This window comes from Motacilla alba, chromosome 1A (assembly GCF_015832195.1).
Source record: "Motacilla alba alba isolate MOTALB_02 chromosome 1A, Motacilla_alba_V1.0_pri, whole genome shotgun sequence".
Lineage (NCBI taxonomy): Eukaryota > Metazoa > Chordata > Aves > Passeriformes > Motacillidae > Motacilla > Motacilla alba.
This window is the reverse complement of record NC_052031.1, coordinates 41693992-41838170: the sequence shown is the minus strand read 5'-3', so window position 1 is coordinate 41838170 and position 144179 is coordinate 41693992. Positions and strand designations below refer to the sequence as shown.

The following is a 144179-nucleotide window of genomic DNA, read 5'->3' as shown; positions in this document are numbered from 1 at the left end:
AGGATTAGCTGAATAAAAGGTGAAGTGTCAACACATTTAATTTCTAAAGCATCACGAAAGAAGTATAAGACTATTAATACAATGTAGTATCAGTGGACTCTTGACATAATCCTTGAGGACATGTAATAATTGCCTTTCAAGTTTTAATATTCATTTGCCCATTCATTTTCACAAGTATATAACTGGGCTTTTGTGGCCAGGCTCTGATGGTGGTAACAAGGCTGGGTTTAAATATCTAGGATTAAACTAAATTTAACAGAACCAGTAGCTAAAGCCTTATCCAGAAATTTGGGGAAAGTACACACTTCTTTTTGGTATGGCTAAGAAGACCGGAATCCTCACTTGAAAGCATTGTATCTGGGGATAAAGAAAAACAACTCTAAAGAAACAGAAGAATATGAGAACATTAATGTTGGAAGACACAAGAACAGATTTACATGTCTGTAACAAAATAACCACTTTGGTGATACCTTCATCTGCTGTATGTGGTATCCAACCTTCTATACTCCGTGTCCCGTCGTTTCTTTGAAGATTCCTCACTTTTCTAACATAAAACATTCAGAGTAAATTAATCACACAATATCTCAGAGATGTAGTTTATGAGTGGCTGTGCTCATTCTCCTAGGATAATGCTGACTACCAGACACACCATCCTAGCAGTACTCTCTCATCTCATGCAAGTGCTGCACCTAGTCATGATGGTGCAATGACAGACAGACCAGAGCTTTGCACTAAATTGTTGTCTTCATCTGAGCAACCCACACATGTCCCACCTAGTGGAGCCATGAGTGTTGGAAAAATAGCCTTGGTCATAAGTCATTATGGTTTAGAACTGTGCTCAGTAGAGAAAGGGAAAGATCAATGGAGTTTGAAGCAGAAAGAAGCCTGGGAAAATAAAGGGACTGAGCAGGCAGTGCATAAAAAGTAGGTGATCAGTGGACTTGCCTGTTCATGTTCTGCACAAAGGGCTCATGTGCCTGGGTATAACATCTGTAAAAACCTGAGTGAAAGCAAGCACCAACCCCTGGGAAGGGGTCAGGGCTCAGAAGCTCATGTGCCCATGGTGTGAGTGAGGGTGTGCAAGTGGCTGTGTGAGGACTAGCAGGGCCTTGGACAAGCTGAACTTGCTGCAAGTATGTGATGTGGACAACGTGCAAGACAGGTGTGTGTGTTTCCAAGGGTGAGACCAACAGGGGGACCTGGCTATGGAAGGGACTAGAGAAGCCCCTGTTGTCAGGGGGACTATGGGGTCTGGGACCATAGTGTCTGGGGGGCTCTGAGGGGGAGATCAGCTGCACAGTAGACGTGCATCTGGAGCAGCAGCTGGAGTGTGCCTGCAGACTCAGGGGTTCGTGTGTCCCACTGGCAGCAGCTGAGGCTACTGGGAGCCAGGGGCCACTGCTGGCTTGATTGAATATCTGAGTTCAGCTGCTAGGTGCATCCACCCTGTATATAGTCCCACTAGAAGACCTCCACCCTGCTCAGCCAGAGACGGGAGCTGGAAGAGGCTGTTGGTCCTGTTTGTGTGAGTGCTGAGCATGCCTGTCTGTTATGTGCATGGCTGGCTGTATGCACATGAGTATTTTTGATGGGTGGGTGTGCATGTGTGCCTACTGGGAATGCATGCTCAGGTAATATTGTATCATAAGCCAAATTTATGGAATAATTCATGTAAGTTCTAGATATTTTATTTCCCAAATAATTACAATGCATATTATGGAATAAATGAAAAACAATACCAGGTACAACCTTTAAGCTAACATTTTGCTAAATATTTAGTTACTGATTTTTCTTCAAACTTTCGGTCTTTTGAGCAATAAAAAGTAAGGAAAATTCCACCTTCAAAAGGTTTGCTTAGACAACATTAGAAGAACTCTTTTCACACTGTCCTGGAGAGGACTACCAGAAGTTAAATGAAACAAAGCTCTACTAAAAGCTCCATCTGCTGAGATATAGATAGTTAAGCCATTAGTTTCTAGTGGTGATGCTAAATAACTAATATAGGGACATCATTATTTTCTAAACACATGTTCATAATTGGCATACAATAGATAAATAACATACTAAAACCTGTAGAAAAAGATATTAGAATTATTCCTGTGACTGTTTTTTAAAGACTTAACCCCCCTCAAAAATATCACAATAAAAATGCTGATGCTGTCATTTACCCTTCAGTAAGAGTGATGATAGTAATCCTGTAACTGTAAAAGATTTCTAGACAAAAATAAAATCATTAAAGGACTCTTAATTTTTTTCATCTCTCACCATCTCCACACCAACGTCTAATGGATTGCAGAAAGTGCTGCATGACTATTTTTTCAAATAGAATTGTGATAAATTTCTTATTTTCTGTTTAAAAGAATCAATTTTATTTCCAGGTTGCTTTTCACAAGATAAATGAAGGCATTATGAATCCAGGAACATTCAGAAGATGAGCAAGAGACTATATTTAAGAAATTAAAGCATCTGCTGACTGAAATTAATTAGCAGAAGGCAGAAGAGATTTTTATTCAGTTCAGTGAAACTGTTTGATTCAGAAAATTGGCTGTGCCATGCCTGGCCTCAGTTTAACTAAGAAAATGTAGAGAAATGTCAGTTAATAAGACAATATTTCTGTTCCACTGAAACATTGCTGCCCAAAGGTACAACAGCTCAGTTCCTACAGTAAAGCAACCTAGGAATTGCAGTTAATTGAATTGATTAATTCCATCCACATTACTTTGGCCATTGCAGACAGCTTTTAGACTGATCTTCAGGAATGGGTTTCTTCAACTTTCGACATGACTCTCATCAAAATAATCTTCTCACCCTTTTAGGCATTTTTCTATGTGTTCTGTAAAGCTTCATATGTTCAAAGCAAAGTGAGATGAGTCTATAAACAAAGCCTTTCATTTTTGTTTTGCTTATAGCCTATTTAAACAACAGTCACAGAGACAAAGGTACCTATATGAAAGTTTTCTGTGCTTCTGCTCCTTTAGTTAAAGCTCATAAAACTCCCAGTTGCCTTCTCTGAGACAGACAAATAGGTAATAAAAACAGGGGATTTGACTTGAAAATAGATAGACGTACAGGAAGAAGACTGACTCTGTTCAAATAGAATGTTTCAGACATGTATGCCTAAACATAAAAATAACAATAACATCACCCCTTCATTTAAATATAATAAAGACCACAAAATAAATATACCTAAAATTAATAATTGTTTATAAAACAGTGGGTGACTCTGAAGTTGGCTTGATTCATCACCATTTTGCTTCTTAAAAATCTGTTGTTTATTTTTTAAACTCATGGGTTTTCTCCTGGGCTTTTGAAATCTGGAACCATGTCACATTAAGAATATCATATACATACATGCAGTTAAATTAGAAAAGAATCCTGAGAGGTCAAAATCCATTTTTCATCACCTCTACTTACATAGCTTTAAGAGTCCAGATTTTATGCTGCTCCAATGTTTCACTCTCCTCAAAGATAAAAAATGTTCCCCAAACTCAAACCAGACTATTTCTTGCTGTTTATGCCCATCATTTTTGATTCCATACACCATGGATACAGAGAACAGACTGTGCTCTTTTTCTGCAGGTACTTTGTTTTTAAGAGAAACTCAGCAACTTACAAAAGCCCTGCTCTTGGCAAAACTGCACATTGCACATGAGTCACCTTTTTTTGAGCACAAAGGTTCAAGTTACTATTGCTATATACCTACTACTATCATACTACTACTACTATACTGTGGCAACTTCTAAGACCTACAGTGAATAGGAATACTTTTCATTTCAGTCCACTAGGGACTGGGTAGAATATAGAAGTGGGCAGTCACTGGGATGGACTGTGCAACCTGCTCCAGACAAACCTGCTTTGGCATCTGGGATTGGATTAAAGGATGTCCAGAGAACCTTTCCAACCCCAATGATTCTGTGATTCTATGATTCTATTACCAGCATCTCAAGTGGAATTCCTTAAGGCTAGTTGCAAGATCTTGTGGATCAAATCCACAATTTTTGGATTTGGCACAGCAAGTTAATTTCTTTCAAATCGCCAGCAAATGTACCAAAAGAATCCAATTGTTTTTCCTTTTTGTGTTGCTGTGTTTTTTCTTCCTATTTTACAACACCCAGGACCCCAGAAAATTTTCCTGTACAACTATGTAAAAAAAGAAGATAAAGAGTTAAAATGTCCTTCTGTCCCTTTCATTTATTTGTGAGTCACACGTGAGTAATAAGTTTTGCTAAACAGAAGAATAAGTGGTAATATTTTCCCATGTAGCAGTTACCTGAGCATTAGCAGAATCCCTTCTTACCAACAGATGCATATCTCCCAAACTGGAAGGATATGCTCATCCGGCTCTTTGATTCAAAGTAGTTAGCAGCAGACTTCCTGAATGAGAACATGTCCTGTGGAAACAGAAGGTGGTTCACAGCATTACTTAAGATGTTTGACCTTTTTCCATTCTGGAAGGTCATCTTGCAAAGAGAAGCTTTCTGAGAGGATTTCTATGCTTTTCCTTCTAAAATTCTTTAAAATATACCTTTAGAGTGGTTCCTGAAATGAGAATCTTATGCTCAGCTCCAAAAGATGAGGACAACGTTTTCCAGTAAAATGATGCTATCTTATGCTCTTATTTCCCCCAAATCAATAAGAAGATTTTTTGCTCCTAGACACCATATTAATATTTGGGTTTCATAACGCAATTGCCCAGTGTTTTCCATAGAGTATGAAGGCATGATAAACTAAAATATTTTCATTAAAAATATGCAAAACTTGTTAGACCTATTTTCATTAAAAGTGAAATCATCAAGTGTTTCTTCCACTGGTCAAAAATTATTATTTTGTTTTGTTTTTACAGTTCATGGATGAGTTTCAGAAAGTTATTGGGTAGAGATATCAGAAAAATATCAGAAATAGCCAAAAAGGCCAAGCAACATTGTTTATTTGTGTTTTGTTAGGAGGGGGTTTTAGAAGGATACATGTTTCTCTGTAAACTCCTTACTGTGTGTGATATTTTGTTTGCAGCTTCTGTGAGACAATTAAATTTGTTTTAGTATCCTCAAAAAACGCGTAGGGATAATTAGATGTTTTAGACAGCTGTGTGTAAAAGCAGTGCATTCAGCAAGGACAAGAAACCCTGAAACTAAAGTACTACAAATTTTTCCCTATCTCCAGAATTAGTATTTATAGAAGGCAAAGGATGATAGCATAATTCATGATGGAAGGGATCCCATCTGCCTCTTCAATCAGAGGGGGGAAAAGAGTTATATTTTGAAAGAAGAAGGAACTGAGCAGTTGGACACCAAACCAAGCCAGTTTGAATTGCTGAACTCCATAGCAGAGTCAGCTCTCAGAGTTAATACTTGCCCAGTATAATGCTGGCATGTAAAAGCTATCTTGTTACTCAGCAAATGCAAACACAAGATGAACTGCCTTGAGCCATCCAAGAGTCATGTGACCTTGGGAAAAAGGCGTTGAGCTTGGAAGGATCACAAAATCACAGAACAGCCCAGGTAGGAGGGGACCTTAAAAAGATCACCCTGTCCAACTCTTCATGGGAAAGAGAGCTTGGATGAGATTATCTAGCATGGTGTCCAATCACATCTTGACAACTTCAGTGAAGGTTTCAGTGAAAATCTTCAGTCTTTCCTCATAAGTGAGGTTGTCTGCCTTGCAGCAGGGCTGATCAGGTTTGGTGGCACAGTTTGTTGTGCAGTCTCTTGGCCTTGCTTTCTTTGGAACAAAAGCACGGTGAACTTGTGCCTGTTGAAGTGGCTGTAGGCAATATGCCCTACAGAATAAAAGCAAAGGATTAGTTTCTCCAGGAACCTTGAAAACCACAGTACTGTGCAGAGCTCCCTGAGGTAGGTTTCTGGTGCTTCAGAATTTTTTTTAGCACCTGAGGGAGATTTCTAGAATGTCAGGCTTAGGCACATACATAAATCAAGTCAGGGAACCTTGAGTTCTCTTCTAGAAATGAGCCTTAATGTAGTCCCATTTACTGTAATGGAGTAAAATACTGCCTGGCCACTTTTAAAGATATTAGCCATCCTACACACAGAAGGAAGATGGGAAAATATGGAAAAAAGCTATTTAAACATCTAATTAAAGACTACATCACCTAATATATATTCATGGATGAGGAGGGAGGATAAATTATATTTGTCCTAGGTATCTTGATATGATGCTGCCTGATTTCTTAGTATAATGAAGAACAAGTAAGATTTAAAAAGATATTGCAGGAATAGCAAAAGAATTAGCAGCTGAGAGCTGCACTGTGCAAGGGAAGACACTAGAAAAAATACAAGGAAAGTTCAACATAGAAGGTATAAGGAAAAGAAGTTTAAGGCAGAAGATGTTAAAAGAGTTTAAAGAGTTAAATGTAAAAGTGTCAATTAGAAAGGCTTGTTCTCCATTTCAGTTGATATTTAATTACTGAAACCACATCTTATATAAGTAAAATTTTGCTATATTTTGGGTTTACATATTTTATTATTTCAATATCTATCTGAAGAAAATAATAGTCTCAATAATATTCTCAATAATAATAGTCTATTTCCACTCTTTGGAAAATGTTTTCACAGCAAGAGGATATCAAAGGGTAAGTCAATTGTTTTAAGCACATACATAGCATATAAATCTGATATTGTCACGTAAAAATACTAATAAAAATTAGAATTAAAAAGGAATTTAATTATGAACTTTACATGTAGCTTCTCAGCATTTTTACTGACTCAGATTTAGATGTCTATATAACTATGCAGTTCCACATGATCTATTGCTGCAGACATCAAACTGAACACTCAATAATCAACAGTTTTCCTCCATATATTTCATGCTATCTATTAAAGAAAGATTTACAGATTAATGCACTAACAATATCTTTTTCGTAATACATTAATGGCATCTCATTCTGAGCAGCTACCCATTCACACATCAAAAAGATTTTGCAAGACCACCTTGTCAAATAAAAGGATTTAATCATTAAAGAGTTGATTTTTACTGCTTACTCTTTTTTGTAGAATGAGGCAAAGGTATTTAAGGGAGGCCCAAGTCTGCAGGGTGCTTCTGTACTAATACATTTTCTTGAACAAGGATTGGTAATCATGGTTAAACTTCTGGGCAGTTTAGACAATCAATAATTCAGATATTGTCATGTTCAACAACTATTTGACTTCCCTGCAATATATCAAGACTTTCAAATTCATGTACATCCAGTAACACTTTAAATGTGAGAACAACATACTTGTAGAGAATTCTTCACAGAAGGCTATGAGATCTAAATCTATTGCTACAATAATTATCTTAACAGAATTAAAATACGGAAACCTCTGATCTTCTTTATTTGACTTCTGATCTTGTTCCAGAAAACTTATAAAGGGGTGTAAATGGGTAAAGGGGTTCATTTCTCCTGGAATATCTTTGAAACATCATACCATTGTCTATTCAATATAATTTTGAAAAGTGATGTACTCAGCACTCAATATATTTAATGATGATCATTTAATAATTTGATAATTATAGCAAACACTTTCATATATGCTTCCAAATATTTTTGCATTCCTTCAGACATGTAGCTGTAGTTTCTGAATACTGGGAATATTTCTGGCTGTAGTAAAAGAACTGTTTTGGAAACAGTTCCACTACTGGGGATTTTTAGTGTTGATATAATAAACTTCAATATTAAGAATGAAAATTTCTGTTAGTTTGGATTTTTAATAACTTTGCTTCACAGAATTGCTGTGTAATGTGGGGTATAAAGAAACAGAAAGCAGTCATTATAGAAAGGAATTATATATAACTCCTGTAACAAATTTTCATATTATTACAAGCTTATCAAGGAACCAAAAAGAAGATAAAAGTTTTATAAAAATGTGCAAGCTTATCTGCATGGTGAGAAGTTTAGTAGTAAACAAAACATTTTCAAAGCATTAGGATGTATCTTTCTTAAATGATGATTTTCCCACCTTTTCTCAGATGCTGCTAAAAGAGTTCCCTTAAAAATGCACTCTGCAACACTGTGGAGTGTCAGTGGTTCAATATAAAATAACAAACTGTAACATACACGTTTCTTAACTAATTGGACTTATGTAAGTGGATTATTAGATGTATGAGGGTTTTTTTCTGTTCCAATAAATACCTCTGACTTACAAAAGGCTATCTTAATTATTAGTAAACAATGCAGAATACTGCTGCATTTTTTAGATAATTTTTTCAAGGCAGAAATGTGTTGTCAATTAGATCAATAGTGAAGGAAATTAATTTCTTTCCCACAAAGTCATGCTGCTATTTCACTGAAATGGGGACTTCTTTTCCTGTTACATGTTCCAAAATTTACAAAATATTTGTGAAAATTTTCTTTAAGCTGATCCTGCTAGCTGACATGTACCATAAGGCACAGAGTTTATACACATGCCCCTCTGCAGCTTCAGGATACAGTTTGCAAACACACATAACACTGTGTCTTACAATATTCCATAGATATATGTGACTTGATTTCTGAAAAAAGTGCATAAAATCTTTTAAATAGGGCTTAATACCAAGCCAGTTTTACTGGGTAGAACTAAGGAGAACCTGGGTCAGGTTTTTGGGTCAGGACTCAAACTACTACAAACTATAACCTCTCTCTAAATCACAGAGAGATTACTATCAAGCAAAAAGTGACTCCACAGGCTAAATTTGTTTTAGAGAATTTCATCCTCATGTCACCTGTTCTGACAAGTTTCTTTCTCTTTCATACATACCAGATGCTAATATGAATGCTGGAATCGCTGGGGACAGATTCCTGGGGGCTCCTCCTGCAAAGAAATAGAATGGCTACAAACTATATATATTTTTTTGTGTCTTTTATATTTTTAATATGTGCTTTCAAATAAAATGGGGGACATGCTGAATGAACAATTTCATTCAATTCTATTTGAAAAGACAAAATAAAAACAGTGCATTACCCCTGGAACTTTGTGGGATATTGTTTCAGTAACATGTCAGTGAAATAAGGCTGTCCATCAAAAATGCCTAGGTTTTGTGGTTTGGGATTTTTTTACCTTTTCAATTTTTTCCTCTCCCACGAGAAGTGTAGCAGCAATACTTAGGGTAGCATCCACCTGGATGGGAACCTGTGCATAAAGGACTATCCCAACCATACCAAGTCAAATCAGCTTTGATACTGCTTTCTCAAAAAGATGTTCATGGGTTCTGCCACAGTAAAAACCCTTGCACAGTGCAGATGAATCCTTGTTTCCATCTGCCACCACTGAATTTTATGAAATACAGTCTTCATCATTACTCTTCACAGAGCAAAGACCACACAGTCCTAGAGCACAGCAACTGTTAGACTAGGATTGACTATACGCAGAAAGAAGAAAAAAAAAAAGAAAAAGAAAAAGAAAAAGAAAAGAGAAGCCAAGAGGAATAATTTGTTTCTCCAGGGCAAATGATAGCTACAGCAAACAGCTTTACAGGCTCTCTAAGGATACCAAATCTCTACACCTCCAACATTAGGGTAAGTATACAAATCTAGATAAAACACCTACATGCTTTCCCTTGTCTCAGTTTCCTCAGCAGTTTGAAGCACTTCTTTGATCTCAGATTAGAATCCCCTAGGGTTTTTTGATCTTTGCCCCTGTAGCTCATGATTCCTGATCTGATCCCGTCTCACTTGTGTATCCGGTTTTCTGCTCCTGGTACTTTCCCCTTCTTTTCTCTTGAGCATGCCTTGGTCACTTGACTTCTTCACACTGTCCTAATAAACTTCCAAAACTGGCAGCTGTTTCTTAGTAATCTTCCTCTGCAACTTGTTTGTTAAAAATTGGCATCCAACTCCTAAATGTCAAAAGGATTATGCAATCAGAGACCTTCTTCTGAAGACAGTGGCCCACCATGCAACACCAAAGAAGGAAAGAGAGCACAAGCAGGCCCCAGAGAAAGCAACTTCATTTCGTGTCCAAACTGCAAGCCTTCTGTATTTTACTCAATATATATAACTTATTACTGCACCAGTCATGGGCAGACATTTGAATGATGAAATGCCTTAAATTTGGGTATTTTCAAGAGTTCTCTTTCTTGATGAAAAGTTGGAAATTTCTAGGAATACCAAAGTATGCTTTGCCTTTTTTAGACAAAATTGACATTTAGACATTTCTACCAAAACCAAGTTCCAATGAAATGTCCTAAAATTGGGAGGATTAGTTAAATACACTTTGTTTGACAAAGTTGTAAACTTATTTTTAAAGATATACACAAGCATATAATGCTAACAAACTGGATAATCTTTCATGTGAAGCACAGCAAACTTTTTGAGAAACTTTGGGGAGCAATTATAAGGAAAAGGTGGGATAAATGATTTAAAATGAGCTACAGTTATAACACTTCAAGAATAGTGGGTCTGGGAAACCTGATGAGATGTAAGATTCATTATTGAATAATTGAGAGCAAAATTTTGAAAAGCATTCAAAACAGGTATGGTAAACTCATTCCTGATGTTGTAAAATATGATAATGCTACTCATTCATTGGAGAATTGCAATGGCAAAAATAGTAAGCTTTGAGAATAACACAAATAATATTTCAAAGAGATTTATGTAAGGCCAAGAGGCAAATGCAGTGATAACAGCAGGGTAAGAGTCAGGCAGTGAGGTACATTTAGATACTGGAAATAAATAATTTTTAAAAATCACTAAATTTTCTATAAAGTTTATGTATCTAGTTATGTAGGAGAGAAAAGTACCTTAACTACAAATATTTTTGCATCTAAAAGCATTAGTATTCCCAACAGATACGGGGAAAAATTAATGAAAAGGGGCTTAGAAAGAACATAAACATTTATCTTTGGTTATCTTACTTTAAATTTAAGCAAGCACACTAAAAAAGAGAAGCAATCAGCATTACTGATGATAGAACAGAAGTCAAAGAACAATAGAGAGAAATTTGGGGATGTTATGGTATTGAACTAGAAAGGAAAAATGGGAAGAGGAAATTTGGCAAATTAATAATACTTGAAAGTATTTAATTTCTGGTTGATATGAGTTTTTTCTTTCCCCTCTCCCCAAATCCTTAAAATATTTTAATGATACTTTAAATGACTCTTCCTTAGATGAAGTCAATTCTGAAATGAAAATCACTATTTAGCATAGATAAAAAGGTTTTTCATCTGAAGATTTCATATCAGACTTGCATTTTCTCTTCCTATGCATTAGATTTAGATGCCATTAGGTTTTCCCTATGAGGTCAAAATAGGTGTAATACACAATTTCTTTGCTGAGCGAGATTGAGCTAACATGAAAACTGATATAATTGCCACAATAATTGAGAATTTTTTAAATGAAGTTCCTAATACTGAAGAAGCAGGAAGAATTTTCTCACATTTGTCCTTGCTGATAGCTGCAGTTGTCAGCAGCAGATGCTCCCATACTAAGGCTAATAATGGGATACCTATTGGAGCAGATGGATTAAGCATTACTGCTGGCACAGCATAAAATAATTTAAATTCACAGGTTTGAAAAATGCTTTCTGAAGGAGTTTGCAAAATGCATCAGCAGACTTGCAGCTAATGGTATGTGAGGTAAATAAGGGCATTGCTTGATGGGAATGTAATGACACTAGTTCTGTGCATCTGTGGGAATACAGACACAGGACTATTGGCAAAGAGAAATATTTTAATGTCCTTTGATCAAAATGAAAAAGAAAAACAGTTAAATAAATTTTGAATTTAAAATACTAATAAAGCTAAAGTGTAACAAAGATGTGGGGTGAGAATTCACTGTACTATAAAACAGATTACCTTGTTATCCATAATCATAAGCAATTGTTCATTATTTTGCCAGTCTGAACTCTTAATTTGGTTGAAAGAGTCTGAGATTTTGCATTTATACCCTGGAGAGCTAATTTTCTCTCCAGGATGCCCCAAAAGTTTTGGCAGTTGCTAGTGCTTTTCCTGCCCCTCCAGAAAATGAATGAGTTGATAAGGACTGATAAGAGGAACTATTTGCTGTTCCCTTGAATACTGACTGGGCTGAAAGCAAGTTTTCCTGGATGGGACAGGAAGATGAACCATGGTATGGTATCAGTCTTTCCCACAACTATTTCATTGGACCTCAGCAGCAAAGTCCTTTTGGAAAATCTTTGAACTTCCTCTCTGGCTTCACACACAGGCCAGAACGAGCGTGCCTCCTTTAAAGTGACAACCTGTCCCCAAATACAGCAGTCATTTTTTTTTCAAGCCTTTCTTCAATTCTGTGCAATCCAGGCATTTCTTCTCTACTGAAAAAAAAAAAAAAAGAAAAGAAAAAAAAAGTTTTTATTTATGAATTGTAGTTTCTTTACTGACTCATTCACAGGACTGAGATTTGGCAGTTCAGATTCATAAGTGAGGCTCTTAAAGAGCACCCCTTATCTGTTCAGCCTTTCAGATTAAGACCCTTGCTAAAGTTATCTAAAGGTCAGTTGGTTTCCCATTGCTGTATTAGAAAAGATGCTGCTTACACAGAGGTGCCAACAGTATTAGACTATTTGCATTTGAAATGCTCAAAACCTGAGATCATCAAAGAAGCTTAGATCCTTGTAAACATTCAAACAATTAACATTAAAGAGCTAACATCTGAAAACAAAATTACTACCTAAATGCAAAAAAACCCTAAATTAAAAAGTAAAGAGAAATTAGACAATATGTATTTTGGCAAGTGAAGATTTACTCTACATTACTAGAAATCATTTTCAACAATAATATTTTTAAAAGGGTCCATAGGAGCATAGCAAATACTTTTTCTGCTTCTTAATGAAAGAAGCTAGGCTTGGAGTGCCTTGACTAACTTTCTGATAACAGAAAAAATATTCTACTTGGCTTTCAAAAGTACTTTTGCTGATTTGAAACAATTGCTAAAATCATGATTTACTTTCCTTCCTTGCCTATAAATAGAAATTCAAATGCTAACAAAACAGTCATGCTCCAAATTATAAAAAAGGGACAATTAAACAGATATTTCTTACATGTATAGTGGTACAGAGATTATTAAGAAAAAGCATATTTATAAAATGCATTTCCAAATCTGTGCAGTGGAGCTTTCACAAAACCTGTGGACTGTGATGTATATGCACCTCTCGAACCATCAAGATAATAAACTTTCCCCCCTATCTTTTTACAAACTAGCAGGATTTTTTTTTTGTACAAAGAAACCTATGAGCTCTTAACTCCTGCAAAATCTGTAAAATTTTTCTAGGAACTCTTTTTGCATTTGAGAGGCCCTCATAACACCAAAAATTAATCTGAAGCAAGGTCACAGAAATATGCTTTTCTGACTTAGACCTTCTTTCTCAACACTGTTGAATATCCCTATGCACTAGGGATAACAATGTATTATTGTATGATTCTGAAAACTGTGAGATCAGCGTGTAATTTTAAAATCAGTTCTAAAAAATTATGTTTTCTGAATTATTAATGTCTAATGCCCTTATGCTATAAGGCTTTTCTCAAGTGAATCTACATCAAGGCTCATAATTTTAGAGATAAAAAATGTACAGGAGACAAGACTGGAAAGAATAAGTCCTGGACACTGATTAATGAAAATATTGAAATGAATTATATAAAAGACTTCAGAGAAGGCCTTAATTTTACCAAAAAGCACAATTATGAGCAAATACCAACTAACCTTTCAAAATAAAGATATACTTAACATCCTGAATCTGTGGTACCTACGTCAATTAAAAGGGAAAAATAACCCGAGGGAAATTGCTTAGCCATAGAAGAAGGATGTAAGGTACTCTAGCTCAAAAAGTCACAAATCAAAAGGAGTTAAGTAGTCAGAGAGATGAAATATCTCAGTCAACATCAATATATGAATATTAAATAGTCTAGGTGCCCAAACAGGATGTATTTCTCAAAAACAAAAGGAATTTTATTTTCTTTAAAAATATCAAGGAATTTTGCACTATTCTGATTTCAAGGTGAAATAGTTATTAGTAGTAGTAGTAGTTTCACCTCATCTTCACATATCTTGAAACACTTCAAGATATCAGCACAAATTTTGAATTAATAAATAAAAATTAAGACCAGAAGCACCATAGGACCAACAGGAGGTTGAAGAGCAAATCTTGTTCTCACACCTTTTACATTGATTTTGTGAGGTTTAAATGGGAATATGAGGATTAAATGGGGATAAGGAGAAAGTTGCTTTTTCTTTTCTGTTTTACAAAAAAAAAAATTGCCACATTAGATTAGTTGATACAGACTCATGAAAGCATATTGTTCTCTCATTTTATCAAAAATATTTTTTCATATTATATTCCCTCTCCAAACTCATAGGATTGTGGTAGCCATCCTACTGCTTGAGAAATAATGCATTTGAAAACATTCCTGAAATTAGAAAATTAAAGACATGAGCAGACAAACAAGTTATTCCAAGGTGCATCAATCTTTGAAACTTTGCCACATCAGTTTCTCTTCAGGAACTACCATATGCAATGCTCTTACCCTGAGGCACATGTAGGTTAATTATAGAGAGGTTATTCCTCTCTCCAGAGGATAAGCTCTCTCATGTTTCCACACAGTGAGAATATGTAGACTGCTCCTTTAGAAAAGCCCTGTTGTAAATTAGTACATAGCTTCACTTTGGGGGAAAAAAAAAAAAAAAAAAGCCCACCCATACTCTTAGAATTAAGGCATCAAATGGCTTCTCATAGTAGAGAAGAAAGCTAATGTTGAAAAACATAATGGCTGATGAATTAATGACTGATACCATGTCTATTTTTGCCATATTGGAAATGATTGGGACACAAAGAATGCAGTGATCAGAAATAAATACTTGACATCATTCCATATTTCCTACAGAAGTGTTGACTTTGGTTACAAAAATTAACTAAATGATACAAATTTATTAGATCAATGAGTCTTACAGACTACACAAATAATATCTCCATTACAGGTATAATAACTGGCATTTATCCAGAGTATAATTAATAAAGGCACTCCATTTGGGCAATAAAAACTCCAAGAGATGGAGGCATTTCAAGATTACACTACCTTCTAAAATCTTGAGCCTTATTCTTCCTTGGAAAATACACAGTCTCTTTCATATGAAGAAAGTCTTATTAAGTTATTGCTTCATCTAATTTTTAATGATGTGAACAGACCGATCTTCTCGTATAGAGCAATTTTCTGATATCAGAATATTTTCTTGTTTTGCTCCTATACCCTTATCCAATTTTTAGAGTATTTTAAATTATCAAGTACAGTACTCCAAAATTAGGCACAACTATAAACAGTATTTTCTTTAACTCATTACTGCTTTTTTAATATAGTCTCTACATCAATATATTTTTCTCCTCTGACATTCGTGCCAGCAAGACTTTCCAGAATGCCTGTCCAACCTTTTTTTTTTTTTTTTTTTTTTTGTAATATGGCAAAAGAAAATTTGGAGGACAATTGAGAAGTGGAAGAGCTAGTTGGCTATTCAGAATTTCTGGGAAGCAATACATGTGTGTGTAATTGGTCAAGAAAAATAGAACTACTTCTTAAAATGTTGAGAAACAGTGCAATGGAGGCTGGCACCAAAAAATTAGCAGAGTGAATTACCAGCATCTCAGGACTAAATGAAAAATGACTGCAAAGTAAGAATATCCCATGCAAAACTTTGGCCAGCAACTGGATCTCCTTCTACATCATATTGATAACCATCAATCACTATGATGTAGGAGAAGAAAACTCTAATTTGTACAGAGAGAAAATATAAATACAATCAAAGCGGCTAGGAACATTTGCTTAGAGCAAAAAAGGGTTCCACAAAAACTAAGCTGGGAGAAGATGTGAGACTAGAAAGACATTTGGAGGGGAATACACAAGTTAACATCAAAGGGCTGTGCAAAAGTGAGTTGTTGGCCTTTGACCAGCTCACCATACCACAGCTGAAAAGATCAGAACCTCAGACTTCTTTCAGCAGCACTTAAATGGTTTCACTGAAAAAGGTCAGCTGGAGAGATGCAAAGCAAACACTATTACTCTCCGACAAGGATGAAGGAAAAGTTGTGGAAAATTAATAACAAGTTCGCGCTGCATGCAATATGCTATCTCCTCTCCAAAGTTATTAAGCCTTTAATCTACAAGGTTATTAAGCTTTCCAACACACTTAATATCCAGTCAATGGTGAAGAGAAGTTTTATTCTGAATAATAAACATAAAATAAGACATACTGAAAAATAATTAATACCTTCCCATTTGGCCTCCCACCTTACAGAAAGCATGTTATTGCCCAGAAGGTGGATTTGTGTGTTTAACTCATTATTTTAATGAGGAAAACTGATAGCACACCCTTCATTGCTTCGATTGCTATGTACTGAAAGACAAGTTCAAAAGGTTCAAGACAACTATGCAAATTATACTCTTCAAATACCAGAGATACTTTCACTTTAGTTTTTCTGTAAAAACACTTTTGATCTGCTGCATTAAAATCACACTAAACACAACAAGTTGAGACGTACTGTAAACTTTAATTAACTAAATCTACAATGAAGTCCCTAGGTTTACTTTAACAAATTTCCACCAAAGAAGAATTTTCAGTGTTAAATTTGCTAGAAAACAAATTATTTACATTTTAATAATGTATTACTTATTAGCACAGGTAGATTTTTTTAAAGCATCATGTTGACAGTCATCTGAAAGTCATTGCACATTGCTTAAAACTGTTCTATATCTACTTGAGTAGTGATTTCTCTACATTTAATGACACTCCATGAATTCAGGAGAGTCTCTAGCCTCAGTAGGTATGGGATGATCTCAGACAAGAACTCGACAATGTACTTTTGATTTCCATAATATCTGCACAGAAATATAATTTTCTACAGTTATGAGAGTCTGGCAATCACTAATGTATTTCAAAATTGACCAGGTCATTTGTTCTCTCCATCTAAAAGCATTGGGTACAGGGATAGGCATTCAGCAAGAGGAAATCCATTAAAATGAATGGGAAATCTTATTTTATAAAACAATTAGGAGATGCTTTCCGGATTCCTACTGCAATTAATTTAATTTCATTCTAAATCAAAAGTTTTAATAAATTATTTAATTATCAATGTCGGTATTTTTTTTTTCTAGACAGCATTGGTTTGGGTTTGGTTTTTTCGTTTTTGGGGGTTTTTTGTTGGTTTTTTTTGGGGTTTTTTTTGTTTTTGTTTTGTTTTGTTTTTTGGGCAGTTTTTTTTTTGGGGGGGGGGGGGGTTTGTTTTTGTTTTGTTTTGTTTTGGGTTTTTTTTTGTTTGGTTGGGTTTTTTTTGTTTAGGTCTTTAGGTACCTGCACACAAATATCCTAATGTAAAGGGAGATACCAAAAAAAAAATCTGTGAAAACACATATCAGATTTTAAATTTTTTTTTCAGAGGGAGAAGTTTTCCAATCTGTGGAATTTGTATATAAAGATGAAGAGGGGGCTGAACCAGTGTTTTGCTTTTAAACAAAAGTGTGTGTTTCCTATTTCCTATTTCCTTTTTTAAATCAAATTACCAATAGACAGAAAATGCAATTCACTGAACATCTGTTGTTCTTCTCTTAGATCAAATTGTTTAAATAGAGAAAGTTACTCTGTATGTGGCAAAGCGGGGGAGCAGATGTTGATCAGCAGGAGTGGCTTTTAAACAAGAATATATTTTAAGATGGGCGGTTCTTATTGCCCCATTCTCCCTTGTTTGTCATGTTTGATATAAGAGGGGATTATTTGCTGGACTCATCCTTGTGCCAAATTTTGGTTGGATTTAACCTTAAAACACCAGCTAGGGCTTTGCACTTCAGAAATTCTTTGCTTCAGGACAGTGCTGATGCCCTGTTCTCAGTAGTTATTGTAATTAGAAATTCGTACAATACATTTTAAACCAAATATATTGAACTTATACTTTATGTATACTATTCTCAAGTATGAAAAACCTGATGTTGTAGGCCAGTTCTTTCTGCTTAAAAGAGCTTAAACTGGAAGTATTTACATTGCTGACCTTTAAATGCCTAACCCTAAATACCTTATTTCGGAGGCTAATTTTCCTGAACTATTTGTCAAGCCAGCCAAAAGACTTGTACGTGAAAGCTTTACATTAAAGGTCCCTAACTTAATCCAGTCAAAGTGCCAACTTTGGGGAGATTATTGGAGTCCAGACAAACCATGGAAGATGTAGAGAATGGAACTCCAAGCTAACGTCTTTGCTCTACAGTGTCCCCTGTTACATGAGAAAGCAGCTGCATGTACCAGGGCTTCAAGGCCATTCTGTCTTCAAGTCTCTCTCATTGTTCGTATCTGGAGTGTTCTGATTTAGTTTCTTCCCAGCAGAAGGAGAACCATCTCCTTTCCATCGTGGTAATATTCCTTGGCAGAGTAGTAGACAACACATTATTTTAGTGCATTAATATTTATGTTTGAGGGTCTTATTTAAAGTACATCTTTGTGAACGCTGTTCAGACTTGCATCCAGAAAATATTTTTAATTTAAATCCAGTTCTTTCTTAGAATATAAACACTCTCCTTTCTACAATGTACATAAACTGCATGAATAAAAGGCCTTTTTCACCTCTGATATTTCTTGTTTTAATACATTTTTCATCATTATGAAGAAAATGAATATGGCTTACCATATGTTAGCTGCTAGCTGTAGGCTAAGAAATACCCTCGTGTCCCATGGAGACATATTTTCAAAAAATGTAATGGAGAACCTCCCAGGTTTTAGACCTGAGATTCACAGTGTTCATGACTGACCTGTCCAGCTGAAAACCAGATCTGTCTTTGCTTAATATCACAAAATGATCTTTTTTTACATCATCTTCATTCAATTCACAAAACTATATTTCCCATTTTAATGATGGGCTTGTTCTTATCAAATAATCAAACAAATCAAATAATCAAAAAGTGACTCAAAAATTAAAACAAGGCTTCTGCAGGTCAGGATAGAGAGTGTCATATTAAACAAGGGAGATGAAGCTCTAGCTTCATATACTTCCATGAAACTTAAACTACAAGTCTTCAGTTTTCTTCAGTTATTAAAGCCAAAGAAGTTGAAAAAATGTTGTTTTCAAATAAAAATGCCTTTTAGTTTATGTACTCCTTACTCCAGATTTTATTTACAGAGGCTAATAAATGCTGTTCTGTTTAAATATTTTCTTCTTGGGTAAGTGTTAGATATATGATAACAGTAATAGTCTAGCATCAAAAGTATACATTAAATAAACACAGATTTAATTTTCAAACACATAAAAATACTTTCAATGTTTTGTCCCTCATTAGGTGTTTAATCTTCTTTGGTTTAGCTAATTGTAGATGTCCAGAGGCTTATACAAGCTTATTGACTTCTTTCTTTATCAAAGGTTCTGTAAGAACTTGTTTAAAAAGGGTGTTGATATTATACACTTAAAAGCTTTTTCTCATTTAATAATCCTTAACATGACAGCCAGCTTTGGTTATGCAAACAAAACTCAGAGCTTTGTTTCATAATATTTTCTTCTGAATATTTTTGATGGCAAATAATAACTGCTTCCCAATTTCTCTACTCTTTATTTTGCTGTGTGTTTCAATACTAAATGATACTATTACCTTTTTGCTTCTTTTCATTGTGCTGTCACATAAAGATTTGGTCTTTCTGGAAGGAGTCAGTATTCTTAGCTGTTCTCTGGTAATACTTTTTTGCATTGTGCAAATAAAATAATGCTAAAATAAGGAAAAAAGTTTTGTTTTTCTTTGAATTTTTTTTAGAATAGGATAACAGATATCAAAGAAAAAAGGGCAAGGAAACCCAAAGTATCTTCTAATTGAGTCCATTCTTCCAAGGCCAAACCAACCCTCCCTAAAATCATTCTTGAATTATGTTCTTCTAAATTGCTTCGGGGAATTTTCAACAACATGAATTTCCCCTTTGCTAGTAAACACTCCAATTGTCTAGGCATTTATAAAAATTGATAATATTTTCCTGCTCCTGGATTTCCTACTCTTTAATTCTTGTACACTGGTCTCTGGAATAAAGATTGTAATCTTTTTGTAGTGGAAGTGTAGATGCAGTAAGGATATTACTTCTTTTTTAGAAAACCAAAGACATGAATCCCAAACTGATTTTGTGCTTTTACTTGCAACAGAACAGCCCACAACAACATACTTCCCACTTACAGTAACAACTTGTTAAAAATCCTAATTTTTCCTCTCCCTATCCATCCACTTCACAGTAAGACCAGTGGACATGACATGACATGAGAAAGACTGAGAGCACCAGGGATGAGCCTTCTTCCCCACCTGCAGACTGAGATGACTGGAAGCCCAGCATGGGGCCCTTCTCTTACCGCATTCTCCACAGAACGGGTTCCAGATAAGTAGGACAGAAGAACTCTTGCAAAATGAGTTTTGGTGAGCACATAGAGGGAAACACTCTTATGCTGGGACAAAAAGGTATTGGAAGGTCCAACAGATGACACATGCAAGCTTTTCCTCAGGGACACCTCCTAAATGAGTCATTGAACAGGACACAAAAAGCAGTAATATCTTCAGCTTCTTCAGACTTGCGATTCTTCCCCTCTGCCTCTCCCCACCACTCCCTTCTCTCTGTTGGTTACAAAGGGGAAATCCAGGCCTGACTTGAGAGGGCCTGGGATACAGGGGCTGCATGGCCCTTCCTCCTGATAACAAAGTATGCTACATCCCATAACTGTGAACCACACTGTCCACAAACAAGGGATACCATCAAAGTATTCTTGGGCAGCTGACAGCAATTAATCTTGTCAATGGCCACCCTCATCTAATGGTGCTGTCTGTTGGCACTGGATGGAACCACACTGAGCTGTGTGTGTTGACAGACAGAATTGTTGCTCACTCGGTGATATTACACCCCTATGATTGTAGTCACAGTCCTCCCTCAGCATTGTCTTTGTGCATGTCTCTCTCTCCCTCTTTTCATAAAAGCAAGTGGGTGACTAAAGTGTGCAATCTCCTCCTTTTCATCACTTCCCTCACCAAGAGATGTTTGCCTGTTGTCCTGGCCATGCTCTGGGGGTTTTCCCATTCCACAGCAGTCTGTTACAGGATTCAGAACCAGGATGGCTTGCATATGGACACCAATCTGAAGTTATTGAAAGTACTTGCAGACATGCTCAAAGCCAAAACCATGCCAAAGACCTTGCTAATTTCAAAGAGGAGGTGACTGCATCCCTGTGTCTCAGAGTGCTTCTGGGACTGTTTCCAAATACTATCATAGGCTTTAGATTTTACAGGAAGTACTTTTTTCCAAATCAAATGTCTTTAAGTGCAAATGATGAAAATAATAATGAAAATAAATAGTGTATTGAGAACTTAAAGTCTTCTCATTTACTGACTGTGCTGCTTGAACACTGAGGATATTTCAGATTATCATACTATTTTCCTATTTGTGTCTTCTGTGACCATATTATAAGTATTCAAATGTCCCCTACTTCTTGGTTCTGTTTACCAATTTGCCTTGTTAACATTGATGATGTGATGCTATTTGAAACCAGTAGTCTTATTTTAATGTTGTCCTCAAAAATTTAGCTAATCTGTGTACAAAGGCATTCTCTGCCTCTGCTCCTTCTTTAGAATTTCACTCTTATTTGAAGAAAACAAAGCCTTTCTCAGTACCATGATCTAAGAAGTCAGACATTCATGTTCTAGGTTGTCCTTGTCTTCTCCTAGACCTTTTTAATCTGCCACCATTGATGGCAACTAATAAATGGTGAATAGTGCCCAGTCAGTCCCTGTAGAGAAGCTGGTTCACCTTCTGAGGTTGATCAGCAATGCCCCTTCTAGCCAATTTATCCTTGTTACTCCTTTGCCACTGTTTACACTTGGCTGATTATGCCAAATACCTTTGAATGCTTTCCAGTCTAACTTATGTTATTGGTATTTTTACCTCTGCTTTCTGAGAGACTGAGTAGCAGGCATGCCAGACAGCTTTCTCTTCCCTGCTTTCATTGATAGAAACCTTTGGCTGTAGTGTCCAAAAGCAGATAAAAGATAAAGATTGAAATGGGTGAGAAGAAAGGGGTAGGAAGCACTTAGAATCTTTCTATGGATGAGGTATTCATGCTAATAAAATCTTTGTCATCATTGGTTGTGATGATAATCATAATCTTTGACTGTTTTTTAATCTCTGAAGGCTTTTATTTACATTCTTTCCCAAAGCTTCCTTACTGCTCATGGTTTCTCTTCCACTGTCTGTTAAATGTAATAGTCTGTTAATCTGTTAAATGTTAAGCTCTTTTGTGCTTAGAGCAAGTCCTGTCCTTTTGCTAGGTATCACCAGAAACCAAAACCAGCGATGACAGGACAGCCAGTTACACCGTTTCATTCTCAGCCTCATGCGGGAGGCCTGTCAATCAAGGACACACGCCCTTCAATATCTTTTTGTCCTCAACCCCTCAAAGAAGGTAAAGAGGGTAGATTTAGATTATGTATTAGGAAGAAATTATTTACTGTGAGGTTCTTTAAGCCTCTTCCAACTCAGATCTATGATTCTATCATTCTACCTTTCCAACATGAAAATTTCTTACACTATTCCAGGAAATTTAAGGATGCTAATATTACTTTAGTTTTTCATTCCTCAATAAAGGATTGTTTCCTTCATTGCCAGAATTCCAGAAGTCCCTGCCTCTAGCTGACGAGAAACAAATGAATAAAAGACATGCTGTCCTATATGCAATCATAAAGGGAAAAGATGGTGAATTAAATTCCACAGAAACTCTTTTATCTGTAACATCACACCTTTTGTATAGTATCTTTGTCAGCTTAGGTATTAAAATTATTTTATTTAGTCCAACTGAAACCACTGCTCTATTAAAAATCTTGGTTTTTTACTGGCTTCAATTACCTTTGAGAAGACAGTTTTTATTTCTTCTTGAATGCACAGAGATTTGTTCAAATCTTCATTCTGAAATTCTTTACTCGAACAAGTCAATGTCAAAGTACCTTGACACCTACTTTGCTCAAGACACTCTAAACACAATTTATTTTTCCCTGCCAGTGTGACCTTTCTATGCCTATTCTAAATTCTCCACTGAATAAAATTCAAGCTGCTGCTTCTCAGCATCAAAGGTTTTGTTCTCTCTGCTAATCTAGTATCCTTAAAATTATTCAGCCATATCTCAAGACACCTTCTGCTCTTCCAGAAATGCAACATTTGATTAGGCGTATTTCCATTTTCTATTGTTCCACTTAAAAAAATGGATTATTTTAAATTTATTTAATTCATTAAAACACTCCAATATTCTTTAAAGAATTCATCAGTATTTTCCTTAACAGTCCTTATGATATCTTTGAGGTAAAGAACTCTAAAATAGTGAAAGGGTAGTCATAGGATATTTTTCCATGAATCTTATAAAGAAAATACATAAAAATATATAATCATACATCTATTATCTGAATTGTCTTAATTTTTTGTATTACATCCTTCTCAGTCTTTTAAGATTTCTGCAAATATCATTTACTGCAATATCAGTGATATATAGAATAAATTACAAAAATCATAGGTTATAGTAATTTAGAGGTTTCAACAAAATTGAAAATAACAGATTAGTATAAAGACATGAGTAAGGGTATAAACATGAGCAGAATATCTCAAGAAACAGACCATTAGACATTCTGACAATCAAGATCATCTTATATTACTGTCAAATCTTCTGAAATAAAATGCCAATTGTACTAGCTTTATTAGAACTATCAGAATCTTATCCAAAAGCAAATGACTACAGTAAGTTTTGGAGAAGAACATACAGAGACAACATACTTGTTGAGATGTGTTGTATGACTGAAAGATGCCATGTTCAATAAATTAAATGTGAGAGATTTGGCAGCAAAATACTGGCACAATCTAAGCTTCACACAGAGAAGAATTGTCACACTGCAAGGAATTATCCTCTATTAGTGTGGAGACACATGGTGACACTACATGTGTAATAAAATGTGTGTCAAAAAAATAAAAAACATGGACAGACTAGCAGGTGTTCAGAGATTTTTTAAGTGCTTATAGAAGGAAGACTTACAAGAAGAAATTAATGGAGCTTTTATTTTTTCTTTATTAAGATATGGTTAGAGAAAAAAAATTATTATTCACAGTTGTTATTTATGTCTAAATGCTTAGAAACAAAATCTCAGCTCATGTAAATCTGTGCAGTTTATTTGAGAACACAGTAGTTATGCTGATTTTTTTGTGGAGGGTAAGGCACTAAGAAAAGAAGTGAAATATAAGTTGATATGAGGAAGAAGGAAGAGCATTTTAGTAGGATATAATGTAAAAACCCAAACTGTAAAGAACCATTGCATTTTAGTGCAGATTCACAAAAGCATTTGACCAATCAAGACTGCTATAACAACTAAGAAAGTGAAAGGTATCATAATTTGCAATTCTTAATGGCACACATGAAGGCAAACACAATGTGACTGTGATTATTTCTTTCCCTATTTCAAATTTCTGGGGACAAACAAAAAGACTGAATTACAAGATCTTGAGGCTGTGATGTGTTCTTCTTACTTTAACCCGCATTTATACATGCCAATAAGCACCACGGATTCATAGTGTCTGAAATTATTATTCTGACATTTGTACAAACAAAACCAAATCATCATGGTTTAGAAAACTCCAACTAAAATATTTCAAAGCCCTGCTAGACAGCCTTGTCTGATACCTGTAAGAAGCATTTATTATTGTTTGTTAGGAACTAACTGCAGCACTGTTGTTTGCAAAAATCTTAATTCTGGCATGTGCTGAAAGGAGGGCACTCTCTCTGTGTCACAGCCATGTCATTTAGGAATTTTTATGTTCTCTTTTGTATGGTGCCATTCCATTTGGCAGACTCACAAGTTTTTCAACTCACTCACTTTCTTCCCTCTCTGCCCTTGTAAATATGACTGTTCCCTACAAAATGGAAGATGCAACAGGAGAGACTGAGTAGGTGCCTCTATGCTGCTGTTTTAGCACAAGCTCCCTGCTCACACTTGAGTTCAAATTCTACCATTGTGCATCTGGTTATGCATTGAATCAAACCATGTTAGCTAACCGGCTCAAGTGCTTGGTGAAGTACTCACATTTTTTGCAAACTTCTAGGTAAACAATGGAAAACTGAAAGCAGGCCCTATGGACTGTTGGGGCATTCCAGTGTGTCCAGAGAAAGACAACAAAGATAGTGAATGGGCTGGAACATAAATTCTATGAGGAGAAGTTGAGAGAGATGGACTTTTTGAGCCTGGAGAAAACAAGGCTAAGGGAAACTTTATCACTCTCTACAACTGCCCAAAAGGAAGTCTCACAACTACCTAAAAGAAAGTTGTAGCAAGGTAGGGATTGTTGGCCTCTTCTCTCAGGCAACTAGTGATAGGACAAAGGGAAACAGCCTCAGCTTATGCCAAGGGAGATTCAGGCTGGACATTAGGAAAAAATTCTTTGGTGAAGCACTGGTTAAGCATTGGAACAGGCTCCCTAGGGAAGTGGTGGAGTCACCATCCCTGGAAGTATTAAAAAATGAGTAGACATGGAATTTGTGATGTGGTTTAGTGGGCGTGGTGGTACTCGGTCAAAGGTGGGACTTGATGATCTTCAGAGTCTTTTCCAACCTTAATGATTCCATGATAAATCTGGCACTAGGACAGGTTGAAATATACAGCTGCAACTGGGGAGTGTAGCACAGAGATGGGAATGATTGAGAACCTAGAAGTAGGAGAGTGACAACTCTCAAAGCAGTGGGGACAAGACAAGATGTGGTGGGGATTAGGAAGGTAATCTGAGGAGTTGAAGAAAGATTGATGAGGTACAATGTGGAGTTGAGAGAAAGACTGTAAGCAGTAGACAGTTGAAAGGAAGAGATATGTAGATTGGAAGAAACCCAGAAAGGAGTAGAATTTTCTGTGCCAGAAAAATGGGACTGGGAAGAGAATCAAGTGTGGGAAAGAGATAGGAATGGTTCTGGCTTCAAGTTAGAGAACACACAAAAAAAGAAAAGAGAACAGGCTTTGAATGAATGGGCAGAAACATATGTATTCACAAGAGATATATCTTCTGAAAGCCTTCAGTGGAGCTGGCATGGCCTGAGTCTCATTCAGCTTAATTCTGGTAGTGTTTAGAATAATAATATTCAGGTTTAATCTTGCAAGTTTCCTATAATCAGAATTTCTAAAAGTCAATAACAAATCAAATGTGTAACTCTCTATTTGTTATTAATAAATGACTGTATCATGAAGTAATTTTTAAAAATCTATTTAATATGTTTAAACAGAAACCGAAAAAACAGAATGTTGCACAATCTGCTTTGCTATACTCCTGGCCAGAGTTAAATAAAATCTCATAATGAAGTGGTTCAGTTCAAGCAACAGAACTCTGGTGGCTACACAGTAAATGCTAGTATGCATCTTAAAGGTTTCCTTTAGTTTTGCTGCGAAATCCATGGCTCCTTGTGAACAGCATGGTAACAGAGGTAGAACTAAATATTGATTTAATCTCTCAGACGGCCAAAGGAGAGTCATAACTGCTTTTACAGTTTTCTTCCCCTGAAGTCATATCCCAGGTGGAACAGCCAAGGATGATTATATTATTCATTACACTTCTAATAGGTGTAACTTCCTTCTCCTCTCCTATATAGAAAGGTTATATGTAATATTTTTGTCATTATTGTCTTAGGAGGAAGGAAATGAAGTAATTCCCTACACTGGCAACATCAGGAATCTTAATCTAGCCCTTCCAAAAGAAAGTTAAGAACAGAAGCTGTTAAAAATCACCTCTTATATCTCCACATGAAAGGAAAGACTGTTTTTGTTCCTATCTAATCATAAAGGTAGATATGGGGTTTTAAAATTATGATTATGATCTAAGAAAATAAATTGATGAACTGGCATTGTACTTTTTTTTTTTGGGTGTTGTATCTGTTCAGTTTACAAATAATAAATGTTATTGTAATTCTGCCAAACTTGCATACTCATTCTGAAATGTCACTCTGTGGGTTTTCTCATGTGTGTATCAAAGACCTGGCACAAAAGTGACTTGAAGTTAGTAGGAACATCTCCATTGAAATATATTCAACAGGCTTAAGACTAGACTTAGAGGTTCCAGAGACAAAATTTTAATCTAAATACCAGTAATTTCAGTGATTTATATAGGTTTAAATAATCCCAGAATTTCACAAGTGTAACATGAATTAACTTTTTTTGTCACAATAGACAAGATAAATATCAAGTATGAGTGTGCCCATTTCCCTGATCCAATGCCATTATCCTCAGAGCTGCTTTGGCTGTCCTCACACAGCACTACAGCCTGGGGTGCCATTCAATCCAAAGCCCCTGTGTAGAAATGCTTATGATAGTAGAAAAAATACATGTGGAGAGCAGAGGAAATGACAAAATGTTAATATATGTGATTTTATCTTCAAATTTCCATCACTGAATTTATAAACCAGATACTTAACTTGTGCAGCAACACTTATTAAAAGCACATAAAAACCAGCTTTGACATTGAAATAAGCATTAGTTTCTAATATGTGGAAATCAGATGCAGAGAGTAAGTGTGCTGTTTTTACAGCCTAATTTTAATTATAATTCTCTCTAACACCAGTTTCCAGGGCTCTGTATTGCCAATACAATTACCAACATCCAAAAAATGGTTAGGCTAAACAGCATAACTATTGTCAGTGTAATCCTATGGTAACATTAGGGAATCCAGAACTGAAATTTTAGAACAAGATTTTATCCTTAATCAGAAAAAAAAACCCTCAATGAAGACTTTGAAGTGTTACATTTTATTAAATTAAGCACCATTCAGTGTTAAATTCACATCATCATTTTTTGTTAATTAATTTTTCAATATTCTCCATCTCTCTCAGTCTGTGATGAAATCACAAGTAGAGATGGGTCTCTAACTATATCATCAACCTAAAAACCAAACCCCGATCACTAGCAAGATTGCTCATCCAATTCACAGACTGTAGAATTGCTTTTCACAAGGACTAAGCCCTCCTCTTTCAGCCCTTTTTCTCTTCCAACAATATCAGGAGTCCCATTTCCAATATACCAAGCTCCTACCTCCCAGGTCTACCCCAAGCTCTAAGCACTAGCACCCCAGTCCCCTTCCTCTCAAGCTGCTCCCTTAAAATCCCCATGCTACTTTGTTTTTTTCTTTTCAGGGGAATGAGGCAAATAAATTCTTTCTGAGGTTAGCAGGACTACTGCAACAACATTAGAAAAAAAATTCCTTTAATGACTGATTAAAATTTAAGAAAACTTGTTGTTTCTTACAAATTAGAATTCATGGGTGTTTTAAAGAAAATATTGTGTGTCCTATTGTCCTTTTTGTCCTGCTTCTAAAATAAAATTAATTGAATCCTGTTAAGATTTTGGAAGTATTTTAATGCATCTCCTCATTAGTTTCCTTCTTTTAGCACACTCTGACTCCTTGCATTGCAATCATAAAAGTACCAGGAAGACAGCTTAGCTGAAAACGAAAAGGTTTTTCATTTCTGGCATTACATTGCAAACTAACATTGTAGAAGATTACACTACCTTTGGGGTAAACAATCAAGTTAATTAAACAAAAATATTTGAAATATTTCCCATCGACCTCTTAATGGTAAACTGGTCCCTAATGTGAATCCCCAATTCTAAAAGCAAGAGGCTAAAGCAAGCTGTTTTATTAAACATAAAAAAAAATTAAAAAAATTTAAAAAAAGAAGGAAGATATCAGTAAATTAAAGATTTATATTCTCTCTTCACCACACAAGAAGATCCAATCCAAAACATTTGGGAGAGGAAGCAGCCAAAACTAAGCAGTCATCCAGATACACACACTATGAACGAGCAGGTAATGATTGTACACGGGTTTATTATTCAATGGTTCCATACTTCCACCAGAGACACTGTACAGCCAGTACTGTTTTTAATGCAACCAGTTCATGTCTTCTTCTTCAACCACCAGAGTGTCATTCAGCTGAAGCTCCATTCATCAAGACAGAGGAATCATCCACTAAGAGCAGGGCAACATACACTATTACTCCTTCATGTGAGGGGAAAGCAGAAAGAAGGAATTTTTTTGCAAACTCTGATCAAGCATGATCTGTTGTTGATATGTAGCTGCAGCAGCAATAGGCTCTGATCAAATGTGATCCAGCCACTGAAACTGGGAACATAAAAGAATTAACAATTTTTATTTTTAACATAAAAAGGGAAGGGACATATTCAATAGGCAACAAATTGAAATAATACTCAGGGGATTGTCATATGCAATTACAAAGGTAGTGCATGACGAGAAATAAGAGAGGTCTGATGTTTAGTCTCTGAGCTTTCAGTTTTAGTAAACAGTCTCCCTTTTCTGAAGTACATTGTGGGATAGTTTCTGTGGCAAAAAGGGAATTAGCCTCCTCTGTGACAAAAAGACATAAGTTCCAGACTTGGCAGCTAAATACTTCACATCCCGGACAAAAATGTGAAGATTTCATAATCATCTGAATTGCACAACTTCTGGTGTGCAATTTTCTCATAGCTTGGCCTTTCATTGAAAGAAAATATTCTTATTTTTTCTTTCCTAAAAATACAACATGTATTGTAAACGACGGTAGTGCCAATCCCTTCACCCAGATTTATTCTAAAATGCCTTCTGCCAACTGCAGATACAGGGAAAATAACTGTGGTGTTTCACTGAATATAGCAGTCCTCAGGGTTGTGAGAGAATGTAGAAATAGGCAAAATTTACAGTTTTACAAAGCAGGTAGGAAAAACTGTAACTGAGAGCAAGGTACTTTTGAAAACTCTTGTTTAGTCCTCTCATCTTCTTCTAGAAAAATCTCTCTCCACACTTCAAAATACAATTTTCTACCACAATCACTGCAACAAATCAGTTATTTTTTGTTGTTTCAGGTTCTTTTCCTTTGTAGTGGCTGCTGTTAAGTACAGATAGATGATGCCTTGGAAGACAGCAGTTAACAATCTCAAATGTTCTACTAATACCCATTGTCAAAAAGATCTAGCTAACAGTGATGACAAAATCTGTATATGTTGGATACATAACTGCAGAAACTTCTGCTTTTACTGCTTCCTCCTCTGAGTTCTCCACCAGTTCCCACTATTTTCTAACTCTATGGTGATCTGAAAGTCAGCCCAGCATAAAATTAATTCCTTTAAATAAAAAAACCGCAAATGTTGAACTATGCATTTCTTTGTTGTTGTTTTGCTGAGTCAGATGACTGCCAATGCGGACAAGAAATGCAGTATGGAGCTGGAGTGGACAAATAGAATCCTTGCAATGCCAGTGGAGATTAGCTTAAAAATTATGTTATAGCCTTATGCTCCTGCTTGAAGTCCTCAGAATTAGATGTCTGATACAGTTTAACTTAAATACTTTATCATTTGTTCATTCCCAGGGCTATAAAGGGTTATATAAGCAAGGACTCCAACTGGGCTGAAGAATACCTGTTAAAAATATACATAGTTTATAGTATAGTTTGATCAGCTGAAGAAGAAACTTCTTAGACCAATAGTACTAGGAAAGCTTTAACATACCTTTGTGGATTTTATTTGGAACAGAAAAGACAAAGCCGTGCAGTTTACTTTTTAAAGAAAAATAATGGGAGTTATTAATTCTGTAAGAAACAGCAAGGAAACAAGCTGGTGTACTCTGTACCATATGTTCAATGACCAGTGAATCTCATCCCATACTGATAAAATTAGTCAAGGGTGGCCAGCACTACTTACACAACTGTTTTTTGGTTCATTGGAAACAAAGGTGAAAATGCTGTTCTGAGAGATACCACAGTGCTTGCTAGAGTAAATTCAGTAGGTTATTTTAAGTCAGTTATGGAAGACAAGAGAAGGTATATAAAGTGAGGGTAAAGGTAGATATGATCAATCCATTTGAAATACGTACACTCTTTTTATGTACTTTGAACATATGCTGTTAATTATATTTAAATTATATTAGCGAGATTGAATGCAGTGAAACAAAAGGGCTATAACTGTGTTTTAAAGAGTCTCATGAAGGTTAAGTGAATCCCTAGGGCCCAAGCAGCCTGTTTTATTCTGCTATTCTGACATTTATTAGCATATGACTGTGCCAAGACATAGGCAGGATGCTTCTGCAACAGAGTCTAACCAGATATATAAAAACATTTTAAAAATAATTGCCTGTATGCTCCACTAATGCTCTTAAACAGATGCTGATACAGTAGATTGCGCTACACAGAATTGTTTACCCTGTCTCTAGACTGGATCTTAAAGGGAAGTTTGATTCCAGAATGAAGAATTCTAGGAAAACTTTTATGAGAAATAATTGTACTTAGGAAACTGGACAAAAATTTTGTTTTTACCCTCTGGAAGTATGTTCTATTTCAATTCCTCTGAGCTATATTCATTGTGATTTACTGACAAAGAACTCTATGAAAGTGACCACTGAATATGCTCTAAAGTATTGGCAGCAACAACAAAACAAAACAAAGTAGAAAAATAATGATTGCAGTCAACTTCAAAAAGAGTTACCTCAGAGTAAGTAAGCCTGTTAAAAATATGGTAAAGAGGGTAGCTAAAAGATGATAAAAAGCTGACGAGAGGAGTTAAATCCCTGCCAGCAGAATGAGCACAATTTAGAGACTACACCAAAGGTAAAAAGGATATGCATACTTCCTGTCATGAAAGATTTGAGAAAGGCTAAAGGAAGCCAGCATGGCTTAACAACAGTACAAGAACGATTAGCAAATGCAAGAAGGCAAGTTTGAAAACATTGAAGTGGTGTCCAAATATGGAAACTAGAGAGGATGAAACTTTGGCAGGTTAAATATAAAAACAGAGTAAGGCAAACCAGAAGACCACTGGGAAAAAATTGAAAAAAAACAATAAATTTTTTTTCAAATATATCAGGCACAGGAAATCTGTCAGAGAGTCCAAAGAACCAGCAGATATTCAAAGGATGAGAAAAGAACTGAAGGAAGACAGGGTCATAAAAAAAAAGAAGCAAAATTGAACCTTAATTCTTTTGATTACTGTGGATGCACATGAAGAAACTTTCAGACTAAAAAACTTAACTGAGAACTTATTGAAGAGTTGACTGAAATTTAAGTGCTAGCTATGGAAGGAATATATAAAAAGAATTATAACAGTCAGGACCAAGTCTCATTCACCAAGGAAATAAATAAAATAGTTCAGCCAGTAAATGTGATGTACAACCTTTGAATTAGAAATGTCTGAAATGTTCCAGCCTGTAGACTGGAAGGGAGCAGATGTGATACCATTTTTTAAAATGGGTTCCATGACAGAACCAATGGACTAATGACTAGTAAGCTTATCATTTTCATTGGGCAAATTGGACTAGTGCCTTTGACACACCTGAAGAATGGGATGCCATCCAGAGGGACTTCGAAAAGCTTGAGAAGTGGATCCATGGAAATCTCATGAGGTCTAACAAGACCAAGTGCAATGAGCTACACCTGGGCTGGGGCAACCCCTGGTACCAATCCAGGCTGAGGGATGAACAGATGGAGAGCAGCCCTGTTGAGAAGGACTTGGGGGTGCTGGTGGGTGAGAGGCTGGACATGACCCAGCCATGAGCACTCACAGCCCAGAAAGCCAAACATGTCCTGGGCTGCATCCAAAGCAGTGTGGCCAGCAGAGGAGGGAGGGGATTCTGCCCCTCTTCTTCTACCTGGTGAGACCCCTCCTGCAAGGCCGCATCCAGTTCTCAGGTCCCAGCACAAGAAGTCCCATTGACTTGTTAGAGCAAATTCAGAGAAGGCCACCAAGATCATGAGAGGGATGGAGCACCTCTCCTATGAGGAAAGGTTCAGGCAATTGTGATTGTTCAGCCTGGAAAAGAGAAAGCTTCCAAGGTGACCTAATTGTAGCCTAACAATACCTGAAGGGAGCCTGCAAGAAGGGTAGAGAGAAACTTTTTGCACGGGGATGTAGTGAGGGCAAGAGGGGAATAGCTTCAACCTGAGCGTAGGTTTAGATTAGATGATAGGAAGAAATTCTTTATTGAGTGTGGTGAGGCACTGGAACAGACTGCCCAGAGAAATTGTGGATTCGCCATGCCTGGAAGTGCTCCACTCCAGGTTGGATGGTGCTCTGAGTAACCTGGTCTAGTGGAAATTGCCTGTGCCCATGTCAGAGGGGTTGGAATTAGGTGATCTTACCAGCTCCTTCCAACCCAAGTCATTCTCTGAAGTTGCTGCTTACTACAGCAATGAACTGAATCAGCAGACACATGAACAAATACAACATAGCGTAGAAGAGCTCAAGCCACTATTGGAAAGGGAGGCTTTACCTTACAAGCTCCTGGCTGTTATCTCCTATGAAAGAGATAACAAGCTTGTGCTGTTTTCTAGTAGGATAGAGTTAATTTTCTCCATAGTAGCTAATATGGGCCTATATTTGTATTTGTACTGGAAAAGGTGTCAATAACTCAGGGATCTTTTAGCTATTGCTGAGCAACATCAGGGCATTTTCTTCTCATACTGCCTCAGCAGCTAGGAGGCCTGAGGTACCCAAGAAACTGGGAGGGGTACAGCTGAGACAATGGACCACACTGACCAGATGTATATTCCACACCATGTGGCATCAAGCTTAGCATAAAAAACTGTGGGAAGGCTGACCAGGGAGCTGCTGCTCAGGGACTGAATGGGCGTTGGTTGTTTGGTGGTGAGCAATTGTTTTAATTTGCATCTCTTCTCTGTCTTGGGGTTTGTTTCCTCTTTGTCATTTTCTATTATTATTATTATTATTATTATGCTGTTCTTATCTCAGCCCATGTGTTTTCTCACTTTTACCCTTCCAGTTCTCTTCCCCCCTGTTCTACAGGGGTGAGGAGTGAGCAAGTGGCTGCATGGGACTTAGTTACCATGGGGTTAAACCATAATACAGCTGCTGCAGTCTACCTGAGTTTCCAAGAAGCATTGAATGAGGTGCTCCATCAAAAGCCTTTGTGGGGGGACAGAATAAGAGTGAATATTTATGCATTAATTAAAGACAAGATAAAGCTAAAAACAGTGTAGGATCAATTTGATACTTGGAAGAATGTCTACATGTATGCATGCTGAGATTGTGCTGCTTAAGCTTTCAGAAAATAGCAGTACTGAATTTCATGTGACTACTAATTATTCGAAAGAGAATGAAAATAAGCATTAGCGATGAAGTGTAGAAGGAAAGCAGGAGACATAATGATTGGATGTTAAAATGGCAGACAAAACTCAGTGAAGTGCTGCACAAGAGAAGAAAAAAATGCTGATGGACTCCACGGGAATGAGTTCAAGGAATCTGATGTTTCTGTGCTCAGTACTCAGTAACTGTCAGGAAAAAACAAACAGTGTTTAAAAGCATTAAGAAGAAAACAGAAAGCATCAGTATGCTACTGAATAGACTGTACCATCTTTCTTTGACAAAAGGAATCATCAAATAAAACTTGTAATTGGCTGGATCAAAACAGACAAGATAATGCAGCTGAGCTAAGAAGTTTTATGACAGAAATTTTCAAAGAGCTAATAAAAGACAAAATAGTCAAGAGCAACTAAAAGAAATATCATCCCTGACACAGCAATGTAGGCACTGAGCCACAAATTCTTGGAAGTCCAGAGAGTATTCCAGGGAAGTAATACTGTAAGCTCTCTTTACTGTATTTGTTGCCCCTGGAGAAAAGAAGACTTAGGACAGACTTAATAGCAGTCTGTCTTCCTTCCTTAAAGTGCCTAAGAAGAGGCTACTGAGAAGACAGATTGAACTAGAGATCTTCTGATGTGCCTTTCGACCTGAATGATGCTGTATTTCCATGATGCATTAAGTTTCAGTACTGCTAGAAACATGCTTCTGGGCTTTAGTCCAATCCAGTGTACTAGTTCTCATCTTGTACATATGTATGCATTAGAAACACTGTTATAAACTCATGGTCAAACTCAAACTCAGTAGGAACTCACCATCTCTGTGAGCTGAATGTGTCACTTGTATTTCCAGCTTCAAGAAACAAGACTCACATTCTGAGTTTTACCTTCATGTTTTCAAGAAGAAATAATATTGAAGTCCTCACAAATAATATAGATTCAAATATCCTATTTGAGTCCTTTAAGAGAAAATTTGAAAGAAGCGTTGTTCCCCAGACATTGAAATACGCTCAGGCTCACTATTTTATCTGGAAGGTAGAGAGAATTATTAGGGGGCTACTGCCTTAGAGAAGAATAATAGGTAAAGGAAGTGGTTGAGAATATGAAAATGGAAAATAATTTGCATGCAACTGAACAGAAAATAGTGCAGTACCACTCTAAAAGGGGTGAGGAAAGGATGGAGTAAAAGTAACAAAACAATGACAATATATCAGTAGTTTTAAAATCTAACTCAGGTATGTGTGGGTTTGATCTGGTGCAAAGGCAGATAAAAGGAAAAGTAAAGCATAGAAGCAAGTACTCACTGAAAGAAACCTTATGAAACACACAATTAACCTGATACACAAAGAAGAGAGAAGGAATGGCTTTTGCTTCATTAGGTGCAACTGAAGCAGAAAGAGATCACACAAGAGGTGGAACATATCAAAATATACATCAGAAAGAATCAGTATAAAGAACAGAAGAAGTGTGTGAGGGAAGTGTTATTGTCAAGCCATTGAGAAGTAGCAGCTGAAGAGAGCTGGATAAGAACGAATTAGAAAGAATTTAGTAGGGTGCTAGAAGACAAAGCAACATGGTTTTAAATCGAAGCCAAAAGAGGAGTGTCCTTGTTCATATCCCATAACTCCCAATCCTACAGAAAACTGGCTGTGCAGGAGCTGGGATGGGAAAGAATCAGGACCTGTATAGAAACTGCAAACCTGAGCCATATGCCATTTTTATACTATTTCAGCATTTGTGTCACTTTGTGCAGAAACTGAATCCAGTCAGACTTGAAAAAAAGCACAGTAAATTAAATAATCTGGCTCAGGTTCTCCTGAATAATTATCTGTTCAAAGTAGCTTAGGCTGGTGAGTAGCTAGAATATGTTCATTACAGAAATTACTACACTCACTAATGAGCCTTTTGGGCCTTTACTGGCTGAAAGCTGGTGTCCCCAGGAAACACAAAAGCATAGGTTGGGTATACTGTGCAAGGGGTGATGATGTTATTTGCATTCATATCTTAAACATTCATACTGTCACATCACAGCAGAAACAGACACTTCTGCACCCATAAATGGCTTCTACAGGAAGGCCACACGAGTTATGCAGCAGTACTTCATCCTAGTAACTTCAGCCCAATACAGAATGACTCAATCAAAATACAACAGTCTTTATTTGTACTCTTCTTGTAGACTGATGAATCCATCCATGAATATGTTTCAGTAACATGTGGCTTACTTCATGGGTGTATAGAAGTCTTTCATTCACATTTGTTTTATGGAAGTTGAGGATTTTCTGAATATGTCCTTGATACACATGAAACTTGCTATTAAGATGTGTCACAATGAAAAATGAAAACATTTCAGAATGACCTTTAAGGTCTCACTCAAATATAAAATATGCAGTACTGTAAACTGCAGAATTGTGTAAGTTTGTTTAGGAAAAAAAGGCTTCTGGTCTTGTTTGCACCAGGCAAACACAGGATTTGTTTAATACATTTGTATAACAATAAATATAATTATTACATACATAGGTATAGAATAATGGCATTATTCACATAGGTATTGAGGAGGGAAGCATCAGAGACATTCAGGAACCAAGCAGAAGTCAAGAAAAATAATGTCTTAGAATTTATTTTCTTTTATATTCTGTGACATGGATTTCTTCACTTTCATCACTTTGAGCTCAGCCAATAAACAAGATTCAAAAGGTACATGGAGTCTTATGCCTCTGAGCTTTTTATATCCACTGGCAAGTTCAAGAACTGATCAAAGATTAAGCTCCCAATGTGGAATGAAAGAAGAGCATCTAAAAACAGAGCCTCTGTTTTGTGAAGTGCTTTTTGCTTCCCAGGAAATGAAGGCACAAAGTATGCATTCCCACCAAACAACCTTATAAAACATAAGCCTCTAGGTATTCCCATAGACATCATCTACCACAGACTATTTAGTTTGCCTCTTTCTAGCTCTGGGCTAGTTCCATAGAAAGTCTGAAGAGCCCATAAATCTCTCTTCAGGCATCTAAGCCTACATGTACATTAACACGTAATTTATCAAACAGTACATTGGCAGACTGAAGCTACTGGTGTCCCCACATCCACATTATGTGTGCTTCAGGGCTCATCCTGCAGACTAGACCTGGTCTGATGCCTTGAACTGAACATCATCATGTCCGTGATTCATAGCTGCTCCAAGGACTGGTCAGTTGTTTGGACCCTCACTAGGGGTTAGAGCACATCTGAAAGCTCCTGCATAAAAGCTTCTGGATGGATTTCACACAGATAAAAAGTAGTACATTTGCACAAAAGCAGCTCCATAGCCAAGTCAATGTGCATCAAGGGAGGATGACCAAGAGTTAGTTTCAAAACTACACTACCACACTGAATCAAGTTCAAGCACATGAAGCCTATCTCCAATATAGGACTGTCAACAGTCTTCTGATTTGAACATGAAACACATAAAATTGCACAAAAAAACCCAAACAAACTTATGCTTTTTGCTTATGCAAAAAAAAAAAAAAAAAAGGAAAAAATTGGCTCAGAATTTACTCTGTGCAAGTGAAACCAAATTCTACCTTCATCTTCAGAGCAGCAAAATTTACCTTTGTATTATTACATGAATGGACATGCTCCATTGACAACACCTTTCTGGAGGGTGGAAGCAAAACCCTGCTGAAAGGGCTGGGGTGGTTGCAATGCAGACATCTGCAGGGGAAGAGAAGGAGGGAAGGCTTATGGCCAGGAAACACATGGTCTTCCATGCTTCATGTTCTTCCTTCCATTGCTGGAGGTCCTCACTTTTTGCACAACCTCCCTACTCCAGTACAAGGAGGACAGGGTGAAAGTGGGTGGTCAGTGAAGTGCAGGATCATCCTTGCAAGCAGCAGGTTATAGCTGACTTGCCAGAAAATTTATGTTACTGGAACAAGAAAAAACACTTGGTCCTGTATAAGGATGAAAATATCTGGAAAATCACCAACTGTAGCAAGCCATTATACTCCTGCTTCTCTGAGCCCCAGGCACCTAGCCCTAAATCTACTGTAAGGGTGTTGCCTGTTCTCCTTAAATTACTGTGTGATAAAATTCTGGGCTTTTTGGACTTCAAAAGTTGCACTGCATAAAGATGACTGCTGTGAAAACAAGGCATAGGCAAAATTAACCCGGGGCACAGCTGATCCTGGCCAAGCAGTGTTGACCTGGAAACCAGGAGGAGAACTTAAATGCTGTACAAGGTAATGAAATGAAAGCCCATAATCTCCAACTCAGGCAACTCAATTTGTATTAACAGGCAACAAAAAATGTCTGACACACATCACTGCCACTGTCAAGGAAGAATGGTGGGTGCTAAAGGCCAGAGGTATAATAAAACAATTGTAACTGGAAGTCTTGACGGAATGAAAGCTAAGGAAGAGGAAAACAGCATGGTTGTTGAGAAATTTTGTTTCTCAGGTTGAGAAGCAGCATTAGAAAAACTTACAATTTAGCTGTGATTTTTTTTCTGGGTCAAGTGCTACAATGTTTTATTGACTTACAGCCTTACTTAGACAGTAACAAGGAAAACACCAAAATGTCATTCTTGGTATATGACTTTCTCTATTACCCAGTGCAGTTAGCTCAGCACTTACAGTTCTAACCTTGGAAAAAATGAAATTGGAGAAGATCTCAGAAAAAAAAAAAAAAAAGAGTAAAAAGTGAGAAGTTGTTAGCCTGACCAAAGTGCTTAACACTGGCCTTAACTATTTTTAAAGCCCTTGTTTAAATTTTAAAACAGTAAGGGATTAAGAACAAACACATGCATTTCTCCTCTTGTTTCTCTTGTGTATAAGTAATTTTAAAGGTCAAGCATGGCTTTTTTAGTTCCTGAAAAAGCCCTCTGCATTTTGAAAGTCAAAAAACATAGGCCAGATCATCAGCGAATGTAAACTAGCAAAGTTTATCATAGTCAACACAGCAGGACAATTTACACTGGTTGAGATTCTGGCTGCTGTTTTGTAGCATTCCAGGAGGAAAACATTACAATGTCTTTTAAAGAAATATAACCTGAAAGAGGAGAGACAGATTTCCCTGTTTGAGTCTCTGCCAGAGGGAATGAACTCATAAGGAATATAAATCAAGAGAATGAAAACAGGCAGTTGAAGTCCAGTTCTGGTGATGACAGGTATATTATTTTTTTAGGTTTCCAGTAGAAAGCCAGGCTGTGCTCTCTACCGAGGCACAAAGAGCACCATAGCTTGAGGATTCCACTAGTTCCAGTAAGTATATTGATTCTATCATTAGAAAAGAATCACATATGCCTCTGACACAAAAGTTTTCTTAAAATATTTTACAAGACCTCTTGATGTTGCCTGGACAGAAGAAACAAGCCAGCAGTCCGAAGATTCCAAGAATTAAATCAGGAGTTTCCCGAAGCTGACTTTAGAATATGGCACTAATTATACTGTTTTCTTAATAATGTTTACCAAGTGTTTCTTCTGAGATATCAGAGAGGAGCTTTGTAATTTTTTTTAAAATTATAATTCGCTTCTCAGGTGTCTTTTTGCTGATTCTTGCCATGATGATGAAAAAAAAGCCGAGTGATACCCCAGATCTCTCTTTCCAAATATGCCACTAGTGCAGATCCAAATGATGCTTAGGACCTGATTCAAAAGGTAATCAAGTCAATGATATACCTAATTAATAGAAAAAACAAAGACAGTATTATTGGCCTCATCCTGGTTCCACAGAAGTCAAGGAAGTAAATTTTCAATGGCAACAACATCAAACAGTACTATCAAGTTTAAAATTCCTCATGAATAAAACACAGAATCTCAGAATCACACAATCATAGAATGTTAGAATGGTTTGAATTGGAGGGGACCTTGAAGATCATCAAGTTCTAACCCCATGCTGTGGGCAGGGACACCTTCCACTAGACTAGGTTTCTCAAAGCTCCTAGCATCTTGAAAGACTGTATGAACAAAATTAGTAGCTCCCTATTAAAAATTTTTGCTATTAAAATTAGGCTTTATTTTCTTTCCCAGTGTCTCACAAGGAGACATTTGATGCTCTAGGAGAAGGATTTTTGAATCTGCCTTTTTTTCTCTGCTCCCATGCTGTAATCACTGCAGAAGTTAAAGAGCATATCATGTGAGAACACTTTATTTCCTAATTAGGGACAATTGGTATGTTCAGGTGATTATTTTTCTGAGTGTCTGAGAAGATACAATCCTTCTCAGATGGTCTGGTACCATGGGCTTAGGTCAAAACAAATGTTTTCTTTCACCTTTTCTTTCCCATTTCAGTGCATGTAAATAATAGCTAGGCTACAGCCAGTTTTTAATTTATTTTTATAACAGACCTGTAATCACAATTCAAGAATCTAATACAATAAACACTTCTGTGACTACTGTTAACAGAAGGTGAATAGCAATAGAGTAGTTACATACGGATTACTCCCAATTAATAAGTGTTGAAATGTATAGGGACAAGTACCTATCCTTCCTTTCTGGCTGTTTAAGAGATTTCTAATCCTAAATATAAGAGCAAGCATGGCCAAACATTAAACTGCTGTATACTGCACATATAAGGACTCTTTCCTAGAACAAGCATGGGCAGGGTACTGGGATTTAGGCCACATGAATATAAGCCCTCAATAGAATTCTTTAAAGCATCAGTTTTTAGTATTTTGCATTTTAAAAGTTCAAAGAATTTCTGCACCAAGATCAAAGTATGGGATTCAACCCCAAATATATGAATATCAACACACAAGAAAGGTTTAGAACACATCAATTGAATGAGCTTTTGCAATAGAGCGCTCTTTCTGTGCTCAGGAGGCATTTCAGATTTTATTAGACATGCAAGGTAATTAATTTCTTTTGGTGCATTTATGTAACTGTATTCTGCTCTTTGACACCTGGTGTGGTAAAAATTCTTCCTGTGTAAAAATTTGTAAAATTATGGGGTTTCGCTTTGATTCCTGGGGATACTTGTTCTAAGGTGACAATTTTCCTATTCTTCTCTGTTTTAACTCTGTTCAAAATCACTAATATATCTATGTAATAATTAATATACTTCAAGTTTTTTGTTTGTAGTGAGTGATACATACTCTGACTGTATTAAAATGTTATATATACATACACAGGAAGGGAAACTTTGTTCTGAGTGAAACATCTTTGTTGTGTCTGCTCCCTCAAGAAATATTATAACAAAGTGTCAGTACACAAGGAACCTCCAGAATCACAAAGTTTGAGTTATCTCTTTAAACAATATGCAGAGATTACAGCTGTTCTGGCATGCATTTTCCAGCCTATGAAATACTAAACCCAAAGCTATCCTGCTTTTATTAAAATATTTTAGGATGAAAAATGACTAGGAATCTGAGGAAATGCCAAATCAATATTTAGTTTTGCATTTGTTAGTGAGGACATTTTATCTCTTTATGCATCTGTTACATGGTAAATGAAAAGGAGAAGCAGTAGATGGACATATAATTAGACATTCAGTACAATTAATTCATCAAAGACACAGAAGTGTGGTTTCAACAGACAGAGTGTATGCACCATTTATTAAATTTTGGAACTTTGATACAATACAGGCTAATGGTCACACTTGCTGTAGGGAATTTTCTATCTTTAATTTAAAAGGAGGCGGTGAAGAATTTTCTGATTTGCAAATTAAGCAACATGACCAGGGAAAACCCCTAAACACAATTCTTCATCATACGAGCAGACCTGAGTTTAAGATGCCAATCTAATTTGAATAGCTAGCAGCCAAGGCCTGTTTCTACTGCACATCAGAAAATGTGCTAGTGACTGCCACTGCCACCACCATTCCTGAAAGCCAAGTCCATCCTGTTTCCTTTTCTCTCCCATAATTAGAATCTTGTACTTTGTTGAGGCTGAAAAGCAGAGACAATAAACCCATCTTTCTCCTTCACCTTCCACTTCCATTATCAAGGCTCTGAAAGCTTCAGCTCTGCATGTACCCCTACATGCAGGTATGTGGGAGCACATTCCTACACCTACAGAGCAGAACCGGTTCATTTCCAGGTTGCTCATGTTCAGCTAGCATTTTACCAGATTGCTAAGGTTCTCCTGGGGAATACCAGTCCCAGAAAAGAAACTGCATTTTTTGCAGCTTCTAATTTAGACAAACTTAGAGAGTTTCATGAGACAAAGGAAAACACATTTTTCTAGGCTTAATTGTTGATTTGCAGCGTACCTAGAGAAGATATTAGAACATTTAACACAAATACAAGGAAAATGTACAACGAAAATGGGACATAGTAGGCAACAAGGCTGCTTTCAGATCCCTGTATAATTGTTATAAACGTGCTTCCACACATCCAGTAGAAGTTCTGTATGTCTGGAGACAGAGTGGAGCCTCCTTCCAGTATGCTAGTTCCCCTTGTATATAATTCCTTTTCTGCCAAGTAAGAAACCAAAAGACCTAAAGTGGTTACTGCATGCTCATGTGGGCACAGAATTCCAGAACTGAATACTGCCATTTGTCTCTTCCTAAATCATGAATTCTTCCTTTATACATTCAATGGAGATTGGATTAACACAGCTATTCTGTTTAAAAATCAAACCTCAGCATCGTCACTAGCAGTGCTCTAGTAGCTAAATTTATCGTATCTTATCTTGCTGAGGAATCTTTGCTGTGTTCAAGGATCATTTGTTACTGTCACAGCAGCCATTGAAATGGCAGAAGTTCATTATATTGTTATTGTTCATACAGCATAACACAACTCTAAACAGAAGGTCAAATTCTGATCATGTGACTATGTATATAAATAAAGAATATTTCCACTGAGTAAGATGAAATTGCTGGAATAGCTGGCCAAAGATCTAATTTATTATTGTGGTATTCACAGAAATAGCAATTAGAAATAAACACATGGACACACATACAGTGACTAGAATATATAACACTGTCTTGCTATAAAATTAGATCTATCTTAAAAAGCAAATGGGAAAAGATAAAGACTGTGAGAGCATTATGCAATAGTTTACAAGAAAATCCAATATCAAGCCTAAATTGCTTGAAATAAAAACTTCATATGGTTAAAGGAACTTTCCAATAGGATGAATGCATTTTACTGTAAACAATTTAGTTTGGTTTTGCAGTTTTTTCACTACTCCCTTAATCCAAGAGAACTGATAATTATGATTTAGAATTGAGCCCAGTCCTTTTTAATCCTGTACTTTGGCCAGTGATTATTGAAGGCTTTTAAATAAATAAACAGAGGTGAGACCCATTACTAAATCTGCCCATAACATTTTACTCTGTATTAGAGATAGGACTAGCTTCCAGCATCTTTCTTAGTTCTTCAGTTTCTAGTACCCTTCCACTCCCTCAGAGCATTGAAATAGGCAGGAATGCTTGAGGATACCTGAACATGTCTGAAACATCCAAAGCCTGGCAGATGTCTTGTCTTCCCAGACAAAGGGAAAGCACAGAGAGAAGGGGTTTTGAAGGCTGAGGATCTAGTTTATGTCACAGCACCTGCAAAGGATCAGCCTCTCTTAATAGGAAATATGGACACATTCACACCTGTTTTGAAAGATTACTTCTTGTTGGCATTACTGTCTTGTAAAAGACAAGTTTAAGATAGTCCCAGCTCCTTCCAACACAATTTATTTCATCTCTAGCTTGCCTTTACTGTATGATTAGGTATTTATCCTGATTCACTGCATAGCAACATATAACATGAAGAAGTTAGAACATATACTAGTCCTTATAGCAGCCAAGAGATGTGCCACTGCCTTGTGCAGGCTAGGGAGAAAACTCTTTATTTCCTTTGCATCACTCACTACATCCCACATAAAATCACATCAGGTGGTTCTATTGTAGAAAGAACAACCAGAAGATTAAAAAGGACATCAGTGACAATGCTTGAGAAGGAAATGCTTCTCATTGTAGAGATGTATTACACAGCACTCTATACAGGCATACTGACTATTAGTAAAAACCAGATAGTAAAGGATTTCATGCATTAATATTCACCAGAAAGTTATGATTATTATCCTTCTGGCAGGAGAGCAAGAGATGGCATTGTTCTCCAGCACTTGTCACCTATTATTCTTTCCTACCAGCACAGTATATCATGCTCTCCATAGAATCATAGAAGCATTTAGGTTGGAAAAGAACTCTAAGATCATCAGGCCCTATCATTACTCCAGCACCACCATTTTCACCACTTAACCATCACCCTGCGTCATACCCACATGTCTTTTAAGTACCTTCAGAGATGCTGACTCAATCACTTCCCCAAACAGCCTTCTCCAGTGCTTGCTTTCTGTGTTGGTGCAGAAATAGTTCTCATATCCAATCTAAACCTCCCCTGGCACAGCTTAAGGATTTTTACTCTTGCTCTATCACTTGCTACCTGGGAGAAAAGATCAGCATCCCCCTGGCTGCACCCTCCTTTCAGGGAACATTAAGGTCTCCTCTGAGCCTCCTTTTCTTCAGGCTAAACACCCCCAGATCACGCAAATGCTCCAGACCTTCATCAACATCTCTGCTCTTCTCTGGACTCGCTCCAGCACCTCAATGTCTGTTTCTCCAAAACAAACCTTCTCTACAGATGTTCAAAATTAATAAACTTTTCTTAAGACAGTATTAATAGAATTTTTCACCCATTACTAAAGGTGAGAACTCAGGAGAACCTCATACCTCAACAGTTCTGTATTGCTGCAGGGCGTATGGGGGGTACCAAGTATCTACCTTTTCCACAGCTACAAGTGACTCTGAAATATTTAAAAGCTTGGATGATCCTACTTTACTTCCTTTACAAAGTTTTTTGTCCACTGAAAATTATATTCCAAATGCTGAAGAAAACCTCTGCTTTCCATATTTGTGATTTTTGTCTTTTAGGATTGGACTTAATATTTCATTTTACGAAGAAAAGAAATGTGTTGGGAAAGTAAATGTCTTAGAGAAGTTGAAGCTGGCAGCTCAAAGCTCTCTATTTGTCACTAGCTGCAGTATACAGCTGTAGAGCTCCAGGATCACACACTGCCAAGGGAACAGCAACTAATTTCAGTGCCAGGGTTGGGAGGCAAGAAGTTGGCAAGGATACCCTCCTCCTTCTATACAAATGGATATACAGGGAAGCAGGGACAGCTAGGGCTAAGTCTGAGAAGGAGGAGGAGGAAAGGCCATTCAAGCACAGAGGGCCAAAGCTCCTGAGGAAAGGCTGACATTAGGAGCAGCAGAATTTGTTGATATAAATTTTTAGCTGCTGGCTCCCATCAGATTTAACCACATCATTTCCAGTACCAGCCTGAAGTATGCTGTCTGCATCACTATATATGAACTCTGTTCCTGTCTGACAGAAAAAGCATGCCTTCATTCAGCCTCTTTTTAAGAGGATAAGCTATGATAAAAGGTAGAAAATGGAATTTATCTAAGTCGTGGTGTGATTTTCCTGTAAAAATGCACTAAAAAGCTTACATTATTAGTCTAGAGAAAATATAAACAGATGTGTAGATGTGTTAGATGTGTAACAAACAATTAAGCACCAAAAGTATAGTAAGTGCACCTCTGTAAATTCTACAATAGTTAAAGAACACAAGGTAACTAAATTATATTGAAAGGCAGTTGGATTAAAATAGAAAGGTGTTTATATTTTACAAGATGCATAGTCAGTTTGTGGAATTGATAGCAATGCAATAATTGAAGAATAACTTCAGAAAATTTTAAAATTAAAATGAAGTGGAAAACAAAAATATTTTCATTGCATTTCCTCTCTTTTTCACTCATGCTTTCTGAAATAACCCTTTACTAAATCTATGACAATAGAAGAAAATATGGAAAACTACCTTTCTGACAACAGCTGTCAGAGAGCATTGCACAATGAGAGAAAAAAGAAAGTGAAAGTCATTTAACACAGTCATGCAGAGCTGTAAACTCTGGGAAAAGTGTTGCAACATGAGTTTTTCCTTATAACAATAATACATTGAATTAATATTATTTCATAAATGAAAACAGACTGAACAACATTTCCTTTTTTTAACCACTTGTTAAAATGAATGCATTACTTATTAAATGTATTAAATGAATACATTTCACAGATTGAATGTATTAAATAAGAACTACCACTCTTACAGAAAATCTTAAGAAAGATGAAAAGGAAAATACATCATCCTTTCAACTATGGTGGTAAACCCCACATGAAATCCATCTGAGGAATGACTTAGGCTAATTCATGTATCACAGCTCTACATTTTGCATTATTTTCAAACTGAAAGGTGGGAGAAAAATGTCATCTTCACATTTCTTGATGACGTATCCTGTCAGATCTCAGGGCTTTGCATTGATTCGTACTGCCATCTTAATGAAAATGAAACTCAAACTAAAAGAGTTTAGTTCTGTATTTCCTTATGCTGTAAGCTGAACCATCAGTTTGGGTGGTTAAAACTATCGGACAAAAAATTAATTTCAAACATTTCTCATCATTCTTCCTAGGACCCCTATTTTGAACAGGGTGACTCTCTAGAGCAGCACTGAAAACCCCCTAGAGACAGTGACTACTTGTAAATGGAAAAAATCCTTAACTTTCTATCTTTCCTCTCTATTTATCCTGCAAAGGATGTAGATTCACTGACTGGTCTCCCCACCCTCCCTTCTTCAGCACTTTAGAAGCTTTAGCCAAGTGTTTCCTTGCAGTAATATAGGATGATGACCATTCCTCAGTGCACCATAACACCCTGTCGCTACAGCAAGATCTCATTCCTTTAGTGAGCTCCAAGAGCAGAGGACCTTAGTATGGGAGACAATACTTCAGCATAAGGTCATTTCTGCATTATTCCCTTTCTTCTTGTTAATAGAATGCTTTGATTGAATTTCCAAACCTCAAAACAGAGGAAATTCCAGAATTAAGGTTGGCTTTTACAGCACAGGTGCTGTGGTTGGGTATTTCCTGAACATCTGTTTTACCAACCTTTTTTTTTTTTTTTCTCAGTATAATTTGCAAATACTATTTATAGTGTTTGCACTAGAAGAGAAAGTCCAAACCACAGCTTTAGGCCTGGATACATTCTCTGGCCCCAGGGTAAGTGGCAGAGGATGGTTTGCATCCACACAGCAAAACTTTCTTCCTTCCCCAGAAACTGCCTGCTCGGAACAGGCCCTGGCTTGTACTCTTCCTCTGAGCTCAGGCCTGGAGATCGCAATGCCGGCTGGACTGAACACATGCCAAAATGAGTGCTAAAAGTTAAGCTGCAGAGACCGTTGCATGCCAGTACTTGAGTTCAGGCTTGGTCTCTGTTTCATTTATTAGTGTACATATTGTCAGTAGGCTGAGGAGGAGGATCAAAAAGCAGTAGAGAAAGGAAAAAGCTATTTACAGTAAAGCATAACTTCAGCCCAAGAACAAACAGGTATAAATTAACAATGAATATATTAGGCTTCAAATTAAAAGATGGTTTCCAACCACGAGATGAGTCAAATTCTAAAGCAATGTTCCCATAGAAGAGCAAGAGCAAGAAGGTTAACTCATTTTATGCTGGAAATCAATAAACCTTCAAATCAAGGACTGAATGATGCAGTTCTTCTTGATGGTATGAATATCAGCCTAGGAAGTCCTTCTACTCCTACCTATCTTTTAATCCTTGCTACAGTCCTAGCACAACCAGACTTTACAAAATAAAGAGAAAAGAGCATACATTATATGGCTGTGAAGTCACTCCACCTGATACCTCTCCCTTCCTTCAAACTAAATGCATTTTATGAAAAAAAGATGTCAATTTTTCATTGAAGACAGAAGTCTCAGTTTTCCCTGTAAACAGTGAATATTTACATCCAATACCACTTACAAAGCATTTTGTTTCCAAATGAACCCATTTTATTGTGAAACTCCCTAGGGCTGTAATTACTGTGACTAGGATGACACAGACTAATGCAAATCAAGAGATATAGGCAATAAATCTAGGAACAGAGATATTTATTTCTCATACATTTATCACTTCCAAATTACTGGAATCAAAATGTGACTATAACAAGGAGCTACTTAATTGTGGTATAAATTATAAACTGTTGTTTTGGAAAAAGAATCGTACAAGAAAAGTAACACATTTTTGAGCTTGTACAGCCATAATTTATGCATTAGGCATGATCTCATGAGAGGCAGAAAACATGAATTTTAGATATAATAAGCAGTGGTTGTCCTGTCCTGTAATAAACATCTAGTTGCACTGTAGTTGTTCAAGAGGAGGTATCAGCTTGAACCTGCCTACCTGCAATGTTGCCTGGCTTGGTGATCGTAGTGTATAATTATCTTATTTTTCTCATTAATTGAAAAACAAGGAAAATGCCAAGAAAGTGAAAAGTCATGTGAATGTTGGGGAAATAACAATTATTTAATACAGTAAGTATAAGTCCTTGCGATTGCTGTAGGCAGTGTGTTTTACACTCTCCTTGGATATGCTCCTTGGAAGCTGTGGGCACATTAACTACAGCACTCTGAAGAAATTGCTATCTGTAGAATACAATAACTGTTCTATTTTCATTCAACGTCTCTGGGGACACCCCTCAGCAGATGGCTGGTAAACTTCAGCAAGAGAATATTTTTCAGAGTTAGGGCTAATAACCGCATCTGCTGATTAGAGATTTGAGCAGTGTTCTCCAAAACTCCAACCCAACCCAACACAAAAAACTCTGCGATGAAGAGCAAATCATCCTTGTGGGCTTGGTGTACCATCATTTTAGAAAAAGAAAAAAAGTGTTGATTGTACTCTGGTAAACTGAGCCACGCTGAACACTGTTAAACATACGCACTAGCAACTACCACAGCACGGTGTACACAGTCTCCAGGCTTGGAAAACAGCTGATCTGTCCATCCTCAGATATACTCCAGTCTCTTTTTGAATGCCAAGAATCAGAGTTGGATGGACACCATTTATCCCTGCTACCTCCCCCCAAAAGAAGGAAACAGAGGTATGCCCTGATCTTTCAGGAGCACACACATAAGTAATTCTTCAAAAGAATAGAGGTTTTTTGTGCAATCCCAAAAAATTCAGATCCCTCTTGGCACACATATGAAGAAAACCCTGAGAGTTAAGACCAAAAAAAATCTTTGAAATGTTGCTGTCCTCTGATCTTCTTGGAACTTTAGTGGCTGCAAAATTTTACACGAGTTTCAAGTAGCTTCACATTTCTGCTAACATCTGTGAACATCGTGAGGGTCACCAGAAGCCAAAAGGGGATTGCCAAGGATCACAAAACTTCAGCAGCATCAGCTTTTCCCAGGTTTTGTTCTCCAAGTTTTTTTTCTTAGCTGAGAATCCACCCATACCAGTGAGATCTTCAGAGGCTAGAACTGTAGCATACTGAAAGAATAGTAGAAATAAGATTTCATGAAAGTCAGATAATAGTTACTTTTTACTATCTACAACTATATTTTTACAGGCTCTGATTGAGTTTTAACAGCATCAGTGCAACTTCCTATTTTGGGCTTGTCTTCCTTGCCAAAAAGTTATCTTAGCAAAAGAGAGTATCCTTTGCATGCTAATTAAACTGTCATTTTACTGGAAAGTAAACCAGCAAAGACATCATTAGACAGAAGCACTTTTAAACTTCCAATAAAAGTCCATCATTCCTTCACTCCATCAGTATTTCACACCAGGATCACACTCAAATAAACAAAGCCCACCTTCCTTCTACTGACAACAGACTACACTTTAGCTTTTTCTACCTTCTTGTCTCCATATTTGCTTCTGAGCAAATAAATCTCACACACAATCATGTAACTCCAGCCTCCTTCACTGGCACTTCTTGAACAGATTTCTAATAGTTTGAAGCTCCCTGGCTCCGCTCCTATGATGTACTGCTTGCTTCTTCTTTTTCCATTTAGATGGGTTTTGGAGAAGCATCATCATGAGATACTGAGCTACAAATTCTGCCATTTTAATAAATAATTAAATTTCAATCCAATTTTTTTTTCCTTTGGAGACATCTCTGTTCATCCAGAATATTACATTTTCTCTCAGCTGGTGTCAAGATCTGATTAGTAAGAGATGGCCCTGCCTGAATTAAGGTACAAACGAGAACACATGCCAAAGTCATTACCACAGATTTGATTTATCAAAGAATGTAAATTAGAGAGATAGAAAGGAACAGAAAAGAGGCATGGGGTGGGAGGAGAGAGAGACACAGTTCAAGCAGAAGATAGTCACCACCCATAGATCCAACGAGTGTTTCTGTTTGTCCTTCTTTACCCTGGGCTTCTCTGTGGATGGGTTTATGAGGTCATTCAAAACTTCACTATTTATATGTTTTAACAAGCAAAGGAATTAATCCTCATTGGCGACAAAATTCTCTCATTTTATTGGTTAAATTATTCCCTCACTTCTAAAGTTACTTAGTCCCATGCTCAGTTTTTCTTCTGAGTAAGTGGGTTTCTTGGGTTGGTGGACTGTGAGTCAGTGATTGTTACCCCCCCCCCCCCCCCCCCCCCCCGCCAAAATTAACTTTTACCCAGTCTGAGCTGATTTCAGCACAGCTGCTGAGTTGGCTATCCTTATGGTCTGTAAGTTCTGCATTCTTTACGTCCATTATCAGTGATAGATTCTTCTCCCCCAGCCTGTTAACCTCCCCCTAGGTCTGAGATAAACCCATCTTTTTCTTATCTCTAGTTCCCTGTGGTGGCTTAATTTACAGTCTAAATTCCAAGCATCCATGAAGGCATATTCAGGGGGGTTTCAGTGGCTGTTGGTGGTCACAGATGCCATCTGTCCCATAACTTGGGGTGATCCTTGTTTGGCTGGTGATATGTGTACGAGAAGTTGCCTCTTTACACAGTTTGCCACAGAAGGAATTTTTGTCCAGATGCATTAACCAGGATCTCATCTCTACCAGGCCTGGAGTTAGAGCCATCCTGTTGCTTCGATCTGTGCTTATCTCATGACAAAGTTTTCCTGTGGCCCTAACAGTGTTTGAGACAGGCAACTGTACTCTTTGAGGGCTTACAGCTGGTCTGCTAACTACTCTGACAAATGAACTATGAGTTTACCATATAATAACTTAATTATCCTTAAAATCTGAGTCTGTACTAATATATTATGAAGAATCAGTTCCATGGAAACTGCTTCTTTCAAATCAATCTTTAGAGGCAGGTCATGTGAATGAAAAAAATACACCTGAATCCTGTGCTCTTATGGTGCTCAATGAGATAAAAAGTGGCTCTGTAGTGGTGTGCATGTCCCTGTGGACTAAGTATTGACTGAATAATTTGTTTACTTACTGACCAGTGATATTGAATATCAGCAGAAGTTCCCTGTCACTTGTATACAGCACAAAAGACGTATGCTGATGTATGATGCTTAGAATAAACTAACAGTCCCTTTGGTAACTGTTGAACATAAGGCTCAATTAAAAATTCAAAATATGTGCTTTGACAGAATATTAAGTATTGGTTTTGGTTGTGCTCTGAAATTAGAGTGTGCAAGTTCACAATAACAGAGTAACACCTAGAACATTTTGTAGTATCAAAGACAAAAGACCTCTTAAGGAGATAGTTATCCCAATGTACTTCCTCAATGTCAAAGTAATTAATGTAACTTTCTGTAAATCTTGCAAGGTTTGTCTTTTCTGTAGAAAGTCATTCCTCTACAATCATGTACTTCTGCAAATAAAACCTAAAGAAGTTTGAGGCCATCTTTTGAGTTTCTTGGCTCTACACACCTCAATTTTAAATATATTTTTTTCAATTCTGTGTGCCTGAAGTAGGTTAGGAATGTGTGTACTTAGTACTCTATGTCCTTTAAAAACACTGGTGAGAGGGGATTTAACTGAGCTGATGGTACAGGCCAGGTCTCTGTGCCAGCAAAGCGCCCACATGCTCAGTCTGTAACCGATTAGACGGGATTAGTGTGCTATCTTTCTAATACGCACACACTGGTGTTTGCCTTCACAGCTTAAATGGTTTCATAGGAGACATTTTTTCAATTTTCCAAGCTGACACAGAGCACTTTTTAATCCAGCAATCTCAGCGGCTGAGGCTGGATGTCATCCTGCATATTCCCAAATTCCAGCTGTTCCAGCCAGCAGCCAAGCTAGCAACAGACTGAGTGCAGAGCTGAAGCTATGGAAAGCACAGCAGATATTCCATAAAATTACAGAATAAAAAAATATTTAAGAGCCATTTCACAGCTATTTCTCAGCAGATGGTGAGGCTTTACCATTCATGTTAGACTGGAAAGGTTAAATTTTCAGTTGCTGGTGTTTCCATACAGGTCAAACAATATTCCTGGTGTGGACAATCCTGCTGAATGGGTGGAACTAAATCCTGCAAAGAGCTGAGATAACTAACAGTGTTTTCCATATCTTCCCTGTGAAGGAACAGGTTTGCACAAAACTATGACAGGGCCTGTGTTCACCCCCAAGCATTTAGAAATGCAAATAAGGTAGGCCGTAGAAGACTGAATGTGGTTCGCAGTTGGGCTTTGGAAAGCTACCAGTCAATGCACTAACAGTCCATGGCTAATAACCTCTCACCTGTGGAAAATCAAAAGTTGGTACTATGTTGGAAATGGGCAAGACTAATAAAAACCTGCTTTCCTATGGGATACAGATGCAAGATATTAATGAGTTTAAACTATTAAATTCTGAACTTCATAGAAAAGTCTTCCCAAAGCAAAATGAGGACAGTGTCAGCAGTAATACACTTGAAAATTGCCAACACAAAAGGAAGAGAAGAAAAGGACACTAGTTCACTATAGCTGGGCATTAAACACAAGGGCAAGTTCAAGTAGTAGGATTGGGAATGGAGAGAAAAGGTGCATGATGCCAGGGTGGTAAAGAAAACTTCATTATGCACAAGAGTGTTATTCACTCTGCACAATTATCAATAATGTAACTGGACACAGGGCATCCACAAAATTTTTCCTGTCACGACTAATGGTGAACTGTGATAGAGTTCAACACAGAGAAAGACCAGGAGTGTTTTCCATAAGGTAGGCAACTTCTGCGACAGACTGCTCTTTCACACTTTCCAGGCCTTCTTCCCAGGAGACTAAACTGGTCATCTGTTCTAAGGAGGAAATATGCCATAACATTTTAATTTCCTGGCCCTATTTGGTTAAACGTGTAGACAGTGAAAGTGATTTGGTTGATCACTGCTAGATGATACACAAACTGCCCTTTTAGGGAATGAGGTCCTTGATTTCTTTTGTTGTTACAGGCTTCCTCCCTTTCTATTGCTTTAGAAGAAGAGACTATTACTATATGCATATCAAAGTCTGACAAATTCAGATCAGTAATAATCATGAAATGCAAAAAAAAAAAAAAACCTGACAAAAAGGGAATTAATCCATCAGTACTGTCATGCTGTAAAAGAAAATTATTGACCCATTTTTCTGGATTTGATGCAGAAGCAAAATGATGTTAGATTTTTATCTGCAAAATTATATTAGATGTTTATCTGATGAACTCCAAACACATAGCAAAGTTGGAGATGAGTTCAAAACCTTTCCGTACCTGAACAGCTTACCTTTACTTTGTCAGAAATCAAGCCTTTACAAAACTTATCATTAATTCTGGGTGAAAATTAGACTGACTTTTTAATGAAATCTCTTATTGTACACTCTGAGCATGCCTAATCTTCTTTAGGAAATGATCATTGACTGGGTCAGACTATTCTTTTTTTCATTTTAATGTTCTTTAAATTTTCACCTAGTATGGCCGTTTCAGGAGATACTAGTTCCATAAACTGCTCTACATTCCATTTAATTTGCAGCAAAAATTCATATTAACCTCGGGAGCTGCCTTCTCTAAAGAGGACTCAAATTCTGCGTCTACTGCTGTGATGGATTGGCCAGAAGACTCCAAGCAGTAAGTCAAGTCGCTTTTCCACACCCAACACCAATGCATTATTTACACGGGATGTAAATTGTAACAGAATGTGAAAAGACCCGCAGGATCACCTTTGAAGAAGCGTTAGGAGGCACTGCTCAACAATTTTTTATGTGTCTGGAGCAGGTAAAGGAGTTTCTAAGCTCCAGATGAAATGCTTATCCCAGTGCTTAACTTGGCGTTCACCGAGTATGGGAAAGCAGCACTGAAATGGCAATGGCAAACCCAGGGCTGCCACCTCGGCTGTGCGCGCCGCTGCAGCGGCTGCTCCGCTGGGAACACGGGGCACCGGCTGGGAGCCCCGCCAGCCTCCGAGCCCGCTGCCCTCCCCGCCGCGGGCAGAGTCGGCGCCCGGCGGCGGGTTCAGCTGGGGGGCACCCCCGTTTTCGCCAGCACGGATGGGGAGACCCAACCCAAGGACTTGGCTCGGCGCCCGCAGCCCGGCTGACCTCAAATGCCGCGGCGGCGTGCCGCTTCGCACGCTGCCAGAGCCCACCGCGGGCAGGGCCGGAGCCCCCCGCCCCGCTCCCCACGGTCCGCTGGGCATCGCCTGTCCCGGGCACAGCGGGAGCCCCGGCCCCGGGCGGGAGGAGCCCTCTGCACGCACCCCCGGGGCCGGTACCCAGCGCCCCCCGCCCCGCATGCCCACACCCCCTCCGCATCCCCGCCCGCAGCTCCCCGCGGCGGCCCGCCCGCGGCCCCGCTCCCCTCCGGCGCTAGCGAGGGGCAGGCTCGGCTTGTTCCTGCCTCCAACTTGCCCCAAGTTAACTCGGGTTTCCCCCGCCCCGCAGGGTCTGCCTGGGCTCCCGGTCCTCCGGGAGGGCGGGAGGGAGGGGAAAGGCGTGTCCTGCCTGGGCTGCCGCCGCCGCCGCTGTTGGAGGCAGATCGGAGATATAAAAGACCTGGCCGGGGGCCGGCGGTGGTTTCAGTGAGCGCGGACGCTCAGGCCGTGGGGAGGGGGCGCAGCGGGACGCGCGGAGCGGCGGCGGGACGGGCGGAGGCAGCGCGGGGCTCGCCGTGGGCAACCCCAATGCGTGGACTATCGGCTGCTGCATTATGCTGGAGCTACAGTTCCGCTGAAGGGAGTTTGCACACGGCCGGCTGGGCTGGACTGCAGCGCTGCCGTTCCTTATGAAGAAGGCACAAGTGAGTGCGGCCGGGCGGCGGCGGCGGGAGGCGCCCACCTGCCCGCGGGCGGGGCTGCCCCGCGGCTCCCGGCGGAGCGGGGCCGGGGCCGCCGGCGCGGAGGGGGCGCGGGCCGGGGCAGCCGCCGGGCGGGGAGGGCGCGTCCGCGGGGGCGGCGGCTCCCGGGCTGCCCGAGAGGTGGGGGGTACCCGCCGGGGGTGGGAGCCGCTGCCGCCGGGGAACGGGTTGGGGGAGCGAGGTGAGGGGGTGAAAAAAAAATACCGCCCGGTCTCGCCCTCGGCGTTCCGCAGCCCGTGGAAAAGTTGCAGCAAACGGCCGGACCAGCGGCCGAGCCTTGGGAGATCTCGGAAGGCACTAGGAAAAATTGCCGTAGTAAATCAGTTGTCTGTGTTCCCCTGACGAGTGAGAGAACATGAAATAATCGGGGGCAGCAGTGCAGTGGCTGCGGTTCCCGGTGTCTCCCTGCACGCCGCTCCAGCGTGCGGCGCCGGGCGGGTGCTGTGGGAACCCCGGCATTTCGCCCTTCGTCCTCCCGCATCCCGCCGGGAAGTGCCGCTCAGTGCCGCTGCGGGGGCCCTTGCCATTATTTCTGCAGGTTCTGTAGAGATTTCAGTCACTCTGCTGTGCGTTTTTTAGAAGGAAGCAAGGGACAGACATGAGTGGAAAATTGTACCAAGGAGTGGCTCAAGGAAACTCTAACGGCAGAAAGTTAAAGGCTGGACTTCGCAAGGTGCCGGTACCCTCTATCCGGGCAGACCCCAGCGAGAGCCAGGACTGCTCCGGGAGAGAACAATGCATGGACGCGCACACTGCTGCCTCTGCGCTGGGGGCTTTTCCCTCCTCCCCCTCCTGCGTTAGAAGCGAGATACTTTTTGCCTTCGTCTGTTTCTTGGCAATTGCTGGGTCACCTACCCACCAGTGAAGACACTTCAGAAGTCACTGGAAAAGACATAAAACATATTTTAAAAAAAAGATCTTACTGAAGTATTTTGGGTAGTTAAATGATTTTTCAAGAGATGAGAGGAATTAGAAATACTCACTTTCTGAAATATTTAAATTTCACCTGGCCAAAGCACTGGAGAATGTACCCATGTTTAAGAACTTAAAATTTGGAGACTTAATTTTTGTGATGCTGAAGTACACTGCGGTTTTTTCTTAAATTATTGGCTCTGAATTTTAGCAATGTATATCCATTGCTGTTATTCACATTCGATTACTGTAGATGCCTCGAACAAAGATGTTTCAGAAACTGTATACACAATTATTTAAATGTGCTGAATAGATTATTAATTGTGAAGGGTCTCTTAAAGTCTGAGAGCCATGTTTATGTGTTTACGAATGAGGATTTATGAGTGGAAGCAGTCAAACATTTTATTACATTTGAACTGTACACTTATAAAAGTCAACAGACTACTTTTGCAAATTCTGAGCAATGCAGGAACAATCCTTCTCTCCCAGTAAACTGGGAAAGACAGGCAGTCTTGGCATTCAGGACCATATGGCTTGACTCAGGGGCTCACAAGCTGTAGCCTGTGGAACAGCTTCTTGTCATGGTGTTGGAGCATCTGTCAGCCTTCAAGCAGTTATGCTTCCTGCTTTTTGGAGGCACTGACAGACTCCTAGTTCTCCAGAGGGTTGTTTCCTATATTTTAAGGAGTAGCAAACAAATGTGATACCAAATCATTAATCATTCCAAGGGAATCAGAGCAGGACATACTTCAAGAAGACTTGCCATTAAAACCGTGAAGACCCTGTGCAAAGAGAGAGAGCAAATGAAGTGGGTACAAGAAAGAGGACTTAAGCACATGAGGGAACTTGACACATTAAAGTAAATCTTAATCTATATGCTCTCCTGTGGCTACTTCAGTTATTGTCTAGACTAGTAACTGTCATAGTGGAAAGAACAAGATCGGAAAACTGGGAAAATGGTTAATATTTCTTACAATAAAATATTCTGCAACAGACATAGTACAGAAAGCAAGAACCACACACTCGCTGAGCCTTGCGAACACAGTCAAAACAGTCATATCCATGCCTGGATATTGTTTAAAATAAATCAGGGACTTTGATCTTTGAGGTAATGTTGCACAGTGATAATATATAACTAGTGCAGCTGAAGGAGTAGCTGAGTCATACGTCAGTACAACGAAAGTGCTGAAAGAAGAGTCGTGTTGAGCGCTAGACTCAATGTGAGCAAGTTGGTCCGTTTATTTAAATCAGTCTTACCCTGAGAAACCACAGGAACTGCAGAAGCACATTCCCCAACAGTGTCAGTCCTAGAAGTGATGTTTATGAAACTCCGTGGTTTGATGGATGCATAACCCCCCTGTTTTAAACATACCAACACCTGGATTTTTCTTTGTAAGTCATGATTTCCTTAAAGAAGTGATTAAGCATTTAGGGTTCAGTCATACAAATCCTTTTTGAATGAGGCTATTTCCATGAATTAATCTTATTGGAGGATTACCTGGATGAGAGGATTTGTAGGCTTATATACTTAGTAATTAAAACTATTATCAGAAGTGAGTTTATGTCCTTTTGCATGCTAATATGCCAACAAATAAAATGTCACTGGTGTCTGGACAGCCTTTTACAATTTGAATAAAACAGGGTTAGTGGTGCCAGTGTGATATGATCTTGCAAAAACATGTAGCAGTTTTCTGATTTGCTTGTTCTTTGTGTGATTTGAAGACAACCTAAATGGGATTAAGTTACTAAGAAATATGTTGCAAAGAGGGGTCACCTATGGGGTAGCTCTGAAGGCTGATAAGGTATCACAGATACATGCTTCAGGCACTTGATCTCCTGCAGTAAGTTAGATGCACATCCTCTTAGAAACGTCAGTATTGAAAGTGTCTTAGATTTCAGTGCAGCTTTCTCCCTCTGAATGTGTGCATTATTGTTGGTAGTTAAATTGCCATCTTATGTTGTCCTGTCTGTATGTTTGTGTCATTAAAGTGGAAGCCTCTGTAGAAATTATCGCGGACCGGTACCTGGAAAAAGTACTTAAATTGGCACTTCTAGTCTCTTATCATCAGGCTAAATCAGAAATGCAAATCAGATACCTGATACCTTGGTGTGAGCTTGATTTTAGGGGAAATGGTGACTTCTGATCATCAGTCTTTCTTGCTCATTCTGCAAAAAAATGAACACTAGGAAGTGGAAGATATTTGGAGCTCATGGCAGGTATAGATCTGCTACTCATTAAGTAGAAAAAGAGAATTTTTTTCTGGCTGTAGCCAGAAAGATGCTGTGCTATTCATGTTAAGCAATGGACTAAGGTCTCTGTTCCCTTGGTTTTGACTCTGCTCAAGGGAAGCCAGTTTGCAAGTACTGCAGCTGGAAAGAACATCCTGGAATAAAGAGTCGTATGGAGTATAAACAGCAGACGACCTGAAAGATTCAGGGGTGGGGGAGTGTTTTGTAAGAAATGTTTAGTGATCTTTTTATTTATTTCTTTTCTTCACCTGCTTTTATTATGCGCCTGCAAATTTTTATCTCTGTGAACTATTTGGCACTTGGCTTTGTTGTTTAAAGTGAGGCCAGTAACCCAGTCTTCTCCTGACCCAGTTTTGCCATTGCACTGAAATCTGTTTTTTTTCCTTTATGCACTGCATGTCAGTCCTTCAGGTACAGCTCTGCAAGCTGACAGTGCCATTCTCCAAGTTTTGTAATGTGATTTAATGGTATGCTGGCTCATGTAATCACCATATTGTATGAAAGTTAAGAGTTGGCAAGATGAAGCCCTTGGCTTCAGATGGGCAATGCTCAGTATGCAGTATGTAAACACAACACCCATTTATTAGAAGCAAAGGAAGGAAAAATCTCCCTACGCAATTCCATTTGAGTGTTGTGGGAGCTGACATGAAAACGAAAGTGCTTGTTCTCGCCCTGGTCTTTGGTGTGCCAAACCTGAGATTAGTCAGCCTTTTAAACACACTGTAAAACCGCTTGTTTTTTGTTGGTTGTGTTTTTGTCCATGTGTTTGTGGGAAAAGGAGATGGATGAATGTAAGGTGAGTGACAAGGGGTAGCACTTCTCTTTTAATTTTGTTGTTTGGCCCATGTTTGTATTGCCTACCCGGTCATATGTAAACCTGCAAAACTGACTTTTCGTAAATATTATCGATGCTAAAATAACTGGCTGCAGGGAGCACATGAAATACAGATTTCTTTGCTGGATGGTTTTACTTATTGACAAATGTAATTAGTATCAGACATCTAGTAGTATCTGAATGAAAATATGACAAAACAAAAATGGTGTTAAATATTGTATTCTATTAAAGCTGGTAGCATGCACAATATCAGAGGTCATTGATAGTATGATAATGAAGACATTAATTCTACTGTATGTCTGAATAAAAGCCAGTTTAGGAGGTCAGATTTATCAACACTTTGGATCATATTAGTATAGAAAATAATTGTCATCTGATTTCCTACACTCATCTAATAACCACTGGGTGAATGATTGGTTGCTGTTTCTGTTTAAACCAGGTTTAAATTATACAAGGTAGATGAATGCAGTAATGATTTTAAATATAATTAGGAATTTTCTGCTCTATATGTGTTTTTCCATTATTGTTGCTGTGTGGAGCAGACCTACTTTTGGGTGCAAGGTGAAAATAGCATCAGGTCTAGCATCAGCAAGATACCACTGCAGGTATTGCCTGAAGAAGTCCCTTATGGTTCTCACTGCTTTGCAGCCATACTGTGGAGCACACTGTTTTACAAAGTAGGGAGGTAAATGCTTAGCTTAGAGCTGTTTTCATCACCACTTGAAGCAGCAGTAAAAGTGAGACCATGTGGTGCAGGCTTGGGGGACTGAGTGCAGGCTCTTCTGTTGCAGGGCCAATAGCTAACTCCTGCTTCACAGTGGTCAGTGCTCCTGGAAGGATCTCTCAAGCAGGTCTTCTGAAAGGTCACCTTTCATTTACCTCCAGCCCTAAATTTTACTGCTGCTTAAGAATGCTTGGTTATTTTTCTTTTTCTTCACTTTTGCTGCAAAACCTACTTAGTGGAGAAAATCGAGTTTAGGACCCTCACGATCATATTTAGCCCAAGCCACAAGAGCCACCTTTCTCCCACCTGTGATCTGGTACCTGCATAACAGTCATTCACATATATTTATTAATGTTCAAGTGAAAAATTTCTAGGAGTCCAGATGGGTATTTCAGTCCTCTTCTAACTTCACTGGCTTCACTGGTTTTAGGCAGCAGAGCTGGGAAGTCAGAGAGAGGTGGTGTGTCCTGGCAGCCTTGGAGCTGGGCCAGGCGGTGGGCTACACTCTTCAGCTTAGACTGATGCTCTGCAAAATATGCAGGTTTAGTCTGGGCTGTCACAAAAGGATGCATGCATGGTCTATAGCAATTAACTGAGTTTGTGAACAACTTTGATTCAATCCAGACTGAAAAGCTAATCTAGAAAATTTACGTGAGCATACGCACTAGAGGGAGAGAGACACACGTTCACATATTTTCTTGGTTAGCATCCTAAGTCTCTGGGAAGCTTCTGACTATCTAGTTTATCTTGTTGAAGCTGTTCTGTTGAAGGTTTATTTGTTCAATATTGAGGGTGGCTTACACATGAGCTAAGAATGTGGGGGAGACTGTATTTCAGACCACAACTCCTAATTCACAGATTGCGAATCATGCCACCCTCTGAACTTCCATTCAGAAAGATTTAAGCATTTTCAAGTCAGAGTCTGAAAATATCAGTCTGTCTGTCATATCTGTTCTTGTAGCTTGGCTAATCCCATGTGACTGAACCTGGCTTCAATCACCTTAAATGTCTTAGTGACAATAAACCCTTATCCAGTGTCTTATTTAGCAGGCCTTCTGCCTTTCATTTGTTCTGCTGCCATCAGCTTCAGGGACATCAGTTCACTGACAGTTAAGGCCAAGGATAAATTTAGTCCAATTAGCTCTGTCATCTCTTCTTTAGATATACTTTGAGAAGTTTTTAGAAGCACCCTAAATACGGCTTTAGAGATATGTGAAGTGTATGTAGTGTATTTATTGTGGACCTAAATTCTGTATTTGCTATGGCTAGAATCTCTGTACTTGATGTAGTCAGGAGGACTCATACTGATAACCTTCCAGTGTCTTTCCTCCTAAATGAATTGCACTGTTTTGTAACTTTTCTCATGAGCTTATATTTACTTTGTAGCAGCATACCAAGGTATGTCTTCCTTTTATGTTTGCAGCATGATACATCATTACTGGATGGATTCTTTGGTCTGTTTAGTAACACATGACCTCTTAATTACTTTTGGAAAAAAGTTATTCTGGCAGTCTGAGTGTAAAACCAAGTTGTGCATGTCCTGGCAATCTATCTCTGTTTAAAACACAAAATGAACTCTGTGCAAAGCATACAGCAATTCTTTTTGTAAGACTTGTTCCAGGACAAAAGAATGAACTTGATGCTGTGTATATAACACATTCTGAAAATGTGATGTACTACACTGATATAAAAATTTCATTTAAAAGAAATTAATATAATGTATTTAAGCTTTAAATATTAATTTGTGTACAATACTGATATAAAATAATATATAATTGATGTTGTAAAGTGCCTGTAATGTGGAGGGTCTAAAGTGTGTAGGAAAGTTTCTTCCACCATTTCATGTTGGTCCAAAAAAATTCCTGTCTGTTTATGGAGATTTCATAATTGTATAAAATGGGAGTATGATACCAAGGTGCTGGCTTTTGTGGTCTAACTGAAGTAAGACACTAAGGAGTCAGGCATGATAAATTTAAATTAATAATATGCTGTATATATGCAAAATAATTCACTAAATGAAAAGGAGTGCTTAGAAATTTAGGGAGGTTGAAATTTAAACATGCTAATAGTCTATTGTAAAAAAGTCCTGAGTTCCAACCCTCTAATTTCCACCCTCCATTTGCTCATTATTAAGTGAACTCAGCAAAATTTGTCTTTTGCATTAAATAGCAAGCAGACAATATTATGCATTATGTCTTTAAGCTGATACAGATCTGAATGTCAGTTCTTCCTGAGATTTGTTTTTCTTTTACTACTTTGAAGCATGCAGGAATAGGAGCATTAGTCAGCCAAATGAATTTAGGAAGCTTGTATAACACTGCTTGGCACCCTCTTTCGTTTGGATTAAAAAACACGTTCCTGAATAAACAGAGCTTTTTGGTGGTTATTATAAAAAGGAGGGAAAAAATGTATCTCCAGTATTCATAATTGGTGTCTTTTTCAAGTTACTTGCTTCAGCAATGTGTGGATTGCATTTCTATTCTAACAGCAAAAACTACCAGTGCTGTATTTGACACCAGTTTAAATGATTCTGACGGGCATTGCTTTATTTTCTAGGAAATGCAAACCTTTCTTATAAACTGTAAATTTAAATACTGTCACTGAAGGTGCTTTGATCTTCTGTATTATAATCCCTGGCAAAGAATGTGCCCTAGATTTGCCATGCACTCTCTAAAAATTGTGGCCATAATTGTAGTCTGTTCCAAACTGTTTAGATGTATTCTTCAGTGTTTGTTCCATTAATAGTGTAATACTAGCCAGTGTTTCAGGCTACTAAAATCAGTGAAAAACTTGCTATTTTTAAAAATTGACTCTAATCTGGTCATAATACTCCATCCATTTTCTTCTGGATTTTTTTTTCCTATCATCATAGCTCAAGGCCATATGTGAAAATGACAGCAAGTTTATCACCTCTTCCCCTTAAGACAGAAAAGTACCTTCATTTCTTTGTGCAATTTTCCTGCCCTCTACTGTGTTTAAGTTGGTGTCCCCGCCTCTGACAACAGAACTTCTGCACTTCCAGTATCCACAGTACTGAAGGTGTGTCTATCAGCATCTTGTTTGCTCCCACACACCTTAAGCTTCATCTCCAGTGTATGTTCTCTATATATTTTCTGGCATTTTTATTTCCCATTACCTTTTGGGGGCCCACGTCAAATATTAGGTCTCTGAATAACCTGTTGTCACTGTATTTTGTATCATCTGTAGAAACCAAGTGTCTCTTTGGACAGGAATAGAATGAATCCATTGTTCTGTGGAATATGTTGGGTTTTTTTGTTTTACAATGCTTGCAAGCTATTATTACAGTTAGGAAGAGCCCTCTGAAATACTGATCTGCCATTTCTAGAGGTGACAATACTTTTTTTCTCAGTAATTTTCTTAATTCATTAAGAAATTCCTCCCCCCCCCCTTTTTTTTTTCTTTTAATGGTCAGATACTTATTGAGACCAAATGAAACCCTTTTAGAAGTAGTTCGTATTGCTTTCCCCTGTGCCTTGTGCCTCTGAGCTCTGTTATCTAACCAAGTGAGAAATATCTGATTTGGTGCTTTCATTTTACTTTAAAAAAGTTCTGGTTTAATAAGTTCTTCAAATAATTGAAGTGAATTTCTATCTTATCGTTCTCCTCAGTGCATTAAAAAAATGCAGTCTTCTCACATGCAGGTTTTAGGGATCAGCTAAACATTTGCCAGTAATGGTCAGATTCTCTGCAGTACTGTTGGTCATTTCCCGCTGTAACAGAATGTTGTTGACATTTGCAAATGGCCTGAGACATATGTGAAGTTAATCTGCTTTTAGCCTACTAAAATCTGGTTTATTTCTATTGGAACAAGTCAGTTGCATCCAAGAACACTATTTCAGTTACTGTTCAATTAGTACCTGTTCACAGTGCTATTTGTCAAACAATTATGTTCTTTTTGGCTTTATTCGCTATGAAGGAGTCATCTTCTTAACATACATACTCCATTACTTATTTCAAAGTAAATGGTGCAATTCCTGTAAAACTGGGAAGATTTTTTCTTCTGTAAAAAGTGATAAGTGTCACTCAAGTAAACTTGCTAAAAATTGTATCAATTATGAAAATGCATAACTAGTCTTACTGGAATTTTAGAGTGCAGATGTTGAAAAGTATATGCTCTGAGGATGTTTACACTAATCTTCTCAACAATGGGTTATATTTTCTGTGAGATTAATTATGGAAGCCAAAGAAATTTCCCAATAGGCCAGGCAAATTAATGTGCCATCTTTAATAAGAATGATCCTAGGAAGCATTTGAAAACTAGGTGTAAAAATAATCCAAGAAACCATATTATATTGTGTCAATATTTGTATGAGTTTTCTATCAGCACATCTCTAACAAAGATGGTGTTGAACTTGCACCAGAATAATTTCACTGTTGACAGTTGCCATTCTTTCCAATTCACATGAATACTTTTGACCAAATATAAAGCTCTGTATCACACTACATGAGATTTACAATTCCATTTCTTAATGAGTAACCTCTGCTAAAATTTTCAGTAAACGTAAGGTAAAATAGCTGTTTTTTCAAAGTGTTGTGTTTTGTTGTCTTGTTGCAGATGCTGTGAGAATACCTCATATTCAATCTCAGTTATTTAACTAAATTCCTAATACTGTGTTTCTGGTGTAAGAGTCATGTTTTATAGGCATTTGTATCTAATAGGTATTTATATTTCTTCAAAACTGTACCGACTTAGGGAGCTTATTTTCCCTCAGATATTTTTCTGTCCAGTTATGTGTATGTTTCCACAGTGTAAGCTGAATGACTTAACTTCTTTTTGGAATGTTTACCCTGCAATTTCTGTCGTTTTTTTTTAAGGAAAGCTGCAAGTAGAGCTTCAGGTTTAAGATTAGATATTTACAGTTCTCTCTAGTTAGCATAACTCAAACAAAAACATCAAGATATCATGTGAATGACATTCATATTAATTCTGTGGTCACAGTTCTGATTGTGATGATGTAGTTAGCTGGGATTTATCCTGTGTCTCTTAACTGTAAGCTGACAGCACTTGCATGTTGGTATATATCATAGTAATGTGCCTGTTCTTCCTGGACACATAGCAAAATTGTGGGGAAACACTGGAATACCAGAAACACTTTGATGGAGTTTGTTGTTGTTAGTCTATACAAATCCCAATCAAAACCAAAAACAAACAAGAAAACAAAAAAAAACCAAAAAACAAAAACAACCCCAAAAAACCTCTAAACCCATCCACAAACCACCAGGATATTAAAAATACAGTTTGTGTGAACAGATGTAAAGATAAGGGCAGGACATAAATTGTAAGTTGGGTTAATTTTCAGGTAAAGACAAGATGATTATAACTACATAGATGTAGGTGAACATGGTGGTTTTTTTTCATTTTCTTGAATATGTAGTACCTCTTAACACATTAACTCTTAATTGTTGTCTTTAAAACTAATGAATATGTCCAGAGTTGAAAAGAATTTCTCTTACCAGCTTGCCTCTATTGTTGTATTGCTAGCAGATCTTGCTGTATTTAATTTGCTTGGTAGAAGGCAGATGGGAACTCTGTATTAATAGAGTTCAATGAAAGGAACAGAAAAGCCCAGTTCCTGTAAAAGAAATGCATTCAATGCACGAAATATATTTGTGTTTCAAAATGGATGAACAAGGAGAAAGAATGGAAATTGCTTATTAAGATTCTTAAAAAATAAAAACCTAATAAAAAACCTAAGTAGCCCCACAGTGTATCTCTCTTAACAGTTTGAGGGGAAAAAATTAATTAGGACAGAAAGCAAAGTGTAGGAACTAGTCATTAATTTGTAACATGGCAAAAACCTAAAAGGTAATGTTCTCTAATTGTCAGTAACCTCATATAGTTCAATCTGGTAATAGGGTTCACAGATTGATGACAACATGTGCCAGCTACATAAATTACTCAGGTTAATTGAAACTAAAAGAGATTCTGAGGAACTTTGTAAAGGTTTAGAGGAGATGGGAGAACAGATGGCATGATGGCAAGTGGAGTTTGTTGTGTTGAAGAGCAAGGGGGATGCATTTTGGAAGGAATGTTTTGAACTAATTGTAGCTGAATTAATAACGGCCATTTCAATTACTTCTGAAAGCTACTTACAAGCTCTTATTTATGTTCTTGTTGCAATGCTTGGTCAGGAAAATGAATGAAAAATCCCTGTATTGTGCCAATAGTAGAACAAATCAGACAGCATACCAGGATGAAGTAAGAGCAGAAAGAGAAATTTGAAAGGGGAGTGCTTTTATGATAGCGCTCATCAGCCATCCTGAAAAAAGTTCTGGTTTTCCCATAAAAAAAAAGAGCATAACAGAAATAGGGATCTTAAAATAGGTACAAGGATTATAAGGGAGCAATTTGCATATGAAAAGAGACTGAAAGTTGATTGCAAGAAACTACTGAATGATATGCAGGAAGTAGTAGAGAGAACGATTGCTGGACATTACTGATCCTTTCTTGGTACAAGAATAAATAAATATTTAAGAGAAGAGGCTAAAACTGGCAATGCCACCTTAACACAAAATTACCAGTATGGGAAGGTTTTTGACACTAGGTATAATATGGCTTGAAATGCAGCTTGATATATGTTAGAGCAAGCCCAAGAGGTCACATCCAGAAAGGGGTAGTCCTAGTCATCTCATCCTTGCACATCTCATCTCCTCCTCCACTCATTCCTTGGGGATTACTTTCTGTCTCTCAGCTGAATTGGCTAGTCACTGTCTTTGAATTTACTGGCTTGCTTAGGGGTCGGGTGAATGTCAGAGGGAGGGAAGCTGCAGAGAAGGAGCTCTCTCTCAGCAGCAGGGAGCTGTTAGATGGCTTCAGACCATCATATTAGCCTTGACTGAAGAAAAACGGATTATACACTTAAGTAGGTAAAACACCATGGTTATTTCAGTTTACACTCTGTGCATGAAATGTTTCTTATCTTCTAATTCATGCAAATCAGAAGAAATTTTCATATAGGCAATATATTCTGTAAATCTGAATGATCAGGTTTCTTCAGTTTTCAGTGGGCACCAGACTAATCATGTGCTGATCTGACACTTCTTATTTTTCAAATCTTCATTGCCTTAATTGTACAAGTCAGGTTTGGCCTAATTATAAACTCAGTTTCATATACAACCATCTGCCAAAATTACCATCTGTAATAATTCAGCCTTTAGCTTACAGGAAAGGAAAACACTTTTAAGATATATTGTAGCTGAACTTCAATTACATGTGAAAGTAATGACAGCTGAGATGTTTATACTGAAAGATTGTTCTTTTACCATGTGACTGTCAATGGTGAGAAGCCAAAATTTTATGTAAAGTTGTTGCACAGCTCTAGACATTGAAAACCAATGGAGTTTCCATGCACCATCCCTGAAAGATACTCTTGTACAGCACTTCAGTGCTAGCAGGAAAAAGCACTTAAAAGTGTGTCAAATTTTAGAGGTGCATAAGAATTAAAAATACGCTTGAGTTTGTGATGCTGTAATGCAGTTGCTGGATTTTTGTGTTAAAGGAAGCATTTTGATCAGTCCCGCCTCATTTTTGCCATCTTAAACTTACATTTTCCTGGAAAAATGTTACACATAGGTTGAAATTCTTCAAATGGCCATTCTTACAATTTACTTTCTCAAAAAAACCCAGCAACATATGCCCCAGGAAATAATTTCAGAAAGAATTTTTAGAATTAACAATGACATGATGCATTTTAGTACACCTTGGAAAAGGAATTGATGCTTGTTTTCTGCTGTAAAAATACGTAGTTAGAATAATACTAACATCTTTTTTCATATGCCAATATTTTTGGCATATGAAAATGCTTTTGGTTTGGATCAAAAACCTGAAAAAAATATAGTTGATTTTTCTTACTAATATACTAATGTAATTACTTTAAGACGAGGCATAATGTGATTGTAATTCCTGCTTGCTGAGGTAAATGGCTTATTGGCTGCCCAGTGCTTACGTTGTCTTACAAGCATACTTAAATGTTTTGAAGATTAGTTTCTAATTTGATGTGTCTCTTACCTGATTTGTCTGCAGTCTCACGTGCTTCAAGGCATTTGAGAACAATCTCATACATTGGTCGATTGCTTTGGATAAATATTCTTTTCACAAAAAAAAGAGATCCATTATTAATGTTCTTATATTCTAATAACAGTATAAATGTAATGTATCATTTTACAAATTATTTCCTTAAAGCTAAATTGTTCACTTTGGTTTTGTATATGTATAGGAAGACATTCAGTTTATGTATAGGAATTTATGTATAGGAACCAATTCAATTTATGTAGGATGCAAAATGCTGTCTTACATATGAGAGAACTGAGTTGAAATCAGGATCTGGAAAAAGTTATGGCATTCTGTGGGGCTTTTTATTCCCAGTAGAAAGTGTTTTAAGCCTGATTTTGTCTTACTCTGTGTTATTTGGAAACAGCTAAGATAAGCTTGTATGAATCTCACAGACATTTCTTGGAGCACTACTAGTATGTGCAGCTTAGTTTCTCAGGTAAACTGATAAGAAGTACATATTCAAGATTTAGTGAAACTTCAGAAATGTATAGTTCTAGGGGAAGTGGAAGCCTAGCAGTGTTTTTGTGATCAGCTCAATGAAAATTTGTTTGGTTATTGACAAATACAGAATCATGAGCTCCAAGTTTTTGAATGGTAAGGTTTAAACTTACACATATTTCCAGGGAAATACCTTGACAGACATTAAGCTGGCTAATGGTCAGGTAACTACGGTGCCAAGAAATGCTCTGTACGAAGAACAGAATTTTTGTTGTGACAAAGATGTTCAATATGTTGGAAGTCCTCAGAGGTTTTCTTGTATCTCATGATGGAAGGAAGGAAGATGAAAACTTAACACCAAGGACAGGAGATGCAGGTTTCATTTTTCACTTTTTTGTTTTTTTAGTACACTGGCTAGCTCTTAAGCAGCTTGTCTGTAAATGCTTCTAATCTTTTCCCCTACCAAAGTATCATACCAAAACCTTTGGCAGTTTTTGTAAAAATTGACTATGGATAATTGTTAAAATGTCTACAGGGGCTGTTTATGGGACCAGAAGCTGACTTCATTGCCTAACAACATGTTTTGTTCAAAACAGACAGAACATAATGTGGAAAGGATTATGTATTTTATTTAAATCTCAAAGTGTTTCTGGCAAACAAGGCACTGTTTCATCGAATTTTCCTCATTCATTCTCTTATGGCACAGTGTACAAGGTGCTTGTAAAACATAGTATTTAATCTATAAAGTCATGTTTCTAAATCATGAATGGCACATCATTGATAGACATTATGTGGGATAAAGTAAATTTTGTGATGAAAAATAGTGAAAAGGAGCAGAAACGCAGGCTTCACTATGGAAGACCATAACCTTGCCCATTTCTGCAGCTGAGTTGTGTAATGGCACTCCCTCATGCTACAGGAGATCACTGTGTTCAAAATACTTTTCATCCTTGATACATGCCCCAAGGTAATAATTTAGGTTTAGAATAATGCTTATAAAAGCATCTTTTGAATTCTGAAAGAATAAATAACAGTTTTTATTGCTTATGTTTAAAATTTTAGGTGTCACTACTGATGATAGAAAGAAACCTAAAATATCTCTTATTTATTTCCCAAAAGATCCAAGATTTAATGCAGCTGTAAAGCAGAATAACCTTCTTTCATCAGTCTTGTAGTTGGCGTTGAAAACTTTCACCACAGGCCTGGCGAACTTTCTGATTGGTTCGTAGTTTTATTTTTTTAAATCTCTTTCTCCTGGTTTGAGTAGGGATTGAGGTAATTTTCTTCCTAATAGCTGGTATAGCGTTGTATTTTGGATTTAGTATGAGAATAATGTTGATGACATGCTCAGGTTTTTAGTTGTTGCTGAGTAGAGCTTGCCCTAAGTCAAAGACTTCTCAGCTCCTCATGCCCTGCCAGTGAGAAGGCTGGAGGGGCACAAGAATCTGGGAGGGGATGTGGCCAGGACAGATGACCCAAACTGGCCAGAGGGCTATTCTATGGCATATAGCATCATGCTCACCATATAAATGGGGGGAAAGCTGGCTGAGGGCCACTGCTGCTTGGGAACTGGCAGATCAGCAGGTGGTGAGCATTTGAATTATGCACTACTAGTTTTGTATATTCTAATTATTTTGTTACTATTGTTACCCTTATTATTTTATTCTTTTTATGTCCCCTTAAACTGTCTTCTTCTCAACCTATGGGTTTTCTCACTTTTATTCCTCCGATTCTCTCCCAGATCCCACTGGGGAGGAAGAGTGAATGAGCAGCTGTGTAGTGCTTAGTTGCTTTCTGGGGTTAAACCACAACACTCTTCAAAATACAAAATCACTTTCCATACCAACATACATGTTACATAATAATTTGGAAAGTTCTCAGCTGGGGTTTTTGGGGGATCAAAGTGAAAACTTTTTATTTCCTGTTACAAACCTTTTTAAGTTGATGCAGGTGCTGCTGTCTGGAATATATCCAAAGAAGCCAGCTTTTGTGAAAAGTAGATTGGGTATACTTTTTATGTCAACAGTTACTTACCAATTGGAGAAATTGCTCTGACTATTGAGGAGAGATCCCCTTTAAAGGTTGCATGACTTAGTGTTAGTTTGTTTGTCTTCACTTTAGAAGCAACCACCTGGTTGGATGCTGCACCCATTGTGACAGCTGTAACAATGCTTGTTTAGGGCAACCCTATATTTACACTTTTTGGAGAGGAGAGTCTGTGAAACTAAGGTACTGTAGAAAGCAAATAAACAAAATTTGTAATCTGAGAAGAGGTAAGAGAGAAAATTTGGTTTATTTCCATGAGATATGGGAAAGTTTATGTTGCTTTTTTCTCATGAAGCAATGAAAGTCAAATGGACTTTTTAATTATGCATGGCAAAGACTGAAATATTAGGGTTGATTTTTATAAGTACGTGAAGACAACACACCAGAAAGATGGGAGTATAAATGCACAAACCAAGGAGCAGTGTTTCTGTGAGAATGTATTGATTTAAACCACTGTCACTTACACTGGACCAGGCTTTTAATCATCAGAACAGTGAGGATCTGGGATAATTTCCCAAGATTCACTTCAGATCCTCTGTTCAGTTCTGAACACCACACTACGAGGAAAACAATGAGGTGCTGGAGTGTGTCCAGAGAAGGGCAGCAGAGCTGGTGAAGAGACTGGAGCACACGTCTTAACAAAAACAGCTGAGGGAGCTGGGCAGCTGTTTTGCCTGTAGAAAAGGAAGCTCAGGAGAGTGATAAGCTCTCTACAGTGACCTGAAGGGAGTTTGCAGCCAGATGTGAAGTGATCTCTTCTCCATAGTAACGAGCAATAGAACAAGAGGAAACGGCCCCAAGTGTGCGGTGGAGAATTTAGATTGGTATATTAGGAAAAATTTCTTCACCAAAATGGGGGCCAAGCACTGGCACAGGTTACCCAGGGAAGTGGTTGAGTTATCAGCCCTGGTAGTATTTTAAAGATGTATAGATGTGATGCTTAGAGACATGATTTGGACTTGATCTTAGAGGTATTTTCCAACCTGAATGATTCTGTGAATATTCCCTCCAATCCTACTTCACTCTACTCTTTCTATTTGGTTATCTGTTGTGTTCTCAATGTAAAAGTGTTGTTATCTTATTGCAAGAGTCCCATACCTTCTCAGTCATGTCTCATGGGTAGTTCTTCTCAACACTGCTCCTTCTTCTTCAAAACCCAGACAACAACCGACTCTAGGTTCCAGTTCTCCCTGTCTTATAGGACTGTTCTTCCTTATTGGATACAGCTGTGAGTCAAGCCTGTTTCTGATCTTGGATAAGTGGCCTGGCTGCAGCTCTTTGGGGGTGAAGCTGCTTTTTACACATTTCTTATACTCTATTCCTACCACAGTTATCCAGTCCTATTAAAAAGTTATCTTATCAAAGGAGTGGGATACAAAAAAATGTTATCTGGACCCTACCTATCCCAGCAGTCACCTGAAGTCCCAGTGTCTTTGAAAACTGATACCTGCTGTGGCATGAGGCAGATAAAGTTACTGAAGAGATTTGTGCTCCAAGAATACCAATCTTCTGAATGTCTGGCAAGGAGGACTGGCTAGACCTATCCCTTTATGTTGGAATTCAGGTTACTAATATAATTTGCCTTTAGTAGCAGATGATGCCAAAGCCATTCTGAATGGACTGCAGAGGACCACATTTGCCTGATGTTGGTCATGAGACCTTCTCAATGAGAGAGGGACTGAGGAGAGCTTCTGGGGCTGGATCCCATGATCTTTATCATGATAAAAACCATATCATTAACACAAACTCTATTTCTTCACCTTATTCTGAGTCTTCTTGTAGACCACTAATGTAGACAGCAACTATAAAAAGTGAGGAAATGAAAAGTGTTACAATATGTAGTACAATACTGATGTGAAAAATTGTCATCCTTTAGCACTGTCAAAGCTTATACTGGTGTTGGCATATCAAAGAGCTCCAAACAGTGTTCTTTAATCACAGCTAAGGTTGTAATTATAAAAATGTAATACAGTTAAGGTAGGAGCTTGAAACACAGTCTCAACTATACTGGCATCTAGTTTCAGTCTGTGTTCAGCAATTACGAGGTCTCATATCAAGCAGGTCTAACAGCCTGTCAGGGATGTTATCAAAAAAATTTGGAGTCCAGAAACAGAACAGTGTCTTTCTGAGAATGTCTTTGGTTTAAAACCAAGTTGACAATTCTGTGATTTAAATTTCAAAAATCATTCCCTGCTTACATAAAAAAATATAAAAGAATTCAAAAGAAAGAAAAAGAAAGAAAAGCACCTAAACTCCTTGTAATTTTGTATAAGTATTTTTTTCCTGATGTTTGCTTTCAACAGGCTTGAGCATGAACTGAAAATTCTTCAGATTAATAATGCAGTTTATTATCTAGCAAAGTTTCTGTGCATGAAAGACTAAAAATCCACTTAATATTTTTTGCTTCATACTAAGAATGATATAGGAGGACATTTTCATCTTATACATGGGTTCTGGTGTATGCCAAGTATCAAAATAGCTGTTTTCACTTTCCTAGATGATTTTATTTATTTTAATTCATTTTGCCAGTGTAGTAGTTCTTCCAACCCAAACAAAATATAATTTGTAGCAGATGGTAAGAATCAAAGATCCAGTACAGAATTTCTATAACAAGTCTTATTTCCTTTCCTTTACTGGTGCTTGAAAGTCCAAGATTAAAGAAGATTGCTTGGTATATATTTTCATTATAATTCAAAAGACTGTTTAATATAGTGGATTTTTTTTTTTGCATGAATTTGGCAAACAAGCAAGACCTCTGAAATAGATCTTTAGAAAAAAAATCTTTAATTAAGTATTTTATCTAAGAGAATGTCTTTTCATTCCCTGAGGAAGACAGATCATCCACCTCCATATAGTGTGAGGAGCTTGTCCTCCCTGCAAAGATAGTTTTGTATCTTATGTTGCCTTCCCTTTTAAATTACTTAAAAATGCCTTTGGATCTAAGCTAGAATTCTGTAAATACCCAGTAGGGGAAAAAAAAAAGACAACTTCGTCTTTGAAGTTTGTGTGAGGTTTTGTTGAGTCAACTGAAGTCTGGTTGTCTGCTAATTTCTGTTTTGGTTGCACAAAAATTGGATCTCAGTGCCTTTCTTACAGGACAAGAAATTATTGGCCTTTATCACTCTATAGATAGAAAGATGAAAAATTTCAGTATCAATCCTGGATGTTCACTATGGAATTTTACAAGAAGTAGGAAAGAAAATCTCTCTTGCCAGTACACATGTCCTAAAAAGACTGCTAAGTGCAGGACCTCTGGAGATCCTAATAATCTCTGATTCTGTTTTTATAGGAAGATTTCTTTCAAAGTATAGAAGTTTTTAAAACTCTTATCCTTTCTTCCAGCTGAAACACTTCTGTCCTTTAAATCTCCTGGCTCTTTTGCTGAACTAGAATGCCACCTGATGGATTATTATCAGTAAATATTTATTCAGACGCTTTTAACATGAGTTCCAGAGGCAACATTCGTGTATAATTACCTGTCTCTTGGTAACTTCACTTCCCAGTACTTGGGAACTAAACAAACTGGCTGTCATCCAGAACAAGTTTAGGATGCATGGAAACTGCCTGAATCCCTGATTGTCAAGTGAGATTAAAGAGTGGACAAAATTTATTATGGATCAGATCACATTTTTAAAGAACCAGAGCTTATATTTTTAGAACAGCCAAATATTTTGCAATGGTATCATTATAGAAGATTGAAAATAAATATTTTAATTTACACATTAAAAAGACTTTTTTGTAGTTTACTGAATGTAATTGCAAAATACCTGAATTGCATAGATTTGCAAGGCAAACTCTCTATCAGTTTACAGTTCTTATCACATTCATCTTGGTTTCAACTGATACACACGAACCAAACTCAGCAGGAGTTTGGGTGCTCCTTACCAAATGCAACAGTAGCACTTTGGCTGGAGCAGCCAGCTACGTCTGTCAAGAAGAGCTGCAAGGGGTAGAGGATAATAGCAGTTGGCCTGAGGTCATATGAAATGAAGTTGGCATATAGTCTTAAGTAGCTTCCCAGTTTTCCCAAGGTCTGGATGGTGGGAAAGAATGGTGTGACTCATCATTTTCTCAGCCCTGTTAAGACTACATATCTTAAATTTGTCTGATTCAGGAAATAGATGTGAATAACTTGGCAGAACTAGAGAACGGTTTCTCTTTTCAGCTGAAAAAGAAAAATATTGTAGAAAAAGTAGTTCTGCATTAGCACTTAACAGGTTTGGGACAACCTTTTATCCATTGATCTGAATAGAATTATTTCCAGTTCATTAATGGCGCACCTTAGGAAGAGAACTGGTCTATAAGCATCTGAATACAGTTGGCTTTGCAAAAGCAATTGGCTTTGCTTTTGCACATATGGCTGGTGGAGTCTAGCAAGTGCCATTTTAACATTCTGCCACCAAATGAACAGTTACATGAAAACTCCCATTCTTGTCATTCTAGAGGAGTCCCCTGTGGACACACAAGTGAGTGCAAAGGCATTCTAGGAGCCCCCTGTGGATACACGAGTGAGTGTAAAGGTGTGGGGGAAGAGCTTCTAGGGTTGGGAAAGTCACAGAAAGGCGAATACAGTATTGCCACAAAAAGATCAAACAGCTATGAAAGCAGCTTGCCTGTTGAACTCATTTGAATATAGGTAGCAATGGCGCCTCTCCCTGCTTATATTTGTATGAACTTACTAATTTCCTTCCGCTTAACCCCTTGAAATACCCTCATGTTATGTATTTTAGATATTATATGCACAACTGAGTAGAAAATATACTGTGTTTTTAAATAACCAGATATATGTTCAAATATTTTGTGTCAAAAACATTCTAAAACTTACTTTGAAAAAGATTGATTAGTATTTCTATAGTCTGTGTTTAAATCAAAATGCAGAAAAATATCTCTGACACTCTCTGTTGCTTACTTTTATCATCATACTCCTTACTACACCTCATTGTTAAAAAAATTAAGAGTGGTATCAGTCACTAGAAAAGTATGTATCTGGATTTTGTAATCATAACAAAGCAGGGAGGGTGTGATCCAGAGATTTTTAGGTGTCTCGCCCCTGCAGAGTGACTCACTGAGCTGGAGTTATGCATTTTGTTCATTGGACTGCTAAAAGGTTGTTTAAGAAAACTCACAAGTTGACTGGGGAGCTTCACAGAAGTTAGGGTGCCCAGATGGAAGAGCATGTGTGAGACAAGGATACACACAGACATTCTGATGCCTGTTCAGTGAACATGTCTGTTTTTCTACATATTGGCTTGACAATGTAAAATGCATAAATGTTATGAAAAGTAAGGGTCAGGAGTACCAGTGTAAGCCTCGTTTTCCCCTTTTAGCCATGAAGCCATAATAGGCAGGAAATCTGCTCTAGTGGTAGATATGTAGATGTGGCATTTAGGGACATGGTCTTCTGGTGGATTTGGCATTGCTGGGTTTATGGTTGGACTTGATGATCTTAGAGGTCTTTTCCAACCTAAATGAATCTATGATTCCATGGTAATTACAAGGTAGATATATCAGAGGATCACAGCTCAGCTCCTGTGAGTTGGAATGACCTTGGTTGCAGGAGATGTAACCCAGGTCTGTCACTCAGAGAGAACCCCACTTGACAGGCTATTGTATTTGGTGAGACTAGTGCCAGTTTTTATGGTCAGGGGTGTACACAAGACTTGATCCTTAGCTATGCGTTATTCAGCAGTGCTTTCTTCAGCTTCTCTGAAGTAATTTCCTGGGTACTTGAGAATGTGCAGGAGACATTGCCAGTTCCAAGTACTTCATTGTTCCAGAACTAGGTGGTCCTAAGAGGGTGACTTCTTTTTCCACACTTAACTCATTTTTTCAGGGGCTTGAGCAATGTTTAGCACTTAAGCAGTATTTAGGCATGGCCATGTTGGGTATTAAAGTTAGCACTGCCATTTGCAGGTGTGAAGGTGTTACTGAAAACCATGGAAATGGTAATTGGATTACATTCTGTATAAATGCTCTTCTTTCATTTAAAGATTTTTCTATTCTGGCAGTTAATTTCTTAATTGGTTTAAGACAGTTCTTCCATGACTTTAATTATTTAATCTCTATCACAGCTAAATAACTAAATAGACATAGGAAAGAATTACTGTGCTTCTATGCATCTGAATGCTTTGTGGTTTAAAAAAAAAAAAAAAAGCAGAGATATATATTTTCTTGCTATTTACATTTTCTCTAAATCTTCTTACGAAAGGTTTTTCGAGGCATAAGTATGAACATTGCCAATGTCACCTGCCAATGACTGACCAACCAATGTTGTCTGTGGCAGTAGTTCATAAGCTGTGTCTCAGCAAAGCAGCATGTAAACACTGTCTGAGGGGCCAATATTGAAAGATGTTCCTACTCCAGCATTAACAGAAGTGAAAAATAAATTCGGGAAGCCTAGCCCAGGGTGAACATTGTTCCACACTGGCAGCTAACCTTCTTCAGCTGTGGCTTGGTTGTGGTTAATTGGGTGATTTCCTCAGGAAACTGGGCTGAAAAATTCCATGGCTAATAATATTTGAATACAAGAAATTTTAAAATTGAGAACCTCTCCCTGTGCCTAATGTTTTTTTGTGGTTTGTTATTTGCTTTTTTTTTTTTTTTTAATGTCTTCTCCCTTCTTGTGATTACAATTGTTATCAGGACAAACTAGATATTTGGGAATGTCCAGACTTTCCAAAGTACGGTTTATTTAGCAATGTGGTATTCCCCTTGCTGCTTTCCACTTAAGGAATTAGTTGAACATTAACATGATTGAGTATCTTTCACAGCATACTGTGAAAGAGATGCTAAACCACTCGCTCAGCAGCCTTTGTCAACACTTCAGATCGTAAATGAAGTGAATAAATGAAAAGGATGTTTATTTACAACTGGAAGGGTGGTCTTCAACATGTTGGAGCACTAGCTAAATTTCTAAAATGCTGTTTGCTGAAATTCTAGATTATGGCTTACAAGCAATAGTGCAAATCATTTGCAGAATAAAAAATGTGTATACTTGAAATCCTTAGTTTTAATTATCCTTTTGTGTCTCATCAATATTTTTTTCCCCTTTCACAAACTTAAATATTCAGTATTTAAGAGATTTCAGAATCTAAAGACAACTGAATAATTTTTGAGCCAAAAATAGGAAGAGGCACTTTGGTATACAGGTCTGCCTCCAGTCTGCTATATATCTTCAATTTAATGCTAATAAATGATGTGTGATTAAATTCTGAGGCCAGCTTTGAAAAATCCATGTTAAGTTAGGGGTAATTAAATATGGAAATCTGTTATGAGTGCTGTGTAGGTAACTTGTATTTATGCTTAGTAAAGTATAAAATGGGCATCTCTATTTATAAAGCAATTGTTGAAGGTTCCCATTTGTTCTGTCCTTGATTTAATTCAGTCTATTCAAGTTTTGCTCAAACAGCAGGTTTGGTCATTAGTAAATAACACGAAAATAGCTCAACCCTTTGATCTGTACAGTCCTTACATATAATGTGCCTGAAGGCATGCGTAATGTAAATATTTTGTAAGTGCAAATAATTAAAAGATTTTGTATAATAGACATGTTGAAACTAGCAGTATTTTGAAGATTTTTCAGTGCCTGTTGGATGACACAGGGAGAAAATAAGCAAGAAAAACCTCAAATAATTTCAAAATTTACAAATCATTTGGTTTTAATAGCAGTTATAAAATTATTACGCTTTTTAATCCCATCCATTATTTACATAGGAGAAAAAGTATTCCTATTTATTTACATAATTATATAATGTATAGTGATTTTAATCTTCAGAAGTACAAAAATTGACAAGGTGCGTCAAAGTTCTGGTTTTATATGGAGTGTGCTACTGTGTTTATTAATATTACTTGGTTGATCTGCTGAAAAAGCATTTCTAGTTAAAGAATTTTGTTACTTTTTTGATTATTAGACTGCTGGGTTGAACATCCTCCTATGACCATGACACAGTTCAATGGACAAATTCCATCTTTACATACTAATCAATACTAAGGAATCCAAAAAAGAAATTTTCAGTTCTTGGTGTGAACTCCATCTCCAAGGAACACATCAGGGAAAAGTCCCTGCCAGTGTAACTGCTAATGCAGTGGTTTACTCCAAAGGTTGAACTACTCAGTTTTTATTCTTGAAAGCAGTATAGTTATCATTGTAGTTATAATACAGTTATAGTATATAATTGTCATTAACTTCTTGCCTTTTTACAGCAATTTATTTCCAAAAATTGTGAAGGAGGAGGTAGCCTTTTAACTTGAGGTCACCTTTTGTTTCCTCTGTGATTCTGGAGCTTATGAAGGAAAGGGAGATGTTTCTCTTGATCACTCGAAACCAGTTCTTAAACAGCTTTGAGCTCTAATACACTGCAAGGACCTCTCAAAGTTCCTTTCTGAAACTAGCAGCATTTTTGCATTTCCCCAGAGCTCAAATTGTTCATGTATATATATATAACTGCAAACCTTTCTGTAGCTTAAAACACATAGATTTTGTAAGATGAACTATTAATTATTCTCAATCCTTCACATTGGTAATTATTCTCAGTAATTATTTGTACAAATATTAAAATAAAATTATCTCTAAATGCTAGTTTTGTGGAAGCAAGAGACATTCTCAAAAGACATACGTATTGTAAATGCACTTTGCTCAGAATACTTTTGATTTCTTCCTCTGTGGTGTCTGAAGGTACATTTAGGGAAAGGCAAGTGCAGGCTCCACTGAAATCAGCAGTCCTGGCTTGTCTCATCTTTGACAGGGCATTTTAGCTATGTCAGTTACTTGGATCAGAAAGCTGAAAAATACTACAGGAAAACAAAAATGGAAGTTGTCTGCCTGGTACAACTGACTAAACCATCACTGCCAGTGCAAGAGGTAGGGAGAGGAAGCTGGATTGTCTTTTCTACCAGCAGCCCACACTGGTTTTACCTAAATATGTCAGGAAGCTGTATTCTAAGAAAGCAAACGACCTTTTACTTGTAGGATAGATACAAGATTTAAGAGATAAAAGATACAAGAAAGAGATTACTCTTGTCATTTAACAGCTCTTTTAGCTAAAGTGCCTGGCACTGTTCTGTCAAGTTTATGAAATTCCTGAGCAATCTTTATTATCATTCTTTCTTAGGCCATCTAGATTACTATAATGATACATCTTTTTAATCTGTGATTTTTCTCTTGTTTTCCTAGAGAATTGTGTTGCTGTTGTTTCGTTTGCTTTGCTCTTAAATTGAAAGGTTGGAGAGCACATGAAGGTGGGGGTGGAGGCTGGAGTTCTCTACCTGTCACACAGAACAGACGAGGCTGAGCTGCATCCTACTTTGTGCAAAAGCAAGCCCTGATCTCAGTCCTGCCCTTATGGAGGCTGAGGAGCCTGCACAGGCAAATTCCATACTTGCCATAAATGTACACCATCATCGGCTTTTGCTGACAGCTTCAGTCAGCTGGCAGAAGAAGCTTCACAACCCGAGGCAACTTTTGATTATCCATAACTTAAATGCTTTAACATTCTGGAAATAGGGATCTGCAGCTTAAACTTGGCACAGGGCTCTGTGGGAAACCAGTGAAGCACAAGGAATAACAGAAGGCGAGGAAGTTCAGGCAGTGTAGCCAAGGAGACACCCAGGTGCATCGCAGCTAGTTATCTGGTGCTTTTCTGTGTGAGTCTCACAAGCCTATGTCAGTACATTGCATTGCTGTTTCCAACAGGATTTAGGAGGGGAATGTAGTGCCAAAGCCAAGCTGGCACTTCTGAGAGGCCAGAGCACGTCACTTGGAAAAGATGTACTGTATTGCTGCTTGAGATGTCAGTATTTGGGCAGAGTCCAGCTGTGGGTTTGCTTGCAGTTTAAGAACTCAGATGAAATGACTGTTATTATGAACTTTCTCCTTTTGTCTTGATGTAGTCTGGTATAATTTTGTTCCTTATCATTTATCACATTAGAGCCACAGGTCTATCAAGTGAATGACAAGTATATAATCAATTGTATTTTGATGATAAAGAATATTGCAAGATTTTTATCTTTCTCTTCTTTGGTATCCATAAACTTTGCAAAAACCCAGCTAAGCATGATCCTGTGCAAGTAACCTAATGGCTCAACACTAGGTTTTCCATTAACACTCTAAAGATATTTGCTTCCAGAAAAGATCAATTAAGTGCATTTTTGTGAATTCCTGCCATGAAGATGATACTGAAATGGTACAAGTATGCCTTCATGAATGATGAAGAGTACTGTTGCCTCTAGACAGCACATATGAAAAACATTACTACAATCTCTTGTTACTTCATATTTGGCGACTGCTTATTTGGGGTTTCTTGTTTCTTGTTTCTTCTTTACTAAACAGACTTGGATTATCACTTGCTTTTGTCTTCAACTCCTCCTACTTAATCCTCTTGTCAAAGCCCAGAGTTCCTGCGGGAATCCAGTCACAGATGATGTGAATGACATTGCAAAATTGGTAAGTACCTTTTATTTTACATTATTCTGTATGTTAAAAAAATAGTGTCTAAGGGCCCTTACATTTATTTCTAAGCAAAGTTAGTAAATCTGTATTTGAACTAGGGGAATATTAAAAGAAAATCCATCGACATCTGTCACTTGAACAAAACCTTTTTTTGCAGTGAAAGTAGTTCCAGTGTTAATTCAAGAGATTACCTTGACCAAAAAGGAGTGTATGTACATACGTAGTTTCCTGACTCCAAACTTCAGTAAAAATTGCCAAAAATCTTTATTTCCTCAAACATTCTTTCCGAGCAGATTGTTCCCCATGCAGATGAAAGATTATTGTCTTTGTGTTACTGACTTGCATGGAGCAGACTGGCAGCAAACAGAGCTGAATTGAAGCAGAAGTCTTTACCTTGGGTATATGAAAGACAAGTGCCACATATAAAAATAGTGTGGTATTAGACATCATTGTAGCAATCAAAGCAATAACAATTGAACAGGTTTTGCAGTCTTTGGGTGTGAGTGGGTTACACGCATTATATGTTTCTTTGCTTGCTGTACCCAGAAGTTTAAGTCTGAAGGACTCACATCTTCATATAAAAACTAAATTCATTTAAAGAAGTTTTAACTGTTACTTAATTTACTACTGCATTAACCTGAAAAACAGCATCTGCTTGTGAAGTCAATTGGTGTTTAGCTACACTGAAGTTAATAATTATGCTATTTTGCAGTAGTGCAGGATATAACACCTAAGTTTCTAAGAAATAATATATACTGAATACTTAACAAGCATATCTTCATCTGCATATTGAATCTAGCTGAAAATTGTGGTTTCATTGTGGGAAAAGAGTTGCAACATCAGTGTTATTATTGTCAAACACTTATATTAAAACCCCTAGCATTTGCTGCCTGTGAAGTGTTCTTAACTTGTTTTCTTTGGTCCTTTTAATACACATTGGCACATAGTGTAAATCTCTAGGTGTGCTCTATAGTCCTACTTAAATGTTTAGTGCTTCAAATTAGTCCCTTTAGGCAGAATTTAGAAGTATTGGCATATTTATTCCAGATAATATTTCATCTCTTGGAAGAGTATGAAGCTTTGATGTAAACCTGTTGAAAGCATGCAAGAACAACAGAATTCCTGTGAGGGCTGGTGAAATTGTGTAGTGCAGGGATAGTAATAACTTTTTGTCAATTCTGTGTCCTGAAAACAAACGCTTTAACTTTCCCTGTAGTACAATTTAAATTTCAAGATCATATAAATACAGATTACAAAAAATGTGCAAGCAGCTTGAATAATCACACTGTCCAGGTTGCACTGTTCTTCTGCTACTGCCAAGCTTGAGTAGAGTGGGGTTGGGCTGAGCTTCTTTGGGCACTTCCATGAGGATGCTGTGTGGTCATTCTCCTGACATAGACCCATATCTTTCAGATCACCCTACAAATGCAAAATTGAGGTCGACTTTCCAAACAAGTTCAAAGATGCATCGGGTTGGGGAAATAATAGAGAGATGCAGAAAGTACAAAGTCCCAGACACATAGATTCTCTCTGTTTTGAGTTGCATGAGTTGTTTTGAGGCAAGTCTGTCTCCCTGCTTTGTCTGTGTTAATATTTGCAGAAATCATTTCAATAAAGTCACTTGAGAATTAAAAGGATAGGGTGAAAATAAGTTTAGTACCATCAATTTAGTATAAGAACTCTTCGTTTCAATTAATGTGACTGAAGCATGTTGATCATTCTCTTTTGAAATTCTACAACATGGTAACTAGACATTGAGAACAAAATTTTAAAAATATATAATGAGGTTTAAAGTACTTTTGAAACAAAACTTTGACAGAGTGAATATGAGAAGAGAGAAGCCTACAGAGAATACTGACTGATCATACTACTTTGTAGCAAGTACAGGTTTTTTAATGCTCTATGAACTATATCCTTAGTACATATAAAAAGGACTCCAATGTGATATTACTTAAAAATATTGTTCAGGAGACCCTATGACTCTTGCAAATTGGAGTAAAAATTTTGTACCATTTCTACTTTTTGAAACACAATATAGTCATTGAATTAAGGAGTGATATTCTGATGATGTGTATCTTCAAAATTCAACCCAATTCCTCAGCCACTCCTCATATGACACATTCTCTCGACCCTTTCCCAGCTTTGCTGCCCTTCTCCGTTGCTCCTCTTGCAGTGAGTGGCCCAGAACTGGACAAAGGACTTGAGCTGTGGCTTCACCAGTGCCAAGTACAGGGAGACAGTCACTTCCCTGGTCCTGGTGGCCACAGTAACCAGGATACCAATGGCCTTCTTGGCCACCTGGGCTCATGTTGGATCATGTTCAGCCAGCTCTCAACCAGCACCCCCAGGTCCTTTTCTTCCAGGCAGCCACTGTTCCCCTAGCCTGTAGCACAGGGTAGAGCTGTGAGGAGTGCAGTACCTGGGAACCTCAGACACCTGGTCCCAGTCAACTAATGGAGCCTGTCCAGCTCCCCCTGCAGAGCCTTCTTACTTTCCAGCAGATCAACTCTGCCACCCAACTTCATGACTGAGAGTGTTCTTGGTCAGCTTGTCCAGATCATCAATAAAGGAAATAAAGAAACTGATACTGGCTGACCCCAATAATGAGCCCTGGGGAACACTAATCACCACCTTGTTGTGGCACCATTCATCATCAGTCTCTGGGCCCAGCCATCCAGACAGTTTTTACGCAGTGAAAGGTGTACTTGTCTGAAGCATGAGCTGCCAGCTTCTCCAGGAGTAAGTTGTGGGAGACAGTATCAAGGGTTTTACTGAACTCAAGGTAGACAACATCCAGTCTTTCCTTTTGTCTGGAGATTCTATGGGCCTTTAAGTAAGAGTTTTATTTCTTCCCTCATCCAAAGAATCTGTCCCTGTAGAACATAGGGTCTTTAATAAATATCCTTCCCTTTCACACTGAGAACAAATTGTAGCCCAGAGGATTTCACAGAAGTGTTATGTGTACAGTTATTGCTTATAGTTATTAAGATGTTATCCACAAACTCTGTCACATTTGGATACAGTGATATAATAGTTGTTCCTTAATGCTTTATTCTCAGCCAGACTGTAATGTTCTTTAACCCTTTTTGTCCACATTCGTGAGTATAGCCCCGTCTCTGTGTGCAATAAACTATCTGTTCAGCAGTAGTGCACAAATCCCATCACTTAAGGATATTGGCCTCTCTTTCTCCTGTCTCATCACAAATTATCAAACATAACTAGAGCCTAGCTTCAGTTTGGCATGAATCCTCCTCAGAGACAGAGTACGATCTCTTTCATCTCCCCAAAACGTTAGTCTGTCCTGGGCCATTTCTCCTCACTGTAAAGTTTCATCACCATCTCTCCCCAGCCATTCAGGTCTTCTACAAAGGTGTCTGATTTGGCTTTTGATGCTTCACAGTCCCTTCAAAGTTCACTTTTAAAACTTTCATTGTTTTTCTTGTCATAATAGGAGAAAAAAAAATGTGTAGTTCTCTGGATAAACAAGTACATTTTTCTTCCAAATTCTTCGTGGATAAAAATCCAGTCTATGAAAAATCTTTTTCTTGCTTCAGCTTCTGTAATTTTCTCTTCTGTCTGTTCACATGCTGCTCTGACCCTTTATCTTCTACTTATTTCCTTCAAGCTGTTCCTTCTTTTTTTTCCACTATCAATGGCAAGCTTCTTGGGTTTATCTTCAAAGGTACTATTAACACTGTCTGTGTTGTCATAACACATGCTGAGTTTGCCCTCAGCTTCTCCTCATTATTTCCATGGTATCTGTTACATTGTTTGTGGTCACAGAAAAAATGCTCCTTGATGAACTCCAGGCAGATTCCCATCCTCTTCCTATCTCATGCTAAAGTTCTTTGCAGTATGAATCCATATCTCTCATTTGGCTTTTTCTCCAGTATGTTTCCCCACCCTGCCGCCACTCCCCCCCCCACATTTCTACTGCAGTGCACCTACAGCTTGCTAAACAGTGCCACAATTCCCTATCCAGTCTTCCAGTCTTTGTTTATTTGGTGCTGGGCTTGCTGTAAACTGGTACTATAAACCCTCTACGTCACTTGTAGAAAACTCCTGAGCATGACTGTGGCTGTGTTCTGCTCAACTTTATTGTACTATAGGGATATGAGAACATGCCTCAGTCAAGACCCTGAGTGGATATAGATGTTAGATGTCTACTAAGCCTAAGCTATTGGAGAATAAGTAAGGCATGCTGTGCAGTGCCTGAAAATGTGGGTCATTTGCCTAATCAACTTTGTTTTGAGTAATAAATTGAGGACAGATATGTGATGTAACTTGTTTTCAGTGGTCTTAGTCTGGATTTTCACTAGCACCATGCTAGACTCACACCAGAATAAAGAATTGGAGAGAAAGAAATTCAATAACCATAAGGTTTCTGAGCATTAGTCAATGTAAGGCCAAACCAGACTGGTATCTCTCCATTAAAAAATGGCTTGTATATTCTGTAAGATTAAATTTATTCACATCTAGGTAATATAATTTTGTCATATGAAGACTATATCCTAAGTAAAATGATCCTAAGAAGCAAAGAACAATTGAACAATCATTTTTGTTTTTTAATGGTGAGAAGTTTAAAAGAGCATAATGTCATACCTATAGAGAGTGAAAGTATTTAGAGAGTATTCATTCTGCACTACTCATCATGTGACCTCCTGCTTCTTTTGTAATGAAGATGTCTGGAGGGAAGCACATTACTTGATGAGCAAATGTTCCATAGTATGAAACTGTAATTGCAGCACCTGTCAATAAAGTCTGTCCCCATTGTTCTTCTCAGCACAGTAAGTCAGCAGAAAGCTGCATCTCTGTAATTTGATTTTGCATAAGAATTAGGACTCAGTTTTATATATGTTTGTTAAATATGAACATCAAAACCTACATATAAATAGAATTTTCACTGAGCTGTGCAGTATGTACAGAATATACCTACATATTTTTGTTTCATCCATTAACAAAATCTAAAATACCTCTTCTTCCATAAACTACTTCTCTAAAGCAATTTTCTTCTTTTGAATGATGGAAACCCAAACAATAGTCAGGATTTACTGACCAGTTCCTTGCTTAAGACATGCTGTCAAATACTTTGCTTTCACATTACATCTTTGCTGTAAATATGTACTTTACACTCTCTGCCTCATTTGGTTTTTATTTTTAAATGGATTTAACTCTCCTGAGTGAAGGGGTTATAAAAAATGATCTAGAGTTGTTATGCTGCAAATAATCTGCCACTATGACTGTAAAAAGTGTGAACGGAAATCGTTATCATGTTGTCTTAAGCCAAATGATGAAGATTTTATTAACTGCTTCATTAGCAGATGAGATGGAGTGGATTGCGGAGATGAAGGACAGACAGTGGAAGCTCCTGCAGGAAAAGAAAAGCCAGGGAAGCAGTGGGAAAGAGCTGGAGAGGGACTTTTGACGAGGGCATGTGCTAGGACAATGGGGAACGGCTTTAAACTGAAAGAGGAGAAATTTAGATTACATGTAAGCAAGAAATTCTTTACTGTGAGGGTGGCAAGGCACTGGAGCAGGTTGCTCACAGGAGTGGTGAGCGGCCCTTTCCCAGAAAAGTGTCAGGACCAAGTGGAATGGGGCTCAGAGTAACCTGGTGTAGTGGAAGATGTCCCTGTCCATGGTAGGGAGTTGGAACCAGATGGTCTGTAAGGTCCCTTCCAACTCAAACCATTCTATTACTCTATGAAAAGAACAGGAAAAGGGAAATAAATAAAGAGAAATTCAAGGTAGGAATTATATCCAAAAGGAAATATCCCATTATATTCCATCATATCCTTCAGATTAAAAAAAACCCCACTGACAATGGAAATCAGTAATTTTACTTTATTACCATACTTTATCTTTTATATGTGTATAAATTATATCTTTGCTTGTCTCCTTATAATTTTCATAACAATCACAATAAAAGGAGTTTTCAAGAGCAGTAGCCCTCATTTCAAAGGATGTGACTGCAGATAGGTCATCTCTCATGTCTGCTGTTGCAATGAAAGAGTAGTTTATGGGACCTAAATCACTTTTATATCCTTTTTTCATCTCCACATCTATGTGACCATGAGCATTTTTTAAAACATGTTTGGGTTATGCAGTGTTAACAGTGCTGTATTAAATATTCAGACCTCTATATGTCAAAAGGAATCTTACATTCCTCAGTTTGAGATTTTGTTACAACTGCGAATGTAGCACTTTCTGTTGGTTTTATATGGATTTAAAGACATAAGTCTAGATTCCCTACTCTTCAGTTTTTCTCAGCCTGTTAGGATGTCTGCAATCACACACAGCCACTAAATCAGAGAAAAATTTCATGACATTTTAATAGCAATTCAATGCTTTTGGGTCTCTGTGTTCCTTTGCAGGATAATCAATTGGCATTCTGTATAATAATCAAAACTGTTACTTCTGTTTAAATCAAGGTAAGTTGTGCAGGCAGGCGTTTTGTGGCCCCCCAGATTTGTCACTGTACTCGTGGAGTTGAGTAGAGGAACTCTATAATAAAAAAGCCATTCTAGGACTCAGGTGGTTTCAAGGGACAGTTCTTTTCCAGACACCTTTGTTCAGGCAGGTCAGAGCCACCTTGTCATCTGCTCCTTGTTGGAAGCCACAGCAGCCAGACACCCTGCACCGAGTGGGTGGGCAGAGTCCATTAATTCCTTTCAGGATCATTTCAGCAGATGAACATCCAGTGGCTGGGTTTGGATCAGAGTCTTGGTGGTTAGTGTTCAACAAAATTTCAAGATACATTTCAGCAAAGCCAAGGAGTACAAAATGCAGACCTAGTATAGACAAATCTTTCACTCTTACATCAGGGACTTTACCCTATTTTCTGTGTGAGAGTTGGGAAGCCCAAGTGCGATACAAATGTAACTCCCTCACTTTGACTGAGAGCCATCGTTTACCAGCACAGCATCTGACATGTGGACTTCAGTCAACAAAACTTTAACAAGTTTTGTCTTGAGGCAGTGCATGTATTTTGTCTTTGACACCCTCCTCCCAGTGATCTTCATTTTTAGTAGTAAATTCAAAAATATCTTATCTGATTCACAGTCTGTCAAGGAGAGAAATATCTGAGGCTGAGCTGTTTGCTCCAGCTCTGATTGAGAAGGTGTAAGAGCTCTTGGGCACTTAAGTTTTTTTAACTGTGTGTGAAAAGTGCTTGAGAGGCTCTGATGCCAGGAAAGTAGATTGTATACATAATGCATATCAGTTCTTGTAGTGTTCATTGATATAGAACTAATTTAATCTTCCAGTGACCTTTCTTAAAGAACAGTGGTTTTGCTGGCATTGCTAAGTGTGTAATCCCTCTAGAGTGAGTATGGGAAACTTTGCACATAGAGTAGCATTTTCACTATCTTGCTGCTTAAAGTGCTGCTAATCCTACCTCTCCAGGCATGCAAAGGAAGTTAGAAAAAAAATTGAATACCTATTAGTATGCTGTGGTGCTGTGATGTTTTAAAGAAAGGAATAACAAAAAATTTGGGTGAGGATGTAGAATAAATCTGATGCTCCAAAGAAAGAACAAATGTATTGAAATATTTTTCAGTATTTATAGCATCTTAAATCAACTCCCCAAAATGCCAGGTAAATAGAAATTAATATAGAGAATTTTAGTGGTGCTTCTGCTTTGGGAATGTGTATGTATAAAAATAAAAGAAGAATAAAAGAAGAAACAAAACTGATTTATGGGAGGAAATTTTTAAGTAACTGTTCTAAAGCTGTTGGAGAAAAAAAAAATGTCATTGAGCTGAAAAATTGTAGTTTACCCCACATAAATTAAAAAATGTTTGGAATTCACTTTTGTTTGGCTGTGTATAAGCATTGCCTTTGATCATTTCTAGAACCATAATGTTTTGAAATAACTGGTTTAATTTTTAATTGAAACAAACTTTTAATTAAGAAATAAAGCATTATGTTTTGCCAAACAAAATACTACCTAAAAACTGCTCAGGGGAAAAGAAATCCCTGTGCTGGTTGCTATAGCAGCAGAATCAAAAGCATCCATAACAGAATGATCTTTAACCTGAACTAGAAATGCTTTTCCACCAAAGGAGCTACATCTGTGCATATTGTTTTAGACTATGTGGACTTCAAACCAGGATGAGAAGTATCAATTGACGTTTTCATTGATAGAAGATAGATTATTGTATAATTAAGCGTCATATTATGATGCTTTTGAAAAAATATTTCAAATGACTGTGGATTTGTGGCCGTCCAGTGATTGTTGGACTGTTCATCTCCCAGTCCAGCACATTCCAACCATGTCTCACAGTAGTGTTGGAACCCATCTGTGGCAGATTGTATAGGATAATTCAGTGGGAACGCTTTATCCACTCTTTGTCTTTGCTGCAGCACACTTCATGCTCACTCCCATCTGCAAAACTGCAGCTTACATGTGTGGAAGTTCTCCTTTGCCCCAGGACATTGCTATGATATAATGATATTACTCGTCATTAGTAAGAAACACAACTCCAAAGTTAAAGTTGTGTTCAAGTGTTTTTCTGACCTGGTATATAACTAAGCACAAGGCAGGCAAGTATTTAGGTTCAGATGCATGTAGCAGTTGGATGTTATTTGAAGGAAAAAGGGCTAGATACTTCTGGGTCCTCTACTCTCTACAGTAGAAGTTGTCATGTAAACACTTCAAGGCATTAAAAGACGGAAGGGCAGTGGAGTTTCTGCAGTAAGGAAAAACATCAAATCACTTCTTCTCAACCCATTGTTGACTTTAACGCTGCTGGGAAGCGGTAGCACTGACCATGATCAGATCAGATGTGGGCATATTGCAGAGCTGTGGAAAGATGGATTTACTTGTGAGTAAATAAGTGTCAATAGCAGTTCCACAGGAAAGTGGTTATGTAAATAATCATTTTTTTGCCTGCACCTGGTAAATTATTGAAAATTTATGTTGATATTTGGTAGATTTTGTTGAATGCAGTAATGGAAATAAAGTCTTACTTTGTGTAGTAAGTAATAACATTTTTATTATCTGTTTATTGTAGGTTGGAAATCTCCCAAATGATTATATGATAACCCTTAAATATGTCCCGAAGATGGATAGTCTGGTATGTACAAGCACTTCAGGTTATTCCCAATAAAATAGCCCACTGGAACCAGTGATGGCTGTAACATTCTGTACCTAGTCCTATGTCCTAGCAAGTTACAGTTAAACAATGTTTATTTCACTTTTCATGTGGTTCCCAACTATTTATTTAAAAGAAATGTAGAGCCATTCCTGCAGTCCCTTAAAACTTTTTTTAATTACAAGGATTCTAGGAAAGTATTTCTTCATATTAAATTTTTAAACTTTTTTTTTGTGAAAAGTCAAATTTTCATTGTGTTATTATTTCTTCAATATTATTTCATTGTGTCAATTGAAAAATATTGCTTTCTTAAAGAAATAGATTCTCTGTAATTGCACTTTGAAACATACTCTAGAAGTCCTTCTTGTTTCAGCCAGTGGAAACGCCATTAGAGCACAACAAATACTAAGTAGCCAGTGAAGAGAACCCCAGGTTCAGCAAATGGTGGTGTCAGTAACTAAACAAACCCGTAGAATTTCAAACATACTTTGTGTTATTCTTTCTTTATAATCCCATATTTAATACATAATGATACTTTAAAATAAGCATAATCTATACATCTTAAAACTATATAACATTTTTATTTTAAAATCATATTATTTTATTGATCAATACACTACATATTTTTTGTTTTTCCTCAGTTTAGCAAAAAAAAAATTTGAAGTTTTGTATTGAAAACTTGGTTGTTGCATACATTGCAATAAAAAGGAGAAAAGGAAACTAGGTGAAAGTACAAATTATGCTGAATGCTATATTGTTTTAAGGCAAGGAAAAAAGTAAGAAAATTATGATTTTGTCAGTTAAACTGAACAGCACTGTGCCTGTCTTAAGAATTAATCATGGTACACATACATCAGTAGCTGAAAAATATCTACTGGATGTAAGAAGCTGTTTTGGTCTGTACAAAGTTTTCACTGTAAAAATTCAATTTGTATGTGATACACATATAAAAATGTATCCTAACCTACAACAATGTGACAAATCTAGCAATATTCCCTATTGCTATTGGAAAATTATGCCAGAAGCAACATTCAATCCTGAATAACAAGAAGATGGGAGGAGGAAAAGGAGGCTGCAGGATAGTGAAGGGCCCTGAGTTGTGAGGTTATGAAGGGTTATATCAGATGCAGAAGTGTTCTTAAGAGTTTTGCTGGAAGCGTGAGACTTTCACTAAAACTTAGAGTACTTTGGAAAACCCAATTTAAAGTTGGTTCTTTAGACTGGAAAATTCTGCAGAGTAAATGCTATGGATGTCAGGTACTAGGTCCTATATAAATAAAACTAATAGAAAATTTTCCATTTCTTAGACAATCCAATATTTAGAGAAAAAGGAAGCAAGATGGGCTGCCACCATCCCTTGACTTGCTGGCCTTTTTGAAATTCACTGATCTTGGTGTCTGATGTGATGATATTCACATCTATGGAGGACAGCTGTATTTTGAGTGCTGTTTCCCCAGCTTCCAGCCCATTAGCTCTTGGGCTGGATTGAGGCTGCACTTTTAGGGGTGTTGGCAGATGAAGAAGGCCAGGAAACCTGCTTGAGCAATGAGTCCTGGTTGTTCTCACTCTTGCCTCTCTCCATGGAACAGTTTTGACTGCCAGTATGCAGATTCTTTTCCATTCTTTTCAATGCAATGTCATCTTGATGCATCATATCCAGTAATTAAGATTCAGTAATTTAGATCCAGTTTACATTTACAACAAGCAGCCAAGAAATAAAAAGGAAGAAGAGAAGTTCAGAGCTGAGACTTCCATGTTCCCATTGCACAGCACTTTCAGTCTTGGTAATGGCAGGTACAGCTCTTGGCCACATGCCTTTGCAGGAGAAAGTATTCAGCAGTATTCAGATACCACTTTGCCAAATTCCTCTCTGGGAGTTTCAGGTTGTGTTATGCATACCACAGCAGGGCTTCCTGAATAAGAAGGCTTTGCTCTGGTCCATGCAAGCTGGGAAACCCATGGCTTTGCCTAAAGTAAGTGCCTTTTGCTCAACTCTGAAGGGATTGAAATGGTGCTCTGCAATTTTTTTAAAATAGATTTCAATCTTCAGTGCGTGCTTAAAGTGGGAAGTGTACCCAAGGTAGCAAGTCCCAAATGTAGATGACTAAAGGTAGGAAGGCAGGGTGAACATAAAGCAGATGGGAAGCCAGTGTAGTGCATGTAACAGGAACAGACTGACCCATCCATTAAACAGAAGGGTTGTTGCATTATGCACTAGCTCAAGGCAACTGAGTGGCTTTAAAAGTAGTCTTGTATAGAGTAAACTGTGTAGTCAAACCTGAAGACTAAAAGACAGAGATGACAGCAAAGGGCTGAATTCAGAAGAGGAGATAACACTTAAACTTTTACACAGCTGTAGAAAGTAAAAGCCAAATGAGAGCTACCCTGAAGTACAAGGACAATCACATTTGCAATTGCCCTAAAATGTAAATCTTGGTCAAAGTTTACTCAAAATATGAGAGTGAGCCTCCATTTCTCTTTGCAAATAATGTCATATTTTTCAATTAGAGCAGTTTTATCCACGTTTTTGGTAGGTATTGACATAGCAAGTGATTGCACAGCTTGACATTACTGAAAAGAGAACTTAGAGCTTATGTGAAATACAGCTTTGTAGGTCAGAACAGTTCAGTTAGAGGAGACTCCCACACGCATGCTAAACCACAGGAGCAACAAAATAGACTCCCTGCTGGAGTTGCCAAATGCTCACTAGAAGAAGCATCAAGCTTATGCTAGTCCCTGCCAGAGGATAATGCTCACCCACAAAACCTCAAAGGAAAAGGTTTTCGAGGTTTCCAGTTCAGGGAAGCACAGTAGTTGGTTCTTTGTCAGAGTTCCCACTCCAAAGCAGAGGAAAGAAAATGCATTGCCTGTCTCGTGGAGGCAGTGGGACATGGCACAACATACACTGCTTGAACAGAATATGTTTCAACAAGATTTCTCTGATTTATTTGCTTCTGCCACCCCCCTCACCTTGCTGTCCTCGAAGGAAAAAGGTGAAGCAGAGTCAAGATAAATGCTATCCATTTTGCTTTCTGTTTCTTTCTTTTTTAAGTCATTGTTGAGATAATTGCAAAAGGGTATATCACTTACTTGACACAGGTTATCATTGTGTGAGAGATTTGTACACAGAAGTGGAAATTCAGGTGGAGCTGAACAATGTATTTACATTTGGTTCTCTAAGCCTGGAAGCCTAATAGTCTGATTAGTCTTCAGAAATGTGAAGTGTATTTTTTCTTGTCAGAAACATTTACACATCAAAGCAGAACAACACCTGTGGATTTATTTTTTTTTAAGAATCTGTATGCAATTTTATTGAAGAAATTAAGTAAATGAGATTAAGCTTAGAAGTGTGTACATTGCCAAACATTTGCTGTGTGTTGCAGAAGGTGGATTCAGTGGGTGCTGCCTATCCACTGTACTGCAACTGGAAACTGGTTTAGTGATACTGAGAGTACTTAGGGTTTGTTGGGCTAAGATCTTTGTATCTGGAAGGCTTTAATGAGACATTTCTAATATTGGAAAAATAATGTCATATATGGAATAAATTTTCATAACATTTGCCATTAAAAATTTAGCTTTTATTGGGAAGGTATTTACAGGTACAAATTGCAGTTCTGACTTATGCATTACCTGTATTTTTGCTGGTCATGCCATGTTAGGGATTTTCCTGGGCTGGGTGACTTTTTCCTCTATTTGACTACTGTTATGTATGTTATATATACCTAAGTAAAAGAAGTTAATGACTTTCTCTAAGGCAGCATGATGAATTACCAGGTTTCAGTCATGTGAACAGCTGTACAAACTTTGTCTGCAAACTAATTGCATAGGTGTTAGTGCATACCGTGACAGGCTGTGCAGAACACTTTTGTTATCAAAGACTGTGGAAGAAGAAAGGCTTTTAGATCTAGAAACTGCTCCCAGTAATGGCATTTAGTGAAAAAGCTGAAGAGAAAGAATTAACTCAGCTTACCAGTTTAAAGGGGGATAAAAGCACATAGGGATTTCATGCAAATTTTTTTATGAAAACCCTCCTGAAAAGAAATTTAAATCAAGGATCTTTAGGGTTAACTGAGTCATGTAAGGTAACAACAATAAATAAAAACCGATATTTAAAGAATTCTTAAGGCAATAGGAATTGAAAAGAAAATAAATAGGTTAAGGAAAGCATGGACTAGGGTTCATAGTAATATATTCCAAGGCTCAAATGCTCACCACAGTGACACTTAGAATTCATTGAGAATTTAACGAAGGGATGACATTTAACAGACAAACATAAATACGTTAGTATCAGTGAGAATAGAAATATTACCAAAAGGACTGAAGAAAAAATTGGTCACATTAAAGAAGAAGAATTTATACTTTTGAGATAGTTTAAATTGGAAAGAACAGTCTAATTTACTTTTGCACATTGAGATGCTTAACTAGTTTTTACAATTTAGTTTACATCTGTTTCTCTTTTTATCCCCTGACAGCCCAGTCACTGTTGGTTGCATTTGATGGTGCCTGAATTTTCAAGGAGTCTACATAATCTTCTCCAGAAATTTTCAGATATTCCAGATATGTCGGATGTTTTAAGCAACTATTCAATCATCAATAATCTCACAAGGATAATTAATGATCTTATGGCATGCCTTGCTTTTGATAAAAACAAGGTAATTTTATACAGAGTTTCAGCTTTTGTACTGGATACTTATTTTTTACTTTCTGTTGCACAATATTCAGTAATAGTTTAGGAATTTCCAAGGCTTTTGTTTTCATTTCTATTCCTGTGCATCTGAAATCCTACTTTGTTTAGAAATGCACTGAGTACACTGTGCTAACATTGGTTAATTTTTATCTCCTGTTTCAAAGAAAAATGGCTTAGAAGGAATTACAGTATATACAATGACCTGTATGCAGTTATTTAAAGTCAGAAATGCAGTGATCTTCCTCAAGATAATGAATTCATTCTGATCTTTTTGAAGCTAGCAGAAATCTTCCTTGTGTATCCAGCTTAAATGATATATTTTACTAGTGATCTAAAGTAAATTTAAAGATGATTTGGTTAAAGTTATTAATATACTCTTAGTATGTATCACAGTGTGTGAAGCTCTGAAAGCTTCTCTATGGTTTAATTAACTTTTTTATATAAAGGCACAGCAAAGACCAGAGACATTGGTCCATTTCCATGTTCTTCTGGATTCTGACAGCAGCTGGAAGGATTCTGGCTCAAGAGATGTCTGATTTTCTGTGCAGGCAGGGAAGGGGGGAAGAATTTAATTTTCTAGTCTGTTATCTAGAACTGACTATACTATCAGTAATTAAAAATAAGTTCTGTAGTCAAAGGTTTTGTCCCACTGAATAGAACAGGTAAAATACACCATGTTCTTTAGAGCAAGTATTTTATCTTCCATATACAGTTGTTTTTATCGCCTAAGTCCTTAGCTTTTGTAATTGCAGCTTTTCAACACCCACAATGAGTCCAATAAGAAAAACACTCAAGTGCCTTTAGAGTAGAATAACCTTGTAAACTTGCTATGTATTTGCATTGCACTGCTGTGAGTGTTTAGACATTCCCTACTTTTCCATTTCAAAGTGAATTATCTCCAATCTTCACTGTATATATTTTTTTTCTTTTCTGTTTTTGTCCTGATGATTCAAAGCACTCAGCTGGGATGTGGTTGGGGAAGAGGAATTTTATTTTGTAGAATGGAAAAGTAAATATCCTGTAGTTCAGCAAAACAACTAGCTATTGATTTCCTTAGAGAATAATGATCTTAAGTCTAGTACTTTCAGCATCAAACACAACATAACTTTGGAGCCAAAACCAGGAGGTTTTCTCTAGGACATACTTAGACCATGTTCTTAGCACTGTCCTCCTTCTAAGAGTACAGAGTAACCCCAGGCCAAACTTGACTTGCTGACATTAAAAAAAAAAACAAAAACAAAAAAACAAACCGTCAATCATCATCATGGATCTCAATCACGTTGTTTAGTCTGGCAAAACAAACGTGTCTGTTAGACCTCAAAGTGACTGAGCTTCCTTGTGCTTCCTTGTTTATAGTTGCTCTTATTTTTAGGTCTGTTATCAGGGATCTCAGCCTGTTTCTGAGCAGTGGTGTACCCCAGCTATTGTATTTTGTTCCCCATCATCTTGATGACAATACCAATGATTGTTGTGTTCATGTGTTGAGATTAAAAGACTATGTGGAACTTTCCAAAGTAATGTGAAATCAAGGGGTGTTTTTTAATGAGGGGAATTTTAAAAAGTCTCTTGGTTTTCAGTATAGGATGGGAGACTGTCTTTCATTCCTTAGCAATTTTGCAACACTGTATTAATAATTCATTTCTATTTGCAAAGCTAATTTGAAATCCTCCGATCAGAAGGCTTCTTTGTTTTATGAAGATTGTATACAGCTAATCTGGTTATCTGCAGGTTAAAAATATAAATGATTTTGTATCATCTTTGGGTATTTTTATCATTTGTTGAGGTGTTGAAATAATCATCTCCCTTGACCTTCCTTCAAGCTGAATTCTATATTTTACTCTAGGATTTTGTAAAAGAAAATGGTCACCTTTATGAAGAAGGTCACTTCATTCCTGAGGATTTTTTTAGGCACTTTAATAGTACCATTGAGGTCTACAAAGATTCTGCAGACAGTTTGGATAAGAATGACTGCATTCTGCCTTCAACAGTAGGAACACCGGAGAATGGTAAGAGGGGTCTGCTTTTGGGGAGCAGAATCTAAGCAGATATAAATATGTGATTTTCCTTGGATTTCAGAGATGGTAAAGATCCAATACCATGCCTCCATGTCACCTTCTTACTGCAAGTTAAAATAACTACTGACACTGAAGGTTGTGTTTCTGTTCGAAGTCAAGTTCTAGTGCCATCACTCCTAGATACATCATTTCTCAGTATAATCAAAATAACCTTGCATTATGCTGCTCTGTTTCTATTCATCCAAAATATATCCTGAATTGTCTTTTTTACATTGTCCTTCTTACCTTCTCTTAATGCTCTATTTAGTTTTATAAGGCAGTAAAAGAGCCTAAGACTGCACAACTGAAAGGAGAGGAAGTTAGGACAAGCTGTAAATCATACAGCCTCAAGTCACCTTCAATTTCATCCCACTTTTCTGAACAGGGAAATGTTTACTTAATTTGAACATTTTAACAAGCTCAGGTCAAGCTCCTGGAGCTCTTTCTTATCCTTCCAGTAAATGGAGGGTCTGTATTACCTTTTCTTTTACTCTCTCTAGTGACAGATATTAGCTTTTTAATTAGGCCAATGTGCCCAGTTGTACGGTTACATTAGTAGTAACTAGAAGCAGATCAGTGCCATAACTTAAGAACTTGTAAGCAGTAACTGCTTTTCCAGATTAGTTACTCAGCAGCAGCTCAGCATGTAGACACTTCTGCTTCTTAATAAAACTGCCTTTTTTGGCTTAATCCACTTTATGAACAGTCCTACAGCCAGCTTTTAAAACAGCCCCATAGCCACATTAGAGAAGTCCTGTAGCCCATCATCTTATATAGAGGGAACTGTATTTTAAGTTTCATAATTCTGACACATTCATTTTCTATTTAGATTCCAGAGTCGCTGTCACAAAAACATTTTTGTTTCCTCCTGTTGCTGCCAGCTCTCTTAGGAATGACAGCATTGGCAGTAGCACTAGCAGTAACAGTAAGTACAAGTGATTGAATATATGTCTCCATTTTATTCTGGTAGCTGGTTGTGAGAGCTCAGAGGAAAAGAATGTCATTAATTGTGCAAATTAATGGGAAGTTACATGTTCCTGATGGTGTACCATGTGTTTCTCAGCTGTCATACTGAAATGCAATGAACTTATCTAATCAAAATGTAGAGGTGCTATCAAGTTACAATTATGTGACAGCAATCTACAACTTGGAGAGGGCAGGCCTCTTCGTTTTGTCTGTCATTAGGTCTCACTAGTCATATGGCCTCAGAAAATTTGGCCAGACACCTTCTTTTAACTCTCAGAAAAGGAAGTTGCTCCAAATGAACAGAATAGCTATGCTAAATTGGATGAGGGTACTCACGTGAACAAAGAGGATACCTGTACATTGCATTTTGAGAGTACTGTCAATCCCAACCAAGCTCTACACCAGCCCTGAGGACAGTGCCCGTGTTTGTTTGGTGTAGTTGCAGTAGGGCCACCTCCACAAGTCAGCGTGCTTTTGCTTGGGATTAATGACAAAGTCACTACCTTTCTGGCAGGCTGTAATCTTCTCTCTGGCATACTCATGTCCACCTTTCTTATCTGTCTTGGTCACTTATTACATGACACCTCCCTGATAAAAGTCTAGAATGGTTGCTCTAAGAGCCTCAACATTACCTATCATGAGGTCAGAAAGGGTATAGACATCTGAGGTGAAAGGAGTCAGTGAAGTTTCAGGGGCTTTTAGTGACATCATGTACAACAAGGTGAACACTATCTGGAGCTTCCCACGTGAACAAGAGGGGATTTTCCTTAGAGGTTCCTGAAATGGTGATCAAAGTTTAACCTTGTTATTTCCTTGTTGTCGTTTCCCAGACACGTCAAGATGACAACGTGTACATAGGTCTCTTTACAATTTCACCTTTTCACCTCACAAACATCTATGTTATCTGAATGTGTGATGATGAATTATGTGACTGGTACTCCCTGTGCTTGAGGAAATATGTGCAGAGGGGCAGCCTGATGTAATCTAGTGGGCACAATGGTAGCTTCTGTTGGTGACACAGTTGCTACTAGGCCTGAGTTTTTTCTCATGCTCCTTCTCTTTGGAATGTGTAATCTAGTTACCCTATGGGCTTTTAGCACCATGAATGCTACCTCTTAGTTGGCTCACAGCTGCTATCAGATTTGAAGCCCTTCTTGATTGCTTTCTAATTAAGAGTAGGTCTTAAGTCATCACAGCCCAGAACCCTCAGAACAGAAGGAATTAAAAAACCCCCTCCACTCCTGGCTGCCAGCCTGAGTCTTTGGAAAAGAGAAGACTCACTGTGGTAGATTTCTTGCCAGGAGGTCATAGAGCTGTCTGCAAATAAACTGAAGAGCCCAGGGCCAACTCTGAGGCACTAGGAAGGGGTTAATGTATTCATACCTGTCTCTCTCTCAGGTCTGAACATGTGATCATTTTTGCTGTCATTGCTAGAGGAAAAATATTCAGCCACGGTCTGAAGCAATGGGAAAGGATCAAGAAGCCAAAAGACAGACAGATTACAGGAGTATTTCAGATGAAAGGAGTTTGACCCAGTACAGTGACAGGAGGAGGGATGCTAGGCAGTGCAGTGGAGTGTGGCACCTGTGTCTCTACTGTGGAGGAGAGTGCAGAAGCAGGATTATTAATCTTGTTTTATAATTGGAACTGATAATCAAGTAGGAAAAAAGCCTAATTAAAATAATGCAATAAATTGCTTGGCTACCATATGCTGTACAGGTGTGTTTTAACTGATTATCATTCTCTTAAGCAATTTATTGGAAAATTGGATATCAGTTAACAGCCTTATGTAGAAATGACATGAGGACTGCATGTCTGGCTGGGTGTGTGGACAGTTTGAACTCATAATCAGATTAAATTACATTAATTTGGATGCTGACTGGTTACACTGTAGTTACTCGTTTGGAGGCTTTTTGCAGAGAGGGAGCTGTGGAATCTTTATTGACATAGCGGTTTTAGTCCCTGAGATGGCCTTTAGTGCCAATAGTAGTTTTGCTGAGGAAATTTTGGTTTTAGTTAATCCTTACTTTCTTGGAATGAACGACAGTGAATAGACCTTAATACTTCCTCTATGATGTCTTCCCAGCATAGCATTCCTCTGGCTTCAGTATTGTTCTCAGAAAAGCACCACTAAATTCAAATTTCAAAAAGGAAAACATTGAGAAGAGGGGGAGCCTGAAAAAAAGCATCTTCAGACACAAACTACAGTATTTTTTTTAAATTACCCTTTAATTTTAAACAGTTTTAAGTTGAGTTATTTTTCAGTTTAACAGTTTCTAGAGCATTTAGAAGCGTTCAGTGTTTGCAAAAGAACCCCTCCAAATTAATTTATTTTGAATCTATTAATACAGTCTGTGTAGTCAAATGACTTGAATTGCCCCAATTCTAAATTCAACTTAGACAAACCTGAAGTGCATCATCCAATAAAATAATCTGTGAAATATCATAGAAATTGTATATAAATTAGCTAAGTTACAGATTTTTATTTTTGCTACTTTTGTTGAGTCATATTTCATTACTCCATTGTTCTTACACAACAATAAAATTAAAGTACAATAATAGAGTAGAATCTCAACTAAGTATACACAAAAAGTCTTAGCCCAGCCAAATGAAAAATAAAACAATTATGCTATTCTAATTGTTTTTTGAATGGTAATAGTGCTTTATTCATTTTTGTATATTGAATGTAGACTTGTAACATGTTTCCGCTTCATCTTTTCTCAAAAGCAGAAAGATCTTTTCTCTTTTCTCATAAAATTCTGAAAAGACTACCACCACCATCCCAAATTTATTTAGGCTGCTTTATTTTTTCCTCTTTGTGTTACCTGACTGTAATGCATGGAAGTTCAAATTAGCTGTTAAAATTCCAGTCTTGCTCATATTTCTCTGCATGATTATACCACACATTGTCTAGAGAATGTAGATGAGATGGTTCCTATGTAAAGAAGAAGGTTCAGGATAAGAAATCTTGAGTCCTAATCTCTTCTTTCAGTGGTTGAAGCCATCAGATGAATTTCATGTTGCTCTTATCAAAGCTTGAACTTACTAGCTGTGACTAAAACTTCTCCTTCAATTGAATGCCATAACGTTCTTTATAATTTCATTAAGAGTTCAGTGTTGCCTCCTTACATTTTTGTCTGTAATTTCCTCACAATAATTTAGCCCTATTATTTAGTACTGAGTAGCTCAAAGAACATGTAAACACAGAGATCTCTGTAACTGTTTTTAGGAAGAAGGTCTCATTTTTTAATTAAGTAAAAAATACCATAATTTAATTCAGTAATTGCACAACAATTTTAAAATGTTCACCCATGTCTTAATGCAATTGGTGCTGCCTTCTGTGCCTTTGTTCCTTTGTTCCAACTTAATAGTTAATGGAAAACCCTAATGAACAGGTGAGAGCTGCTCTGCATTTTTACAGATAAGATCTTATGGTAATTGTGTTGGAATTGAGCAGAGGTAAACTGGAAATTCCTTTGAGACATATACAGCAAAAAAAAAATAAAAGAAGCCATTGCTTTCAATCATAAGCACCCATGGCTCAAGGTATGAAGCAGCTGGATAACTTCATTGTGTAGCTGAGTGGCTTTTAATGTAAATATATTTTGTTAACAGTTTAATATCCCAATGTCCATGAAGACTGTATGTAAATCAGCATCAAATGAGCTCACTTCCTTAGGGAATCTTCCACCAGATACAGAGTGAGAGCTCTGAGAGATGCTGGCCTGCATCCACTCCCTTTTTTCACTCTGCTGGATAGAGTCAGCAGTTCCTCTGGCGTTGCCCAAAGAGTTCATAAAGTTATTGGTACACCTGGTTCCTGCTATTCCTTCTCCTCCTCTGCCTTTACAACTGATGGGAATCAGAATCTTTCTGTGTAGAGCTCCAAAGTTTCTAACAGAGGAAAAGGTCCCTGTGGTAGTCAGCTTTCTTTCCTTCTCTCCATTTTCTTCATTAAGACAAGTCCCTGGGAGGTTCTCCAGACTGAAAATTCTTTAGCCTGTTCTGTTTTAAATTTTAATATAAATAAAAGGCACATGAAGAAACCTGCCATGACTCATTTCATTCTCCCCAGATCTTTCAAGAGCATTTTTTATGGACTTGAAAGTGAAATTAAATATTCTGGTTTTGCTTGCTTTTTAAGGTAGTTATGGATTACTTAACTTTCAAATTAATTCATACACTGTCATGTTGAGGAAAAGAAAATCTGTTGTCATTTTTAAAAGGTAGGCTAAGGAGAGTGTCACAATACGACTGTATTTAGGCTCGATGCCTGGATTGCATGTCCCCACATGGAAAGGTAATTATAAATTCCTTTCAGTTTTCCACAGATGATTAAGAAATCATCTGCATTGGAGATAACTTTTCAGAAATCAGATTTTTCCAGTTTTTGATACCTCATTGTAAAGGGGTCTCTTCTGTTGCCTTGAATTGCAGTAAGTTTGTGAAAAATACTGTTAAAAACAAAAGTACAAAATTATCACTGATTATCCTGCATACAGAACATTTCTCTCGCAGTTCATGTAAAAACAGCATGCTTGCTATAACATGCTGCCCAGCACTGCTGATAGGCAGAGGGTTTTGAGGTTATACACTCTACCATAACATGTTATCAAACACATTATGCTCTACATGACCTGAAGAGTCTTTCCTTTGATTTATATTTCACTTTTTTAATTTTTTTTCTGAATTTTGCAGGGTGGAATCCAGAAAACATAGGCCATCCCCATATGATTTACATAATTTAGCTGTAAAACTCAGTAGTCTCTCACTGAGAAGAATGGCATTAGGCAAATGAGGATTGCTTTTTACTTGCTTAGAGCACAAGAGCAATATCAGAATTTTCTTCTGAGAATACAGATAAACGACAACAGGAGAGCATTTCTAGGGTTGTTCAGGCTGGCTTCACCCACTTGATTTTGCCCAGTTTTCTTGCAGATCAGTTCTGCAAGCAAACATCCTCTGTGCCTAATCTGAGACAGAAAGTTAGAAAGGTTATGTCTCCCCAGTTAATGTCTGTGCTTGGCTTTAATGTCTAAGCAGAGAGAGGCAGAATAATCACTAGCCTCTCTTTTTCAGCTGATGTTCACCTCTCTAGAACTTTGTCTGCTATCTTTCCCTTCTGTAGACAGATTTCTTTCACAGTAAGCTGACATCAGTTCTGCTTGACTGATGTTTCCTTTTAGTGTGCCAAATCTACCAGATATAGGTGAAACTGAGGCCCCTGCAGTCAGAATCTCGACTTTGTAAACAGTGTATAAGACACAGAGATGTATGTAGTATACGAATATATAAGATAGGGACTTTATGTTGTCTTGTTATTTCTAACAACATTGAGCCTAGAAAACACAACTGAATTTCAGAGATAAAAAGAATATTTGTCTAAAACTTGAAAAATGCCAACAAGAAAATCTGAGAGTTGAAAATGAATTGCTAGTTAATTGTAAGAACACTTCTTTCTAAATTAACATATTTTCTTGGAGGCTGTTTAATAATGTACTAAACACATTTTGTTTGACCCAGAATATCATACTGTATGTACTTAGACATTTGCTGTTTGCATGAGTCACGCAAATTTTGAGTGCTGTCAGTTCATTTTCATTTCTATGTATCCAATCACCTACACTTTTCCAGTGCTTACAGTTTAGTTCTTTTCCTGTAATCTGTCAGTACACCCACCATTTGAGCTGCAGACACCCAGTTTGAAATGAACCAAACCTGGGTGAACAATGTCTAAAATACCAGTCTCCTGTGGTTCACTTTGCATTTCAGAAGGAGGGTTCCCAGGTGTTTCTGTTGGACTTTCCACATCCTGCTCTTGATGGAATAACCTAAGGGACAAATTTTAGTCTCAGCATGCATACAGCTCCCAGTGAGGGGAATGGAATTGTTTGTGTACATAAAATAGGATTGGTGCTCTTCTATACAAAATATTAAATGCTATCAAGAAATGGTAATAACCAAATAACTTTAACACTGTTAAACCTCAAGGTACAAGGGTTTGATCTTGCTGAAGTCAGCAGTGCCTTTCCAGAAAGCTTTAGAAGAGATCAGGTTTATTCTGTTAAATTAACCTCCCCTGAGAGCCCTCATGTTGGTCATTGATTAGTGGGAAGACAAAGTGCCTGCAGTCAGTGGGAGCTGTCTGATGGAACTAGTGCAAATGCATGAATTGGTATATATTCTTTTCCAAATAGTGGTTTGTGTTTCAAAGTAAGACCTTTAAAAATTAGGAAATACAAAACTTTGAAGTGCGGGAAAGAGATTATTCTCTACAAATGGCAAAAAAATAATTGGTGTTGGTACTTTTCAACACTTGTTTCAGAAGTGGGTGGAGCATCCTCGTGGTCAAAAATTTTTCTGTAAGGTTTTGTGTGAAGTGCATCTCATGTACATTGCACTTTGAAGTATCTGTATTGCTATTCAAGATGCTGTTATGTAGGTGGTGCATGAAAGTGCTCTTGCTAATAGTGTTGCCCTGAAGACAGTTTTCTGCTATAAATCTGTCTTCACTAATGAGAGTATCTTTAATTACAGAAGAAGCACTTGGCTTCATTAGCAGCTCCAGCCTGCAAGGGATCAGCATAGCACTGACATCATTGCTGTCTCTCCTTATTGGCTTTATTTTGGGAGCCATATACTGGAAGGTAGGAGAAACTACACATAGTTGTTTACATAGTGATGCTTCATTTCTTAGCTGTGGGGAGGTGGGAATAAGAGAACCATTCTGTATTTGAAAGCAAGTGATACCTCTTTTGATCTCCACTTAACTGCGACTTGCAGATGTAAATCTGTGTGTCAAATTCTTGAATTCTACCATCAAAGTGCAAATCCTGTCTTATCAGCATGATCGCTCTCTAATTGGAAACAAAAATTGTGTGATTCACCCAATTTTCCATTTCTCCTATTGTATATTGAGAAAGGATTTTTTTTTTTTTTTTGCTTTTGGCCCTTATGCCCCTGCCTACAATACAAAAACTTCAATACTAGAATTTATATCAGTAGCAGATGTATGTTAGAGATCAAGGTTTAGCCTACATTTTGCAAGATGATTTTAATATTGAACATCTGAAGCAAATTGAAACATACAATTCTTTAGTTACTAAAGAAAGCTTTAGAATATTTACAGCTTTAGAATATTTATATTTAGTGCATTTTCTTCCTAGAAAATACATCCCAAATCCAGACCAGAAAGTGATGAAACTACACAGTGTCATGACTATCAAGAGGAAAATGAGATAAGGTATATTGTTTCACTTAAAATTTGTATTTACAGGTGTACATTTATCTCTGAGAACTACTTCCTGTTTAGCTGTGTGACAAACACAAAAAAAACCCAAACACAAAGTCTTGCTGCAGAAGTAAAATATGTGCTTAGATCGTGCCATTTAAAAGGCTTTTTGGTTTAAACATAGAAATTGATATGGAGGATAGTTCCATGTACAGCATTTTATTATGTGGACATTTTTTTGCCTGTCTTTATTCCCAACGTGAGGAAGGATTGCTGAGACCTATCAGAAAACCAACAAAATAAAGTAAATGTTATTATTTGCTGTGTGGTGTAAAGCTTGAAGTTATAGAAATAAATAGAAAGCAATGTCTTTCTGGTTGTGCTTATAAATCCTTTTAAATACCTTTTATAATAACATTTTTTATGTTCTTTCACTTTTTTACATACCCCAGAGTACTATGTTTTCTGGTTGTTTTTTTTTAAACATTTGTGGAAAGTTAATGAGAACTCATTCAAATGCTAATAACTTCTTAAGGTCACCCTGAAATGATTCATGGCTCTCTCCCTACTTATACACTGATTTATCTGATTTTTAGAGAGAAGTTCTCAGCGAATCAAAAGTACATTAGAAATAACAGTTCAAGGCTTTGAAGTTCCTTGGACATGACTTGGGCAAGGAATACTGTAAAATACATGAAAGGACTTAGGGACATTTTAAGTAAGAATAGTCCATGCTAAAGCATCTTGAGAGTATTGTTTAACTTCATATTTAATGATGTTTGGTCAGATTTTGACTGTGAATGATTTAGGGAAAGATCTGATGCAGGTGGCAGAAGGACATGTCCTGTAATGTTCTCACACTGTGTGAAATGCCTGGTGCTGCCCACTGGTGAAGGGACAAATAGGCAATGTTCTGATCTAGCAGTCTGGTCACAGGAGCTGAATTTTTCCGTGTTTAAGCTTGCTAAAGTAATAAATTCATAAAACAAATTTTCTTCATATACAATATATAGAATGGAAGGCTGTGTATTCATTTCGCCAAGTATATTGGTTCCTACAAATAACTCATTCTGCACATCATCCTCATAGGTGTTAAAACCTGTGAAATGGGACATACATCTTCCTTTTAACTTCACAGAAAATACAAAACATTTTTTATATGAAGGAAAGATGACACAGTTAAATGCAGGAGAGGGCCTTTGCAGGAACTTGAAACAGATTGCATTCTCTATCAGATGTCTCCGTAAATATATGGCATGTGTTTTGGCATACATAGCATAGATGACTATTACAATTTTATCTTCCCCGAGAAATTAGGAATATTAATCTATAAGTAGGAAGAACTAATATCAAGCATAAATTATAATTCTTTGGGTTCCCTTCTTTAAATTTTATCTAACTTATAAACCCTTCTATTCTATTTCATTGGAAGGCTATTACTGTTGCAATAAAGTACCTTTTTTTTTTCCCAGTATGTTGCAGCAAAAAGAAAAGGAACATCTACAAGTGTAGCTGTTGCTTTTTCTTCCTCAACACTGTTACTGTTTCGTGTACTGGTAAGTTGGTTATTGTGAGAGTTTTACCATAGACTTAAACACTTTTAGCTGCTGCAATATAAAGTGATTCAGAGTCCATTTTCAGGAAAAAAAAATCTTGCTTTCAGTAGGTAGCATTTAGCATTTAGTAGGTGTATAAAATCTTCAGCAGCTAATTTAATTAATCCTATTTCATTAATGTAGACCTTTGATTTTTAACTTGAATGTTTCAAAATGAAATTTACAAGAATCCCAGAATGAAGGACAGCTACTGCTTCTCCTTTTTGGTGTTAGAGCTGATACAGAGAAGCCTTCAGCTGTTACCCTACAGCTGTTTCAAAGCAATGTGAACTAAAAAACACAATCTGGTAAAATTAGCAGGTGAGTGTAGAAGAATAGGCCAAGTAGAGCTGAGCTTTTATATAATTGTTGCTTAGTCAGCACATTTCTGTAGTCTCTGTATCCTTATCAGATACATCAGTCTTGCTTTAGTATGTAAGAGCGAGCAGCAAAGGTGCGTGAGGTTTCTCAGTCCCAGCTGTCCTCTGCAGAGTAGCACTTCTCTGGCAAGAGGCTTCTTACCACAGAAACTGTGCTGTGTTTAACCCATGGCATCTATGTAATAGTCTGGAAAATTCAGACAGTGCTGAACTCTTCATTTTTCATCATGAGTGGAAAGAGCAGGGTTGGAGTATAACAGACAATCTCAGTTTTGCAGTTCCTCCTGCAGCAGTTACTCTCAAGTCTTTGATTGAGTTAGCTGCAACTTGAGAAGTTTTTCATTCTCCTCAACTGCTTTGTTCTACCATATGCTCATTGAGAAGCAAAGTTGTCACTGCATTGGACAATTTGTTCCATTTTTCCAAAGATGTAAACTCAGTTCAGTTTGTCCAGATGACTTCAAAGGGAAGTTTGCTGCCAGAGATTGCCAGTACCAAAATGCCCAAACAGTTCTGTAAAACATGAGAGTAGTTCCATTACCTTAGATGACACCAATGAGCTTTTGCAGGCAAGTGTGTTCTTGCATCAGGAAAGTACATCTGAAAATATTTTTCCTTCTGAGTAAAGAAATCCCTATGCAAGTGTCATTAAATTTACTTCCAAAATTATAAGAAAAAAATGTCTATGTTGTATGTCTGTGAAAAGATCTACTGTTTAGTAATACAGAAAGGAAAACTAATCAGCAAAATCAGAATTTCTGTTTTTCTCTTCAGGCAGGTAACAGTTCCATGTTCGCTTCATAAATGAAGCAGCTTTAAGCACATTCGTATTCCTTCTGGAGTGACAGACTGAGTCTGCATCTGTTGTTGCTGCCCATGACTCCATAGACATGATACAGAAATGAGGACAATTTGTGTTTGTTACTGTGAAACCAACACTGAATTGAACAATGACAAGAAGGGTGTGCACTTAGCAGGACTGTATTTTATGTGAATATCTATCTTGTGTGACATTTGAGGTTTTTTAATTGCATTAATACTTTCAGCTGACTCTGGCAAACAAAGTATGTCCTGAACAAAAAAAGCATCTTTCCAATGCCTCCAACAGTGTGTAATCATTACAAGTCATAAATACCTTTGCATCCTTAATTTAAATTCTGTGTCCTCTACCTTAAACTGATGTCTTCAGATGAAGGTCTCTGAACTGACAGAAAACGCAGAAATGGATACAGATAACATACTCTTCAATATTGTATATAAAACTTGAAAGCAAAGTCATGCCCTGAGCTCGTGTTCTAGACGTAGACTTATAAGGAGCTGTGTTTATGCCTGTCAAAGGCAGTGTGTACAGCAACACGTGGTCTCTATTGGGTGCCAGGTGGCTGGTTGCCCACCCCAGAAAGCCTCAAGAATTCATCAGCGTTGGTGGTCTCTGTTCAGGAGAACCAAATACTGGATGAAGACAAAGTAAGCAGAGGTGAATGTACCCCATGGAGCTTCGAAGAATTAAGTGTAACTGTTGGGTATGTGAACACTGGTGAAATTTCCAGTCATGCTAAGGAAAAATAGAGTCTGAATTAGGTTCAAACATCACAATAAAGACAAACCCATGAAATGCATTTAAAATTCTGAAGATGCATGCCATTTATACCTTGTCTGTAAATGTATAGCATAGAAAATCTGAAAGATCCTGAGAGTGTATTTAGCTTTTACTTACATCAGCTGTAATTAATGTTTGCATTGTGTTTTAAGTGATTAGTAAGCTTTAATATCCTGGCATTCTCCACTCTTGAAAGTTAATTCTTTTGAAACAAAAGAGAAAGGCTTTGTTTTCCACCTGTCTTCTGCATCTATTACTGTTACAGTATCCATGGAATATGAACAGGACTGATGTACAGATGTGCATTTTCAAGTAAATCCTAAAAATACCATGGTAAATGTTACAAGTGTAGTTGTGCATCTTTTCATCTTATCTCTTCCCAGATAATGAGTATGAATTATTTACCTGTAATAGGGGTTGTAATTCCGAAGGGTAAATGATAAAGGCTCACATGAGGTGACAAACTGTCATCTATTGTGATATTGACCAGGTCAGCAAGAGTTTTAGTTTAAATAACTTGAAAACTTAAAAAAACCCAAAAAAAACCCCACCAATCCTTTTAAAGTTTTGCATAAAGTTGGAGTTCTCCTTAAAATGTATAGTTACCAAATTTTTTAAGAGTCCTTGTGGAAGTTTTAATCTTCTGCTCTGAGAACCATGCATAAAAAGAATATGTCATACATATAATATATACGTGTGTATGTGTGTGTGTGTGTGTGTATTATTGGTAAAATTGTTTTTCAGACTTGCGAAAAGAAAAAAATCTCAGAACTTGATGATGTGGCATGTAGCTTGATGATGTGGCATGTAGCTACACTGCATGGAATTTTGACCCTACTGCAGTGAGGTTGAAATTTCTCATGAATTCACTGATGGAAGGATTTGATCATGCAGAATTTTTATTTATACTCAGGCCCTTTTTGCACTTTCTGTTTGTTAGAAAAGGGTCTTCAAGTCCTACTCAGCTGGTATAAATTAGCATAGTTCTATTAAGGATGACAGAACTTTTCAGTTTGCATCACCGGAGGAACTTCTTTTAGACTAGATCAAAAGAAGCTTGGTGTCAGAATTAGGCCTTTATGTTTATTCTGAAGATGCTGGAGCACTCACCAATTAATAACCAGGGTTGCTCATCACTTCTAAAAAGCAAATGCACTCCTCAAAGAATGGAATTCCCCATCTAAAGCTGAGTCTCCTTTGACTCTCTGTAGTTCTTTTACTCACAAGGCCCTTGGACTTTGAGTTTCAAACTTTTTTAAGAGGTACCCTAAAAAAAAAGTCAGCATGAACTAATTGATGGAAATTTGCACCTTATCGGTCATGCAGAGAATAGTCATGTATTTGTTTTGACTGAATGGAAAAGTATCCACAGTAAATGGAAGCAATTATACTTACACATTGTATGAAAACCTTAAAGACTTCATACAATGTGCTCTTGAGGCTAGCTTATGCATTTGAGGGTTTGAGTTTTTTCCTTAGCTAAAGTAATACAAAAATCTTGTATTTATTAATGTTCTTTGTTGATAAAAAAGTTCATTCTTCTAAATGCATTCTTTCCACAAAATCATATACTCAATAATGCTTGATTTGGGTCACATTGGTGTGCCCCAAATTGTATTTTGATATTCAAAAGCATGATATTTTAGGCTTAAATCTTCTTAATCTTCAGTCCTAGAGAAAATATCAGTTATGAATTGAAACATAAATAAAAATTGACTATGACAAAAAGTTCACTTTCCAGTCACTTTCAAATAATGTCAGACACTTTAATCTCTTCCGTGGAGCAAGGTAAATTTAAAATTACATGCAAACAGAAAGAAAGATCATGTATACTTTTGACCTTCACATCACATTGTTCTTTGAATGTGCACAAAATTGTGTGACACCTGGAGTAGCAGAACTGTTGTTGGACCACATGGTTTTCCCATTCTTTGCCCTCATTTTGAGAGATCTGAACACAAGAGAGATCTGATTGGGTGTTCTCAATCCTTTTGCAACCCAGAAGGAGACTTCTGGACATTCATGGATACACTAGGTGGCATGGCACTTTGAAGTGGCATCGTGAATTTACTGGAAACTTTCTGTGCCCACTGAGGAAATGTTTACTTTGTTCACAGTGAGATTCTGAAAGACTACTGACTTGTGAGACATCTTTGAAATCAATAGAAATAGAGAAATGTACTCTTCAGTTGGTGATGGGTGGCAGAAATAGACCTTTAATTGCTTCTCAACTTCTAAAGAAGTTTAACTTCTAAAGAGTGATCAGTTTTTCAGTCTTCTTTTAGGGTAGACAGAGCTCATGCATTAACATACTTGGAAAATCAACACACTCCCTCTTTGAATAAAACTGGGGAAAAAAGGGGTGTTTTATTTTTTCTATATTAAAGTCAACCAAATTTGGCTTTTGGATATCTGTGGTTTGGTGACAAATGTAACATTTTTAGGTTTCCTTTGAAATAGTTGAACTTTGCATGCAGTTACTAGTGGCCTTGTGAGAATAAAAAAGCAGATAGTCTTATACTGAGTTACTGTTCTACTTTAGGTATGTGTTTACTTGAATGAATTAATGGTACTTATTTCATCACGAGGTCTTTTTATAAGCACATAAAATGTGCTTCACTATGGAGTATGTGTACAACCTGCACATGTTTTAGATTCTCATCTGCAGCAGCTCTGTTTTCTCTGTTGCTCTACGTAATATGCTGAATATGAATATGTTCAGTACACAAAACAGAATTATTAATTTGAAAATTTAACAGTACACATAAAATACTGATATTTTGAGTTTGATTTAAGTTTAAGAACTATCCAACATTTTTCAATTCATAAATCTCATTCAACTGTCTTAAATGCAGATTTACAGTAATGGTGGAATGTTGCTATTTTTTTATCAAATTAATGGAACATGGAAATTTCAGACTCTTCAGTGATAGAGACAGATGTTTGCTGGTTGCATTATGGGCAAATTCATTTATTTCAATGTAAATGTCAGCACAGTTTTGCATAGTTACATTCTGACTGAAGGTAATCAACAAAGTTTATAAAATGTGATGTGTATGTTCATATGTGTCCTCTTAAAAATAGATGTTTTCCCAGATCCCTTTTTATACCAGTTCAGATTTGGAATTTACATTATATACATATGCTTTATTGTTCTAAATAAAGATACTATGCACTGTCAAATAATTAGTATATTGCATTGTGTTAGTCCCAATTAAGTAATTTTTTGGTCCAGCCATCATCTGAAAGAATTCTCTGTCAGAACATATGCTACTTGATGCAGACTCCTTCACTTGTTGCAGACATTTCATGACAATGCACTTTTTTTTTAGGGAGTGGCATTTACAGGATCTTTCAGTAGAAACTAGAGCTTATCCTGGTAAGGATGGCATCCTTCCTTTAAGTTTTCAGCAGTTTACTGTGGCTTTTCTGTAAGAAGTCTGGGATGAGATGAGTTTGGAAGGAAAACCTGAGCTGCTCAGGGAGCTCTGGCACCTCTTCCTTCCCAAGAGAGAATGAAAAGATGCCAGCTAAAGATGAAGAGGTAAACCTGCTGAGACTTTCAGCCTGCCTCAGAGAGCATTAATAAGCCTTGGTAGACAGAGGGGATGTTGCAGTAGGCAGATACAGAGGGATTTGTAAATAAGAATAAAGTAGAGACGGGACTGATGAGGAAGAGTAGAGCAGGGTTAAGAGACTCAGACATAGGGGAACAGAATTTGGAGATGCCGGAATTTGGGGTATGGATATGAATGAAAGCTGTGGCTGCTGATCTGGACACAGCCAGAAGTGCAGAGTTGATGGCTTGAAGAAGGCCCTGAAACAGCCCTCACTGATGGTGTAGCAAGCGTCATGCCCTGAGGAGCAGCACTGGTAGCTCAGGTGGGTAAGCAGTAGGATGGCACTTGATTCAGCTAAGGCTCCATGAGCACCATGTAGCTGCAGAGTTGGAAATGAGTGTACTTCATCAGCAAGCTGCATTAATGCAACAGAAACTCCAATTTGACCTGGAATTTCAGGAAGCCAGAAGTAAGAGTAGGGTACCTAGAAATGAGATGTGAGCACTCTTAGCTAACAAAACAACTCTTGCTGAAGTCAGGAACTGGTAACTCATAATCTGGTTCAACGTCCAGATGGAGATTGGTGGTGAGGGGTGTCCTTCAAAGGTCTGTATTGGGAAGGGTAGTGTTTAATATCTTCATCAATGCCACAGACAATGGGATCAAATGCTCCCTCACCATGTTTACAGACCACACCAAGCTGAGTGGTCCCAAATGTATCTCAAGCTGCATAAACAGGAAGCATGGCAAGTTGAGGGAAGTGACTCTGGCCCTCTGCTCTGCTCCATTCTGGTGACACTCCACCTGAAGTATTGCATCCAGCTCTGGGGCCCCAGCACACAAGAGGTATGGACCTGTTGGTCCAGAAGAGGAACACAAAAGTAGTTAGGGGAATGAAATATGTTCCTGTGAAGAAAGGGTGAGAGAGTTGGGGTTATTTAGCTTGGAGAAGAGAAGGCTCTGTGGAGACCCTATGGCAGCCTTCTAGTACTTAGAGAGGGCTTACAAGAAAGATGGTGACTTTTTAGTTAGAACCATTGCAATAGGACAAAGGGCAATGGTTTTACACCAAAAGAGGACAGATTCAGACTAGATATAAAGAAGGAATTTTCTACAGTAAGAAAGGTGAAATACTGGAACAGGTTGTCCAGACAGGTTCCCTGGAAACATTGAAGGTCAGGTTGAATAGAGCTCAGAGCAAACTGATCTAGTTGAAGGTGTCCCTGCTCATTTCAGGGGGGCTGTTCTAGATTGTCTTTAAAGGACGTCTCCAAGCCAAACTAATGTATGATTCTATGAATTGTAGCATATGCAGATGGAGTAAAGGGCAAGAGGGAACGTCTGGGAAAATGTGCAGCTCTTCAGCCAAAGTGACACCACCATGATATTTTTGGTAGTCTGTTTTACAGTGTTTGGTGCCTTACATAATGCTGACTAACTGCACACCACCATCACTGGTTAATCTGAACCCTGCAGATTTAAATGTGCTAAAGGATTGAAAGAAATATTTACCTTCAGTTTTCCAATTTTAGTTTCTCCAAAACAATGAATATAAATATCTCGTTCAGTAGATGGAAACAAAGGCTATCTTTGTCCAAATCATGGACAGCATTAATAATGACATTTTCCTACTTCTGTCATGCAGAAAAACAATGCTTATCATAATAAACAACTGTTTCTTGGTAGCAATATGTTTTAACAGCTTAACACTTCCATGAAATGACTGTATTTTAGATGAGCTGGATATATGCCCACTCCACATACACTCTATGCTACATTCCAGTGTAATTTTATTCCATGTTAACAAATGTGTGTTACTAAACATATTTTTGCCGAAAGCTTCTAAATGATAATAAATAATATGTTTTTGTCTTAACAAGATGGGTTGTTTCAGGATTTCGCACTACATTAACAGCTTATAGAACCACTTCCTTACTACTCTTCATGTAGCTGTTTATGACAATTTTTCTTCCAAAGTTCAAACGTTTTTAAAATGGATTAAGTTTCCCAATAGCTACAAAGAAGCATGTGCTAACACAATCAACTTTTATGTCATTACATACTTAAAAGGAATTATTATGTGATGGTGCATAGTGGAAAATATGGTTAAATTAAAGCAGACTGCCAAAATTGCAGAGAGTGCAGAAGAGAAGTTTAGCCCTCTTTTTCCCATGACGTATCCCAAGGTAAGTTATTCCACATAACAGGAAAAATCCAAAATGCAATTATAGTTCTTCTGTCTTGTGGCCCCTTCTGCAAAATTCCACCGTAAGCAAGCAGGAACTAAAAATATAGATGAGACTTTTTTCCAGACAGACATGAGCCTTAGGCTTCTGGCCAGTCACAAAATGCAGGGACAATTTTCATTCTCTTTTGGCAAGATATTTTCTTGAGCTCATGGAAGAATATTCAGCTGAGATCACAAAAGCCTCTTTGTTTGTCACCAGTTCTGCTCTGCAGGATAATAGCATGATAGCAAAATTGGCCCAATTAGAGTAAAGAAGCTGCAGTGCAGAATGTATAGCTTTTGTCATTTTAAGTGACTACCACAAGTGACAAAATGTCATCTTAGAAATTTCCCCTTGTCATCTCCTACATTGTGAATGATGATTATTAGGACCCCCCCAGGTTATTTAATCTGTCATGTTCTTAAAGTCAAATATTTTAGACCTTCCTTTTTCTCAGCAGTGCTGTCATCATTAACAAAACACAGAACAGCCTTCACCTTTAGAAATGACAAAAATGGGGATGTGTCTCAAAACCAATTAATAGCATCAGTGAAGGCAGAGGCATAGCATCTAACTCTTTTAAATATCATCCCCAAGAATAAAGCAATGAGTTCTTAGAGGCAATTACTCCTTTGCCAGAAGTTGAGAAGAAAGTATCTCATTGACATGGTGGTACCACTTGGCAATTTGTTGTTAAGTCTTGTTTCATATTGTTCCAGAGGAATCCAATTGCCTCAGTCAGTAAGCACTGTGTTTTCTTGATGATATTTTAAATGTTCCAACCTTTGGATCAAACAAAGAGATGTGGGAATGAAGAATGTTGTTAAGCGCTATAACTGGGAACTCACTGCATTTCAAATAGAAATTTGTGCTACAATCAGTGCTACATAGCAATGCTTAAGTGGGCATCCTAATATACCTGTAACATAGCGTGCACGTGTGTGGGATGAGGGGTGCTGGTGGGGGTGGAGGAGGAGGTGGTGCTTCAATGTAGCAAATTTTTTTAGCAAATCAGGTAACTGCCATGAACTTCAATCATATACCCCGAAGGAATGGCTGCATATCACAGAATCTCTTCACAAATCCAACCCTTGGCAAGAGCAAGCCTCAGGATTGCCAAGTTCCATGCACTGATCAAAAGGTTCACTGGGCATCCCACGCTCTGCTGTGCTCCCCAGCCTTTGGCAGCTCAGCACCATCGCCCTTCCTGCTCCATGACTGTCTGTGCCAGAACCACACACACCTACCATGTTCCCTGGGGGTTCGGGTAATGAATCCATCTATATTTCCATATAGGCCACCAACGTTATTTCACTGAGAGCCAAAAATCTGGCTTGGGATTGCATAACTGGTCTTCTGTATTTCAACTTGGACTATAACTGGAAACTTGGCAAAGCCCCAGGTTTTCTCTCTTGCATATACGCACCTTTGTGTCCTGTTATTATCTGGTCCCTCCTTCAGCCCCCACCCAGACTTCCAGTGCTCTCCTGTTGAGTCATACTCTGCAATTAAAGCATCATGTATCCTGGTTGCAGTTAGCAGCCCTACCATTAGCAGTTTTTATGTAGACAGTAAACAATTGGGTTAGTATTTAGGAAGAAAACACTTCAAAATGTTTAGCAAAAGATTAGACTTCTGGGGTCAGCTATGACTGGTGTACTGCTAGTCTGACTGAAAACTGCACTGCACAGCAGTATGCGTGCCAGCTGCAAGCACGAAAATTCCCAGTTTTCCTCAGAGGAACAAACAATTTATGCTGAATAAATATGTCAACCCGGTTTTCCTCTAAAAATATTTGCCCATCAGATTTTAAGATAGCAAGAGCTAGTAAATTTAATCAGATGCTTCTTCATGCAGTCCTCTCTCATAGGGTTCCTGCTGATAAAACTTCCTGAAGAGACTGACTGAAGTTTGACCATTCCTTCTGGTGATCCTTGTGTAGATGTCACTCAGACTGACTATAGCCTGCAGCCATTTTGCCAGGTTTCATCTTGCTGCACCCCCACCACCCCCTGTGGCCCTTGCCTATCCAGCCATAGGTCAACTCTAGCGCTGTGCTCTTCCCACCCCAAACTCCGTGTCCATTACCAAACCTTACTGTGTTGACGAAGGCTGAGGAGTAGCACATATTTCCAGACCAAAGACCCATTCCAACACCTTCTGCACCTTCTTGTGACCATCCAGGCCAGGTTTGCATATTCTGACCGGTCAGACACTGTCCACTGCCTGCTCCTGCCACAACAGCAGGGCTGCTCCACAGGCTGTGGGAAGCCATGCAGTGTCAGTCTTTATCTTCCATCTACCCTGATCTCAGGAATACTGCCCTATATCTTGCACAGCAACCCAGATTCAAAGGGAGAGAGAAGCATGGCCATGTACCCAGCTTGATGAGCAAGGGATTAAAAAGCCTTTTATTTCATTTTCCCTCTTTCACAGACTAATGCTTTAAGGACTTAGTTATTGAGTAACAGAAGGAATATATTATCCTTGTGTGTAATGATGGAGCTGGGATGGGACGGGGAGCAGGTCCCTCATGCCCAATATTAGAAATGAAAGCAGCAAAATAAAAGCACCATTTCTAAAGAAAATATAAGGATAAGCAATAATGCAGGAAGCCAGTATGACTGAATGCAGTTCAAGATTATTGTCGAATTCCCTGATGGTTTTGTAAATATCACTTTTAAATATCATGACAATGGTTTAAAAATAAACTTTGACTTTTCTACAGTATGAGAATAAAATATCTTTGAGAAACTGTACATCAGCAAAAAAAAATTAAGTAGCCCTTTCAAAATTGGTAATGTTTTAAATTCCACTAAGTCTGTCTAGCTCTGTAAATAGTGACAGAAAGAGCAACCCAAAAACCTAAAAAAACGACATCCAATAAACAAGTCATATACAGCAGCTATGCACTCAAGCGGTCAAGTTTTGGAGGTGTGAATGTCATTTATTTTTTTGACAAAATTGCTTCCAGGTTCTGGAATTCTCTGACTTCTTTAGAGGGCAGAATAAGCATGAAAGAAGAGGAGATCATAGGGAATTATTAATTCATATTTACCAGTTAGCTATATGAAAACCTTGCATATAAACCATGGAATTTCACACAGGGATTCCTGAATTCAATCTGCCAATTTATAATGGACATTTTACATTGCAAATAACCATTTAATCTGAATTGAAAGTGATAAGAGAGCAATTTTACTATGCGGAAAAGTATTAACTGTCATTATGTAAAAAAAAATATAATTTCCACTTCAAACTTTTCTGTGTGGTTCTATAAAGTGATAAGAGTGCTCTAGTAAGGGCAAAGTTCAACTGCAGGACACAGAGGCAAGCATCATTTTATTTTGGCAATTAAATAAAGCTTTTGGAATATCAGAACATGCCATCTACTTGATAAGATGTTATTTTTCATGGAAATGTAAAAATCTGTTTGAGAAGGAAGCAGCAAAAGAACACAAATGTTTTTTCTTTGAAGACTGCAAGATATCTTTTCTGTTGACAACCATTTTTATGACCTTAAATACTTCTCTGCTCTACCAGTAAGGTCAGCAATTTGCCTTCATAGCCACCAAACACATTTCTGAACTGAACTTCACTGCAACTGTTTCTTTATGAATTGTTTCCAGTCTCATTACAAGATTCTTTCTGTTTCAACATGTTTTGGATCTAAGCACTTTGGAAATCAACCAAAGCTACGGTTCTAGTGAAAACTTATCTGCAGAGAAGTCTCTAGTTGTTGTATGTTACAGTTTCCCACCATTTATCACAGCTCCTCTGCCTGAGGTTACTGCTCTCAGAGCAAAGCTGGCAGAACAGCTCAGGTAAGCCTTTCTCACTGTTTCAATACCAAATCAACCAGGAAAACTTGAATAATTTTAAAAACTTCTGCTATTTAATGAATGAAGCTGAGGTAGGTGATAGAGCACTGCAAGGGTTGAGGATTTCTCTCGTATTTCTCTCATCATACATTCTGCCAGTTCTGGAGGGAGATGCAACATCCAGCAAAGGACTGATAATGGACACCTGAAAATGTGAAGAAATCACACCACAGCCAATAGCAACTGTCTGTCAGCAGTCTGCTACTAAAAATAAACACCCAAACATGCGATAGAGTTGGCTGGTGAATCAGCCATCCTGAGAACAAACTGAGTGTAGCAACACAAAAGCTGATACTTGGTCATACTACAAGATCTTAAGAAACATCAGAGGACAAGCTCTAGTTTTGAAATAATTCCCTAGAAACTAGATTTACAATTATCAAGAAAATTAAACTCTCCCTTCCTGCCTAGTTTCCCGTTAGTTGAAGCACACTTTTGCTGGAAAGTGAAGCACACTTTCCAGACAGTTTCTCAATGACAGCCAGGACTTCAGAACACCAGTGGGGCAAAAATAACCAAACCTACTGGCTTTTGCATCTGGAAAGAGATATGGAATGGAAATGAATTTTTAAGTGCTTTTTCCAAAACATTACATCTCTGGGTTCAAGAAAAGCTTTTGAGTCACTTGGGTTGTTTGCTGCAAGCACTGATGTGCAGATTTTGCTTCCTGCAGTAACCTTGAGGACAAAGACTCAGTTTTTGTCCTAGAAAATAACATCAGTTACATTTTATCCATCTACTGGGAATATTTACTTTACCATGTCCGAAATTGATTACTGTCTACAAAAATGTTACATTTAGAATTCAGCCAAGCATTGTTTATTCCAAGGACCTGCATTGTTTATTCCAAGGACTAGCATAGTTTTCTTTTTCCTTTTTTCTCCTTCTACACAACAGTTTGAAATCTTTTTCTTTTAAATCTAACCCACTTTGGTTGTGTGTGTCTTCAAATCTTGTTTGACCTTGTCTGCCTACCTCTAGGAATGAAAAACATTTCATCAAGTGAAAGTGTTAAAAAATATTAAAACATTTTCAAAAATAATCCATTTTTTGGAAGACATTGAATATTATGTGAATCTAACTCAAGTAAGGTGGGTCTTGATAAACCTCATTATATTAAGTAGGTAGAATAACCGAGATACAAATAATAATAAGCCTCAAATAATAAAAGACAGATATTTCAGGTTTTGAATACCACTTTTTTTCCCTTCCCCCTGCTTATAACTATCTCTAAGTTCTCCTCTCCCACGTGTCTACAAATATAAAATGAAATGTTCTATCAAAAGTTCCTACTATGTTGTAAAGCTTTAAAATTGCTCAGTTTCTTATTTAAGTATTTTAGGAAAACAGGCTGGAAGAATAACCCATCCTTTCTCCAGTACAGAGTCAGTGTTATCTTTATCTAAAAATAAGTTATATTTATCTAAAATAAGTAATTTTTACTTACCAGTGCTAAAGAGCTCATAATCTATGTGGGTCTACTCAAATAACAGCAATCTTTATTCTTAAAATAATGTCCTTTAGTGACTCACTTATTGCTCCCTGGCTGCATAGTGTTACTTGCTTTCCTAAAGCATGGAGAACAGACTATTACTTTTCTCTCTTCAGAAGCCTTCTATACATTCAAAGTCTGTTAAATTGGGTTATTAATTTTTTGGGTGTTTTTTGCTTTAATTTAATCTGTGCTTTGATAAGAATTATTTTTGCAGCTAAGTCACCATTGCAAGCACATTTCTGGTACAATGAAAATGCCAAAAATGGAAAAGTATCAAAATCCTGTAGATCAATGGGTTGTACAAAACTGGAAAACACACACTAGCCTGGGAACTAATTACTCAACCAAGATATAATAATACATGTGAATATTACAGGAATTTTTCAAAATATTGGGGTTTTTTCACTACCTTCAGAAAGCGCACATTATAGAAGTTATACAATAATTATGTCTCCAAATACCTGTTCAATTAAGTCAAAATGCTCTGAACTTTTGGGCTTCAATCTTTACAGCCATCCTAAGTCATCAGCTTTTATATTCTTGGGCAGATTAATCAAAACAATGAAGAGCTCTCTGAGTCACACTGGAATGAGATCAGCTGGCTCTGAAATTTCAGCAGCAAACTGCAGTAAAACCTGGTTTTGGACATGGGCTTTACATTCAGTTTTTTTCTTGCTTAGATGAAGAGTCACTCACTACCAAGTTGCAGCACCACTATAGCACCCTTTGGAGTTCTAACTTATTCAAATATACTAGAATTGCCTGTAACTGACTTGTTAGTTATATGGACATATATATTATAAGGTTTGCTTCTCAGATAAAACCTCTGGATCTGTAACCAATTCTGTGTCACAGGCCAAAAGCACAAAAGAAGCTCTTTTTGAGCAGAATTTAAATCACACCAAAGTGTATTTGTATGAATTTGTATGAATGCATTTGAATGGTCTTCTTTTCTCTGGGAAGAAACTTAAGTTCAGGGGAGGGGTTTAATGTTTCATACTGATTTGTATTTGCTTATCCCCCATCAGGAACTTGAAGCTAATTCAAAACACAGGTGGGAGTAGTGTGGCAACACCAGACTTGGCAGACAGCCTGGTGACCTCTCTAGCTGAATGAAGACCTTCACTGCTGGGCATGAGGGTTAGACACCATGCTTGCCCACCAGAGACTATGGAAAAGTGATACCTGCTACAGACACTGAGCAGGTCTACAATTTCTTCTTTCCTATGTCTTCTCCTCAAGAATCTTGCTATTATCCTTTTTTTTTTTAATAGATTCACCTATTTTTGCCAGAAAAGGCTGAGAAACAAGTAAACACGTAAAATGAAATCCAGGTAAGCACAGACTACCTTTGCTCATCCCCTTCACCTATTGGTGAGGGTCTCTTGTAAGGGCATTCGTGGTGGTGATGCATTTGACCTTGTGCATGCTGGGGACATTATGGGAGGAATATTCCATCCTTCCTAGCAACACATTAAACTCAGCTTTCTCTGAATTTATTTGCAGCTTGGTCTATCTAGCTTTTTCATCTCACCTAGCAAGGAGCAGCTATCTGGCTGCTAGCAGTGACATGAGAACAATACTATATGTAAATAACTAGCAAGTGGAAGTAGTCATTAATGCAGACAGTTCTGAAGGCAAGTGAAATAGCGTTTGGCAGAAAGCAACAATAATGAGACTGTTGATTAGTATTGTAGTCGGATTCAGAACATGCCTTTCTGACTTCCCTATTTTTCACTATATTTCCAGGAATACAGCTCCCCAAATTGACTTTCTGCTGTTGCAGAACAGATTATTTGGGAAGCTGCTCATCTCCTCCTGACTGAGCAGGACAGATACATGACTGCAGCAGAACACACTGGAGTGTCCATATTTCATCTGAACATGCACAGCGCCATGAAACATTCTTGTGCCTATGCCAGCTTTCAATAGCTGGACACAGTAGACTGGTCTCAACTGAAGGCAAGCAAAGGCAGGGCTAACTGTCTCATGGAAAGGGTTTTAGGGGAGGGTGAAAGGACAAGTTCTCCATTGTTAGCAGAAATACGGAGAGCAATGTGAATTGTTTTGGTCTTGATTTTTTTCCTATAGCACATTAAGAAAGCTCAAAAATTAGCAGGGAAGTGACTATCTGTTTTCTCAGGCATGTGCTATCACACATAAAAAACCCCAGAGCCAGTAATAGACCCATAAAAGGGACAGTTCAGTCCCCAAAGTAGAAGAATTGACTTGTCTATTTGTCTATGCTTAAATCACAGTATCTGACCAAAACTACACGGTGACAATGTAGGTTGGAAGGGCTGCATGGAGATTGTCTGGTCCAAAGCTTGCCAACATTTAGTGCACTTCTAGAAGGGTACGATACCCACACTTACTGGATTTTTAGGACCTGTTGCTCTCTGCCTCATACTGTGTGTCCCTGTCCCCTTCATTTTATGTAATGAAATACACTCAGTGATTACATTCCTCCTGTTTAATAGAACATTTGTTGGAATACAAAGCACAACATAAATACTTTCATTTCACCCTTCCAACGAAGAGCTGTAAGACTCAGACCCATTGCACAATCTGCTTTACACTCAAATAAGATTTCTATTTTTTCTATTTCTATTGAGGGTTGTTTTTTCATTTTTATTATTGTTTAATTACTGTTTATTATTATTTTATTATTTTATTGGTGCATAAGCACCAAGACATAAAATAATTTTGTGCATTAACTATAGAGATTGAGAAGAGAAAGAGCTTTGAATCTTTTAAAAGAGTGAGTTTACATTGCATTGTGGTAAGGTGTTGTGCTGTGTGTATGTTGAGTGAATGAATCAGAAACCTGAGCCTGGATACTCTGTAGTTGTTTACAGTTACTGCCTCTATTTTCCCAAGGAGAAAGCAATCCTTTCTGGCCTGTGACAGTGTAAAAAGTGTAGAAAAGTTTAACCCTCTATCCTTATGGCAAAAATCTATGTTCTGCCTCACTTCAAAACTATTAATATACTAAGCTTTCAGAGAGTTTAATCTCCGTGAAACTCAGTTTCCACTCCTTATTAGTTACTGGAAAGTGAAAAAAAACCAAAACAAAACTACAAACCACAAACCCACATAACAATTATAAACAAATACTATGCTAGATGATGTGGAAGAAGAAGGAAGAGCTAAGTGAAATTATTTACTGATTTCACATGGAAAGAAAGACTAAAATTGCCTGGGCTGAGTGACCCCTGATGAAGAAAAAAAGAGAAAACATATAGCATATGAGATGTGATTTTTTCCTAGAACAATCACTAAAAAATATCTTTTCTATACCAGCTATTCCATATATTTCATATCCAAGTGAATGTTCTGCCTCTTCAGTGGAAAATACTGGAGTTACCAGTATACAAAGAAAGACTTTATATAAAGGGGTTTTTTAAATTAAAAACACTCTAAGACAACCACCATGGAAGAGCTCTTACCAAAGTTTATATCCTTATCAATTTTACTAATTTACCTAGATTCAGAGTAGTATTTTTATGTTTCTTTACAACATCTTGTTTTGCAGAAGCAGGCAAACAGCTGCAATTTGACTCAGGTTCTTGAACCAAAAGGAACAGCCATACAGCCAGTGACTTTCCCAGCCACACATCGTCAGGCTCAACAAAAGAACAATTAATCTCTTTTGAATATTAAAACAACAACTAATTTGGACGGAAATGCCAGAGTACTGAGATGTTAAATACTAACACTCAATGAGGATTTTCATAAGTCTCCATTTAGTTTGGTATGCCATCATATCTGCACAACAAGCCCAGAACAAAATAAGATGCAAATGAAAAGAGTTACTGTTCAAGCACTTCATCATGAGTTTTTTCCAAATCTAATCTAGGATACAGTGTAGGATTGGCAGTATCAACACCAACTGTGGCTTTTTGAGAGGGCAAAGGCAGATGGACTTAAAACATGACACTACAAAGAAGGAAAGAAGCCAAAGCTATTTCAGCAAACATCTTACTCAGGTGTCATACCTGAATATTTCTAAGCAAGAAAAATGTCTTGTTGGTAGTTTTGGCTTGTTGGTAATTTTATTTCTCTGGTCATGCAAACAAAACACTGTGATTATATTGGGAATAAAAAATTTACTAAAACCAGAGCTGTTTCATATAATAAACTTTTCAACTTAATTGAAAAAAAAAGTAGCAGAATTATATTTTGACCTCTAATAATGTCAATATACTTCGAAAAAAAATAACCTCTTAGTATCAAAATCTCAGCAAAATTTTCTGGTGCCATATTATTTCACAAAAGATGTAATTAACTTATTTTGTACTGAAGTGAAATAGGAGTACATTTATAGATATGGTTTATTTGTAGATACACCAGAAATTACAATATCTGGGTTAAAAGGTCTTTGCCAGAAATTAGCTGGCAAAGTTGATCACAAGACCCTTTCTTGAGATACTCAGAACCTCACTTAGCTGCTGAGCATCAAATACAACCATCAAAGACTGTAGGTAGCTTTCTTCTCCATAACTTCTGAAAAGCAGACCCTGACATAAACCCCAGATTAGAGATTTAGAGCTGCTCCATTTATTCATATTTTAACATCTTTATAACCATGTAAACAATTTGTCACTTGAAATTTGAAACTTCTCACACAAAAAGTTGTTTTTTGATGGAAATAAAAAATATGTAATGCTCACCTATTGCTAGAAGTTGCAGCAAGCACTGAGGAAGGCCATACTCTGAAACAGCAGTACATTTAAGGATGAGATAGGCTGTAGACCAAGGAATCTACAAACTGGCAATCTACTTAGTGAGGTAACACCCAAGTATCAAGAGAAAATCAAGACTTTTCTATAATCCTGCCCTATCTTCTGCCTTCACTAAGCTTACAGGATCAAAAGTACATTTCAGGGCAGCTTAGCAGACTTCAAACAGAAAGACATATCCATTCAGCTAATGTTGAGGCTTTCCCTGATCTCAGTGAAAGCTGGGAGCAAATGAAAGCTTTGCACAGCAAGGGTCGAAGGGAGCCAGCACAGTTTTCGGCTCGGGGGGACTCCTGACAGCATCACAGTTTGCCCCAAGCTCCCAGCATTGCTCCTTCCACAAACAATATCAGGAGAGTCTCAGAGAGTTTCTGGCTGGCTCCACAACCATCCTCTCTCCTGTCTTTAATGGTGGTGTGCCCAACCATCATCCTATTCTCCTACTGCCCTTAATCATACACATCCTGCACATGTCAAAATCTCCCTTTGCCCTCTCCTCCTTTGCTTATCCCCACCAAACTGTTCAAGACACCATGTCTCTCTCATATGCTTCCACTTAACTCTTTCTAGCTCCCAGAAAGCTTAGCCTCCTCTCACATCTAGCTCCTAGAAAGCTTTGCCTCCTCTCATCAAGGAGCAGCTGGGTCAGTAAATGGAAGGGTGTGAGGAGTACCCAGCGCAAGGGCCCTTTCCAGGCAAGACTGGGTGAGAGGAGCTGGGAATGAGGAGGAGGACATGGTGAGGCAGGAACTGACTTCCATCTGCTCTGATGGGCTTCAAGATCAACTGAGATGCTTCCAGGTATGCAGCTTCAGCCTAGGGGGATGCAAATATAAAGTCTGAGTGTAGGATTCTGAAATATTTTCTATGGATTGCAAGAAGTATGTGACAGAAACAGCTCAGAGAGGAAAAACAAAGAACTATGACAGGCCAGGTGAAAAAGAAATGCCCAGAGCCATTAACTGAGACCATATACACAGCCCTCTGTTCAGAATCAAACCAAACTCTTTTACAATAGAATTCAAATTTAATTCAGATATGGCATTTACGCAATAATGACAGTTGTCTGTAGGAGACTGTTTACATATGGAATTACTTCATTATTTACAAACTCCACACATAAATGTTAAATCTATATAATTTCACTGGAGAAATACGATATAATAAAATTTAAAAACACCCTAACAATATGACAAAGGCAAAAAGACCTCAAACACATACAATAGTATTTATTCCTCAAAAACCTTAGCATCAAAGACTGATTTCACATTTTTTATTTTTCTGATTCTAGTATCTCAGACTGATAGAATTCCTGTCATCTCTCTTTCCTCTCTGCCATCCCTTCCTAGAAAACTTACTTTTTCTCTTGGCAATCTTGTCAAAACTGAGGGACCAAATGTTTCTAATTATGACAGAAGCTTCTCTGTCTTTTTTCATCCTCTTATTTTTTGATTCCCTCTTGAGGAACCTTATCAAATCTGCTTCCTTCCATATGGAATATTTCTGAAATACTGTGAGGAACAGCCAACAGTAGCCACTTAGATGTGTTTAGTTTGTTAACTCCTTTCTCCCTTGCTCAACTCAAGGATTGGGTATGCCAACACAATAAGAGTATTTTTGTATGTACAACAGCATTTTTTGCCAGTTTTCATAATCAGATCATTTTTAAATGAACAATATTGTTATCTGAATCCATAATGTGCTAAGCTGGAGGAATCACTACAGATAGAGAGTATAAATATCTTAGTCAGAAAGCCCACAAATAACTAGGGAGTCACTACTACACTGTTCCCACCCTCCCTTTCCCATCCCCCCTCAGAATAAACTATAAAAACTCTTGCGTGAATGAAGCTGCATAAACTTAGATTCGAGGGAAGGCACACTAAAAATAGCTCGACCTCAAATAGAAGCAGCTTTTTCTTTTTGTTCAGGCATTGGCTGCTAACAAGCTGGATCAGATAATTTTCATCAGAAAGATTATACTTTGCAAGGTCTTATCTGAATACTAAAAAAATCACATCACACTAATCAAAACTGACATCATCTTTTACTGCATGAAACAGCATTGAAATATACAGAAATGCCATGAACACAGCCTATGAAGTAAGCAGTATTTCAGACATTGCTTGAGTAATTCTGCATTTCAAAAGCAAAATGCACTTCCTGTAGAAATATGTTGGCTATTATTTTGAGGATGCAAGATGGAAACAATTCCCTCATAATCTAGTGAAAATTCAGAACTCTCATCAAGCATTCACATGCACATTGAGCTAATCTAAGAAGTAGATATCCCTGGAAGTTTTATATGTTTGAATATCACATCAGTGATACTGAAAATGAGAAAAAAAGAGAGAGAACAGGCTGGCCTGAATCCATTTCATTAATGCCTGGGAAGGAAGTATCAAATGTATCTATTCACCTTAGTTTACATTATGTTTTTTCACTGAATGAAATTGTCTCTCTTATACCTTCTTTTAACCCCAATATCCATCAATTGGATCTCTGAAGTTGCCCATGAAACAGCACCCAGCTTTTTAAGCATTAGTTTTCACTGAAAGCACATATTATTAGATTCTAGCTACATCTACACTGCCAGTGACAATGTCCCCTGGGAGCATTCCCTGAAGCCCAGGCCAAGTTGCTGAGCAAGGGTCACATTCTGACTGCAGATGGTGATGCTCTTTGAAGCACGCAAGCTGCATGCATGCCGAGTATGGTGAGTATGCATGCCGAGGCAGTATCCAGCTGAAAGCTCTATTATTTTGTTGTGATTGTGCCCTTGAAAGCACCAAATTGAGATTGTTGAAGAGCCCAACAGGATGGTGGGATGCTCATGGTACACATTCCAAGAAGTATGGAGTAAAGGTGAGGAGAGTTAGCTGAGGACTCTGAACCTGCTGGGGCATTGTTAAAGACAGAACGGAACAGAGAGGCTGAAACATTGTCCAGAGAAATTCTGAGAAATCATTACTGGACCAAAGCACTTCTTGGGCTCCATCACAGAGGGAGAACTGACAAGTTTGTTCCAAACAAGAATTTAGGAAAGAATTATCAATTTTATTATGTGTTAAAGAAGATCAGGCCTGAAGAAAAAGCAGAGGGAAGTCACTGGCAGTTTGTCCTCCTTAATAGCTGTCTGCTTGCTCTGAGCTGGAGACACACTTGTCTTTTTCAAATTCCAAAGAGGATCTGTGAACCTGTCACTCACCTACCAAAACCTGGCATTGCAGAACACAGTCTGCATCATCTGTCACAGTTCCTGTTTATGTTTCTATTTTTAGGATTGTATTTTGATATCAAAAACAAGCTTTGCAGACAGACTTCTGCTGTCTGCTGTTTTCTTCGCTTGAGGGAACTTTTCGTAAAGAGTAGTCCTCTGAGATTGCCCAAAAAAATACAAAAAATAGTTTTCTCTTTAAATAGAAAATTCTTTTCAAGGAATGATTAGTGGGTAGGATTAGTTTTGTCTTATTTAGCAATGGCTATTATTACCTAGTACTAATAATTTGCTCCCAATAATTTGTACCTAGTACAATTATTTGCTCTTGGGGAGCAAAAGCTACCCAAGAGAATTTGGTACAAAAGGGTATGAAACCACATCCTGGCTCAGAACCTCCAGAAGGTTTCTGTGAAGCCAAGGACTCCCAAGCCTGCTGGTTTTCAGGAAAGCCCTGGCTTTGTTTATGGCTTGGGCCCCTAAATCGTATTCCTGAACTAAATTTCTTTCTCAATTCTTGCATGAAGGAGGAGTGATGCTGCACCCAGGTGCCTGAAACCCTCTAAATATCTTGTTCTGTGCTTTCTGTCCAAGAATAAAATGGTGCTTGGGTTGAGGGGATCATCCTTGTCTGTCTTTGAGCCATGTTTTTTATGTTGTTGTCTTCCCCAATATAGACTATGGTTTTAATACCTTTTGGAAATTCTCCCCACACAGGCAAACTTTCTCAAGAAGCAGCTTTAAGTGTTTCTAGGTTTTGTAGCTGTATAGGCTCTTCTGGTGTTTTTACCCAAAAATGTGAAAATATAAATAGAAGAAGATATAAAAAATATGGTCTGTGGAAAAAAAAAATCAGTGTTTTTTTTTTCTTCTTCTGCATGATTTTCTAGTAAATGAGATAATATGCCATTAGCTTTGAATGATGTGCTGTTAAGTGGTCATCTTGAATTAGAGCTGCTTTACTAAAGAAAAGTGATAGCAAAAGAAATACTAGGAGGCCACTTAAAAAGATTTTTAATGGTATTAAGATTGTTGACCTTTTCATAATGAATTGGGAAAGTGGTATGTTATTTCTTTTCTGAGAGACCAGTCTTATTTTTGGTGATTCTGCAACTGTCTGCAATAAGATTTGAATGATTTTTATTCATGTACATTACTCATAATACATGGAGATTAAAAAAAAGAATTGCAATGATACATGTTCCTTTAAAAAGAAAGGAAGACATGTATTTGTTTATTTTTTGTCTGCTGGACAATACAATGGTGGGAGGCAGTTTATTACAACTTTTCCCACAGGCTTGCCCTTGGGAATAGCTCTTTATAAAATCCTGTTCTTGTGGCCCTACAGAAATAGAACACAGTGCCTTTTTTAAATTGAAAATTACTACACCAGGCACCCTGCAAAGCAAATGAACTAGAACAAAGCTGTATCCTGTAGTGTGATATGTATTTCTCTGATTATGTACATATGCCTTCATAACGGAATATTTAGAGAAAGTGGCACAGCCACAAAGCTTATAAACAAAGAATAAGTAGAATAAGTAATGTGGCATTCTCAGCATTTTTCTGGTGTCCTAAATGGAAGTGAATTTTAAAACATAAGGAGTCATTTTAACTTGACCTTTCTGATAAGATCTGTCACAACCACCCTAGCTGAGATATGTAATACCTACTCTCCACCTGTAATGTTTAATGAAACACAAAAGTAAGAAAATATCTATATAGCATCACGAAACATCCATCAACACACTGGCATGAAGTGTATACAATCCCCAGAGCAGTCTACAAGGAACACAAAACCTAGCCAACCCCTAGAGATGCTAATGTAGATTCTTTGGGATTCTGTAGATTGTCTCCTGAAGCAGCAGAAATCTCAGTGGCTTTAGATACTATAAGGAGCTTGCTAGAATTTAGCAAGAGAATGGGAGAGGGATACACTTTTTCACACAAGGTGACATGATATATTCAAAGTGACTTTTATCAGGGTAGGGTTTTTACAGCCTCCTAAAATGTTCTGAGTAGTCCCCTCAGATCACAGATTTTCTCAGCTTTTAACTAAGAGAGATAATCGAATTGCTGCTCTCTTGCTCTCCAGTGTCATTCTGTTTGCACTTGTGTATGCAAATTGCTTTCTTCCTGAAGTTCTGCACAATCCACTTGGCATTGTAAGGAAGGGAAAAAGACACAAAATAGAAGAAAAGCAGATGGAAAAGTAGCTGCGAGTTTTACATAGGTTGCCACTTCTCATTTCTGTGGAACATATTTATGGATAAGCTGCTAAACTCAGGGTGGTAGCCAAGTATTGAGACACTCTCTGATGAATGTGGAGATAAATTGTTTGTGAAGGCAGAAAGGGTTCTAACCCAAGCTGATACTTTTAAGTAAAACAAATTACCTTAACTTTTTTTGCTTAACCAGAATGTTTACAAATGTTACCTGCCTGTATGATACAATCCTTTCTTTTTCAGCAGGCATAGTCTAAAGTAGGCTAATGCTGTCCGATGTGAAAATCTAGAGGTGTAATCAACATACTTTATTTGCAACAATGTTGTGAAAATGTTATTTCTAGAAAATAGCAAGGTCAATGTGATTGATTGATTGATTGATCATTCATTGATTTAGGAAATAGGAAATCCTTTTACCCTACAATGAATGACGTAGATACTTGCTCAGCTCACCATGAAAATAATCTTTCATTTGCTCCATGGAAAAATGAAGTTCGCTCTGGATCATATCCAAGAAACATTAACTTTTCCAGGTTAGATTAAGCAGACACTTCTTTGGTGGCAGCAAAGTTGAAACTTTGCCCAAAATTCCTGTGTCTTACAGAGTGAACTTTAATTCTGTTAAACCTCATGAGGAGAATAATGGTATTTGTGAAGTAGGATCAGCAAATCCAGGATTTTCTTCCAAAAATGTAGTCAGACTAAGTCAGGTTGTTTGCAAAATAGACTTCAGACATGAAGGCTGTGAAGCGTCTTTCAGCTTCCTAGCTGACCTCTGAAGGGTGAAATGGCCCTTAAAAGCTAAAATGCTATGCAGACATATGTTACTTCCTTTTAGTTCTGAATATTTGAGAAACAGTCTCACGTATTTACATTTGGTAAATAAATCTTTTGTTTGCTCTTACATAGCCCAGTTTGAGATAAAGGGTGATTTAAGTGTCTTGCCTGACCCCAGAGCATTCCATTCTTACTTACATGGAGAGCTTAAAAGCAGGTCCTGGTCCAGGCTGATGACATTTAGTTCCCTAGCACATTTCACTAAAGGATCGAAGAGCAGTAGTAAGAGCATGCTGCCTTGTAAGCTGAACAAGTTGTTTTCAAGGGTGTTAATGCAGATGTCCGAGAAAAAAAAGACTTTCTGGTGAGATGCTAATATGGTTTGATTTCTACCAAAAAAAATTTCTTTCATTAATTACACCTCAGTTTTTTAGTGATGAACATGAATATTATTGAATGCAGCATTAGTGTAGCAATGCAAGGAAGTCAGTCAATGCAATATAGTAAAGATGGTCTAATGATACTTGCACTGTATTTTATTTCAATTTCCCTTTATCATTGCATACTTTTCTATACCATAGGAATTCTATAAATAGAATTAATAAAATAAACCCCATACATTTTGCTTCCATTACACATGGCTGAAGAGCTCCAGTTGTTACTGAAATCATCATAATCATAAATAACTTATTGCTTCTCATTTTCCTGATATATGGTCAAGACAATATAATAATTTTAGGAAGTTGCTCTCTGAGCCACCCTGGGAATGCTCTTCAGTAACAATAGACCTAGTTATCATCCCTGCTGGCCAGTAAACATAATCCACTTTGATTCTGAGTTAAAAACAGCACTTTCAAAATTTATTTAAAGAGGTCATACATAACACCTGCATGTATGGATTTGAGTTGGGTTTTTTTAAAATTTTGTTTTGATCAAACAGGAGAAACGAGAAGACACTGGCACAGAAGAGCTGTCCAGCAATGAAATAATCATGCCCCAAAGACCTCCACCCTTAATCTGAAGAAGTTTGTCCCATACATAAATTTTTAAAAAGATTTCCAAAGTGTTGTGGCTGAAAAAACAGATGCCACAAGGGCCACAAAAGTAAAGTATTTATTTTAAGATAAATGAAATTAATAAATTTAAATAAACTTGTGCAAAAAATAACATCTTCTAATTTTAAACTTGGGTTACCAAGTTTAACGTACATTTTTATACTATCCTTGTTATTAATCCTATACAATATAAAAAGATCCTAGATACAGATAACCCTGATACACCCTCCTTAATTTTAATGTTCATGAGACATATTTAGTTACTTTTGCCAGAGTATCCAAAAGTACACCAAGAAAAAGAAACTTAAAAAAAGGTTTTTCAGTTAACCTACAGTGCAAAATTACATGTGTCCTCTCCCAACATGTTCATAGCTGAGCTGCTGTGTTTGATCACCATCCTCTACAGCTGCTCCTTCCTTGCAATTCAGCAGACTTGCAAGCTCCCTCCAGCCTTTGACTTGCTCACACTATGCTCTTCTTGGGGCTTCCATGAGTATGGTACCATCCAACACTCACCCCAGAGCTTCTTGCTCGCATGTGCACCATGCACACCCCATAACCCTCCATACTCCTCAAGACAACTCTGATTTCTCATTCTGGCACAGTTTTTTCTTTCCCTTCTCTGTCTCATTTGCCTATAGAGGCTTTCCCTTTGTTGCCATTAACATTTTTTTTAAGAGGGCTCAGCCCACGTAGGTCTTCCCTGTTCTCTTCCATTAAAAAAAAAATCTCTTGTTTGTGAGTAAGTGACTAAAATATAACTACCCATCTACTTTCCTCCAAGTTTCCTCCAAACCCAAGCCTGTGGGGGTTGTCTTGCCTCCTGTCCCTTGGTGCTCACTGCCCAGCCTCACATTATCTCTACTCTGTATTTATTCTCCTAAGTACAGGACTTGAGGGTCATATTAAATGCTCCACCAGCTGGAGCAGAGATCCTCTTTGCCTAGATAAAGGTGCAGGCCAGCGGCTTTTGCACTCTACCAAAACTGGAGAGCAGAGATGGAAGGAACAGCTAAAAGTTCTCCCTAGACGTCAAGAAAACGGATGCACTGTTTGAAGTGCAGAAATATTTTACTGTCAAATATGAAGATATTTTCCTTTTGGCAAGTACAAATGTGTTGTCCCTGAAAACCAGTCCATGCTTGACTTTAACTTCAAGGACTGACTGCCCTCTTGGAAAACAAACAGAAAATTACAGAGAATATTTACATCTTGGCCAGGCCTTCCTACTGTCCAGCACACATTAGTCACAGTGCAATGAGAACACATCAGTGAAAACTACCCTTTCCTACCAGGGCCATCTGGACTCTCTCAAAACCTTTGAGATTTATGTTCCCAGAGGCCCTCTTCAGGCTATAGTGTAGGGAGATTTCTCAGAAGAAGTCATGGAATACACATAAAAGCAATGCTACTGCTTGGCCTTTCAAGCCAGTTAAGGAATAAAGACTCACCTACAGTAGTAACTTGGAGCCAAAGAGCAGTTAATAAAAATAAGAGTTGTTTCCTCTCTGCTGGAATTGGAATGCCTATGACAGCCATCAATAAAAATTGTCCATGGGAGAGGACAAAAAAGACTGTTGGGCCTTTACTGTCCTATGGATGCATCCTGCCAGGCACAGTTCCCAAACACTCCCTTGTCTCTTCCTGCCTGTTACAAAAAGCCATTTCTTTAGGTCAGGAAGCCTCTGGCAGGATAGCTACTGTTCTGACTGAATGCCAAGACCAACATGGCCATGGATAACTATGGAGTTCCCCTTCAGGGAAATTGTAAGAATGCCTTCTGTATGTTATGAGTAGGGAAGAGAACTTCTCTGGTCTGTCTGGATTGCCAAATATTTGGAACCTATGGAGTCATAAACCCCTCTAACTCTCTCGTGCCCTTTGAAAATGTGAGACAAGACTGTCAGTTTTTCACCATGTCCGTGGCATGTTTTTATCCTGCCCTGGTAATAAGAAATGCTGCTGCCATAAGAAAATGCCAAGTTATATGTCTTCAGGAAGAGGCATCTTGCTGTTATCAGATGATGGTCCTCTTTAGGCTAGTGGATGTTCCAGTCAGTTTGGTGTCATAATAATATGAGACCAATGCATCTCTGTAGGGCAAAATAGCTAAGTGGTGCTAATATCTAACCCTTAGTGATATTTTATCCCATTGCATATTACAAAAGGCATTCCAAGAGCTGGGAAGTGGAAATGATCAATGAGTTTATACTTTAGCATGACCACGCTGCTGTGGTACAAATCAGTGTAGTGCAAGCCACTTGTGTCTGGCTGATTTTATATAAATATGATATTAATGGCAAGAGTTAAGAAGTCTGCTGCCTTCCTACTTATGTGCTACTTATTAATCTGACAAGCTTCATGCTGTGGCAGCAATCTCAGTCTGGTATTGTGTGTCTCTCTCTCACATTCACAACTACTCTGCCATTTACATAAGTCAGACAGCTGGATCTGCAGGTCTGTGATACCCAGGAGAAGTTAAGGCCTTGCACTTCAGCTGAGGAGCCTATCACATAGTTAAATTCTGAGTTTAAAACAGCCCCACTAGAAGAGACCTGAGCAGAGCTGGTTGCCAGATGCTTTCTTCACTACATAAACTAACCCAGCATATACTCCTGATCACAGAGTGAAGAAGTGGCAGTTTCCTATTTATGTTGCAACAGCAGCTGGTACTGCAATATATACTGTAGCTAACGGCAGACTTCTTGAATAATACATTACAAAAAGCTGCATACAAATTCTGTATGCAATCCAGTGTTTTATGTCTAAAGTATTGAAGTCAAGGGAGGTAAAAAGAATGACTGTGTTGTTTTAATTTGAAGGTTATATAAATTATTCATAGATCAAGTCGATCCATATACTTTCAACAGGGTAAGACATTGTGAAAAGAAGGCAAAAGACCTACATCATGATGCTTATGTTTAAACAGAAGCACTGTTTACACTGAAGGGCTATGTCTGTGTTGTTATCAGATGCATAGAAGCCAGGATTTAAAAGATTGAACTAGTAATAAGCTTAGCTCCAAACGAATATGGCTAATCTTCTAAAACACCATTAAAGTATGTTCTTTGACAAAATGTGTTAGAGAAAAAAAATCACCTACTCTGCTTCTGTAGGGAGCATCTGAGTCATTAAAATATCATATAGTATTTTATTCTCCAATTGACTGGGTAGGCAAATAATCTTATGGGTCACTGACAGCTGGAGTTTCTCAGATCATATAGAGAACAATACATATGCAACTATCAGATGTTCTGTTGAAAAAGACTGGTTATAATGTAGCAGTTGTGTTACTAATATTTACAAAAACTACCCAAAATAATAGTATACTCATCCTATATGGTAAAATGACATGTTTTGAGGCTTTACAATACCTGATTAGATGAGCTAGAAGATAAAGGATTTTCCTATATCTCCTAACAATGATGTTAGGAACCAACCAAAGAGTTATCAATGGTAATTAGGGAGCACATACCCGCCTACATGTGAAATTCACAGTTATTAGACAGTTCAGAGGAGTTAACAATAATTTCCAGTGAATCATATCAAAACTGAAGAAAAAAGTGAGGGGAATTTTCGGTCAAAGGTGGGTCAAACTGAGAATGATAATGCCGTTTCTTCATTTTTTTAATGGACTCCTTAGAGTAAAGAAGATAATAGTAGGACTTTTAATCTGATTAGAGTGAATATCTGGTTAATAATCTTGTCTAATTACTCTGTAGTTAGTTAGAAATGTAAGAGTTAAAACTCTGACCAGAAATATTGATAAGATTATCTCCTTCTAGTTTATACTGTTCACCTAGAAAGAAACCTCTTTGAGGAAACCATAAATATTTATTTAAATTCCCTGGCAAACACGTTTTTTTTTTTTTTTTAAGCACAGACCTGTGACTGCTCACAGAGTGAAGGAAAATGATTTACCAGAAAACAGAGAGAACATTTTCTCCCAAGCAGGAAAAAGAATTAAATTTTGACTTCTAACTTCCTCTCTAAGTATTTTAATAACATCAGAAGCAAACACTTTTGTACCATGTTATATCTGGGGGAGGGGGAGAGGGAGTGAGGGGTAATCAATAAATTCTTCTCAAATCAATTTGAGAAGAATAAAATTTCAACAGAGCACAAGCACATTAGCAACACTACCAGGTTATCCCTCTCTGTATTCCTTCTAAACAATTTTTGAAAACCCATGCTGGGAGTTATCCACTCAGTTGCCTTGGTAAAGACAATGCAATGTGTTCACAAAACAATTCATTAAATACACCCAGAGAATTTTTAAGTCAAAATGGGAGGAAGATGATCTATTTAGCTACTTTCATGTTTGGGTCATTGCTGAGTATTTCAGATGGTAATTTAAGATTTGGACACCTATGGCCTTTAGGAAATCAGCCTCATGATTTTGTTATTTCTTGATATATAACTGTTCTGAAATGGTGTGTCGATACACTGGCTAATTTTAAAATATAATATTAAAGGTACAATAAAGTGTGTATTTTACAATATGGGAAAGAAACTTGATGGGACAGAGATGAATGTGAGAAGCTGTAGGGAGGAGGAACACATCCTTAGCTGTTAGAAAGGAGCCAAACAGCCTTATGTTTGGGTATTCCTTTGGCACACTCTTAACAAGACTATGAACCATACTAGTAACAGACAAGATAAGTGGTTATATTTCTGTAAAATCTGGCAGAGAATTCTCAGAATCCAAAGGTACTTGTTTTTAACAAACGAATTTCATGCAGGAATTTACAAAGGGATGGGCCTCATCCTTTCTAGGTATTACTTTGCAGAGTTCCACTGATTTTTAAGGCATGTATCTGTTTTACACCAGATGAGAGTGTGGCACAATGAACAATGCCACAACTGTAAGAACATTTTAACTAAACAGCCTGGAGTCTACAACTAAAGAAACCACTATCCCCATTATTTCTCTGAAATATCTGCACTCAAGACTTCCATAATACATTGCAATACTTCAGAATGCCTGAAGGTTTCCTGCTATTTTGACTGCTGATCAGGGTAGCTCCCAAGAGTTCATCCTGTTGGTTTTAAGACCAGCAGGAAATTAAACTCCAAGTAAGCCAGTCCCCTTCCCTCACCCCTCTGGTAAGGCCGGAACAAAAACGGAGAGACTATGGGTTGAGATAACAATTTACTAAAAGCACAAAGCAATGGAAAAAGACATGCAAAATAACAACAGCAACATCAATAGCAGAAGTATACAAAAACAGATAAGGTATTTTACTGACAAAAAGACATTCATGGCCAGGAACAAAAATAAGATGCCAGACACTCCCTGCAGTCGGATCCACATTGTTTCCCCACAAAATGGTGCTATGGTGGCTGTTCCCATGTGCCACACCACATGGTATTTGGGAACAAAGGCAATATGCTGGGGAAGCTCACACAGCCAATGTTTCCTGGTGCCAGCCTGAAATAATGGAAACCATCATAAACAACAGCCCTGGCAGCAGTGTCAGCTGAGCAGGGGTCAGCTGAGCTCAGTTCTGCCCAGGTGCTTGCACTGCCACTCGTAGCTCTCCACGGTGCTGGGGGCTGCCCTGTGGGCCATCAGCGCTGCTGCATCTGTAGCTGGAAGAGTGCTGCTGGGCTTCTGTCTCAAGCAACTGGATGAGATTTGCCTACTGGGTTGTACTCTGTAGGAATACCATTTAGTCTTCTCAGACTGTGCTGCATAGGCACACCAGGCTTCCAAATGAGCATTCTTCCTGATCTGAGAGGGGGAGGTAACAGCAGTGTATCAATCATATCCATTTTGTTCTCGCAATGTGACTAAGGAGAGATGTTATGTTTTGTGATGCTATGAAGATGTTGTATTTCCATTAGCACATTTTTTTGATAAATCTAAGTTTCCTTTTTCTGGGTCAATGGTGAAAATATTGAACCTATATCTTCACTTCACCAGCCATGAGCACAACCCGGAAGGAAAATTGTTGCTAGAGAAAGACATTTGTCTTCCAGCTTCCCCCATCAGCCCACCAGCTTCAACTAGTCAACTACCAAACTCCAACAGAGAGGCTGAAAAAGTGTGCATGGATCCTAAATTGGATTTTATAGCATACTTATAGATTGCCAAAATTGCACTTGCAGTTTTGGCAATCTGTAAGAAAAACTGATAATATTTTGGAAGGGCAGTATAGTTTGAAGAGTCTAATATTTGTGTAAAATTGTTTGGGTTTTTTTGTTTTGTTTTGTTTTGTTTTGTTTTGTTGGGGTTTTTGCCTAGAAATTGAATATAAAACAAATCCCATCCTTTTCCTATAGAAACTTGGATCACTTTGAATGCGTGATGGGTTCCAGAAGTCAGAGACACTGTGTACAAATGTATGCATTACTGCTTTGCACAGCAGTGCTGAGTGACTGTACACAGAGGTTAGTTCCAAAGAAGTCATGCTACATTCTTTCTCTAGTTAATGGAAAGAGATGAGCTATTCCAGAGGGGCAATTCAGAACATCTGAGAGTTTCTGAATTGTCATCTGAAATAGCTTCTTCCTATTAACCTCTTTCTATCCCTCTTTCTAGAAGCCTCCTATTTTGCTGTAGGGAGAATGCATAAAAAATAAAATTGATCTTTGGTCCTGTCCTCTTTATCTCTGGAAAAAAAACCCCTTCCTTCCTCCCTCCTTCCCTCCCTCCCTCCCTCCCTCCCATCTTTCTTCCCTTCCTCTTTTGTCTTGGCCTGTCATGTACCTTTGTCCAAACTTGCATACACATCCTGTAATTTATTATCCTACAGATAATCAGGGCAGAATTCAAATTTACCAGACATTCTGACTTCTTTCACTTAGTCAACAAAACAAGTATCACACCTTCGCAGACTTAAACTGCCATAATTAAAATTGATCCAGGAATTTTCCTGTGAAATAACATTTGTTGAAAGATGCTGATTTACTGAAGCCAAAATTTTTATGAAGTTACTCAGTTCTGTGATGAGATTGCTGATGACAACTAGTCCAGCTAGAATGGATCATGCCTGTAGCAGTCCTATAGGGACTGCAACAGCTCAGCACATAGCTGTGAAAGCATTTGGACTATAGCAGCTCCTACATTTAGTCGTTTGTTCTATCTGCATTTTCTACAAATTAAAACTGGTAATTGGATTCTCCACTTTTCATGACTTGTTGTTTTAGAATCACAAAATTAAAAGTTTCATTAACTAGTAGCAAGGCCACTCCTTCAGATTGTGGGAGACCCAGCTTCAAGTTCTGTCTCTAAATTAGAGAGGCGATAACATGGTTTATGTGAATGGTTTGGTTATTCAGTGGTTTCTCTTCTTGCGGAGGTGTGAGAAATTTCAGAAACATCAGTTTCAGTTACAGAGAGTGCAACCAAATTCCCTTAAGCCACATTTAAACATGAGAGAGCCTGACTATCACCAAGCAACTTAAAATTGTAGGTTCTGATGTTCCAAAACCTCTACTGTTTTTTCTTTTATGCAAACCAGGGATCAGATGTGCTTCAGTTCTTTACTGGCCCTTTTCCCACCGGTGGTGAGAGGCAGGCCTAGAAGGAAAAAGAGATTTGAGCAAATTATTTCACATTATTCTGTTTCTAATTTGTTCTAAGTGAAAATTGTTGCCAACAGGATCTCAAGTTGATAAGAAATTCTTGTATCATTTTAACTTTATGACAGAAGCATTTTGAGGGGGGAAAAAAAGGAATTTTTTTAATGGAGTAGTGATGTCTCTCTTATCAAAGCTATGCAAAATATTATGGTTGCTAATGATATTCAGTATGATCAGCACATGTCAGAACACAACTATGTCAGAGCAAATGAAACGTCCCTTTTTGGTATAACAACGTTTTTGAAATATTTTCAAGTTTCAGAATTTTCTGCCATGTATATATAGTAGCAAAATATTTCCATGACAAGCCAGACATGTTTCTATTTTTCATCAGTCTTTTGCCTTAAAAATGATTAAATTAAATTCCACTTACCAAAATAACTCATGAGCAGGCTATTTCAAAGCAGTTGACATTTGGTAATCCTCTTGAACATATTTTGCAGGCATACAGATAGAGATGTTGGCTCTCATTAATTGAAACAAAGGAAAACACATTGTAGTGTAGCCCCACAATCATATCCACAAAATATATAAATGGCAAAACATGGAAGTAAACACCCTGTTCAAAACCCTCTAAATCACTTTTCAGTAATTGCCCAGTTCCTAAGGCATTAAAATACTAAGGACACTTAGATTTTGCAAATAAGAAACTGAAAGTTCAGCCTCTGGATATGACCAGGAATGGTTCACCTTCTGCTAGACATCTGTCTCTTGTCCGAAACTAGTCAGATTTCAGATAGGTCTCTCCCTTGTGCTTCCTATACTGCACCCCAATGGATCCAAGGGCAGAAGGTGCACCAAGTAACTTCAGGTGTGGGATGGAAGAGTAAAGATCTCCTCCTTCTACTGTTAAATGTCATCCACTACATCACAGAGGGATCTTCAAGCAAGCAATTCTCAAGCCATTTGTAGCCAAAAATCACATTAAAACACTGGTGCTCTATGTTCCATCTACAATCATCTCAGAGTGGCTATCTCTGCTTTTTGCTTGCCTGTACCCTGATCAGGGCTGCTTCCTACTCCTTTCTCTCACTGCTCTGTAGATTTAGCTAGCAAAATTTACATTCTCATCTTCCACACTTTCAGAAGTTTGGGTTGTACCTACCATTTTGGGTGAAAAACATGGTTATTATATGTTCAAGAATTAGGTTTCTCATTATCACCCATTTAAGCTGCTCCACTTTAGATAGTAGAATCAAACATTAATGAAACAAGAGAATGTAAGAAAGGGTGAGATCCTGAGGGAATTCACCTGGGAAGGAGAAGAACTGGACTCCAAAGTCAGCTTGAATTAATATTTAAATTTTTTTCTTCATTTTTCTCTGGTTCAGTGAATATTTCACTGCAAAGCCAAACAGCTCTCTTGAGAAAATCACAGCCAAGAGTACTTCTCAGAAAAGACTCAGCCAAGGTTTGTCATGTCATTTCTTATGTAGTAAATGGAGAGTTGATTCTGAGTATCTGCAACTAAAGATGTTGTAGAGTCTCCCTCACTAGAGGTATTCAAGAACCATCTAGAAACAATCCTGTGCCATGCACTCCAGGTGGCCCTGCTTGAGCAGGGAGGTTGGAGCACATCACCTGCAGTCCCTTCCAACCTTATCCGTTCTGTGATTCTGTGTTTCTCTGACTCTGCAGTCCTGCCCCTGTTGCCCTCTGTGGCTGTCACTGCCCGTGCTACACGAGGCCAAAACCCATGCAACACTTAAGGGGACTTTACATAACTCTAGGTGCTGAGGGATTAGACATCAGGTGACAAGAATTTGTACCTTACCTTTGGTTTCCAAGTTGTCCTCATTGAAGGATATTGTGGTTTTCAGCAACACTGTCAAATTAAATCCCAAAGTAGTTGTATTTTCAAGAAACACAACACAATAGGGATTAATCAAAGACATTTGTATGAAAAACAAGGTGAAGAGATGAAAGACAACAGAAAAGTTGAGTGCGAGGTGTTATAAAGCTGTTAGTGCTGGTCATTTTGACTACTGTCAGTGAAGCAGGTCAGGAAATCTTTGCTTCCCAATAAGTGACTGTAGTCTCATGCCAAAGCCACTCCTACTCTTCCTAACTTCTGCTTCAATCTGAATTATTCAAAAAAATTTGTCAGACATGAGAATATAACTAAGGCACAAGACTCATCACCACAAAGAATAATTTGCTTTCTGATGGAAACAAAAGGGTAATTGTCTCTATTGAGAATCCAGTATGATGAACACCTAATAATATATTATTCTTTAACAATCCCCATGTGTGCTTTTAAGTAGAAGAATGGTACATAGGTTATTTCATACGCAATGTTCTTTTATTGCTTTCCTGCTGTTACAAGAAACTGTTCTATAAAATTTATACTAAGTATCACTTTCTCAGCTCTTATTGCACCCTAGACACGTTAGTTTAATGATTAGTACAGGAGGGAATTTTTCGAATGAAACTGAATCTTTTTAAGGGAAGATGAGATCAAAAGATATTCACTAGAGACCTGTATGATGCAATTGGGAATAAGAAAGATACTTATGCCCTATTGGCTTAATTAATGACATTCTCCAGAAAAATAATTTTTTAAAAATAAATAATAATAACAATATGATAGCTTGTGAAGGGCTTCAAAGTGAGATTATGAAATAGGAAACTTGTTAGAATATAAGTCACTGTTGAGCAGAAAACATTTTCTATTATAAAGGGATTTATTAGAATAGCTAAAACTCATAAATGGAAGAAGCAAAACCAAGACTGAATGTATGTCAAACAGCAATACAGCTCTGATTCTCCTTACAATGTTAAAAAAGTTGTTTTCCAAAATCTTTTTCATAAATGTTGATTGGTTTTCCCCTGTAAAGTTGTTATACTTTTTCAGTTGCTAGATATTTTATGTTCGGTTTAAAGGACATGAGATTTTGAATCAAATCCAAAATATTTGCATTTTCTGGTTGACCAGTTGCAGTTGACTTACCAGTTAACTGCTTAAAAATTTAATAAACTGGATATAATTTATGTTATGGGCAGTTAGGATTATAACAGCCAAAAATGTTGATATTAAAAAATAAATTGATGTAAATAGAATAATTCATATATAAATATAATAATAAATATAAAATTGTCTGCTTGTTCAACATCAAATTTACTAGAGTGTTTAGCTGGAGTGCAATAGTCTTTTATGTGACTGATTTCCCATTTAGTCCATGTTTATCTTGAAATGTCCTTTAAGCGTTCAAATCAGAGTTCTGAGAGCAAGAATCTACTGTCACAAATTTGTAATTAGAGATCACGGTCGATGTGTAAATAAACCCTTACAAATAGTAGGGGTTAGTCTGTATTTAGTGAGCTGCTTCCCCTTTCAATCTTCAAATTAAGTTTGTGTGCTACTTCATACAAGTCTTCTTCCACAGATAAAAAAAGCTATGCCAAACAGTTGTCCAATCTTTCTGTAATACCTTGCAGCCATGGAAAGAGAACAACCCGAGGTGAACTTTCCTTCGCCTCACTCTATTTTTATTATTTGAGACAATTTTTGATGTCTATTTTTGTTGCAGTTTATATAAAAACAAACAAACAAACCAACCATTTTTAATTTTATTTATTTTTTACTGCTTCCTTTTTACTATTTTATTTTGGAGTAAATATACTATTTTCTTTCAAGAATTTAATCCAGATCTTTTTTATAAAATTTGATCACACAGCACCAGATAGCACAGATCTACTTAATTCATTTAACAGTAAACATTTTGATTTATTTCTAATGTGTGGCTTTGTCTTTTTTAATAACAATATGAGAGGTTTATATAATTTTCAGCATCTCATTTACTAGAACTGTACATTCCGTTCTAAAGTATTTGTGCATCCCAATCAAGCTATATCTGTACAGAAAAACATTTCTCTATAAAGATAGATTTTTCACTTATTTATTGAATTGCAGCATGTTTTTATCAGACCAATTTTCTGATTTGTCAAGACAATCTTGAATTCTGAATTTGCCTCAAAACTGCGTGCAGCCATTCCTCCAAGTCACTAACAGAAGTGCCGAACACTCATAGGTGCGGGAGAAATTCCCACAGAGACCTCCTTTATTTAGCTGCCTCTCTGACACTGGAACATGCATGACTGTTCCTCTAGATATATATTTCCAATGAGCTGTGCAGCTGCCTCATCCAGTTGTCATTTCCCTAGCTTTGTCGTGGGACTGTGTTTTAAGAATAACTGGATAAGACTCAAAATATCTGCCAATTCCCCTCTTGAAAAAAAAAAAAAAATTGGATACCTACCAAATAGACGACCATTATTTTTTTTAAATAACATTTGGAGAAGTCTATCATGATTGTTACTTAACTTCTTATTATGTTCTATTTTCTTAGAAAATATTTGCCTGTTTTGTTTCATCATATTGTTTGTTTGTTTTGGAGATGAAATTAAATGGACCAGCCTAGCAATGATGAGTTCCTTGCTTTTATTAGATAAATTTGGATTATTCTGTTAGATCTTCAAAATATTTGCAACTCATGCAGCTATTTTGTAATCCATTCTTCTCTTACTGAAGCAATGTAAACTCATTTTTGTCTCTGCTGCTCCACCAGTACCAATTGGCTGACTACAATTCAGTTTTTAAGTAAGGAAAAAAAAGAAAAGAAAAAAAAAGAGAACATAAAGCACATGATCAAATCAAGATAATAGTTCTCTGTCCTGCCTCAGGAGCAAAGCTTCTTCTCTGAGTCAAAACCAACCCTTATGTCTCTTGTTCATCTTGCACCTTGGCCTTTTTGACTGTGCTTCTTTCTTGTCTGTATTTCTTTTTGTCTGTGCAAGCATTTTATATTAATCTTTAGCAATATCAGTTAGAACCTACTTTCCATGCTCTCCTTTTTTCAGGCTGACTGAAACAAGGCAGCACCATGACAATTTTCCAGTCTCTGTGTGACAACTGACATAACCCTGCGTCACATAAATGCAAATTGTGTGTTTTGTAACAAGATTGTGGCTGAGCAGCCAAGAGCAAGGCTGCCAGAGCTGGCTGGGATTGTGCTTT

The 144179-nt window shown here is 37.6% G+C and overlaps 1 protein-coding gene across 2 annotated transcripts; it reads left to right on the top strand.

The window, feature by feature from the left end:
• Positions 1-54634: 54634 nt before the first annotated feature.
• KITLG (KIT ligand) lies at positions 54635-111578 on the top strand. 2 transcript variants are annotated; one of them, XM_038153920.1, is made up of 10 exons: positions 54645-55004; positions 80668-80781; positions 89802-89864; positions 94355-94534; positions 96413-96575; positions 97453-97548; positions 104127-104236; positions 104756-104832; positions 106293-106376; positions 107570-111578. In XM_038153920.1, exons 1-9 carry the CDS (start codon positions 54990-54992, stop codon positions 106330-106332), a joined length of 858 nt encoding a protein of 285 aa, XP_038009848.1. In that variant the 5' UTR covers positions 54645-54989; the 3' UTR covers positions 106333-106376; positions 107570-111578. The 2 variants fall into 2 exon arrangements, with proteins under 2 accessions (XP_038009849.1, XP_038009848.1); XM_038153921.1 differs by lacking the exon at positions 97453-97548 and having other exon boundaries at positions 54635-55004.
• The last annotated feature ends 32601 nt before the right edge of the window (positions 111579-144179 follow it).

What these genes read in the sequence shown, in the direction of transcription:
- KITLG (XM_038153920.1), top strand. An exon ending in TCCCGAAGATGGATAGTCTG is followed by an intron (nt 89,865 to 94,354) that starts GTATGTACAAGC and finishes ATCCCCTGACAG; the next exon opens with CCCAGTCACTGTTGGTTGCA. An exon ending in CAAGAGGAAAATGAGATAAG is followed by an intron (nt 104,833 to 106,292) that starts GTATATTGTTTC and finishes TTTTTTTCCCAG; the next exon opens with TATGTTGCAGCAAAAAGAAA.